The following is a 144,179-nucleotide window of genomic DNA, read 5'->3' on the forward strand; positions in this document are numbered from 1 at the left end:
CTGTAGGCTGAAGGGGATGGTAGGGATTGGATGAGATTGGTCATGTAATAGCATAAGATTGTTAGGGCATAGTGCCTAGTATCCGTAATTGGTACTTTTATGATATTGTTGCAACTTGTTATGCTTAATGCTTGTCACTAGGGCCCGAGTGCCATGATCTCAGATCTGAACATGTTATTGTTTCATGATGATATTCATTGTTTTATGATCTTACCTGCAAGTTGTATACACATGTCGCTGTCCGGACCCGAGGCCCCAAAGTGACAGAAATTGGGACAACCGGAGGGGAAGACGGTGATATGAGGATCACATATGTTCACGGAGTGTTAATGCTTTGCTCCGGTGCTCTATTAAAAGGAGTACCTTAATTTCCAGTAGATTCCCTAGAGGCCCGGCTGCCACCGGCTGGTAGGACAAAAGATGTTGTGCAAGTTTCTCATTGCGAGCACGTACGACTAAATATGGAACACATGCCTATTGATTGATTAGTACTTGGATACCGTTTTATTATTATCTACAAATGCCCTATCTTGATTGTTACATGAGTTTCTCTCATCCATGCAACGCCCGTTCATCCATCCCTGTGCCTACAGTATTTTAATCATGCTGTTTACTATAATCACTACTGCTGTCTTTGTTACTCTGCTGCTGATATTTCATTACTGCTACTGCTATAAAACTGTTACTACTGATAAACTCTTGCGAGCAAGTCTGTTTCCAGGTGCAGCTGAATTGACAACTCCGCTGTTAAGGCTTACAAATATTTTTTGGCTCCCCTTGTGTCGAATCAATAAATTGGGTTTTACTTCCCTCGAAGACTGTTGCGATCCCCTATACTTGTGGGTTGTCGAGGGTACTCCTCGGCAATGCCCTCCGATTGGGGCTTAGGGTTGATGGAATCCTGCAAGCTGACACGAGACATCGGTTCACAGACAAGCGGGGAGAGCGATTTACCCAGGTTCGGGGCCCTCGATGAGGTAAAACCCTTACATCCTGCCTGTCTATTCTTGATTATGAAGATATTGGGTTACAATGGGGTGCCGAATAGTTCGGCTGAGATCTCGTCGAGATGGCTAAGTGCTATGATGACCTAGCTCTAAGCTTTTGATGGCTAAGGTTGCTAAGATTGATCGTGTCCCTCGGCAGCCCCTCTCCTGGCCTTTATATAGGAGGCCAGGTCTCAAGAGGTCTAACCGAGTACGACTAGGTTTACAGTAGTTTTAAATCTAATCTTTCCTTGTTCGGCCGCTTCTTTGTCTTGCTCATCAAGGAATCTTCTGGTGTGCCGTCCAAGTGCCTTCATGGGCCTCCAACTACACAATACGGGATAGGGCAAGGTCGGTTACCCGAAGGGTAATGCCCACGTCAGTAGCCCCCGAGTGTCTAGCCGAACATAGTTCGGGTAGAGACTGAAGCATGTCTTCTTCTGATGTCCTTCTCCTCGATTGTCCTTGTTTATCTTGAATCAGCATCTCCTTCTTCTGTTGGGTGTGCGTCAGCGCTCCCGATGGGAGTAGCCCCCGAGTCTAGGTACGGATGCTTGCAATCTGTGCGTAGACTCAAGTTGTACCACTCGAATGTTTCGCTCGGCCGAAGTTTTTCTGCAAGTCTTCGTAGGTCATCCGATACATTTTCTTCATGTAAGGGATAATGAGTAACGTGCCCAACTTTTGCTGGTTAACTGCCGATGGCAAAACAACGTTACCCTACACAGAATCAAGTCCCCGGGCATGATCCTGGAGTGCAAAAAAGTTCTATCGGGTGCGCGTCCAGCGCTCCCGATGGGAGTAATCGCCGAGTTTGGGCACGGGTGCTTGCAACCGGGTGCAGACTCGAGTCGAGCAGTTGTCTCTTCCTTCAAGGCTTTTTCCTTCGAGTCTTCATTCTGTCGGGTGCGCGTCTAGTGCTCCCGATGGGAGTAGCCCCCGAGTCTAAGTGCAGATGCTTTGCAATCTGTGCATAGACTCAAGTTCATCATCCGATACCTTTTTATTCCTTCGAGTTCTTTTCTGCATTCCTCATGACGTCATTGATGACGCTTTACTGATATCTCGATTTTGACTGATAAAACGTGACCCGCTGGGCCCATGCTTTCTCTGTCTGGCCCTATTTTTAAAGCAAAATCCACCCTTCTCGCACAGTTACCGAGGCGCCTCCTCGATTTCCGCAACCTTCAATGGAAAAAGATCCACTTTATGAACTGGCAGCAACGACATGTGCCTACACATCCCTCAAGTTCTCCCTTTCTTAAAATCTCCAAAGGACGAAAATCTCTAATCTTCTCCCATATTTGCCGTAGCATCTCCCCGCCCTTCTTCTTCTTCCTTCCTTTGCAACTGCTGTGCCGCCACCACCGCTTTTCCGATCTTCCCTAGATCTCGGAATGGTGAAGAAGAAGAGCCTCACCGCCGCCGCCAGTTCTACTAGCGGTGGCGCCACCGCCAAATCCTCCTCGAATCTTCCGAAGAGGAGCGCTCCAGATGCCCCTCCTCCAGCTCCGGCACCGCCAGCGCCGCCAGGCTCGATAGCCAAACCTGGGGATTGGCTAGCATCCTCCATCACGAAGCGTGATGAGAAGAGGGCCCGAAGCCTTGGGTTAGTCTCCTCCGACGAGGAGGACGTGATTCTTCCAGGTGCGATTTCTCGGCCCAATCCCCCTGCTGGTTTTTCCGTGGTGTTCCTGTCATTCCTGTATCGGGGTCTCTCGCTTCCTGCCCATGAATTTCTTCATCGTCTTCTGCGGACTTACGAAATCCAACTGTGGCAACTCACCCCTAACTCAATCCTTCACGTTGCTGTGTTCATCACCCTCTGTGAGGCGTTCTTGGGCATTGAACCCCACTTTGGGTTGTGGAAAAAGATCTTTTATGTTAAGAGGTACAACAGTAGTAATGGATCCTTTGTCACCGGAGGAGTGGGGTTTGTGGCGCGTTCAGAGGTTAATTATTCCAGTTTCCCAATGAAAGAATCCGTGCAAGGATGGAGACTGAAATGGTTTTATGTCAAGGACTCTTCAACAACCGATTCCCAGCTTCCTTGCTTTGTCGATATCCTTGAAGCCAAGCCGAAGGATTCTTGGAAGAACTCTCTCTCCCGACGGAAAGACAGCGGCCGATGAATTATTCACCAAATTTCTTCGGATCAAAGAGGCTGATGGTCAAACTATGATTGGTACAGAGGTAGCAGCGGTGTTCTTGAAGCGTCGAGTCCAACCAGTTATGGCCAGAATCCGCCCGATGTGGTTGTATTCGGGTGCAAAGGATGAAACTAGGATAAATGCTGCTGAATTATCGGAAAAGGAGCTGCTTGATGAAGTCCGCTGCCTTACTCTCTTTAGTCAGGAAGATTCGATTCCGTTGGTATCTTCTTATACTCCCCTTGATGCCGATCATCCACCATCAGAGGTATCTTTCCTTCTCACATCCTTATTACGCTGCTTCCACTTAGTCAATATAATTACTATTATCCTTATTTGTTTTTCCCTTCGATAGATCCCCATAGCCTCTGGAAACTTGCATGATTCGCCAAATGATACTTCTGAGGGAAGAGGCTCCTTAGTACCTGTTGATTTTCACACTGTCGAGCATACAGGCCCAGCGAGCGAACACGACGATCCAATAGATTCTGAAGCTGTTCACACCGATCTTCCTCCCTCAACCGATGATGCTTGTGACACAGAGGGATCAGTGCGTGATGATGACGCTGATCGTGATGCCTTTGTTAATGCCGCTGTGGAGGAGACTGATACATCCATTTTGCATCACTATTTTATATCATAATTTGCTGTTATTCATTGATATATTTCATATTTGGAGATGATACTTATGTTATTTCATCTATTTTGCATGTTTCATGATTATTGGAGGATCGCGCACCGGAGTCAGGATTCTGCTGGAAAAAGCGCCGTCAGAATGCAATATTTCGGAAGATCAACAATTGACGGAAATTATATGAAAAATCCTATTTTTCCAGAAGACGAAGGGAGCCAGAAGGGGGAGCCGAGGAGGGCCGCCATGGGCCCACCTCATAGGCCGGCGCGGGCCAAGGCCTAGCCGCACCGCCTTGTGAGGAGGGGGCCCACAGCCCCCTCTGGCCTCCTCTCCTTCGCGTACTTCTTCGTCCCGAAAACCTAAGCTCCAGAGAATAGTCGCGAAGAGTCACAGCCGCCTCTGCGGGGCGGAAAACACCAGCGAAAAAAGAGCTCTCCGGCAGGCTGAAATCCGCCGGGGGAAATTCCCTCCCGGAGGGGGAAATCGACGCCATCGTCATCGTCATCGAGCTGGACATCATCTCCATCATCATCACCACCGCCATCTCCACCGCTGCACCTCGTCACCGCTGTAACAATTAGGGTTGGATCTTGATTGTTTGATAGGGGAAACTTTCCCGGTATTGATTTCTACTTGTTATTGATGCTATTGAGTGAAACCATTGAACCAAGGTTTATGTTCAGATTGTTATTCATCATCATATCTCCTCTGATCATGTTCCATATGATGTCTGGTGAGTAGTTCGTTTAGTTCTTGAGGACATGGGTGAAGTCTAAATGTTAGTAGTGAATTATGTTGGGTATTATTCAATGTTATGATATTTAAGTTGTGGTGTTATTCTTCTAGTGGTGTCATGTGAACGTCGACTACATGATACTTCACCTTTATGGGCCTAGAGGAATACATCTTGTAATCGTTTGCTAATTGCGGGGTTGCCGGAGTGACAGCAACCTGAACCCCCTTTGGTATATCGATGCAGGAGGGATAGCAGGATCTCAGAGTTTAAGGCTGTGGTTAGATTTATCTTAATTACTTTCTTGTAGTTGCGGATTCTTGCAAGGGGTATAATCACAAGTATGTATTAGTCCTAGGAAGGGCGGTGCATTAGCATAGGTTCACCCACACAACACTTATCAAAACAATGAAGATTAATCAGCTATATGAAGCGAAAGCACTAGACTAAATTCCCGTGTGTCCTCAAGAACGTTTGGTCATTATAAGTAAACAAACCGGCTTGTCCTTTGTGCTAAAAAGGATTGGGCCACTCGCTGCAATTATTTCTCTCGCATTTTACTTACTCGTACTTTATTTGCCTGCTATATCAAAACCCCCTGAATACTTGTATGTGAGCATTTACAGTGAATCCTTCATCGAAACTGCTTGTCAACACCTTCTACTCCTCGTTGGGTTCGACACTCTTATTTATCGAAAGTACTACGATACACCCCCTATACTTGTGGGTCATCAAGACTATTTTCTGGCGCCGTTGCCGGGGAGTGAAGCGCTATTGGTAAGTGGAATTGGTAAGGAAAACCTTTACTGTACGTGCTGATTTTATTTCCGCCTGCTGCTATAATTCATTATGGAGGGGTCTTCTCTTGAATTCCTCTTTGGAAAATCTACTACTACTGCAAAGGTAGTGGATGAGGCGCCAGGTGAGAAAGAGGTTCCATACAAAATACCTATGAAAATTATTGAACGTGTTGTGGATAACCGCTATGAAGGGGATGGAACTATCCATCCTGGTGATCATTTACTGTTTTTACATGAATTATGCGGGTTATTCAAATGTGCAGGTATTGCTATGGATGAAGTTAGAAAGAAACTATTCTCTATATCGCTGTCTGGTAAACCGGCGCACTGGTATAAATTGCTGAAGAATAGGGATTCTCTTAATTGGGAGGACATTGTGCCTTTATTTTATTCCAAATTCTATCCTCCAAGTGAAATTCACAAAGATCGGAACCGCATATATAATTTCTGGCCTCATGATGGAGAAAGTATTGCCCAAGCTTGGGGGAGATTGAAGTCTTTAATGCTCAAATGCCCCATTCATGAGCTTCCTGGTAATATTATTATTGATAATTTCTATGCAAGATTGTCTTTTCAAGATAAGACTTTGCTGGATACTTCTTGTTCTGGATCATTTACACGCAACAAAGAAGAGTTTAAAAGGGACCTTCTTGATCGGATCCAGGAGAAAACTGAAGGATGGGAGAACGACAAAGATAGAGAGTCAGGTATAAACTATGATTATAAATGCATTGAAGTTTTTATGGATACTGATAAATTTCGTAATATGAGTGCTACTTATGGTCTTGATTCTCAAGTCATTGCAAACTTTTATAAAGCTTTTGCCTCTCACTTTGAATTGCCTAGGAAGAATTTTGATAAGTATCATGAACCATATAAGGATAAAATTGATTCATCTATAAATAAATGTGCTATAATTGAAACTATTGATCATATTCTTCCTGAAGCTTATATTGAAAAAACTCCTTTCCCTGCTAAAATGAAGGAGTACTCTGTTATATCTAGTGCGGTTAATAAAAGTGCAAAGAAACCTATAGAACCTGAAGAACAAATAAAGGTTGAACCTGCTGTTGCAATAATTAAAGATCTTGTGACTGAAAGTGTAGAAGATGGTCATATTATTTTCTGTGAAGATGCTTCTAATATTGTTTCGCATCCTAATAAGTCTAGGAAAGCCAGTGTTCCTATGCTCTCTGTTGGAATTGGTGATCATTGTTATTATGGTTTATGTGACATTGGTGCAAGTATTAGTGCCATTCCTTATGAGCTTTATACGGAGATCATGCATGAAATTGGTTCTTGTGAACTTGAAGATATTGATGTGGTTATTCGGCTAGCTAATAGAGAAACTATCTCTCCTATTGGTATTGTTCGAGATGTGGAAGTTCTATGTGGTAAGATTAAATATCCTGCTGACTTTTTGGTACTTGGTTCTGCTGCTAGTAAGTATTGTCCTATTATTTTTGGTAGACCTTTTCTAAATACTTGTGGAGCTGTTATAGATTGCAAGAAGGAAAAAATTATGACTAAATTTGCTGGTGAATCTTATGAGTTTAATTTCTCTAAATTTTCCAAAACTCCTTATAAAGCTGATTTGCCTAATAATGATTTTAGAGTTGAACAATGTGCGCCTATTGCTCTTGCTCCTAATAATCCTTTGCAGCAACATTTGGAGAATAGTGAGAGTGAAGTCTTTAGGGAAGAAAGAAATGAGCTTGATGAAATTTTCCTTCGTCAACCTATTCTTAAACATGACTTGCCGGTTGAAGATTTAGGTACAACACCACCACAAAAGGAAGATCCTGTTTTTGATTTAAAACCGTTGCCTGATAATCTTAAGTATGCTCATATTGATGATAAGAAAATATATCTTGTTATTATTAGTTCTAAGCTTTCAGATATTGAGGAAGAAAGGTTATTGGAAATATTGAAGAAACACCGAGGAGCAATTGGCTACACTCTTGATGACTTGAAGGGGATTTCTCCCTCTATTTGCCAACATGCTATCAATATGGAAGATGATGCGAAGCCTGTTGTTGAACATCAGCGCCGTCTAATTCCGAAAATGAAGGACGTGGTAAGGAATGAGGTATTAAAACTTCTTGAAGCTGGTATTATATATCCTATTGCCGATAATAGATGGGTTAGTCCTGTGCATTGTGTTCCTAAGAAAGGAGGAATGATTGTTGTGCCTAATGATAATGATGAGCTCATCCCTCAAAGAGTAGTTGTAGGGTATAGAATGTGAATTGATTATCGAAAAGTTAATAAAGTTACTAAGAAAGATCATTACCCTTTACCCTTTATTGATCAAATGCTAGAGAGGTTGTCTAAAAATACTCATTTTTGCTTTCTTGATGGTTATTCTGGGTTTTCACAAATTGCTGTTAAAACTAAAGATCAAGAGAAAACCACTTTCACTTGTCCCTATGGAACTTATGCTTATAGACGTATGCCTTTTGGTTTATGTAATGCTCCTGCTACTTTTCAAAGATGCATGTCTGCTATTTTTCATGGCTTTTGTGAGAATATTGTAGAGGTATTCATGGATGATTTTTCTGTCTATGGGAATTCTTTTGATAATTGCTTGCGAAACCTTGATAAAGTATTGCAGAGATGTGAAGAAACTAACCTTGTTCTTAATTGGGAGAAATGCCACTTTATGGTTAATGAAGGAATTGTATTGGGACATAAAATTTCTGAGAGAGGTATTGAAGTTGATAGAGCTAAAGTTGAAGCAATTGAGAAGATGCCCTATCCTAGGGATGTTAAAGGCATTCGTAGTGTTCTTGGTCATGCTGGGTTTTATAGGAGATTTATTAAAGACTTTTCTAAGATTTCAAAGCCTCTTACTAATCTTCTTCAAAAAGATGTACCTTTTGTTTTTGATGATGATTGTAAGGAAGCTTTTGAAACTCTAAAGAAAGCCTTAACAACTGCTCCTGTAGTTGAACCTCCTGATTGGAATTTACCTTTTGAAATTATGTGTGATGCTAGTGATTTTCCTGTAGGCGCTGTTCTTTGACAGCGAGTAGATAAAAAATTAAATGTTATTCATTATGCTAGCAAAACTCTTGATGCTGCTCAAAGAAATTATGCTACAACTGAAAAAGAATTATTAGCTGTAGTCGTTGCTTGTGACAAGTTTAGATCTTACATCGTTGATTCAAAAGTTACAATTCATACGGATCATGCTGCATTTAGATACCTTATGATGAAGAAAGATGCTAAGCCAAGGCTTATTAGATGGGTGCTTCTTTTGCAAGAATTTTATTTACATATTATAGATAGGAAAGGTGCGGATAATCCTGTTGCTGATAATTTATCTAGATTGGAAAATATTGTTTATGATCCTGTTCCTGTTAATGATAGTTTTCCAAATGAACAATTGGCTGTAATAAAGGTGAACTCGCGAGATAGTCCTTGGTATGCTGATTATGCTAACTTTATTGTTTCCAAGTACTTGCCTCCAACCTTTTCAGCTCAGCAAAGGAGGAAATTCTTTTATGACTTGAGGCATTATTTTTGGGATGACCCACACTTATATAAAGAAGGAGTGGATGGTATTCTGAGAAGATGTGTTCCCGAATATGAACAACAAGAGATATTGAGTAAGTGTCATGGTAGTGCTTATGGAGGACATCACGCCGGAGAAAGAACCGCGCAAAAGGTTCTACAATCAGGTTTTTATTGGCCAACTCTCTTCAAAGATGCAAGAAAGTTTATTTTATCTTGTGATGAATGTCAAAGGGTTGGTAATATCTCCAGACGCAATGAAATGCCTATGAATTATACTCTTGTTATTGAACCATTCGATTGTTGGGGATTTGACTTCATGGGTCCTTTCCCTTCTTCAGAAGGTAACACTCATATAATTGTCGCTGTTGATTATGTTACTAAATGGATGGAAGCCATACCTACAAAAAGTGCTGATGGTGAAACCTCTCTAAGAATGCTTTTGGATATTATTTTTCCTAGATTTGGAGTACCTAGATATATTATGACTGATGGAGGTTCTCATTTTATTCATGGTGGTTTTAGAAAAACTCTTGCTAAATATGGTATTAATCATAGGATTGCTTCCGCTTGTCATCCTCAAACTAGTGGGCAAGTAGAATTATCAAATAGAGAAATTAAATCTATCTTGCAAAAGACTGTTAACAAATCTAGAAAGAACTGGGCTATTAAATTGAAGGAAGCACTATGGGATTATAGAACTGCTTATAAAAATCCCATGGGTATGTCACCGTATAAAATGGTTTATGGGAAAGCTTTTCATTTACCTTTAGAACTAGAGCACAAAGCTTATTGGGCTGTAAGAGAACTAAATAAAGATCCTAAACTTGCCGGTAAGAAGAGATTGCTACAATTGAGTTCTCTAGATGAATGGAGAAGTGAAGCTTATGAAAATGCTAAACTCTTTAAAGAGAAAGTTAAGAAATGGCATGATAGAAGAATTATCAAAAGAGAATTTAATGTTGGAGATAAAGTCCTATTGTATCGGTCTCGTCTCAGATTTTTTGCAGGGAAATTACTCTCAAAATGGGAAGGACCATATGTCATTGATGAGGTGTATCAATCAGGAGCAATTAAAATTAGCTCTCTGCAAGGTAATGCCACACAAGTGGTGAATGGACAAAGACTCAAGCATTATATCTCTGGTGATTCTTATAATAAAGATGTTGATGTTATTCAAGTGGTAACTCCGGAGGCCTTCATCAAAGGCCAAATTGACAGTTCTGCAGAGTTCGACTTCGAATAGGTAACAGTACTGGTAATAAAAAGTCCGCGTTTAACTTTCCGAACAATGTTTTTGTAACTTTTGGAAAATATGAAAAATTACGAGATCAAAACGGAGTGGAGGAGACGCACGAGGGCGTGCCCCCACAGGCCGGCGCGGGCCCCAGCCTGGCCGCGCCGCCCTGTGAGGAGGGCCCCTCGTTACTCCTCTCCGACTCTGGTTCGACCTGGTACTTTCCTTCCATCGCGAATTTTTTTGCTATATAATCTCCCGGACCCCTGGAGGTCCGTATATCGTTTTCTCGACGTGTTTTGTTTCGAGCTGTTTTCTGCCAGGATTTATCTTTGATCTAGAAGCATCATGGTCTCCAACAACAAGGACAAGGAGCCTTTGAAGGAAGATATTCAGGATCCTGATTTGAAGGAAGGAGTCGAGAGCAAGGATGAAGAAGAAGTTGAGGAAGCTTCGCGAGTATACCCGCGTGCCACCGTCGCAAGCATATGAGTGGTGACGAATCCGTCCAATAGCAAGAAGAGCGCATGGATTAGCACCAGAGGAGGAGTTCCACGTCACTACCTAGCTCCAAGGACATCTCCTCCAGGCACCTACAAACCCTTCCACATCCTAATTCATAATAGTCAAACTAAAAGGGTTCCCAAGGCAGTATTGCCTAGCAACTGGGATATAGATCGTTCTAACACTGCAGGAAAGATGAAGCCTGAAGCTGAAGAGTGGGAAACAACTCTAAGAGTTGGGACTCGCCGTCAGATATACTTCTTAACCGCGTCGAGCACAATTCGGAGATGATCCGCAACCTCATGTACAAGATTGATGAGCTAAAGGAGCTTGTTGAGAAGCTTATCAAGGATTCACCACCACCACCGAAGGAGTAATTCATCATCGGTATTGGCACCCCCTTGGTTTGTTCCAAGCTTGGGGGAGTGCTGCGGTATCACATCATCACTACCTTTTACTTTTTATTATCAAGTAGTGTTATATCATGAGTAGGGAAGTTATCATATAAGATGTGTTGCGGTATGGAAGTATCTCTCTTTTAGTGGTTATCTATGTATCCCTTGATGTGAGTTATCGTTATGGAATATTAATGAGAAGTCCTATCATTTACATATTGCACATCTTATTTTAGTTTGCAATCTCTATTATATGATTAATCTTGTTGTTAGTATTGGTATCACTTTGGGAGCATTGAGTAAACCTATTTGGTTTTGGCAAACTTAGCATTGGTCAATAGCAACAACACCTTGAATTTGAGTAGAAAAGAGGAAATACATGTAGATATGTTATTATCTTTCTTGTTAAGTCCTAGCTTAGTATTCTGAAGTTAAATTTGTTTGTGCTTACAAGGAAGATGCATGATTGTTTCTATCACATGTATATTTGTTTGTTTCCCTCAACTCTTATGCTTGCTAATTAACCTTGCTAGCCAAAGACCTGTACCGAGAGGGAATACTTCTCGTGCATCCAAACCCTTAAACCAAACCTATGCCATCAGTGTCCACCATAACTACCTATTATGTGGTATTTCCCTGCCATTCCAAGTAAATACTTCATGTGCTACCTTTAAACTATTCAAAAATTATTACCTCTTATTTGTGTCAATGTTTTATAGCTCATGAGGAAGTGTGTGGTGTTTTATCTTTCAGTCTTGTTAGGCAGCTTTCACTAATGGACTAGTGGCTTCATCCACTTATCCTATAATTTTGCAAAAAGAGCTGGCAACGGGGTTCCCAGCCCCAATTAATCAACTTTCATTAATAATTCTCTTCACATGTTTTGCCCTGATTCATCAGTAAGAAACTTAATTTTGCAATAGACACTCCTCCATGGTATGTGAAATGTTGGAAGGCACCCGAGGATTCGGTTAGCCATGGCTTGAGAAAGCAAAGGTTGGGAGGAGTGTCATCCTTAAATAAACTAAAGTACATGTGTAAACAAAAGAGAAGGGGGATGATCTACCTTGCTGGTAGAGATAACGTCCTTCATGGGAGCCGCTCTTTGGAGGTCTGTTTGGCAAGGGGGTTAGAGTACCCATTACCATTCGTTGACAACAACAAACACCTCTCAAAACTTTACTTAATTTTATGCTCTCTATATGATTTCAAAACTTGAAAGCTCTAGCACATGATTTAATCCCTGCTTCCCTCTGCGAAGGGCCTATCTTTTACTTTATGTTGAGTCAGTAAACCTATTTCCCTCCATCTTAAGCAAGCAATTGAGTTGTTGTTATCCAACCATCTATATTGTGATCTACTTAATCATGCCTTTTATTCTTCCTTGTTTAAGTACAAGTTTTATCTGAATGAACATAGCTTTGAAAGTTATCAATGATTATGAGGAGATTACTATGATTGAGTATGCAAGTTTATTATAAGCTTTAATATGAGAGCACTGCTCAATAGATAAGTATAATCTGTTAACTGTTCTCTGACCAAGAACAAAGTTTGCCATCACCAATTATGATTTCCTATGCACCTTTATTTGTGATTTCCTTCGACTTGTTTCAAGTTGAATTATATGAGGAAGTTGTTCACTAGAATGTCTTGTGTGAATGAATATGATGCTTCTTGTCCGTATTTTATTTATCGACTCTTCACTCCATAAACATGTGGTCCTGTTTACCAAGTTCAGTTTCGCTTGGGGACAAGCGAAGTCTAAGCTTGGGGGGAGTTGATACGTCCATTTTGCATCACTATTTTATATCATAATTTGCTGTTATTCATTGATATATTTCATATTTGGAGATGATACTTATGTTATTTCATCTATTTTGCATGTTTCATGATTATTGGAGGATCGCGCACCGGAGTCAGGATTCTGCTGGAAAAAGCGCCGTCAGAATGCAATATTTCGGAAGATCAACAATTGACGGAAATTATATGAAAAATCCTATTTTTCCAGAAGACGAAGGGAGCCAGAAGGGGGAGCCGAGGAGGGCCGCCATGGGCCCACCTCATAGGCCGGCGCGGGCCAAGGCCTGGCCGCGCCGCTTTGTGAGGAGGGGGCCCACAGCCCCCTCTGGCCTCCTCTCCTTCGCGTACTTCTTCGTCCCGAAAACCTAAGCTCCAGAGGATAGTCGCGAAGAGTCACAGCCGCCTCTGCGGGGCGGAAAACACCAGAGAGAAAAGAGCTCTCCGGCAGGCTGAAATCCGCCGGGGGAAATTCCCTCCCGGAGGGGGAAATCGACGCCATCGTCATCGTCATCGAGCTGGACATCATCTCCATCATCACCACCATCATCTCCATCATCACCACCGCCATCTCCACCGCTGCACCTCGTCACCGCTGTAACAATTAGGGTTGGATCTTGATTGTTTGATAGGGGAAACTTTCCCGGTATTGATTTCTACTTGTTATTGATGCTATTGAGTGAAACCATTGAACCAAGGTTTATGTTCAGATTGTTATTCATCATCATATCACCTCTGATCATGTTCCATGTGATGTCTCGTGAGTAGTTCGTTTAGTTCTTGAGGACATGGGTGAAGTCTAAATGTTAGTAGTGAATTATGTTGGGTAATATTCAATGTTATGATATTTAAGTTGTGGTGTTATTCTTCTAGTGGTGTCATGTGAACGTCGACTACATGATACTTCACCTTTATGGGCCTAGGGGAATACATCTTGTAATCGTTTGCTAATTGCGGGGTTGCCGGAGTGACAGCAACCTGAACCCCCGTTGGTATACCGATGCAGGAGGGATAGCAGGATCTCAGAGTTTAAGGCTGTGGTTAGATTTATCTTAATTACTTTCTTGTAGTTGCGGATGCTTGCAAGGGGTATAATCACAAGTATGTATTAGTCCTAGGAAGGGCGGTGCATTAGCATAGGTTCACCCACACAACACTTATCAAAACAATGAAGATTAATCAGCTATATGAAGCGAAAGCACTAGACTAAATTCCCATGTGTCCTCAAGAACGTTTGGTCATTATAAGTAAACAAACCGGCTTGTCCTTTGTGCTAAAAAGGATTGGGCCACTCGCTGCAATTATTTCTCTCGCATTTTACTTACTCGTACTTTATTTGCCTGCTATATCAAAACCCCCTGAATACTTCTCAGTGAGCATTTACAGTGAATCCTTCATCGAAACTGCTTGTCAACACCTTCTGCTCCTCGTTGGTTTCGACACTCTTATTTATCGAAAGTACTACGATACACCCCCTATACTTGTGGGTCATCAGAGACCAGGGCTTCACCCGTGAAGAGATCAACCGGCGGTTTTGCCGATGAAGACGACCTCTTCGATATGTAAGCACCTTCTTCCCTGATGCCATATTTTGTCCCCTTATTTCTCGCATTCTTTTCATAACTTCTGTCAATCATTTCCTTTTTGTAGTGACGAAGGTTTCACTGAGCCTCCGTCTAAGAAAGCCAAATCCGACGCTGCTCCACCGGACGTTGCGGCTTCCGAAGCTTCGGCTCCTAAGGCAGCCCCCGCGGCTCAGGCATCGACTGCCTCCTCCCTTTCCAAGGGGAAAGATGTTCCTCCAACTGCTGCCGCCACGACTCCTCCTTCCGTAAGTCCTGTTTGATTACAACGCGAATTTCTTGGAGTGTGCCTTGTCTAATGATTCTTTGTAAAACATCCTTTTTCCTTAAGGACCTGCGGGGTGTTATTTCCTCTTTGGAGGCCTTCGCTTCCCAATTCACTTCTTTGGAGGCAGACAAGGTTCGGGTGCAGAAGGAAGTTGAATCTTCTTCCTCGAAGTTGGACGGCGCAGTCAAGATAGCTGCCGAAGCTCGCCAAGAAGTCGACTCCCTGAAGGAGGAACTGGGCAGGCTGAAGAAAAAGCTGAAAGAAGAGGAAGCGTCTAGGCTGGCCGCCGAGGCTTGGGCAGCTGAAAAAGATGAACTCCTTCGCCAGTCTTCCTTGGCTTTGCTTGTTAATTTCTTTTATACTTCTCTGTCGATTATTGTACTTTATGAATTCGATCTTTTGTCAACGATCTTTTCCATTCTATTCTTTTGCAGAAGCCGCCAACATCCCCGCCAATGCCTTGGATAAAATTCCAAATAACTCTCCTGCAAATGGTGTATCGATGGCTCTCGCCTCCCACCAGCTTACGCGGGAGCTTCTTGAAAAGGGGAAAGGTGCCATGGCACGGATGCACTCGATGATCTTCCCCAAGATCAAACAAGACAAAACTCTGGGGCAGTTGATCGATGCCTTCGCGGTTGACACCAAGGGGGTTATCGAGGTATTCAAACGTACTTCGCGTACCTATGGTGCCCTCCTTGCCTTCCAACTTATGATGGGTCACGGCTTTAAGGCTAACATCGAAGAAATGACTAAGGAGCTGCCGAAAGAGCAAGATGGGCAGTTCATTGATTTAAGCGTCTTCAAAACGCCAACCCTTAAGTGTGCTCGCCAGCTCCTTGAACTGGTTTCGTCAAGGAAGACATCGGCTGGCCCCAGTTTATCGACTCAGACCCAAGCCCTTTGATTTTTGTAACAAACTTTTCTTCGAGCTGATGTGGAACACTGTTCTGTTGCAAAACTTATGTTTGTAATAAACTCCGTGCTAGCAATGTTGCTAGTACACCTTTGTTATGATATTTTTACTTGCAGTTCTCCCGATGGGAGTTACTTCGGATGCTCGAATTGACCCGATCCGTCATCCCTTTTAACGCTATTTCTTGCAGGTTTTCCCAGTGCCCGCATTTGTCGACGACTCTTCGAGTTCTCTTCCTGAAGGTGACCGAATCCAACGTATGAAGGATCAGATCGCTCAGATGGAGAAGGATCTGCGCAGCACTTATGCCTTAGCTGCTATTGTCAATAAGAAGAGCGAGATTGCAGCCGAAGTAGAGCGGTACGCTCTTACTGAACTGCATAAAGCTACCGAGAGTTTGAACTGTAAGTTTCTTGGTCCTTGCATTCTTTTGTCAATAATGCATTGTCTGATCCTCTATTGATTCCTTTTGCCAGTCATAGCTTTGAACTGTGCGGAAGAAAACAAGCAGATTCAAGAGCGTGTGCACGCATTGACCCAGCTGTCATCAGCCGAAGAAATTTTCTGGCGGGAACACTCGAAGGCTTCGGCTGTCGCACAATTTCAGGATCGGGTTCAACAAGTCCACCATTTCTTCGACAAGTGCTACAAAGCCCTGAGGGTAGTTTGGAGGACTATGTTCCCTTTAAACGTGATCCCCCCTACGCTGTTGACTCTGATGTCTGAGTTTGGGAATACCAAGAAGGTTCGAGACTTGGTGCGACCTCAGGTTTTCGCAGGGGCCAGGTTTACACTTGCCCTTGTGCTTGCACGTTACCCCTCAGCAAATCTGCTCGCTATCGCCAACGCGGTTGGTGACTTGGAGACTCTGTATCCGAAGGTATTGCCGCCCGCCAATATAATTATCGACAAGCTTGAGGAGTATTCAAAGGTACCTGAGGAAAGAGAAACTCCGCAAGGGTGATTTCAGGGATTAAGGTTGTTTTGTAAATAGATTATTTTGGCTACTTTATCTAAGTATTAGGATTGTTTAGCCGAAACTTTTTATTCGGTAGATACATGTATATGTACTTTTACCGTGTTAATGCCGTTGGCAAGTTTTGAGGGAGCAAATCTTAATTGCCCGTTTAGATGTATGTGTATTCGTTGGTCAGCAAATCATTTGAGTGATCAGCTCGTGTTGCAGGTTTTGCTAAACCTGTTGTATGCGCAACTTTGCTTTCAACCGATGTATGTTTCGACAGTCACTCCCGAATATTTCGGGTGTAATGATTCTGCCAATGAGCCCGTTGTTCTTTGATATTTCCATAAGTAAAATATCGAACGTGGGTTGTGTTTGTATTTCCGAACTCTTGCTATTTACGGCACTCGTAGAGGCATCTATAGCAGAGGGAAGGATTAATGTCCTTGTTTACTTCGCATCTTTTAGCACTCGTAGAGGCTTTTCTTTTGAAGCATGATCTTCTGCCGCGTGCTATGTTGCACCATCATTTGTAGGCAAAGTTCACGGTGATGCGGCCTAGATGCTTTGAATTACTGCAATGCTTAACAAGGGATCGAAACTTAAGTTCTCATTAATAAGATAAGCACGAGACTGAAGGGCGAAAAAGGGAGGGCCCTATTTAAGGTAAAGGAAAAAATTTAAACGCTAATGAATTGCTTAAGCAAGGAAGGTGTTCATCTCATCTTCTGGCTTTTTCACCATGTTAGTGGTTGCCGCAGCGTTTTTGATTTCGCTAGGGGCCTGGACAATGGTTGCGAGTGTCTTGTCGTCTCCTGTGTCTTCTGCGCCATCAACTGCCGAAACTTTTGCTGTCGAAGCTTTTGCTGCTGAAGCTTCCAGAGCAAGGTCGGCTGGCTTCTTCTTGGTTTCCCTGACATGTTTTTCTTCCTTGATTTCACGTATCGATAACTTGGGTGGAGGGTCGACAATTTCTTGTTGTAACCTGAACTTTGCAGCAATCCTCTGAAAGTCGCGATCACAATTGTCCGAGCGTGAAAAACTTCCATAGACTGTGATGTTTGTCCCGTTGTTCCCAGGCATTTTCAGCTTGAGGTATGCGTAGTGCGGCACAACCATGAACTTGGCACAAGCTGGTCTTCCGAGTATAGCGTGATACTGTGACTCCCAGTTCACTACTTCAAACTCGATCTTTTCCTTCCTGAAATTGTCGGCTTTGCCGAAGACGATGTTCAGGTAAACTTTGCCAAGAGAGTACCCCGGTGAAGTTGGAAGAATCCCATGGAAGCAAGTGTCTGTTTCTTCTAGCATCCTCATGGTGATCCCCATACTTTTGATTGTGTCGACGAATATCAGGTTTAGCCCGCTTCCACCATCCATGAAGACTTTGCTCATCTTGAACCCCCCGATTTGTGCCTCGACTACTAAGTCACTCCGGGCATAAAACCCGATACCCGAATCCCGAACCCGAATTTCCCGATCCCGAACCCGTATATCCCGAACTCGAAAATCCCGAGCACACATTCGGGAAGGTGTTTCAAATACCCGAATTTATTTCAGGAAATTCGGGCCTATAATCTCAGCTCCCGAATATCCCGAATATCCCAAAAAAATAGAGTCTAGCCCATCGAGAAAGCCCAATTGCCTAGCCCAACTGCCCAAGTGGAGATAACCCTAGACGAGCGCAGCCTCCAATCTGCCAACTCCCCGCTCACTCCTGTGTCCCGTCCCCCTTCTCAGCCGCCACAAGGGATGTTGGGCAGCGGCAGATCGACTCGCCGCCGCTCGCCACTGCAGTCCGCCGCCGCAAGTTCTCTCCTCGACGCTCGACGGGATGCCTCCGCCCTGCATCCTCTCGTTGTCTTCGTGGAGAATCGGCAATCTACAACTCTGCCGCGTTGATTGAAGGACAGCAGCCAGACAAGTATCAACTCATCAATGAGCCAGCCATTGATTGAAGGACGAGCCATCCAGTCTGTATTTCGGGCTATTCAGGAATTTCCCGATCCCGAACCCGAATAGTCGGGTACCCGAATTATCGGGTAGAAAATATTAAGATGCATTTTCGGGTGTTGTTTTCCAGATCCCGAATTTTTTTTCCCGAATTTCCCGTCCCGAAATTTCGGGATTTCCCGAACGCCCAGAGTGACTACTAAGGCAGCGTGTCCTGGTTTTGGTATGGTCATCGGGTGATCTGCTCGACTAAACGTAATGTTCTGAGAGGACCACTCGACATACTCGGGGATGTTCGCCATTATACTTTCTGCCAGGTTAATCTCTCGGGTGAGCTTCTTCATTTCTCTTCTCGAGACACCTGTCCTATGGATCATGCTCATCTGCCCACGTGGTGGTGGAAACGCCTCGTTGGGTTGATGAGGTTGAGCCTGCTGGACTTGATGCTGTGGTGGAGGTGGTGATGGTGGTGGCGGTTGCTGGCCTGCTGATACGTCTCCGACGTATCGATAATTTCTTATGTTCCATGCCACATTATTGATGTTATCTACATGTTTTATGCACACTTTATGTCATATTCGTGCATTTTCTGGAACTAACCTATTAACAAGATGCCGAAGTGCCAGTTCCTGTTTTCTGCTGTTTTTGGTTTCAGAAAATCCTAGTAACAAAATATTCTCGGAATCGGACGAAATCAACGCCCAGGTTCCTATTTTTCCCGGAACCATCCAGAACACCCGCGAGCCGCCAGAGGGGAGCCCTGGGGGCCCCACACCACACCCTGGCGCGGCCAGAGGGGGGGCCGCGCCGCCCTATGGTGTGGGCCCCCCAGAAGCCCTCCTGCGCCGCCTCTTCGCCTATATAAAGACTCCGTCGCGAAAACCCTGATGCGTTCGACGAAACCCACAGAAACCTTCCAGAGCCGCCGCCATCGCGAAGCCAAGATCTGGGGGACAGGAGTCTCTGTTCCGGCACGCCGCCGGAACGGGGAAGTGCCCCCGGAAGGCTTCTCCATCGACACCACTGCCATCTTCACCGCCATCTTCATCACCGCTGCTCCTCCCATGAGGAGGGAGTAGTTCTCCATCGAGGCTCGGGGCTGTACCGGTAGCTATGTGGTTCATCTCTCTCATATGTGCTTCAATACAATAATCTCATGAGGTGCTTTACATGATTGAGATTCATATGATGATGCTTGTAATCTAGATGTCATTATGCTAGTCAAGTGAGTTTTACTTATGTGATCTCCGGAGACTCCTTGTCCCACGTGTGTAAAGGTGACAGTGTGTGCACCGTGTGGGTCTCTTAGGCTATATTTCACAGAATACTTATTCACTGATGAATAGCATAGTGAGGTGCTTATTTATATCTCTTTACGATTGCAATGTGTTTGTATTACAATTTATCTATGTGCTACTCTAGCAATGTTATTAAAGTAGTTCTATTCCTCCTGCACGATGTAATGGTGACAGTGTGTGCATCCGTGTTAGTACTTGGTTTATGCTATGATCATGATCTCTTGTAGATTGCGAAGTTAACTATTGCTATGATAGTATTGATGTGATCTATTCCTCCTACATATGCATGAAGGTGACAGTGTGCATGCTATGTTAGTACTTGGTTTAGTCTTTTGATCTATCTTACACTATAAGGTTACTAAAATATGAACATTAATTGTGGAGCTTGTTAACTCCGGCATTGAGGGTTCGTGTAATCCTACGCAATGTGTTCATCATCCAACAAGAGTGTAGAGTATGCATTTATCTATTCTGTTATGTGATCAATGTTGAGAGTGTCCACTAGTGAAAGTGTAATCCCTAGGCCTTGTTCCTAAATACTGCTATCGCTGCTTGTTTACTGTTTTACAGTTACATTACTGCTGCAATACTACCACCATCAACTACACGCCAGCAAGCTATTTTCTGGCACCGTTGCTACTGCTCATACTTATTCATACCACCTGTATTTCACTATCTCTTCGCCGAACTAGTGCACCTATTAGGTGTGTTGGGGACACAAGAGACTTCTTGCTTTGTGGTTGCAGGGTTGCATGAGAGGGATATCTTTGACCTCTTCCTCCCTGAGTTCGATAAACCTTGGGTGATCCACTTAAGGGAAAACTTGCTGCTGTTCTACAAACCTCTGCTCTTGGAGGCCCAACACTGTCTACAGGAAAAGGAGGGGGAAGTAGACATCACCTGCCTGCTGGATGAGTTTGTGCATGTCAATGAACTGCCGACAGTCCCTGAGCAAGTGGCTTGACTTCGTTTTGCCGTCCTTAGAATCGACATACGATTGCAAGTAACAGGGAGCGTTGATCTGCTCGGCGTAGGGCAGTTCGGGAGTCCTCTGCTGCCGTGGTTTATAATTGCCACGGTTCCCAGAGTTGTTCCGATTACCGTCCTGTCGATCGTCTCTTCTATCGTCATATCGATCGTCCTGCCGATCGGAGTACCCTGCGGCTACCAGGTTGTTGTCGTCATAGCTACGGTTCTTCCTTCTCTTGTGACGATCCCTTCGACCACCCGAGTCGTGCTTCGGCTGGTCATCGTCTTCGTCGTCACTGCGCTGTCAAGGCCTTCGCACGTTGTCCTCACCATTAGCCTAGCTGTTTGCGATTTCCATTAACTTGGTTATGGTTTTTGGCTTTTTGCGTCCGAGTTCTTCTATGTAGCTTTCACGTCGGACGCCATCGCTGAAGGCGTCGATTGCTCTGTCGACGGATACATCTTCGGCGGCGTTTAGGAGTTTGGTGAATCTCCCGATGTATGAGCGCATCGATTCCTTTTGCTTTTGCTGGCAATGCCATAACTCTTCAATCCCGACGGGTCTCTTGTACGTTGCTTGAAAATTGGCAACGAAGGCATCTACTAGGTCGTCCCATGATTTGATGGAACCCTTCGGCAGTCGCCTTAGCCAGGCTCGCGCTGAATCCTTTAGGTAAAGCTGCAAGCACTGCATTGCTGCTATCTGGTTCCCCTTATGCAGAATCACAGTCTGCAGATAGTCGTCTATCCAAGATCTTGGCTCCTGCTGCCCATCGTATTTGGCAGCGTCAGTAGGGGTGGGTTTGAACTTTTTGGGTGGCATCGCCTCGCGGATTTTGTAGCTTAAACAATCGGCTCCCGTGAGCTCGCCGTCGTTCTCCTGATTCTTATCCGAAGAATCACTGTCATCCTCCTCCCTAGCGGCGCGTCGTCGCCTTGCTTTGTCGATCCTGCTCTGGGTGATTTCATCCCGAGCATCTCTCGCATGATGCTTTGAGCCACTAGCCTGCAACGCGGTCTTTTCCTTTCACGGAACTAGGTTATCTCCCAATATCGCGAGACTTTCTAGGGCACCTCGGTGGGCTTGAGCCATGGATCCTTCAGGGCGCTGGTTGATGAGGTATGCAGCGAGGTTGGCTGTTGCTCCTGCGACGGTTTTCGGCCGTGGCATGCCCGCGGTGTCCGTGGTCATAAAGGACTTGGTCAGGTTCGACGTTATTTCTTTAGCGTCATCTTCCGAAAGCCTGGATAGTCTTGATCGGTGCTTGCCTACCCCTTGAGTATTTCGAGAGGCGCTTCCTTGCGAGCCTCTTTGTCGTTCGCTGGATCGGTCTGCCGCAGATAGGCGTCTCTCGAGGGTGGCTTGTTCTTTCGATAGGTATTCCCAGTTTTTCTCTAGTATAGAGCGATAGGCGTTAAGGGTTCCAACCGAGGTTCCTGCGGGGAGCGGAGTGTTGTTAAGTACGGCTGCCTTGGCTGCTGCTCACTCCTCGTCCGCGATGGTGTAGTCGCTATTGTGGTTGCTGGCGCTGTTTTCGAAACTTGCTCGTCTACTGGAGCGAGGAGTGTGGTCTCCGTCTCCTCTATGCCTTGTGTTTCCCGTGTTATTGGCAACATAAACCTGGTGATGCGCCGTTCTCCGGGTGGTTCCTTGGACGACGCTGTCGACACTATCCTCTCCCGATGAATAGTGGGCGTTGCAGATGAACGGTGTGTCGCTTGATCCCAGTCCGTGCCTGGTGTCGCAGTTCAAGCAGTAGTACGAGGTTAACTCCGAAGATGTGGGATTGTCGGATCCTACCAACATGGAAGACGCTGAACGAGGAGTCGAGGGCGCGGGTGAACTCGTTGAGCCTGTCAGACCAGCTGAAAGGTCGAGTGACGATGACGCGCTTGGACTCGTCGATCCGGAAGTGGGCGATTCCAGCAGCCGAAGGATTCCTTCCGCGTTGACGTTGTAGTGGACGCTGCCGAAGGTCATCTCCACGTTTCCTTGCAGATCTGAAAAGGTTGAGCGGGAGGAATCGCTGTGCGGGGTGAATTCATAGGAGCCGAATCGAATCGGGCTTCCCAGGTTTGGCGATGACGGTGTCGATGAAGTTGCCGATGACATGACTGGATCTGCCGATGACCGATCTTGTGCTGACAGGGTTCCCACAGACGGCGCCAATTGTCGAGGGTACTCCTCGACAATGCCCTCCGATTGGGGCTTAGGGTTGATGGAATCCTGCAAGCTGACACAAGACATCGGTTCACAGACAAGCGGGGAGAGCGATTTACCCAGGTTCGGGGCCCTCGATGAGGTAAAACCCTTACGTCCTGCCTGTCTGTTCTTGATTATGAAGATATTGGGTTACAATGGGGTGCCGAATAGTTCGGCTGAGATCTCGTCGAGATGGCTAAGTGCTATGATGACCTAGCTCTAAGCTTTTGATGGCTAAGGTTGCTAAGATTGATCGTGTCCCTCGGCAGCCCCTCTCCTGGCCTTTATATAGGAGGCCAGGTCTCAAGAGGTCTAACCGAGTACGACTAGGTTTACAGTAGTTTTAAATCTAATCTTTCCTTGTTCGGCCGCTTCTTTGTCTTGCTCATCAAGGAATCTTCTGGTGCACCGTCCAAGTGCCTTCATGGGCCTCCAACTACACAATACGGGATAGGGCAAGGTCGGTTACCCCAAGGGTAATGCCCACGTCATGGGTCATCAATCTACTCAAATTCGTGACAGGTAAAAAATCTGTTTCTGCGCAGGAATCCAAATCTAGTATCAACTTTACTATCAGAGACTTTACTTGGCACAACAATATGATAAGGAGAGGTTGCTACAATAGTAACAACTTCCAAGGCACAACAAAACAGTAATAAAAACATAAATGGGTTATCTCCCAAGAAGTGCTTTTCTTTAACGCCTTTCAGCTAGGCTCAGAAAGTGCAAATCAAGTATTATCAAGAGAAGAAGCATCAACATCATAATTTGTTCTAATAATAGAATCAAAAGGCAACTTCATTCTCTTTCTAGGGAAGTGTTCCATACCTTTCTTGAGAGGGAATTGATACTTAATATTTCCTTCCTTCATATCAATAATAGCACCAACAGTTCGAAGAAAAGGTCTTCCCAAAATAATAGGACAAGATGCATTGCATTCGATATCCAAGACAACAAAATAAACGAGGAAAAGGTTATTGTTAACCGTAATGTGAACATTATCAATCCTCCCCAAAGGTTTCTTTATAGAATTATCAGCAAGATTAACATCCAAATAACAATTTTTCAATGGTGGTAAGTCAAGCATATCATAGAGTTTCTTAGGCATGACATAAATACTTGCACCAAGATCACATAAAGCATTACAATCAAAATCATTGACCTTCATTTTAATGATGGGCTCCCAACCATCTTCCAACTTCCTAGGAATAGAAGCTTCAAGTTTTAATTTCTCTTCTCAAGCTTTAATGAGAGCATTTGTAATATGTTTTGTAAATGCAAAATTTATAGCACTAGCATTAGGACTTCTAGCAAGTTTTTGCAAGAACTTAATAACCTCAGAGATATGACAATTATCAAAATCTAAACCATTATAATCTACAGCATTCTGAAAAATTTCAGCACTTTTATCACAAACAGTTTCAGTAGTTTCAGGCAATTTTGCACGCTTTGTACTAGGAGTAGAAACATTGCCAACACCAATTATTTTACCATTGATAGTAGGAGGTTTAGCAACATGTGAAGCATCAACATTACTAGTGGTGGTAATAGTCCAAACTTTAGCTACATTATTCTCTTTAGCAAGTTTTTCTTCTTTTTCTTCTCTTTCCCACCTAGCATGCAATTCAACCATCAATCTAATATTATCATTAATTCGAACTTGTATAGCGTTTGCTGTAGCAAATGACTTAATATCTTTATCTTCATTAGGCATAACTTTCAATTTTAAAAGATCAACATCAGCAGCAAGACTATCAACCTTAGAAGCAAGAATATCAATTTTACCAAGCTTTTCTTCAACAGATTTGTTAAAAGCAGTTTGTGTACTAATAAATTCTTTAAGCATGACTTCAAGACCAGAGGGTGTACTCCTACTATTGTTGTAAGAATTACCATAAGAATTACCATTATTGGAAGGATATGGCCTATAGTTGTTACCAAAATTATTCCTATAAGCATTGTTGTTGAAATTACTATTTTTAATGAAGTTCACATCAACATGCTCTTCTTGAGCAACCAATGAAGCTAAAGGAACATTATTAGGATCAACATTATATCTACCATTAACAAGCATAGACATAATAACATCAATCTTATCACTCAAAGAGGAGGTTTCTTCAACAGAATTTACCTTCTTACCTTGCAGAGTCCTTTCGGTGTGCCATTCAGAGTAATTGATCATCATATCATCAAGAAGTTTTGTTGCGGCACCCAAAGTGATGGACATAAAAGTGAAGGAGATATGCCCTAGAGGCAATAATAAAGTGGTTATTATTTATATCTTTATGTTTATGATAAATGTTTATATATCATGCTAGAATTGTATTAACCGAAACATTAGTACATGTGTGATATGTAGACAACAAGAAGTCCCTAGTATGCCTCTTAAACTAGCTTGTTGATTAATGGATGATTAGTTTCATAATCATGAACATTGGATGTTATTAATAACAAGGTTATATCATTATATGAATGATGTAATGGACACACCCAATTAAGCGTAGCATAAGATCTCGTCATTAAGTTATTTGCTATAAGCTTTCGATACATAGTTACCTAGTCCTTATGACCATGAGATCATATAAATCACTTATACCGGAAAGGTACTTTGATCACACCAAACGCCACTGCGTAAATGGGTGGTTATAAAGGTGGGATTAAGTATCCGGAAAGTATGAGTTGAGGCATATGGATCAACAGTGGGATTTGTCCATCCCGATGACGGATAGATATACTCTGGGCCCTCTCGGTGGAATGTCGTCTAATGTCTTGCAAGCATATGAATGAGTTCATAAGAGACCACATACCACGGTATGAGTAAAGAGTACTTGTCAGGAAACGAGGTTGAACAAGGTATAGAGTGATACCGAAGATCAAACCTCGGACAAGTAAAATATCGCGAGACAAAGGGAATTGGTATAGTATGTGAATGGTTCATTCGATCACTAAAGTCATCGTTGAATATGTGGGAGCCATTATGGATCTCCAGATCCCGCTATTGGTTATTGGTCAGAGTGAGTACTCAACCATGTCCGCATAGTTCACGAACCGTAGGGTGACACACTTAAAGTTGGATGTTGAAATGGTAGTACTTGAATATGGAATGGAGTTCGAATATTTGTTCGGAGTCCCGGATGAGATCCCAGACATCACGAGGAGTTCCGGAATAGTCCGGAGAATAAGATTCATATATGGGAAGTCATTTTATGTGAATTAAAATGATCCGGAAGGTTCTACGGAAGGTTCTAGAAGGTTCTAGAAAAGTCCGGAAGAAATAAGGATGGAAGGTGGAGTCCCAAAGGGACTCCACCCACCTTGGCCGGCCAACCTAAGGGAGGAGGAGTCCCAAGTGGACTCCCCACCATGGTGGCCGGCCACCCCACCAAGGAAAGGGGGGAGTCCCACTTCCCCTAGGTTTGGACACTTGGAAGGTTTTGGTTGGGGTCTTATTCGGACTCTTTGACCTAAGCCTTGGGGCTTCCACCTATATAAAGAGGGGGAGAGAGGGGCTGGCCGGCCACTCAAGCCACCACCATGGCCGCACCCCTCAAGGGTGCCCTAGCCGGCGCCCCTCTCCCCAAACCCTAGCGGTCTCTCTCTCCTCCACCATATCCCGCACGCTTAAGCGAAGCTCCGCCGGATTTCTCCACCACCACCGACACCACGCCGTCGTGCTGTCGGATTCAAGAGGAGCTACTACTTCCGCTGCCCGCTGGAACGGGGAGGTGGACGTCGTCTTCATCAACAACCGAACGTGTGACCGAGTACGGAGGTGCTGCCCGTTCGTGGCACCAGAACCGATCGTGATCAAGATCTTCTACGCGCTTTTGCAAGCGGCAAGTGATCGTCTACCGCAGCAATAAGAGCCTACTCTTATAGGCTTTGGAATTTCTTCAAGGGTTAGTCTTGATCATCCCCTCGTTGCTCCCATCTTCTAGATTGCATCTTGGCTTGGATTGCGTGTTCGCGGTAGGAAAATTTTTGTTTTCTATGCAACGTTATCCTACAGTGGTATCAGAGCCGTGTCTATGCATAGATGGTTGCACGAGTAGAACACAATGGTTTGTGGGCGTTGATGCTCTTGTTATCTTTAGTTTGAGTACTTTGCATCTTTGTGGCATAGTGGGATGAAGCGGCTCGGACTAACTTTACATGACCGCGTTCATGAGACTTGTTCCTCGTTCGACATGCAACTTGTATTGCATAAGAGGCTTTGCGGGTGTCTGTCTCTCCTACTATAGTGAAGATTCAACTTACTCTTCTATTGACAACACTAGTATCACCGTTGTGGTTCATGTTCGTAGGTAGATTAGATCTTACACGAAAACCCTAAACCACGTAAAATATGCAAACCAAATTAGAGACGTCTAACTTGTTTTTGCAGGGTTTGGTGATGTGATATGGCCATGATATGATGATGAATATGTATGAGATGATCATTATTGTATTGTGGCAACCGGCAGGAGCCTTATGGTTGTCTTTAATTTTCATGTTGAGTAGTATTTCAAAGTAGTTGTAATAGTTGCTACATGAGGTGAACAACCATGAAGACGGCGCCATGAACCTTGACGCTACGCCGATAATGATGGAGATCATGCCCGTTGATGATGGAGATCATGTCCGTGCTTTGGAGATGAAGATCAAAGGCGCAAAGACAAAAGGGCCATATCATATCACATATGAACTGCATGTGATGTTAATCCTTTATGCATCTTATTTTGCTTAGATCGCGACGGTAGCATTATAAGATGATCCCTCACATTAATATCAAGATAATAAAGTGTTCTCCCCTCGTATGCACCGTTGTAATAGTTCGTCATTTCGAAGCATCTCGTGATGATCGGATGTGATAGATTCAACGATTCACATACAACGGGTGTAAGCCATGTTGCACACGCGGAATACTTGGGTTTGCTTGACGAGCCTAGCATGTACAGACATGGCCTCGGGACAACGGAAACCGAAAGGTTGAACACGAGTCATATGGATGATATGATCAACATGTTGATGTTCACCATTGAAGCTACATCATCTCACGTGATGATCGGTTTTGGTGTAGTGGATTTGGATCGTGTACCACTTAACAACTATGAGGGATGTTGTATTAAGTGGGAGTTTATTAGTAATTAGATTAAAACATGAACTAATTATCATAAACATAGTCTGAGTAGTATTTTGAATTAATTTTGTAGTATTGGCATCCGTTTACTACCATGCGCTAGTCTTGTAATTGAGATAGAAATACTGTTAAATCTGATAAGAAACTTTACGGATTAGTACCGTATTGTTAAGAATCAAGAATTGATTAAGTCCTATTGCAAACTTTTAGTAAACCTCACATTGTTGATTCAAAGAGCTATGGTTTCAATTAGTACCCAAAGTTATCTTGTCTCCGTGAAACTTGAAGTTCAAATCTGTTTGAAAAGTAAGGAGCTGAAAATTTAGTTTTCAGAAATAATCAAGGTATGAGATATATGTGATATCTAAGACCTTATTGCAAGATGATAGAATATAAATTTGGTGAGACTACATAAACTCATAAGTTTTATGGGAATGTATGAAGGTTGAAGACGCCAGGCGTCACAATCCTCCAACTATTGGGGCACTAATAATATTCGCATATCCATGAAGTGACCATCCTTAAATATGCACCGTTACTAAGACTCGTCGTTTCGAAGCATCACGTGATGATCGGGTGTGATAGATTCTACGTGTGCATAAAACGGGTGCAAGATAGATTTGCACATGCAAATACCAAGGTTAAAACTTTACGAGCCTAGCATGTACAGACATGGTCTCGGAAAGTCGTCATGATATGATGGATAAAATTATGAGTGAAATTGTTCATCATATTACAAAGTTACTAATAGTGAAATCTGGAACACTTGTCATATGATGATCAACTTCAAAGTAAGAACCTCAAGGTTATTGGTATTTGACCAACAAACCTAGAAGTTAATGATGTTGAAGTGTTTTTCTGAATAATGAGGAAAGCTAAAAGAGAAACTGCAAAAGATATTTTGGCAAAAAGAAAAGAAAAGACTAGAAAGTCTAGCTCAGGTGTATATAAATGATATACATGTTATGGTTGTATTCCTAGTTAAGTCACACAATGAAATTCTTGGGTATTAGTACCATATTGGTTGGTATGAAGTGTCATACAAAACAATGCAATACAAGAATACAATGGCCTAAGTGACTGACAAGGAATATAATAGAATTGCACGTCTGGAACAAAATAAAGTGTTATTATGTTTGTCGTTGACATTCTATCTAGCCCTTAGAATTTATAATAAAGAACTTAATAATTGTTATTTTGCTCTGGTCAAATGAAAACAATGAGTTGTTTAAATTATGACATTACTCCATGTATGATGGATAAGTTATTATAAATCTTAATGGTGAAACACACATACATAACACTGACGCTAAAATGCCATAAGGCAAATGATTTGAATTCCACTTATTTGTGGAACCGCCATTTAGGTCATGTTAGAAAGGAACGCATGAAGGAACTCCATGCAAATGGATTTTTGGAGTCATTTGATTTTTGAATCATTTGGCGCTTGCAAATCTTTTCTAAAGAGAATGATTAAAATACCGTTCATAGGCCAAAAGTAGAACGGACAACTAACTTAGTGGAAAAATACATGATGATGTATGTGGTTCACTGGGCATAGTTGTGTGCGGGAGATTCTTCTACTTCATGAAAACTTTCAACAATGAATTGAGTATATATATGTGGATATATTCAATAAGGAAGAAGTTTGAAACATTTGAATGGATTCAAATAAATTTCAGTATGAAGTGGAAATCATCGTAATAGAAATCAAATATCTATGATTGGATCATGGTGGAAATATTTGAATTACGAGTTTTAGCGAACATCTAAGAGAGTTATGAAATTGTTCTACAACTTACGTTTCTTGGAGTATCATAGTGATGATGAAGTATCCAAGAGATATATCCAAATTTTGTTGGATCAATGATGAGATAAAATATTGATGCCATTATATTTTTGTGGATTATGCTTTAGTGACTACCGCTTTTACACTGAATAGAGCATCATCATGATCCGTTGAAATGACACCATACAAGTTATGGCATGGGTATAAACCCTAATAGTCAACCAAAATCGGATGAATGTCTTTGTTGGTTATCCCAGAGATTTAATTGGGAATTCTTCCCACGAGACAAAGACAAAAGTGTTTGTCAATGTTTCTTATTTCCGAGAAATTGTTTTGAGTGAAGTATTTGAGTGGGAGGACAATATAATTTGATAAGGTTTATGAACCTAAGCATAATGATCAGAGTAGCGCAGCATCGGAATTGGTTTCGGAAGCGGCCACGACAATCATGGCTCTCATGACTACAAAGTGTTTTAGCCATGGAGATCAAAGTACATATTGAACCTTGTAGGTATGGTTTACTTTGTGATCAAATAAATGATTTGTGGACAAAGGATTGATTTTGAACAATGATAAACCAACTACAAACAAAGAAGTTATGATGGGCCCTGACTTCGTTAAAATGGCTATACGCCATAAAATCCAAGATAGATGAATACTTTTTGAAAGTAAATGGATCTATGAAATTGATGGACTTGGATGAAATATCCTTGAAGAAGCTCAACTTATTGAAAAGTTTTTTACGACAAAGTTCAAAGAGTTGACTACGATAAGATTAGATCTTCCGTAGCAATGCTTAAAGTCTATATGGATTATTCTAGTAATCACTACATATTTCCTTTATGAGATATGTTAGTAGGATGGAAAAATACATTACTTATCAGAAGTGTGTATTAAAGGTGTATACAAGATACAACCAAGAGTTTTGCTGGTCCGTGGAATACTAGATAGGTATACAAACTTCAATTTGATGAAGTAAGTATAGCGGAGTTTGAATCTTCACTAGATGAAATAGTCAAAGAGTTTTTGATTTCATCAGAAACAATGAAGAGGCTTGCATTTGCAAGAAATTAAGTGGGAGCGCTAAGACACATTTATAATACTTTATGTAGGTGACATATAGTTGGTTATAAATGATGTAATTATATACTTGATTAAAAAGGTTTCATTGAGAATTAACTTCAATGAAAGGATATGGACTGAAACAAATTTAGTGTCAAGATCTATGAAGATAGATTGAAACACATAAATAAGTTTAAGTCAAAGTACATATGATGGATATTGAAGTAGTTCAATATAGAAATATTAAGAAAATGTTCTTGTCATGTGAAGTTTTAACAAGACTTGAGTGTATATGACACTCGATGAGTAAAAACACATGAGTGATTTTAGATCACGAATAATATGTACACAATCAGATATCATGTGCTATAAAGTGTTATGAGCATATACCAGAATGATTCATATGATGATCATTGGACAACAGTAAGAATATCCTTGAGTACTTTAGAAGAACTAAGGATATATATATATATATATTTGTATGAAGAAATGACAAACAAATCGTTGTAAGATGTTACACCAATATTGTTTTTGTCACATATAAAATATAATTTCAATCTCAAATTAGACTAAGTGTTGTTTAAAAGGTAGCACAATGAGCTAGAAGTTGTCTATGCTAGATTTAGAAGAGTTCTAAATATTGTGACGGATTCTACAAATGAAGGCAGAGTATGTCATTTGTTTTGACAAATGACTGAGGATGTTGAGTCAAGAAGTTCTTTGAGAACTTGGTGTAGTTCCGATAGTGTCAGAACTTTGAAGCTATATTGTATGTGACAATATTAGTGACTTATTTCAGACCGCGGAATTAAGGTTCCACCATAAGATCAAACATATTTAATGCCAACTCATTTGGAAATGAGTGATGCGTTGAGACGCAAATGAATTACAAAATACATACGATTCTGAGCATGTCAGATCCGTTGACTAAAACCTCTCCCGTGAGCAAAACATGATAAAGCACCGGAAGGCCAAGGTGTTATATCTTTACAAATGTAAACTAGATTATTGACTCTAGTGCAAGTGGGAGACTGAAGGAGATATGCCCTAGAGGCAATAATAAAGTGGTTATTATTTATATCTTTATGTTTATGATAAATGTTTATATATCATGCTAGAATTGTATTAACCGAAACATTAGTACATGTGTGATATGTAGACAACAAGAAGTCCCTAGTATGCCTCTTAAACTAGCTTGTTGATTAATGGATGATTAGTTTCATAATCATGAACATTGGATGTTATTAATAACAAGGTTATATCATTATATGAATGATGTAATGGACACACCCAATTAAGCGTAGCATAAGATCTCGTCATTAAGTTATTTGCTATAAGCTTTCGATACATAGTTACCTAGTCCTTATGACCATGAGATCATATAAATCACTTATACCGGAAAGGTACTTTGATCACACCAAACGCCACTGCGTAAATGGGTGGTTATAAAGGTGGGATTAAGTATCCGGAAAGTATGAGTTGAGGCATATGGATCAACAGTGGGATTTGTCCATCCCGATGACGGATAGATATACTCTGGGCCCTCTCGGTGGAATGTCGTCTAATGTCTTGCAAGCATATGAATGAGTTCATAAGAGACCACATACCACGGTACGAGTAAAGAGTACTTGTCAGGAAACGAGGTTGAACAAGGTATAGAGTGATACCGAAGATCAAACCTCGGACAAGTAAAATATCGCGAGACAAAGGGAATTGGTATAGTATGTGAATGGTTCATTCGATCACTAAAGTCATCGTTGAATATGTGGGAGCCATTATGGATCTCCAGATCCCGCTATTGGTTATTGGTCAGAGTGAGTACTCAACCATGTCCGCATAGTTCACGAACCGTAGGGTGACACACTTAAAGTTGGATGTTGAAATGGTAGTACTTGAATATGGAATGGAGTTCGAATATTTGTTCGGAGTCCCGGATGAGATCCCGGACATCACGAGGAGTTCCGGAATAGTCCGGAGAATAAGATTCATATATGGGAAGTCATTTTATGTGAATTAAAATGATCCGGAAGGTTCTACGGAAGGTTCTAGAAGGTTCTAGAAAAGTCCGGAAGAAATAAGGATGGAAGGTGGAGTCCCAAAGGGACTCCACCCACCTTGGCCGGCCAACCTAAGGGAGGAGGAGTCCCAAGTGGACTCCCCACCATGGTGGCCGGCCACCCCACCAAGGAAAGGGGGGAGTCCCACTCCCCCTAGGTTTGGACACTTGGAAGGTTTTGGTTGGGGTCTTATTCGGACTCTTTGACCTAAGCCTTGGGGCTTCCACCTATATAAAGAGGGGGAGAGAGGGGCTGGCCGGCCACTCAAGCCACCACCATGGCCGCACCCCTCAAGGGTGCCCTAGCCGGCGCCCCTCTCCCCAAACCCTAGCGGTCTCTCTCTCCTCCACCATATCCCGCACGCTTAAGCGAAGCTCCGCCGGATTTCTCCACCACCACCGACACCACGCCGTCGTGCTGTCGGATTCGAGAGGAGCTACTACTTCCGCTGCCCGCTGGAACGGGGAGGTGGACGTCGTCTTCATCAACAACCGAACGTGTGACCGAGTACGGAGGTGCTGCCCGTTCGTGGCACCGGAACCGATCATGATCAAGATCTTCTACGCGCTTTTGCAAGCGGCAAGTGATCGTCTACCGCAGCAATAAGAGCCTACTCTTATAGGCTTTGGAATTTCTTCAAGGGTTAGTCTTGATCATCCCCTCGTTGCTCCCATCTTCTAGATTGCATCTTGGCTTGGATTGCGTGTTCGCGGTAGGAAAATTTTTGTTTTCTATGCAACGTTATCCTACAAAAAGTACCTCCAGCAGCTGAATCTAAAATTCATAATGCTACTTCTCAAAGATATAATTTTAGCAGAAAGATAATATCTACCAATGAAAGCATCTTTACATTTAGTCCATGAATCAATACTATTCTTAGGCAAAGATAGCAACCAATCTTTAGCTCTTCCTCTTAAGGAGAAAGGAAACAATTTCAGTTTTATAATATCCCCATCTACATCCTTATACTTTTGCATTTCACAAATTTCAATAAAATTATTAAGATGGGCAGCAGCATCATCAGTACTAACACCAGAAAATTGCTCTCTCATAACAAGATTTAGTAAAGCAGGTTTAATTTCATAAAATTCTGCTGTAGTAGCAGGTGGCGCAATAGGAGTGCATATAAAATCATTATTATTGATGCTAGTGAAGTCACACAACTTAGTGTTCTCAGGAGTATTCATTTTAACAGTAATAAAAACAAGTAAAGCAAACTAAATTAAGTAAAGTAAAACAAGTAACTATTTTTTTGTGTTTTTGATATAAGAAGCAAACAAGACAGAAAATAAAGTAAAGTAAAGCAAGTAACTAATTTTTTTGTGTTTTTAATATAAGGAAAGCAAACAAAACAGAAAATAAAATAAAGTAAAGCAAGACAATAAACAAAGTAAAGAGATTGGATGTGAGAGACTCCCCTTGCAGCGTGTCTTGATCTCCCCGGCAACGACGCCAGAAAAATGCTTGATGGCGCGTGAAGCACACATCCGTTGGGAACCCCAAGAGGAAGGTGTGATGCGTACAACAGCAAGTTTCCCTCAGTAAGAAACCAAGGTTATCGAACCAGTAGGAGATGAAGGCCACGTGAAGGTTGTTGGCGAAGGAGTGTAGTGCGGCGCAACACCAGGGATTCCGGCGCCAACGTGGAACCTGCACAACACAATCACAATACTTTGCCCCAACTTAACAGTGAGGTTGTCAATCTCACCGGCTTGCTGAAAACAAAGGATTAAACGTATGGTGTGGAGAATGATATTTGTTTGCGATGAACAACAAAGAACAAAGATTGCAGTAGATTGTATTTCAGATGTAAAAGAATGGACCGGGGTCCACAGTTCACTAGTGGTATCTCTCCAATAAGATAAATAGCATGTTGGGTGAACAAATTACAGTTGGCAATTGACAAATAGAGATGCACATACATATATCATGATGACTACTATGAGATTTAATTAGGGCATTACGACAAAGAACATAGACCGCTATCCAGCATGCATCTATGCCTAAAAAGTCCACCTTCGGGTTAGCATCCGCACCCCTTCCAGTATTAAGTTGCAAACACAAGACAATTGCATTAAGTACTGCGCGTAATGTAATCAATACAAATATCCTTAGACAAAAGCATCGATGTTTTATCCCTAGTGGCAACAACACATCCACAACCTTAGAACTTTCTGTCATTGTCCCAGATTCAATGGAGGCATGAACCCACTATCGAGCATAAATACTCCCTCTTGGAGTTACAAGTATCAACTTGGCCAGAGCCTCTACTAGCAACGGAGAGCATGGAAGAACATAAACAACACATATATGATAGATTGATAATCAACTTGACATAGTATTCAATATTTATCGGATCCCAACAAACGCAACATGTAGCATTACAAATAGACGATCTTGATCATGATAGGAAGCTCACAAGATCTAAACATGATAGCACAAGAGGAGAAGACAACCATCTAGCTACTGCTATGGACCCATAGTCCAAGGATGAACTACTCACGCATCAGTCCGGAGGCGGGCATGGTGATGTAGAGCCCTCTGGTGATGATTCCCCTCTCCGACAGGGTGCCGGAGGCGATCTCCTGAATCCCTCGAGATGGGATTGGCGGCGACGGCGTCTCTGGAACTTTTCTCGTATCGTGGCTCTCGGTGATAGGGTTTTCGCGACGGAGAGAATATATATGCGAATGGGCAGAGTCGGGAGGCGCTCGAGGGGCCCACCCCATAGGGCGGCGCGCCCAAGGGTGGGGCCGCACCCCCCTAGTGTGTGGTCGCCTCGCGTCCCCTCTTCGTCTCCTCTTCGGACTTCTGGAAGGCTCCGTGGAAAATAAGACCGTGAGCTTTTGTTTCGTCCAATTCCGAGAATATTTCCTGTGTAGGATTTCTGAAACCAAAAACAGCAGAAAACAGGAACTAGCGCTTCGGCATCTTGTTAATAGGTTAGTGCCGGAAAATGCATCAAAATGATATAAAGTGTATATAAAACATGTGAGTATTGTCATATAACTAGCATGGAACATAAGAAATTATAGATACGTTTGAGACGTATCAGACAACCCCCTTGATTTCCAATGTGTCAGTTTGCAAGGACTCCCTTACACAGAATCATCCCGTGCAAAACCCTCCACCCAAAAATCTTTATCTTATTTGGAATCTCTAGGCCCCATAACTTTTCCCAAACAGTGTTTGAAACAGCTTTAATAATACTTGTATTTCAGTTGTTTCTACCGAATTATAATCCCATTGGCAATAGTAAGCAGATCGAACTGAAAAGAGACCCAGTTTATTATAGTGCCATGCCACTAAATCTTCTCTATCCTGTATCAAAGGAATTTGCCTGATTCTATGAGCATCCACTGGTCAAAACATAGCCTCTAACAAATCTTCATCCCAATTACCATCCACTGGGTTAATAAGATCACTAACACGAGTAAACAGATTATTTCCTTTTGGAGTCATGACTTTCAAGTTTTGACTTGAAGGGATCCAATTGTCTTCCCAAATATTGATATGTGTTCCCATCCCACTCTCCAAATGTACCCCTTCTTGAAACATTCCAGCCCAGCCACAATATTTTGCCATGTATAAGAGCTCCCACTTTTTAAAGTCGCATTAAGAAGCCGACCATCAGGAAAATATTTTGCTCGAACTCTTGCATATAATGATTCAGGTTCACTTAACAACCTCCAAACCTGTTTAGACAACATAGCTAAATTAAAATAGTGTAAATCTCTAAAACCCATACCTCCACTTTTTTTAGGAATACACATTTTCACCAAGCCTTCCAATGCATATGTTTCTGCTCTTCCTCATCACCCCACGAGAACTGAGAGATGGCGTCTGATATTTCTTTACAAATATTTTTCGAAATTTTGAAAACCATCGTAGCAAAAACTGGTATAGCTTGAGCAATAGCTTTAATGAGAATTTCCTTTCCTCCCAGACTCGGAAGTTTCTCTTTCCATCCACTGATCCTTGCAATCTTGCCAACACCAGACACCCGATTTGTCCTCCATCCCTGCATTGGACCGTCCGATGCGCTGTCAACTTCTAGCTCCGCCCCGACAAATGCCCACTAACCTCGAGCATGCCTGGTGTGCCGCGGCAACCTAAATCCTCGGTGAAGTTTGTTTGCACTTTAACGATACTAGCAATGAGGGGCGCGGCGGCACGCCGCGCCACATGGTGACTGATTGGTAGTAGTTGTTTGCGGAGGCAGGGCAATATAACGCGCAAGCCTATATATAAGTATGTAAATGTAATGAAGCTAAGTATGTAAATGTAATGAAGCGGGGCGTGTTTTTGTTTATTTTGTTGGCTGCCCCCCTCTCGTGATCTATGTACAGGTGAAAGCTACAACCCAAAGGAACATTTCCTTCTTTCAAAGCACCTAAGTTGTTGAAATATATTCTCGTGAGGAAGAAGATGATATTTTTATGTGAGGAAGAAGAATTATATTGTCGTACGGAAAAAAATGATTTGTGACATTGCAAAACAGGGAAGCCAACATATTAATTATGTTCCACCGTATAATGAAATGTCCTATTGTCGACTGGGGATGTCAATGTTTATTGTGGTGTATAAGTAAAACATGTTAGTTGAAAGCCGACTTAATCAGTTGCGGCATCGACTGAAGATATTCTAAGCAATAGCTAGAAACATGTTTGACTGATTTGGGAATGGAGAACCGCTAGTTACGTTCATCTTTATTTACTGTTATAATCCTTTGGCATCCGTGCGTGTACAAAGAAAAAATGCCATAACAAACTTGCAGAGCAAATAAGAATAATTTCCCGAATTGTTTTAACAGTTCGTCCGTGTTACAACTTGTAGTTAAGAGACAACTTCGTTTTCTTTTGCGTTAGCCCTTTCATGCAACCTTTTAAGAGCGAAGCGTGCGGAAATCTCTTTGTGGAAGCCTGCAAGGATCTGATCCGCTTAGTAACATTTGATTGTACAAACATAGCGTAGTAGTAATCACTGAGAAACAAAGGAAGATAAGCATACACAGATACATAATACTATACCATGTAGGAAGTGGCCATGCTTGGCAGTGGCAGACATACTAATAATATCACATATTACTTTTTTAGTAAAAGGGCTTTGTCAGACCATGTAAAGATTGTGTTACATTGAGATAAGTATATTTTATATCTTTCATTTAGATGAGCTTGACCTGATTAAGTCAAAACTCAAGGCAATTGCTGCAAGAAATAAAAGCTAAAATTATGTCCTGATATTCTTTTACTTACTGATAGATGTCATGTATGTTTACCTGGCGAAGTGAATCTTTTTATGTAGTTGAGAATAATTCTTTAGTGGCTTTCTTCTTATGCCTTTTATGCAGAAAATTAATGATTAGTAAGCTTGCACCGCTGTAGTGAACAGTGATACTGATATGAATTAAATAGTCATATACCTTTTTTTAGTTGATGCACCACTTGGTATTGTTTTTTTCCTTTTTTTTTTTTGCAATCTGTTGTGGAGGTTGTATTCTTGTGTGGGGAAAACTGTAATTCATTAGATATTTTTCTTAGCAGTAAATTTCTGAAAATTTTGGATGGTTATTACCGTTTACCTCTCCCAACTCAAAATGGATTTGTTCTGTGTTTTCATTCTGAGGTATGGCTTCTAGATTGTTGTCATCTTCTGACAGGGTTGGTTTGTTTTCAAAGGACCAATTGGTGCAAATCCTTCATTATTTCCTGCACTACTGAGATGCATGATAGAAAGCTGCTGGATGCAATTGTTGCAGCACCCATGCCAATTATTTCAGTGCTCGACACATGAAAATTGAACTCTATATGTAACTCTGGAACATAATATAACAAACAAAAAATGATAGGAGATCCCAAACATGCTAGGAATCCTTCTTCTACAATCAAGTAGAATGTTTAAAGTCCCAATTCGTTGCAACCGCACCTTGAAAGAGGGGTCTTGTGTTAAGGGGGAGTAAGAGAATTATGCAATGGAACCTGGGTAAATCCATATGTACTTACAGGAGTTAATCTGCTAGATAAAAAACTATTTTTCATATATAATTATGTACTGCTATATAGTTAGGGCATACATGAATGATGCATCGACCTAAATAACTTAATAAATATTTGAAGATGCAGTTTTGTGTGTTTCAGAAATGGATACTTATCCAGTTGAAGAGCAATTTTCAGAAATCCTGAATACAAGTATTCTTTACATATATGTGTCCAACAAAATATATCTAGTTGATCGAGTCCTAGGAAAGCCGAAAACTGTCAGAACTTCAACTAAGCTTAACTAAAAATGATTGACATACCAGATGATGAAGCAAAGCTGAGTGGATAGACCTAGTAAAAAAAGATGAAGGCCATTATGGAGTGTCAAATTTTGTGGCAACACCTGGTGTTGTGGGTATACTTTATGGGTATATCAACGGCATGGCCTAGATCCGGCAAGCCCGGGTGGCCCATAGTTGGTGGTGAGGCATGTGGCCCATCGGGCGGCCCAGTTGCTGTAGATCATGAAGGATGAAGTCCAGCCCAGGAACGAGGAGCCGGATCCTAACCGACCTACGAAGGAGGCCGGATCCGTGAAGGCCCATGAAGTATCCGGATCCAGCGTGACCTAGAAGGAAGGCGGATCCTTGACGTACACGGCAAGGCTTTGTACCGTAGTTAGGCAACTTGTATTCCGGCTAGGACTCTCCGTGTAAACCCTAGATCCGAGCGCCTATATAAGCCGGATCCCGGGAGCCCTAGAGGAACAACCACAACTCATTGTAACAACGCGAAAGCGCCCAGATAATTCCAGACAAGCAGCAGTAGGCCCTGTCATCGTGCAGGTGTTCCGAAGCTGGGTAACTCGCGTACCACCGTCCCGAGAGCACTCCGCCCTATGGCCCCTACTTCTTCTCCCCCTCGTGAGGATCCCTCCTCTGGGGTACCGTCGATTAGGCAACGACAGTTGGCGCCCACCGTGGGGCCTGTGGCGTCTGGAGGCCGGAACCGGGAGGGTTCCGCCATGGGAAGCTACGACGACACCATCGCTGTGGGGCGCGTCCTTTACGCCGGGAATCTGCCGATCGTCCCTCCGGATGAGTGCTGGATTCCGGCTAGGACAAACCCCGTCAAGCTCTCCATCGTCCCAATTGGCGGCATACACATCTTCATCGGGGAAACCGTCGATTCCGACGGAAACCCACTGGTAAGTAACGTAGACGCGACCGCCGCAGAGCTGGACGCTGTCGCGAAGATCCGATCTGAGATGCAGGAGCTTCCCAAGGAAGATTCCGCCTCGGATCTGGAAATTTCAAAGCCCACCCAATCCGCCCCTGAGCAGGAAACAACGGTGGAAGACCAATGCAGATCCACCTGGGTCTCCCAGGTGTTAGAAAAGCAGAGGTGCCACTTCGTACACTTCTTGGCCCATACCGCCGGAACCGCCCCTCAAGAAGACGGAGCTGGTCCTGAGCAGGTAGAGGCACCGGAACACAACGCGGATCCGGATCAGGCTGAGCTTGTCGGAGAGAGTGAAACTCCGGTTGAAGAGTCGATTTTGGGCAATCTGAGCCCAATTTCGGGAGATACCCCCTCCATGGAGTCTGATGACTTCGTTCGCAAGATAAGGGAATACGGATACAGTGATCAGCCTGAAGTCGACTCCGCCCAGCCTAAGCAGGTTCTCGCAACGATAGCAGCGCAGGGACAAACTGGATCTGAAGAACCAACCAGCCAATCTGACCCTCAACCATCCCACCAAGGATCTCCAATGTCTCGGGTGCGACCCCACAGGGATTCTTCCTCGGAGGAAATCCTGTCAGCTGAGGAGATGGTGGCACGAGCAGTTCTTAACAAATCTATAACCCCGGGCGACGCCGCAGATTTGGAGGCTCTAGAGGCCACCAGACAGGAAATGCTGGCCACAGCCAAGAAGCTCGCTGATACCGAAGCCGCATTAAGGGAAGAAAGGGAACAAGCTGCAGGTCTGGCGGAAACTTTCGACAGACAGGATCGCGAAATTGCTGCTACACTCGAGCAGGTCAAGGGCATGGCGAAAGAGTGGGAAGTAAAGATGACCTATGCGCAGGCGGAGGCCGATCGAATTGTTAGAGAAGCAATCCCGCCTCGCAGGATCAACTTCGCCACGCCCGCCGAGCACCGACCGCTGGAAACCCCAAAGGACAATATGCTAAAAGCTGCGGAACTATTGAAGAAGAAGGACGAAGAGGTTGATATCAACTATCTTCGCACACTCGTCGCTTCAGCAATGCAATAGCAAAGCAAGGCGGATACTTCGCGCAGGTTGGAATCCAATCCGGATAACTGTATATCTACCGCGCAGAAGGACGCCCGCGCTGATCGGCGACCCGATGATGAATCACACACCGGATCCTCGGAGCGCAGAAGGAAAGCCAGGGAACACCCAAATCCGATCCCCGTACCATCAAAGACGCCACCGTCAGATCCAAGAAAGGGAAATGATGCAATGTACTCTGGACGGGACAAGTACCGCAACCCCTCTCCTCCGCTCAACGGTTACCCGCGACCCCCTCGCCGCCGTAGTCCAGCCGGAAACACCAGGCCCCCAGGGCATGGTGGGATTGTTATCCGCGACAACATGCTGCCAAGAAACAGAAGCAGGGAGCGCTCGCCGGAACCTCGCCGGAACCAGAACAATGTTCGTGAGACCGAGCCCAGGAGGAGTCGGAACGAGGAGCAGGACCCAGAGCCTCGCCGGAGCCGCGACCCGGAGCCTCGCCGGAATGACCAGGGCAGCCAGCGCCACGGCGAAGGCAGCTACAGAAGCCGGAGCCAGCACCAGGAAGGCCGAGGAGAGTCAGAAGGCGGAAGCAAGAAATCGAACCGCCCACCTCGCAGGTCTCCCTCACCACCACCTAGCGGTGGCGGCGGAGGTGGAGGCGGAGGCAACGGTCGAAGATCTCGCTCTCGCTCAAAGTCTCCTCGCCACGGCTCACGCGACGCACGGGATCGCCTCAACGAATACAGAACCGACTACATTGGTCCGAAGTGCTTTGGCAGGATGATTCGAGAGGAACCAAAGCCAAGGATGAACCTCAAGCTACCCGGAAACCTGAAGCATTATGATGGCACCGAAAGGCTGGATACCTGGATTGAGGATTACTACAATGCTGTAACCTTTGCCGGAGGAACCCCTAACATCGCCTGCCGCATGCTTCAGTTGTACCTTGTAGGTCCAGCCCGGATCTGGCTCAGCGACCTCGAGAAAAATTCCATCTTTTGCTGGTTCGACCTGAAGAACGCTTTCGAGAAACACTTCAGGGGCACATACAAGAGACCTGCCACAATAAGCGACCTGCAGGCATGTATCCAGAAGAAGGGCGAAACATCGAGGAATTTCCTCACCCGATGGTTGGCATGCAGAAACGAGTGCGAGAACGTTGACAACCGCACAGCAATGCACGCCTTCATTGGGGGCTTGCAGCGAGGAGGATTGCTGCGACACAAGCTAACTTGCTTGGTCAATGCAAATCAACTGACGTTGGACGACATGATCACCATCGCCAGCGATCACACTGCCGCCAATGACGACGCAGGCGGTGATCTCGCAGCCACAGCAATCCCCCTGCATCAGCAAAAGAACCGTGACAACGGTAGCAGCAGCAGCCATAAGCGCAAGAACCCTGATGACCAGAAGAGTGGCGGATCCGAGATGATCGCCATGGCGTTTCAACGCGGAGGTTCAGGAGGCGGCAGAGGACGCGGACGCGGAGGCGGAGCCGGCAGGGGTCAGCAGCATACCTCCGAGGTCACAGCTGGCGGATCCCGCGCCCCGCAAACCTATGAGGAATACAGAGACATGCCCTGCCTGGCCCATCTGGATCCGGCTACAGGGAAGTCCACTCACACCAACCGCAACTGCAAGTGGGTCAATGATCTAAAGAACGACCCGGAGGCAGGATACAAGCGCGCCCGGAAGCACCGCCCACGCGACAAAGGTGGCAAGGGCAAGAACAAGGACAAAGAAGATGATAGTTCCGAGGTGATGGACGAGGATGATAACTCGCCGGACCCCAAGGCAGGATCCGCAGGAAAATCCAACCCATTCGATAAAAAGAGCGTGGGGGCTTACCACACTTTCCTCGGAACCCCAACAGTCCGCGCTACCAAGTCAGCTACCCGGATCCTGAACGCCACAGTTCCGGCTGTGCCGCAGTATGTCAGGTGGTCGGAAGTCCCGTGCACATTTGACAGGGAGGATCACCCTGCCGTTGTGCCAAAAGAATGCTACGCCTTGGTTGTAAGTCCCCGCATAGACGGATATGACTTCTCCAAGTGCCTCATGGATGGTGGAGCCAGTCTGAACATCATGTACCTGGAGACTCTAGAGCGGATGAACCTCACCAAGGAACAGCTCAAACACAGCAACACTGAGTTTCACGGCGTGGTTCCGGGTAAGAAGGCGAATTCCCTCGGCAGCATAACACTTCCCATGGCTTTTGGCGATGTTCATAACTTCCGCCAAGAGAAGCTCACGTTTGAAGTTGTGCCCTTCAAGAGCTCCTACCACGTCATCTTCGGCAGACCCACCTACCACAAGTTCCACGCAAGAGCGTGCTACATCTACAACAAGCTCAAGATTCCGGGTCCTAAAGGTATGATTACCGTATCCGGAGACTACAAAAAGGCTCATGAGTGCGAGTTAGGCGAAGCCGCCTTCGCAGAGTCTGTGATATCTGGAGAAGAGCTGAAAGGCTACAGAGCCGCGGTGGATCCGACTGCGATGCAGACCACCAAGAAGCAGATCTCCGAGCAGAAAACCTCCTTCACGGCCGCTATAGAAACCAAGAAGCACGACCTCATCCCAGGTGACTCTTCCAAGCAGGTTTCGGTCGGAGCCAACATGGATCCCAAATAGGAAGACGCGCTCGTCGAGTTCCTCCGCGCTAACATGGATATCTTCGCATGGAAACCTTCTGACATGTCCGGAGTACCTAGGGAACTCGCCGAGCACTACCTCAACATAAATCCGGGGGCCAAACCGGTGAAGCAAGCTATGCGACGCTTTGGAGACAAGAAGCGCCGCGCCATAGGAATGGAACTAGCAAAGTTACTAGAAGCAGGTTTTGTAATAGAAGTTATCCACACCGATTGGGTCGCGAATCCCGTCCTTGTACCCAAAAAAGACACTGAAATACTAAGAATGTGCATCGATTACTCTGGCTTGAACAAGCATTGCCCGAAGGATCCGTTCCCCTTGCCGCGCATTGACCAAGTCATTGATTCGACGGCGGGGGCGGAACTTCTGTGTTTTCTTGATGCGTATTCCGGGTATCATCAGATCCGGATGAAGGAATCCGACCAAAAGGCGACTTCATTCATTACCCCGTTCGGTACTTACTGCTATGTTACTATGCCTTTTGGTTTGAAAAATGCAGGTGCTACTTACCAACGTACGATGCAGCGGTGCCTGAAGGACCAGATTGGCCGGAACGTGCACGCTTACGTCGACGACATCGCGGTCATGACCCGGAAAGGATCCGACTTGATCAGCGACCTCACAGAAACCTTCGACAACCTCCGAAGGTACAAGATGATGTTGAATCCGCTGAAGTGCGTTTTTGGCGTGCCAGCCGGAAAACTCCTTAGCTTCATAGTCTCTCACAGAGGCATTGAGGTTAACCCGGAAAAAATCAAGGCAATCCTGTGCATCAAACGGCCAACTTGTCTCAAAGATGTGCAACGACTAACCGGTTGTGTCGCAGCAATCAGTAGGTTTGTTAGCCGTCTTGGCGAGAAGGCGCTACCTCTGTACAAGCTGCTGAAGAAAACAGACAAATTCGTCTGGGACGACGCAGCTGACGCAGCTCTTCGAGGGTTGAAGGAAATACTCACCTCCCCACCTATCTTGGCAGCTCCAGCAGAGTCAGAGCCAATGCTCCTTTATCTGGCAGCTACCAACAAAGTCATCAGCCTCGTCATCGTGGTGGAGCGAAAGGAAGAAGGTCATGAATATGACGTCCAAAGACCTGTCTACTACATTAGCGAGGTGCTGACGGAGTCAAAACAAAGATACCCTCACTTTCAGAAGCTAGCCTATGGAGTATTCCTGGGCAGCCGGAAGCTGAGGCATTACTTCCAAGAGCATCCAGTAACAGTCGTGAGCAAGGCTCCGCTGTCAACAATTCTCAACAACGCTGACGCAACAGGACGTACGGCTAAATGGGGCATTGAACTATCTGCCTTCGACATCGCTTACAAGCCCAGGACTGCGATTAAATCCCAAGTCTTGGCAGATTTCGTCGCAGATTGGACAGAAGCTCCGGATGCAAGTCTGGAGCCGGAACCAGAAACATGGGTCATGCACTTCGATGGATCCAAGCAGCATCAAGGCTCAGGAGCCGGAGTCACCCTGAAGTCCCTACCGGAGAAGAACTGCGCATCGTTCTGCAGATCCACTTCGAAGCTACAAATAACATGGCGGAATACGAGGCTCTACTACACGGTCTACGCATCGCTAAGGAAATTGGGATCAAGCACATCATATGCTGTGGAGATTCCGACCTGGTGGCACAACAAGTAGCCGGAACCTGGAACGCCAGAAACTCCGTCATGGCGGCCTATAGAGACGAAGTTGATGAGATCGCCAAGTGCTTCCTCGGATACGAAGTCAAGTACGTCAGGAGAGACGATAACACAGCCGGCGTACATGCTATCCAAGCTCGGATCCGGCAGAAGCAAATTCCGCCCGGCATTTTCTGGAGCATCTCCGGATACCCTCAGTTAAGGGCGCTAACCCGGAAAATCCAGAGGTGGCAGTATCTCCGGCTAGGGAGGTGATGGCTATCATTCCGGCTTGGACACAGCCTTTCCTGGACTACCTCATCGATCAGAAGTTGCCAGAGGACGAGGTCCTCGCACGACAGATCGTCAGACGAGTGAGAACCTACACAATTGTTGATGGACAGCTCTACAAACGAAGTGCAGCGGGGGTGTTTCTCAAATGCGTCTCCAATCAAGATGGCATTGAAATCCTCAGAGAGATCCACGCAGGGGATTGCGGGCATCACGCCGCTCCCAGATCCCTCGTTGCCAAAGCTTTCCGGCTAGGATTCCCATCGCTCACAGCTAAAGAAGATGCTGACAAGCTGGTAAAAACCTGCCGAGGTTGTCAGTACTACGCTACTCAACCAAACGCTCCAGCCCAAGAGCTGAAGACCATACCTATCACCTGGCCATTTGCGGTCTGGGGGCTCGATATGGTTGGTAAGTTAAAAAGATCATCTCCTGGCGGTTTTGAATACCTCCTGGTCGCTGTTGACAAGTTCAGCAAATGGATCGAGGCTAAGCCAGTGAGAAAAGCCGATGGTGCTACGGCACTAAAATTCGTCTGCAGCCTCGTGATGAGATTCGGCATCCCACACAGCATAATCACAGATAATGGCACAAACTTCGCCCAAGGAGAGTTGAGGGATTATTGTGACACAATGGGGATTCGACTGGACCTCGCATCTGTGGCTCATCCACAATCTAACGGTCAGGTTGAAAGGGCTAACGGTCTAATATTATCAGGAATTAAGCCGCGCCTTGAAGAACCACTGCGACGAGCAGCTGGAGGTTGGGCTGACGAGTTGGAAGCTGTTTTGTGGAGTTTACGAACTACCCCTAACAGATCAACAGGGTTTACCCCTTTTTTCCTGGTATACGGATCCGAAGCCGTGCTTCCCTCCGACATCATCCACGATTCACCGCGGGTTTCCGCCTACAATGAAGAAACAGCTGATGAGGCCAGACAGCTATCTGTGGACCTGATTGAGGAAGCTCGGAACCTAGCTGATCAGCGCTCCGCCATCTACCAGCAGAAGCTCCGACGCTATCACAGTCGTCGAGTTCGGAATCGCTCCGACGATAAGTTATAGCATATCTTGCGGGAGGCGGAGATGAGATCTTTGCAATCATCGCCTGCGAGTTGAAGAAGGTCATCCCGGGGGAACAAATTCCAGCGCTGCTCCGGATATCCAAGCGGCTCTGCATAAAGATAATCAGGATATGAGCATGCAGTTTGAGTGCGAAATAAATAGTCGGAGAAAACATTTGGGCAAGATTTCTGTATTGTACCCAAGATGTTCTCGTTGAGCAAGTCCCAGTGATGCTCCGCGGTCTCCATATATTTCCGGAGACCATTGAGCTCTTTCTGTTGCCTCTTGATGGTTTCGCTGTCAGCATTTTTCTTCAGCAACAGCTCGCCCTTTTCCCTGATGTGTTCGGAGTTTTTCTCCGCCAGCTGCTTCTCGGCCTGCTCCCTCTTTAGTTCCGCCTCCTTTAGTTTCGTTTCCAAATCTTGGTACGAGGAGCGCAGGTTCTCAAGTTCAGATGAGGCTGTAGCAAGGGAAGAGGATGCGCCTATAAATAACATAAGTTAACAACAACGTTCTAAGTCGGAATATGACTAGTGACGATGAAAGCGGAAACCAACCTTGGGCTTCCGCCAGTTGCTTGGTCAGTTCCGCATTCTCATCCTTCAGAGTCCGGATATTTTCCACCTGATTTAGAGTAACGCGGCGCTGAAGCGCAATGTTCTTGTGCAGCTCATAGTGCAGCGCCTGCTGTTCCTGTAAAACATAGACAGAGCAGGAGTAAAGATTCCGCCTGTAAAGTGGTTTTTCTCCAAAGCATTATTGCCGGAACGTTTCCGCCATAATGCTTGGGGGCTACTGATCCAATTTAACAACCTTCCCGGAAGTAATCTATTTCTAAGCATCTAAGCGCTAACTATTTTGAGTTTCCGCCTACATGCTTGGGGGCTACTGGGGAGTACCTTTTGCTTGCAGATGAGCTGGTCAAAGAACTGGCCGACGTTCTTCTTGAAGTCCTGGATTTCCGATGTCCTGGAATCAGCCTTCCCCCAGGCGTTGTTCAGCATGGCGTTGAGCAGGTCTTGTTCAAGTTCCCACTTCTCCGCCTCGGACAGCTTGTTGAAAAACTTGGTGGCATACGCTTTGGGGGTGGAAGTGGTGTCAGCCGGATCTCCAAAATTCTTCGGAAAAACGACCATGTCGCCAGCGCCCTCTCCAGCCTTCTCGGAAGAAGTGACTTCAGCCTCTCCTTGGCCTTGTGCTTCCGCGTCTTCTTGGGCAGGGCCCTTGGCCTTAGGATCTTGTCCGCCCGCATGCTCGCTGCTAACCGGAATTATTTCCGGTGGAGTGTTTGCGGCAGGAGGGGGAGATGGATCAGCCTGAGGGGGCGACGGTTGAGGAGTTGGGTGGGAGGCACTTGGTGGAACTGGGGTAGAGGGACCAACAGCCGGAGATTTCTTCATATATTTCGTGATGGGCTCCTGGCTGGTGGTCCGCGTGGCAGTGACATTCGGATTCCTGCAAACAAGTGAAAGGGTTCAGACAAGAGATAATTTCGCCAAGTTAAAGTTGCATCATCTTCGGAAACTTACGGGGCGCCGGGGATGATGGGCCGCGTGCGCTGGCCAGCTGTTGAGAGCATCCTTAGGCGCGCACGCTCCGCTTTCCTTGAGTCCAGCGGAGGTGGTTTTGTCGTCTTGGGCTTCTTGGCGGAGGCCTCGCCGCTAGTTCCGGCTTCAGTGCCGGAAGCCTTGGCGCGGGGACGCTTTGTAGGTCGAGGGGCCGCCTTGTGGGGTGCTTGCTCCTCTTCCTCCTCGTCGTCGTCCGGAGCCTCCTCCGCCGCGTCGCCGCTAACGGGAACACGAAGAATGGTGCGGAAGCTTTCCTCCGCCAAAGTGTTGAGCTGGAAGAAATAAACAAGAATTAGAGATAACATCAAAAAAACTTGCGAAGTTTGAATCAACGAGAAGAACAAAGCTTACCGGAGGACATTGGTCGTTCGTGTATATATCCTTGATCAGTTCCGGGACCTGTTGGCCCCTCGGAATCTTCACCAGCGTCTTGAACCTCCTCTTCAGAGAGTCGGCCGGAAGATCGTGGCGGGTAACCCGGAGAAGATCATCCGCCCCGGTATAAGCGCACATCAGGCGCGCGTTGTAGCGTAGAGGCTGGATTCTCCGGGAGAACCAGCTAAGTGTGAGCTGGGCTCCGGTCAGCCCGTCGTGGACTAACCAGGAGATTCTCCGCGCAGCCTTTTCCAAGATCGGGGTCTGGGCGAGCGAAGGGACGAAGCTCCAGCTTGCAAGCTCTTCCGGAGGTTCGTTGATAAACTGGGGCAGGCCTTTGTGGACATCCGGAACTGAGGCGTTTTTCTCATAGAACCATCCGGCGTTCCAGTACCGGATGGATTCGTGCGAGTCATGGGGAGGATACATGCGACTAGGGCGGAGCATAAATGTCATGCTTCCGCAGTTCACCATTGCTTTGTCCTTGGTTTCTTTGTTCACCCGGAAAAAGAACTGCCATAACTTGACGTCTGGCCGGATCCCAAGGTGTCCTTCGCAGAGAGTCACGAAGTTGGACAGGAGAAGGTAAGAGTTTGGGCAGATGTTGTGGGGCTGGAGCCCATATGTGTTGAGGACGGAGAGGAAGAACTCCGAACAGGGAAGTGAAAGTCCGCGTTCCACCCAAGCTTTGGTCATGACAATTTCTCCGGCTTCAGGCTTGGGGACGTCGGAGTCGCGCGTGAAACTCCAATGTGTGGAGATCATGCCCTCGTTCTGGAGCTCTCTAAGCTCCACATCGGTAGTTGCGCAAGGCCACCACTGACCCCGCTCTCCTTCGCGGATCCGGGCTTTGGACGCCCTCTTGTTTTCCGCCTCCTGCACCTTTGCTGCCATCCGAGCTTGTCCCTCGAGTTCTTCTTGGAGCTCTTGAAGGGAAGGGATCCGGCCTGGAGCGGTGCTGGAAGATGCGGAAAAAGGTTGAGCTAGTCTAATGTCGAAAATGTATGGTGGCAGGAATGATATGGGATCCGGGCATATGGGTTCCATTTGACTGGGATCCGGGCTACTCGGAGAGCTACCAGTACAATGCGACGTTTCGAGCGACATGCTTCCGGCTGCGCCCATACAAAGTATTTGAGTACCCGGATCACTAAGTCTATCTTCTACACTAGGTTATCTTCTACAAGACCGGCGCACTTACCGCTAATGGCGCGGTGGCTCGACGGAGCTCCGGCGAAGATGAGGTCGCCGAACTTGAAGGAAATCGTCCCGCGTGACCACGAATCGGCGGCGGAGCAAAATTCTCGTTCAACCGCGGGAATCTTGGCGCGAGGGGATCCTTGGTTTGGCGGCGCGCGGAGTTCACCGTGGCAAAAGCTCGCCGGAGTCGAGATCTGGCGGGCGGCGCGGCGCGAGGAGGAAGACGAGGTGGTGAGAAGGGGTGAAAGAATGAGATTTTACCGAGCTGCGGGGTATTTATAGACCGCACGCGGAGATTCGGGATCCAGATCCGATGGTGGAAACGGAACGGTCGCACCGTTGGATGGATGACACGTGTTTTAGGTCAAGTGCGGTAAAATGACGTGAAGGTAACTTAACCACGCACTCCCGGAAATTCCGGCTAAAGATTTGTATCTGCGAAAATTTAGCGCGGGAAATAAGGAAGTTGTGCGCGGGAAGAGTGGACTTTCCGTTGTTGGCATGATCTGAAGATGGAGGATTTCCGGCGAAGTGAACCCGGAATCAAGTAAGAAGTTTTGAAGCTCTTCAAGATTCTCTTCATTTCCGAGTTGTATGAAGTCGGAGGAATGATGAATCTCGGAGAACTTCGGGGGCTACTGTTGTGGGTATACTTTATGGGTATATCAACGGCATGGCCTAGATCCGGCAAGCCCGGGTGGCCCATAGTTGGTGGTGAGGCATGTGGCCCATCGGGCGGCCCAGTTGCTGTAGATCATGAAGGATGAAGTCCAGCCCAGGAACGAGGAGCCGGATCGTAACCGACCTACGAAGGAGGCCGGATCCGTGAAGGCCCATGAAGTATCCGGATCCAGCGTGATCTAGAAGGAAGGCGGATCCTTGACGTACACGGCAAGGCTTTGTACCGTAGTTAGGCAACTTGTATTCCGGCTAGGACTCTCCGTGTAAACCCTAGATCCGAGCGCCTATATAAGCCGGATCCCGGGAGCCCTAGAGGAACAACCACAACTCATTGTAACAACGCGAAAGCGCCCAGATAATTCCAGACAAGCAGCAGTAGGCCCTGTCATCGTGCAGGTGTTCCGAAGCTGGGTAACTCGCGTACCACCGTCCCGAGAGCACTCCGCCCTATGGCCCCTACTTCTTCTCCCCCTCGTGAGGATCCCTCCTCCGGGGTACCGTCGATTAGGCAACGACACCTGGCACCTGAGAATTTCATTAAAATGTTCGAAGCTCACTTGCAGCACAATAGTTCGTTATGTAGTCTGTAGCACCTGTGCGCATCATATTTAGACGCATGCCTTTGCTAGAACATTTAGACAACGATGAGTTAAGCCATGAAGCTTTCACATCACAAAAGAGTAGGAGTGCAAGGATATTTAGTATTCATATATGGAATACACATTTTGATCTTAATGTTTCTTCCTGGCTTACAAATTGAAAACATTGTTATCAATTAAAGGATTCTATAACCTTGATCCCATTTCATCAAGCTAAGCATGCTACCATTCTGCAAACAAAAAGTTTCATACCATAATTGTGTACGTCGGGTCTCGATAATAAATGTTGTGTTGTTCCTTTAAAGGGGGTCTCTATGTTAGGATAATTATCCTACCACACCTTGGTGTACTTCTATTGTAAAGACAAAGCACCAATGGCATGAGACCTTAAGAAACCAACACAGAATCCTGAATCTGGTAATACTAAGAGTGATATGAATAAAGATGTAGTAGGCATTAAAGCTACAATAATAAGTAGCAATTCGCTAAATTATAAATGCTGAAGAGCACATAGAAAAGGAACAGGACAAACCATCTCATATTTAGATTTATTATGCTTATAAAATTTTAGGAGATTATGTACCATTTTCTGTAATTTTGTATAAGAACAGTAAAGCTAAATGTACCAATTAGTATTCAACTATTGGATTCACATAAAAAATACCATGATACAATCCTGATGCTAACACCAACATCGTCACTCTATGATAACGTCATATCCAAGATATGTTCCTAAACATGATATAAATGTCAGGGAATTTAGTTTGGACTGCACTTCTTCCATTTTGGCGTTATTAAGAATAAGCATTGAATAAGAGACGGTAAAAGAAAATGTTCTTTTTCCAAACGAGGATCGGATTTCATTACCGAAAATGTGAATACTGGAATCTATCTACATTTGTGTCACCATGCGTACACAAAATCTATCTTAAAATCAGCAGCAGTATTATAATTATCACCTGCCTTGGATTGATGTGTATCAGCATCATGGTAAACTGGCGGCACAGCAGTAGCATCTTCAAAGCCATGGCAACGCTGTGAAACTGGAGGAGGCGAAGAAGCAGGACGAACTCGTCGGCGACGCAACACCAGGCACACTCAACAATAACCTGCAGAAAAAACCTAGATGAATAAGTATGGAGCTGACAATGCACCAACCTTTTTTTTTGCGGAAAGGATCGAAATGCATTTATCCAAGACTCTTACAGAGAAACCCAGAAACAAAGAAAAAAACAAACAAAGACCTTCTAGGCTTCCGCTTCGTCTCCGTGAAGCAACACGCTACGCCGGCATGGCCGACCGCCACTCCTCCATGAAGCCTTGGACTGGGAGGAGACCCCAAGCGGTCGGGGGGTCGACGCTCCTCGGCACCAGGTGAAGGAGATATGCCCTAGAGGCAATAATAAAGTGGTTATTATTTATATCTTTATGTTTATGATAAATGTTTATATATCATGCTATAATTGTATTAACCGAAACATTAGTACATGTGTGATATGTAGACAAACAAGAAGTCCCTAGTATGCCTCTTAAACTAGCTTGTTGATTAATGGATGATTAGTTTCATAATCATGAACATTGGATGTTATTAATAACAAGATTATATCATTATATGAATGATGTAATGGACACACCCAATTAAGCGTAGCATAAGATCTCGTCATTAAGTTATTTGCTATAAGCTTTCGATACATAGTTACCTAGTCCTTATGACCATGAGATCATATAAATCACTTATACCGGAAAGGTACTTTGATTACACCAAACACCACTGCGTAAATGGGTGGCTATAAAGGTGGGATTAAGTATCCGGAAAGTATGAGTTGAAGCATATGGATCAACAGTGGGATTTGTCCATCCCGATGACGGATAGATATACTCTGGGCCCTCTCGGTGGAATGTCGTCTAATGTCTTGCAAGCATATGAATAAGTTCATAAGAGACCACATACCACGGTACGAGTAAAGAGTACTTGTCAGAGACGAGGTTGAACAAGGTATAAAGTGATACCGAAGATCAAACCTCGGACAAGTAAAATATCGCGTGACAAAGGGAATTGGTATTATATGTGAATGGTTCATTCGATCACTAAAAGTCATCGTTGAATATGTGGGAGCCATTATGGATCTCCAGATCCCGCTATTGGTTATTGGTCAGAGTGAGTACTCAACATGTCCGCATAGTTCACGAACCGTAGGGTGACACACTTAAAGTTGGATGTTGAAATGGTAGAAATTGAATATGGAATGGAGTTCGAATATTTGTTCGGAGTCCCGGATGAGATCCCGGACATCACGAGGAGTTCCGGAATGGTCCGGAGAATAAGATTCATATATAGGATGTCATTTTATGTGAATTAAAATGTCGCGGAAGGTTCTATGGAAGGTTCTAGAAGGTTCTAGAAAAATCCGGAAGAAACCACCAAGGAAGGTGGAGTCCACATGGGACTCCACCTCCATGGCCGGCCAACCCTAGTGGGGGAGGAGTCCCAAGTGGACTCCCCCTTAGGGGGCCGGCCACACCCCCATATGGGAGGTGGAAATCTCACCTTTGGTGGGAGTCCTAGTTGGGCTAGGTTTCCCCTTTTTATGGGAGGTTTTTGGTTCGGGTCTTATTCGAAGACTTGGAGACCAACTCTTGGGAATCCACCTATATAATGAGGGGCCAAGGGAGGGGGCCGGCCACCCCAAGACCACAAGCTGGCCGCCCCCCTTGAAGTGGCCGGCCACCCCCTCCCAAACCCTAGCCGCCCCCCTCTCCTCCATATCTCCCGCGTAGCTTAGCGAAGCTCCGCCGGACTTCTCCACCGCCACCGACACCACGCCGTCGTGCTGTCGGATTCAAGAGGAGCTACTACTTCCGCTGCCCGCTGGAACGGGGAGGTGGACGTCGTCTTCATCAACAACCGAACGTGTGACCGAGTACGGAGGTGCTGCCCGTTCGTGGCGCCGGAACCGATCGTGATCAAGATCTTCTACGCGCTTTTGCAAGCGGCAAGTGAACATCTACCGCAGCAACAAGAGCCTCCTCTTGTAGGCTTTGGAATCTCTTCAAGGGTGAGACTCGATAATCCCCTTGTTGCTACCGTCTTCTAGATTGCATCTTGGCTTGGATTTCGTGTTCGCAGTAGGAAATTTTTTGTTTTCTATGCAACGTTATCCAACAGTGGTATCAGAGCCGTGTCTATGCATAGATGGTTGCACGAGTAGAACACAATGGTTTGTGGGCGTTGATGCTTTTGTTATCTTTAGTTGAGTACTTTGCATCTTTGTGGCATAGTGGGATGAAGCGGCTCGGGCTAACTTTACATGACCGCGTTCATGAGATTTGCTCCACGCTCGACATGCAACTTGTATTGCATAAGTGGCTTTGCGGGTGTCTGTCTCTCCTACTATAGTGAAGATTCAATTTACTCTTCTATCGACAACACTAGTATCACCGTTGTGGTTGATGTTCGTAGGTAGATTGGATCTTACTCGAAAACCCTAAACCACGTAAAATATGCAAACCAAATTAGAGAACGTCTAACTTGTTTTTGCAGGGTTTGGTGATGTGATATGGCCATAATGTGATGATGACTATGTATGAGATGATCATTATTGTATTGTGGCAACCGGCAGGAGCCTTATGGTTGTCTTTAAATTTCATGTTGAGTAGTATTTCAAAGTAGTTGTAATAGTTGCTACATGGAGGACAATCATGAAGACGGCGCCATTGACCTTGGTGCTTCGCCGACGATGATGGAGATCATGCCCGTTGATGATGGAGATCATGTCCGTGCTTTGGAGATGAAGATCAAAGGCGCAAAGACAAAAGGGCCATATCATATCACATATGAACTGCATGTGATGTTAATCCTTTTATGCATCTTATTTTGCTTAGATCGCGACGGTAGCATTATAAGATGATCCCTCTCACTAAAATCTCAAGATAATAAAGTGTTCATCCTTAGTAGCACCGTTGCCAAGACTTGTCGTTTCGAAGCATCTCGTGATGATCGGGTGTGATAGAATCAACAAGTGCATACAACGGGTGCAAGCCAGTTTTTGCACATGCGGATACTAAGGTGGCCTTGACGAGCCTAGCATGTACAGACATGGTCTCGGAACACGTGATACCGAAAGGTAGAGCATGAATCATATGATTGATATGATGAACACTTTGAATGTTCACCATTGAAATCACACCTTGTCTCGTGATGATCGGACTTAGGTGCGGTGGATTTGGTTCGTGTGATCACTAAGACAATGCGAGGGATATTGTTTTGAGTGGGAGTTCACCTGGTTTTTTAATTAATTTGAATTAAAATTTGAACTCAATTTGTCATAAACTTAGTCTAAACTATTGCAAATATATGTTGTAGATATGGCGTCCTCAATCAATTTTAACCAGTTCCTAGAGAAAGAAAAGCTTAAGAGCAACGGTAGCAACTTCACCGACTGGTTCCGTCATGTGAGGATTTTCCTCAATGGCGGAAATCTGCAATATGTGCTTGATGCACCGCTAGGTGACCCTCCTGCAGAAACTGAAACCGATGAAGTAAAAGCTGTTTACGCAACTCGGAAAACTCGGTACTCTCAAGTTCAGTGTGCCATCTTATGCAGTCTGGAAGCCGATCTTCAAAAACGTTTTGAGCACCACGATCCACATGAGTTGATCAATGAGTTGAAGACTATATTTGAGACTCATGCGGCCGTGGAATGCTATGAAGCATCGAAACACTTCTTCAGCTGCATGATGGAAGAAGGCAGCTCCGTTAGTGAGCACATGCTCGCCATGACCGGGCATGCGAAGAAACTCGATGACTTGGGAATAGTGATTCCTAATAGACCGGGGATTAATCGTGTCCTTCAATCACTGCCACCTAGTTACAAGAACTTTGTGATGAACTACAATATGCAGAACATGAACAAAGAGTTACCTGAACTCTTCTCCATGCTAAAATCTGCTGAGATTGAGATCAAGAAAGAGCACCAAGTGTTGATGGTCAACAAGACCACCAGTTTCAAGAAACAGGCAAGTCTAAAGGCAAGAACAGAAGAGTGGCAAGAAAGCTGCCACACCTCCCGTGAAACCTAAGACCGGCCCTAAGCCCGATGCCGAGTGTTATTACTGCAAGGAGAAGGGACACCGGAAGCGTAATTGCTCCAAGTATTTGGCGGATCCGAAGAGCGCCCGTGTCAAGAAGAAGAAAGAAGGTATATCTGATATACATGTTATAGATGTTTATCTTAATGGGTTCTCGTACTAGTACACTGGTATTTGATACTGGTTCGGTTGCTCATATTTGTAACTCGAAACAGAACTAAAGAATAAACGAAGACTACTAAAGGATGAAGTGACCATGCGCGTTGGAAATGGATCCAAAGTCGATGTGATCGCTGTCGGCACACTTCCTCTACATCTACCTTCGGATTAGTTTTAAGCCTCAATAATTGTTATTTTGTACCCGCGTTGAGCATGAACATTATATCTGGATCTTGTTTAATGCAAGACGGTTATTCATTCAAGTCTGAGAATAATGGTTGTTCTATTTTTATGAATAATATCTTTTATGGTCGAGCACCTGAAAAGAATGGCTTATTTCGTTAGATCTCGATAGTAGTGATACACATATACATAACATTGATGCTAAGCGAATTAAATTGAATGATAATTCTACTTATATGTGGCACTGTCGTCTTGGTCATATTGGAGTGAAACGCATGAAGAAACTCCATATCGATGGATTACTTGAATCACTTGACTTTGAGTCACTTGATAGATGCGAAGCATGTCTAATGGGAAAATGACTAAGACTCCATTCTCTGGTATTATGGAGCGAGCTACTGACTTATTGGAAATCATACATACCGATGTGTGCGGACCAATGAGTGTAGCATCGCGCGGTGGTTATCGTTATGTTCTAACCTTCACAGATGATCTGAGTAGATATGGGTATATCTATTTCATGAAACATAAATCCGAGACTTTTGAGAAGTTTAAGGAATTCCAAAGTGAAGTAGAAAATCAACGTAACAAGAAGATTAAATTTCTACGATCTGATCGCGGAGGTGAATATCTGAGTTATGAGTTTGGCATTCATTTAAAGAAATGCGGAATACTTTCACAATTGACACCGCCGGGAACACCACAACGAAACGGTGTGTCCGAACGTCGTAATCGAACTCTCTTAGATATGGTTCGTTCTATGATGTCTCTTACTGATTTGCCGTTATCATTTTGGAGTTATGCATTAGAGACAGCCGCATTCACTTTAAATAGAGCACCATCAAAATCCGTAGAAACGACACCGTATGAATTATGGTTTAATAAGAAACCTAAGCTGTCGTTCCTGAAAGTTTGGGGTTGCGAAGCCTATGTAAAGAAGTTACAACCGGACAAGCTAGAACCCAAAGCGGAGAAATGCGTCTTCATAGGATACCCTAAGGAAACTATAGGGTACACTTTCTATCACAGATCCGAAGGCAAAATCTTTGTTGCTAAGAACGGAACCTTTCTTGAGAAAGAATTTCTCACTAAAGAAGTGACTGGAAGAAAAGTAGAACTCGATGAGATTGATGAATCTATACTGCTGATCGAGTAGCGCAGATCGAAGTTGTACCAGTACCGCCTACACCGACAACAGAGAAAGCTAATGATAATGATCATGAAACTTCGAACGAGGAAACTACTGAACCTCGCAGATCAACAAGGGAACGTGCCACTCTGATTGGTATGATCCTTGTCTAAATGTCATGATTGTGGATAACAATGATGAGGACCCTGTGACGTATGAAGAAGCGATGATGAGCCCAGATTCCAACAAATGGCAAGAAGCCATGAAATCCGAAATGGGATCCATGTATGATAACAAAGTATGGACTTTAGTAGACTTACCTGATAGCCGAAAGGCTGTTGAGAATAAATGGATCTTCAAGAGAAAAACAGATGCTGATGGTAATATTACTGTCTATAAAGCTCGACTTGTCGCAAAGGGTTTTCGACAAATTCAAGGAGTTGACTACGATGAGACTTTCTCACCTGTAGCGAAGCTAAAATCTGTGAGGATTTTGTTAGCAATAGCTGCATTTTTCGATTATGAGATTTGGCAGATGGATGTCAAAACGGCGTTCCTTAATGGAGACATTGAGGAAGAGTTGTATATGGTACAACCCAAAGGTTTTGTCGATCCTAAAAATGCTGACAAAGTATGCAAACTTCAGCGTTCAATTTATGGACTGAAGCAAGCATCAAGAAGTTGGAACCGACGCTTTGATAAGGTGATCAAAGACTTCGGGTTTATACAGTGTCATGGAGAGGCCTGTATTTACAAGAAAGTGAGTGGGAGCTCTGTAGCATTCCTGATATTATATGTAGATGACATATTATTAATTGGGAATGATATAGAACTATTAAGCAAAGGTAAAGGGTTATTTGAATAATAGTTTTTCAATGAAAGACCTTGGTGAAGCATCATATATATTAGGCATCAAGATTTATAGAGATAGATCAAGACGTCTAATAGGGCTATCACAGAGTACATACCTGGACAAGATTCTAAAGAAGTTTAGAATGGACGAAAGTAAGAAAGGATTCTTACCTATGTTTCAGCAAGGTCTTGAGTAAGACTCAAGGTCCGGCTACGGCAGAAGAAAGAGAAAGGATGAGTCGATCCCCTATGCCTCGGCAAGAGGCTCTATCATGTATGCCATGCTATGTACAAGACCGGATATAGCACATGCTGTTAGTTTGACTAGCAGATATCAAAGTGATCCAGAATGGAACACTCGGACAGCGGTCAAGAATATCCTGAAGTACTTGAAAAGAACTAAGGATATGTTTCTTTGTTATGGAGGTGACCAAGAGCTCGTTGTAACAAGTTACACCGATGCAAGTTGGAACACTGATCCTGATGACTCTAAGTCACAATCTGGGTACGTGTTTATATTGAATGGTGCTGCAAGAAGCTGGGCAAGCTCGAAGCAAAGGCACGGTGGCGAAATCCTCAACAGAATCGGAGTACATAGCGGCTTCAGAGGCTTCATCAGAAGCGGTATGGATGAAGAGGTTCATTATAGAGCTCGGTGTGGTTCCTAGTGCATTGGACCCACTAGTCATATATTGTGACAACATGGGTGCCATCGCCAATGCACAAGAACCAAGGTCACACAAGAGGCTGAAGCATATCAAGCTGCGTTACCACTCGATTCGCGAGTACATCGAAGATGGAGAAGTAAAGATTTGCAAAGTACACACCGATCTGAATGTAGCAGATCCGTTGACTAAAGCTCTCCCTAGGGCAAAGCATGACCAACACCGTAATGCCATGGGTGTTAGGTATATTACAATGTAATCTAGATTATTGACTCTAGTGCAAGTGGGAGATCAAGGAGATATGCCCTAGAGGCAATAATAAAGTGGTTATTATTTATATCTTTATGTTTATGATAAATGTTTATATATCATGCTATAATTGTATTAACCGAAACATTAGTACATGTGTGATATGTAGACAAACAAGAAGTCCCTAGTATGCCTCTTAAACTAGCTTGTTGATTAATGGATGATTAGTTTCATAATCATGAACATTGGATGTTATTAATAACAAGGTTATATCATTATATGAATGATGTAATGGACACACCCAATTAAGCGTAGCATAAGATCTCGTCATTAAGTTATTTGCTATAAGCTTTCGATACATAGTTACCTAGTCCTTATGACCATGAGATCATATAAATCACTTATACCGGAAAGGTACTTTGATTACACCAAACACCACTTCGTAAATGGGTGGCTATAAAGGTGGGATTAAGTATCCGGAAAGTATGAGTTGAAGCATATGGATCAACAGTGGGATTTGTCCATCCCGATGACGGATAGATATACTGGGCCCTCTCGGTGGAATGTCGTCTAATGTCTTGCAAGCATATGAATAAGTTCATAAGAGACCACATACCACGGTACGAGTAAAGAGTACTTGTCGAGACGAGGTTGAACAAGGTATAAAGTGATACCGAAGATCAAACCTCGGACAAGTAAAATATCGCGTGACAAAGGGAATTGGTATTATATGTGAATGGTTCATTCGATCACTAAAAGTCATCGTTGAATATGTGGGAGCCATTATGGATCTCCAGATCCCGCTATTGGTTATTGGTCAGAGTGAGTACTCAACCATGTCCGCATAGTTCACGAACCGTAGGGTGACACACTTAAAGTTGGATGTTGAAATGGTAGAAATTGAATATGGAATGGAGTTCGAATATTTGTTCGGAGTCCCGGATGAGATCCCGGACATCACGAGGAGTTCCGGAATGGTCCGGAGAATAAGATTCATATATAGGATGTCATTTTATGTGAATTAAAATGTCGCGGAAGGTTCTATGGAAGGTTCTAGAAGGTTCTAGAAAAATCCGGAAGAAACCACCAAGGAAGGTGGAGTCCACATGGGACTCCACCTCCATGGCCGGCCAACCCTAGTGGGGGAGGAGTCCCAAGTGGACTCCCCCTTAGGGGGCCGGCCACACCCCCATATGGGAGGTGGAAATCCCACCTTTGGTGGGAGTCCTAGTTGGGCTAGGTTTCCCCTTTTTATGGGAGGTTTTTGGTTCGGGTCTTATTCGAAGACTTGGAGACCAACTCTTGGGAATCCACCTATATAATGAGGGGCCAAGGGAGGGGGCCGGCCACCCCAAGACCACAAGCTGGCCGCCCCCCTTGAAGTGGCCGGCCACCCCCTCCCAAACCCTAGCCCCCCCCTCTCCTCCATATCTCCCGCGTAGCTTAGCGAAGCTCCGCCGGACTTCTCCACCGCCACCGACACCACGCCGTCGTGCTGTCGGATTCAAGAGGAGCTACTACTTCCGCTGCCCGCTGGAACGGGGAGGTGGACGTCGTCTTCATCAACAACCGAACGTGTGACCGAGTACGGAGGTGCTGCCCGTTCGTGGCGCCGGAACCGATCGTGATCAAGATCTTCTACGCGCTTTTGCAAGCGGCAAGTGAACATCTACCGCAGCAACAAGAGCCTCCTCTTGTAGGCTTTGGAATCTCTTCAAGGGTGAGACTCGATAATCCCCTCGTTGCTACCGTCTTCTAGATTGCATCTTGGCTTGGATTTCGTGTTCGCAGTAGGAAAATTTTTGTTTTCTATGCAACGTTATCCAACACCAGGGTGCCTCCATCTTGCACCGCAGACGACGAGGCAATCTTGGACAAACACAGACGAACCTTCAAGATCTACACAAGCCGGCACCGCCGTCCCACGGCCGCCGGCGAGGGGAGAAGTCACTCGAGAGCTCCGCCGAGCCTCAAGCGAGAAGAAGGCAGCAGATCCGCGGCGAAGCTCCCCGGGAGCCGCACCATCGGAGGAGGAGTCCACCGCCATCAAAAGAAGCCACTCCGGCGCCGCCACACCCTCCACAGTGCCGCCAGCTAGCCACCCACACACACCTAAGCTATAAGCACACCGGGATCCGTGGATTCCCCGTCCCGGAGGGCGAGGGATCCAACGAATCGCCGGCGGCGAGCCTGGCCGCACGGAGTCACCCAAAAAACGCCTTTTCACTGTAGACGGGGAAAAGAGAAGAGGTCCAACCTCTCTGTTGTTTTTGCATGACAATGCACCAACCTTACAGGCCATGGCTTCAGCATGCACGACCAGACAGAGTACACTGTATTATTGTACAAAGGGCAACTCCATGGCAAACATCGAAGTGCCTTCAACAGACCAACATACCTAGCAGCGCATCGATCGGGAAGAAGAGCAGAACCTGCATTTTTTTGCAACAACGTGCTAAGCATGGTTTTCGTAAAAAAAAAAAAAGGCAGACAATCACAGCAGCTGTTGATGTGCAACTCCCGATTCCATCCTTTGCCAATTGCAATGTAAAGAACAAACTAAGAAAACACCACGTACTCCTACTTTGGATTCAGTTTGGCGAGTTAAAGGTTGAAAGGGGATTAAGATTTGTGCCTTCTTCATGGATGGGAGTTGTAAAAGGAAGGAGTTCGTACCACATAAGGAAAGAAGAGTTGCTGTCGATGGAATCCCAAACGAAGATGTCGGCGGCAGGGAACATCGGGACATGTGACTGGGAGAATCCATGGACTGCAGCAGCGCGAGCGCGTGCTCGCCTTCATGCTGAAGCAGCTACGCCGGCGAGTCGGAGACATATCATTGGGAACGCCATCAAGACATGAACGCCGAGGTAGGCGCCGAGACGGCCCTGACGGCCACGAAGGACACCACCCCCACGGCTCGCGGCCGCCGAGTCGGACAGAGGAGAGCTGGCAGCAAGGAGACAGGCTCTGAAGTTGAACTTCACAGCGCCATGCGCCAGCCTACTCCTGTTCGCTGGCGGCGACCACACCGAAACCGTCGTTGTGGGAGAGGGAGTCGAAGCCATCATTGCGCTCGCCCTCGCCCTCGCAGTCAGAGAGGTATGCGAGCCAGCAGCTTCCCTGGAGGTGGCTTCTGAGGCAGACGAAATACTCTACGCGGCCGTCGTGCGTGTCGAGGTGGCGGCGAGCGCTACGCGGCGGCGTCACGGTCCACACGCACACTGCACACGCACGCGTCCCAGCAGGGGCAGCACGCGCGGGGCTCCAGCCGGGCGCGGCCGCCCAGCAGGCACGCCCGCGTGCGGGAGCGAATGAAGCCGCGGAACACGCCGCGGTAGGCGCCCAAGTCTTCGCCGCCGCCGCCAACGGCGCGACGTGCTCGCACTGGTCCGACACATACAACGACAGGTCCCGGCCGCACTACTGCGACAGGAAGCGGCGGCCAGAATTGTTGGAGAAACGGGAGATGGGCTTCGCGAGCGCCGGCCATCCACCACTGACGCGCCCTAGCCCCGGCGCGGAGTAACTTCGTGAGGGTGGACACCATCTGAAGCGCGGGCGAGACGCAGATCTCCCACCACAGCATGCGCTCGGCGATGGCGAGGAGGCGGCGGCTGACCAGCGCCACGGCGCAGAGAGCCCGCGGATCCCCTCAAACGCCGCCGTCACCATGATTTTCGCGAGGAAGGAATTCCTCCCAGGGTGCTGCTCGCCAAGACGGCAGCACGCCGCCACGCCGTTCCGCGGGCCGTCCTCCGCGCGACCGCCGCGACCTGTACTCACCCCCTGGCTGCGGAGAGGGGTGTGACGACCACTTCGTCACCCAAATCCGCCGGCCAGGCGACGGAGAATTTGTGCGGGGAAGAATCCGGGGAGAGGAGTACGGTGGAGGTAGAGCAAGGCGAAGCAATGCGGCGAGGTAATGCTGGGAAAAGGAAGATGAAGGAGGGCGTGGAGATCGAAAAGAAGGCAGGTCAAAGCGGTGCCGCATGACTAAATTCACCAGGCATTAATTAAGGGGATCAGCTGGCCCACCATAAAAGGCTAAAGCCACACATCAACGTAACGCAACACTCAAGAATAAGAGAAGGAAAGGTCCTTAAAATTTCTTAGGGCACCAAAATTGCACACGGTAAAAATCTATCTGAAATAGTTCCATCCCAACACATACGTGTCACCACCATGTTAATTTTAAAAAAAGTTCAAAATTATGAGAAAAAAGATGTCTGTTACCCTATAGTATAGTACTTATTTATGATAGCCTGCCAATGTTAATATGGCTCCCAAAGGTTGCAAACTCACACCATCACACACAGCCTAATGGGAACAAAAATGCGCATTTACGCTCATATCGCGTAATAGCGAAAGGCGTAAACGCGAAGAGGATGCAATCAGATTTAAATAGCTAACGGATTACAGGCTACTTTTTCCAAAACGCCCCCTAAACTTCTCCTTCCTCCCCCAGATCACCTCCCAAAATCCCAATCCCCGTCTCGTCTCCCTCCATTTCCGCGGGGTCTAAACATAGGCGAGCTCGGAGCACGCGTCGCACGCTCCCGCACTCACTCGGAGAAATTTTTCCGTCGATCGCGATCTCCCCGGCGCGATCGAGCTCCTCCCCGGCCGCCCCACATCGAGACCGCATTCCGGATTTCGTCGCCGGCCGGTGGTGAACGGTGGACGGTGATGCGCCGGTGCTGGCAGTAGGCTCCGTCCGGAGGCGATGAACCTCGTGCGGGGCCTCCTCCGAAAGTCGCCGAACCCCGCCGCGGCGCCCGCGCCCGCCTCCCCCTCCGTCCGCGGCGGCTGCTTCCCCGGCGCCGACCTCGACGACGCCCCCGAGCCCCGCGTCGTCTTCAGGTACGTTTTATTTGTTTGGCCTCATCCGGTTCATTCACCTCCCCTTTTTCGCATTGGTACACGCGACTTGTTTGTGCGGGTCGAGGGCTCCAATTTTTTTGGGGCGCTGTTCCACTCTATCTCGCTGTTGTTAGAGCAATCGCGTGCACGTGAAGTGTTCATGTAATGCACTATGAGAAATGCATGCTATAGGAGAGCGATGCCGATGCTTTGGGCACATCCCAGTGTGTGTTGTGAGTATGGTTGAGTAGTAATGCGCGAGTTGTTGCTCCCGACATGAGCCTGAACTTATACTACTACCTACTTGTATTTGCCGCGGCCGTTTTGGGCTTTATCTATAAAGATGAACTTGTACAGTAAGATCACACCACACCAAGCGTAACAGTAATTTGAGACCGAATCATGTTATTGGTCAGTGGTGTTTAATATATTTTTCCGGACAATCGTAACTGCAAGGATTTATAGGGTAAAATCTATGATGGTCACTTGATTGTTATGCGCAAATCAGCATGATTGGCTCTCCTAATTATTTCTCATCTCGTTCTAGTGATAGCGCAGAGGAGGGAGTCTTAAATACACTTTGGGAGGACTACGAGAATGCCCATGATCAGGTATGCCCTTTAAGCTTGGTAGATCGACCCTTCCTACTTGTTTGCCCACTTGGCTTAGATTTAGCTTGTGTTCAGCATGGAATGTTTTACAATGAAAATAAAATGTATTTTTCTCGTTTAACTTTCAGTTATAGTTTCACTTCGATTAAAACTGCTCCCAGCATGATAACATTTGTATCAACACGTGTTGTTGCAACCTATAACGTACAACTTTTGATTTTCTGGAAATATACGTAGTAAGAATGATCGCTTAATCCGGTTAGATTTCTGTCAAGTGTCAGACATAACTGTATTATGTGTGTTCTATGATAAATTAATCAGTGTATTGTTTAGTTACTCTGATCAGCAATTTAGTCAGAAGTCAGTACTATATCTTGTATCCCTTTGCAATAATTTTTACAGGACGAAAAGGAGAAAGCCCTGCAAATTTTTGTCTTAAAATTTCTACAAACATTCAGAGATTGGGGTCCACACCATATTGAGCAATCGGTTGATCAAGAATTGGGATCTGATGAAATAGTCGTTGGATGCTCTTACGGGCATCCTTCTGAGGTCATTCTTATTCTGATTCAGGAAATTTCTCTGATAACGTCAACTATCACTGAAAGTAAGTGGCTCTACTGTATGATGAGTTTATATTTTGGGATACAGCTCCAGTTTCTCGTTTCTCTCCAATGCGTTTTTTTTTTCACCCAGAATGATGATATTTCTGCATTCTACTTTTGCTTGTGGCACTATATAAGAGCCTACCTGCTATTTATGCTCATACAATGTATTATAATGTCCTGTTCAACATGGGACTTAGAAGTTTGGAATTAGGTGTAGAGGCAAAATTGTAACTCTTGGATGCTTTTGCCACTACACAGAGCCTTGTTATTTACTTTGGCAGGGCCACTCTTGTATTTTTATTGTTTTGCCACTGTCAGGTCACACGTAGTTGAGTCACATAAGTAGAAGTAAAGTACCAGAATGGTCTCGGCAGCAGTAAAACCAGTAGGCAGCACCAGTGGTACCTTTTTTAACCTTAATCTTTCAGAGCAAATATAAGAGGGGTATAATGGTTCTTTCATGCCTACTTTTAGTCCTACACCTTTAAGCTAGTTAATTTAGTATTCAGCTTAACTAGAGCTTCCGTTTGTCCAACACCTTTTGCTTCTTCCATTCAGTCTATGCTCTTAAGGACTATTTTTCCATAGTCGTGCATTGGGCTCTGTTGTGAATCTATTTAGTTATGGAAATCTTTGCCAATTTCTGTATGATTTTACTGTTATGTTTGTTAAAAAGATGGTCTTAAGAACTTAGTATATCCAAAATAGAAAGTTTTCTGTCCAAATGCCACCGGCCGACCGCCATATGAAATTTAACCAATGTGGCCCCATCCAAAAGGGCATAAGGCTCTATGCCATGCGTGAACACTACTCACACTAAGGTATTGCTGCAGTACTCACTACACAACAATTTGTCTGCAGGCAGCACCGTATGTGACCTATAGTGCTTGTCTGTGAATGATAAATCGAGGATGGGTGATTTTGTATGATACTGCTTGTGATTTTGCTGTTACTGTGATAAGTGAGATCACATTTGCTCCTGTATTGCATTATTAGGTGGCACGAGTCCAGAATCTTCTCCGAAGCATTTGGACCAACCAGAACCCCTGGAATTAAGCACTGAAAGATTACATGTCCTGGAGTGTCTGACAATTCTGACTCGCTCCATGCATAACTGTAAAGTGTTTAGCTATTATGGTGGTGTGCAGAAGGTTACATCTCTACTAAAAGGTAGCACTTCAATTCAGATGCTCGTACTCATTCTAAAGATATGTCTGAGTGCTGGATTCTTATTCTGGTCTTTTTACTTGTTCTTAGTTCAACTATAATTTCATATTATCACTACTAAATGTTCCAATTGTAGCTTTATTGTCTTACTAGCTAAATTTTAATTAACTATTTCATCTTTTTTATGTTCAGCCGCAGTTGATCAGCTCAAAACCTTGAACGGTTTACATGCTGTAGATGACCAATCTTCAGGTCAAGCAGTAGAAAATACAAGGATTATGCTAAAGATACTCATATGCATAATCACAATAATTTCGAACTTCATAAAGTTGGAGCCAACTGTTACAAGGGATCCCCACTTCTCCGATACCACTAAATATGTCCCATCAAACAGTTATCTGGCTACAAGTACTCCAGAAAACATCATTCCTGATGTACTTCAACATTGGCATCAAAAGGCTATTGTTCTTCTGCTCGAAGCTGGTTCTGTCAATCGGTTAGTAGGTAAAGTTGCCCTTTAGCTGTTTATTGAAATTGATATCATAAGTTCTGCAAATTATTTTGCAAACATATATTAGTGGAGTTGTGTACTTTACTCTATTGCCATATAAAGCCTTTTTACTCTTTGGACAATAGATTTAGGAGTATCAATTAATGATAATTACATGTATGTTATTAGAAGACTTTAATGTTAATTACTTTTTATTGATGATCTCTATGTAGTAAGCTTTGAACTAAAGTGAGGACTTAGGAAGAATTGCATGCATGTGAGAGAAGCCTCAAGGGATCTCGATGACATAAAGAGTGTAGACACTGTCTGCAGACTTCACTGATTATTCAAGTTAGCTTCTTATTAAAGATGAAATATCACTGAAGAAACAATAGTACTCCGTCCGATTCATAATAAGGGTCAAGGTTTGTACTAATCCCTTAGTAAGAATCCGACACTTATTATGGTTGGAGGGAGTACTAAGAATACAAAGAATAGTCAATAAAATATTAAGCTGCACAAAATTAAGTTCTGTTTTGATTAACAAACACAAACACATATCATTGAATGGATGTGAGGTGCTAAGAAGAAATCAGAACTCCGCTGTAACTCTCCATGTCTCTGTAACCTCATCATCATAAGCATCAGGGACCATAAGTATTGGATGCCTAAAGACGTTTGCCAGTGTATCCATCTGTAATTTACAATGTCATCATATGGCTATTATTGAATTTCTATCATTTTAGTTATTTGACAAATATAGAAATGTAACTGCAGAACTGTTACGGGTCATTCAGAGACTGAATTTGAAAGAGCAGTGGACTGATCTCTCACTTCATTTTACCACTTTGTGCGCCCTTCGATCGACTATTTCTGGTACCCGTGCACAGAATCATTTCAAAAGCATTGGTGGGCTGGAAATTTTACTGGATGGGCTAGGACTTCCTTCAAATAAATTTTCAGTTTCCAAGCATTCATCTATCTCAAGAGATGAAAGGTGCATCTTTAAGCACCTAGACTAGTTCTGTATGTCATTTCATGTTTTTCTTGCCTTATTATGCTCTCGTATTATACCCATAATGGTTAAATATTCTGGGTAAGATAAATACTAATCATATACTTCCTCCGATACATAATAAGTGTTGCTGATTCAGTACAAAGCTGCTTGTCATACCTATGGGCAGAAGTTCCAAGTATAGTAGCTTAAACAATACAACAGACTTAGTGTTTAGACTGGTATTGACTTCTTCATCTAAAATTATATTTTGCTAGCTGCTTGTCATACCTATGGGCATTTTGCGAACTCTACATGTCATAATATGAAAGTTTGCAATGATTTTTTTAAAATCTGCCATAAAATATTAGAATGGAAAGATGCTAGGTTAAGAAATCAGACTCTTTTACCTTCTATATTTGATCTCACTTTATGTTCGGACATTAATGTTCTTTTGCAGGGGTGAAATTCTTCTGGTCCAGCTACTATATTTGGAAATTATGTGTGAGGCAGTGTATCCTGTGCTCTAAATTACTTTTAATTGATAATTAGCATAAGTTTTGGAATTTGTAGAATATTAATAGGCTTCTCAAAATATAAATAACATCAATATGTTGTTGTAACCTTTGATTTAAGAATAATTATATGTCATGTATAATTGGGACAAACTGATGTTTTTTTTGACTGAAACAAATATGCTCTACCAAGAAAAAAGTGTTTTGTTTATTTTTTCTTGACAAAATGATGTAGTAGTACACCTGACTTACAATATAGTTGAACAACTTAGACAGTGTATTTGAACTTGTTATTATTCTACTAAAGTATTTTCCCCATATTTAGTCCTTGACTTGACTGCTATTCAGATTTGGTAATGCCAACAATTTGCAATTTTTATGCGAAAGTGGGTTGGTGCATAAGTTTGCAAATAGCATCAGCTGGCCCGCATTTATGATTCAGGAGTTTCATCGGCAAAAGGATAACATGAGAACTTCTCTCGCGTTAGATTCTATATCTGGCCCAATTCATTTTCTGGATATATCTGAATGGCATGACTATTCTGTAAAGCTGAGCACTTCACTTTGCTCTTTTATTCTCCCCTCGGACGTTGTAAAGTGCAGCTCTGATGAAATTGCTGTCAGTCAAATTTCTGTATCCATCCCATCAGCTTATCAGGAACAATCTGTGAGATGGATGATAAGGGTTCTCCTAACAGTCTTTCTATGCATCAAAACTTGTGCTTGTGAATCGGAATTACCAAGCCATATAAAGTAAGTTTTCATATGTACTGGCATAAATTATTTTTCAGATAAAATAGTTAATTACATTGCTCTATTACTTTGAGTCTTTGATCAATGCTACCTAGCTGTTTCATTTGCTCTGTTGATTATTTCTGAAGCTAATGTATTTTATCAACCATGGAGTTTACTGAAATCCAACAAGCAAAGATCAGTATTTCAGTCAAATGCGGCTTTAATATGGTAGTTGACATTAATCAAGGTACTAGCAATGAAGTACACCTTTACAAAAAAAACTATTCAGAGTACATTGCAACTGTTACCTATGAAGTTGACTAGTTTGACGCAACAGCAACTATAGCATGATTATTATCCGAGTTCAAGTCATTGCATATCTGTATATTTGAAATTTTAAGAATAACTCATTTGATGATTGCTCTCCTCATGTGACTCATGCTTCAGGATATTAGCCAAGACCATTCAACTATATACGATCCGTACATTCAGAAGGGTTCTTGTTTTAGCGCCAGCTCTACTTACAGCTTTTCGAGAGGAAGGTGTATGGGATTTGATATTCTCTGAGGATTGTTTCTATTTTGGGTCATCTGCCGAGGACATCCAATTTCATATTGTTACAGAGAACCAAAATGACAGTGTTAGAAATAATAAGATAGCAACTGATTCTGAAAGCTCATACCGAACGGATGTTAACATTCTTCATGTGGAAGCTATTTCCTTCTTGGAGTTTGCTGCGACACTTAATGAGAACACATATAACCTGGTAACACTTTTTCTCTTTTGCGACCTTATAAGCATATTATTATTTTTTATCAGTAATGATGATATATTTTCTATTTTCAGTTTTTTCTTTCTAAAAGCCTTATTTTATATTTCTTTTGTTCTTTGTAGCCAGAATGCTCAGCACTACTAGATGCACTTGAGCATTGTGTTTCTGATGCAGTGGTGGTCAGCATTCTCCTTAAATGCTGCCGTGTTATTCTTCAACTTGCCACAGAACAAACTCTTGCGTCATTCAAATCCTTGGATGGAATTACTAGAGTACTTAAGGTCGCATGCCTTCAAGCACAAGGACTACAAAACTCCAGGAGTTTGCCTCGTCCTGACATTGTCATCGATAAAGATGGTTTTCGGGAAAAAAACATTGAGATGACTTTGCGTGAGGACAGAACTGGTCACACTCTTACATGTCTAAAATTAAGTCTAAGCCTTCTTAAGGATTATGTAACTATATCTAGCGATGGAAGAATTCTAGTTTTGCACAATGCTGACTGTATTGAGTGTTTATTCAACTTATTCCAAGAAGAGAACCTCCGAAAAGAATTAGTGGAGCAAGTTCTTGCCTTATTTAGAGTAAAACTCTGTTTATCTCAAATTTCTCTTTGGTAATCTTCTATACCGTTTGAAACTAAACTAACTTTTTCATTTATTGCGACCAGTTGCCTCCATCTTCGGCACGAGATCATGCTGCAAAGTTGCATCTCTGCTCCAAATATTTAGAGAACTTCACACAAGCAAATGAACATGAAAAGGTCAACTCGGAATTGTTAATTGATTTACTGGTCAGCATGAGAGAGATCATTATGATGGACCGTGTGGTAGGTGCATATAGCTGTTAAAAATAAGAGCAGTGTTTGTTTCCAACTATAAATGAATTATTATTTGACAAATATGCTTCTATACTCTATTTTTGCTTAGTATTATCAAAATCTATTTCGCAATGGAGGGTGCTTTCTACATATTATCTCTTTATTGAACGGAACTTTCAATGAGGCAACTGGTGAGCGCTTGGTCCTTAATGTCCTTGAGACATTAACCTTATTGCTTAAAGGAAATAAGGCTTCAAAGGTAATCACATTGGTGTATGTTTTATGTAGTAGTGTTGTCTGATGTGCTAATTAGTCTTGGTTTGTCTTGTCTAGGCCGCTTTCAGAGTGCTAGTTGGTGCGGGTTATCAAACTTTACAGAGCTTGCTATTGGATTATTACAAATGGTTGCCAAGTGGGAGGCTGTTGGATGCATTGCTTAGTATGCTAGTTGATGGGAAGTTTGAGATAAATGAGAAAACAACAATAAAGGCTAGTATGCTTGAACCAGTTCAACATGACGTTATCATTGCCGAGTCCATTTTATTATTGTGTGCTTCATTCTTGTATTATTCTCACAATTCTTTTCTTAATTTATTTCCCAGAATGAGGACGTTGTTATATTATTTTTGAACGTTTTACAAAAGGTCCCCTCTCAAACTCCCTCGATAAATTCTACCTATATGTTTTACATTTTTCTAACATCCAACAATTTCTGATTGGCAGAGCAGCACATCACTTCAGCATTATGGGCTTGTTGTATTGCAGCAGTTGCTCAAGCAATCCATTTCAAATAGAACTTGCTGTTTCAGAGCAGGGATGCTTAGTGTTCTTCTGGATTGGTTTTCAATTGAGGAAAAGGATGACACAGTTATCGAAATTGCAGAGTTGATTCAGATAATTGGGGCACACAGTATATGTGGGAAGGATATCCGGAAAATCTTTGCCCTCTTACGTAGCGAGAAGATTGGTGTCAAGCAGAAGCATACTCCTTTGCTTTTAACAAGTCTCAACCACATGCTCAAGGAAAAGGGACCAGAAGCTTTTTTTGAGTTCAGTGGCCAAGATTCTGTGCGTCCTATCGTGCTTATTTATCAATTTAGAATTTATTTTTATTGTTATCCATGGTTGAAGTAGCAACATGCCAAGTTTTGAACTCTCGTATTTTTGGGTCAATTGTACATGTTTGCTATCTGCTGTAAGACTTTAGGCATATGCTACCATGCGTTAAACTATCCTTTCATTTTTCTTGCTTAACATGATGATGTTCTTGACAATAACTTCATTTTGATCGTTTCAGCTTCATGTGTCTTCTGAATATTTTATATATCACAGAAATTGTATGCATACAATCTCATACAAAATTTAATGCGGTGACGTTCTGTCACTTTGTGTTTCCTTTACAGGGTATAGAAATAAAATCTCCATTTCAATGGCCTTATAATAGAGGGCTATCCTTTTCTTGCTGGCTAAGGGTAGAAAATTTCCCAGAAAATGGTATGATGGGGCTTTTCTCCTTTTGCACAGAAGATGGAAGGGGGTGCTCAGCCATGCTTAGCAAAAGTGCTCTTGTATATGAGGTAATGCTGTTTTTTCTCCTTTATTTTGGGTCAAATCAGGTACTTCATAAATTGGAGTTATAGTTTATGAGATTAATGACTTCTGTTAGCTAGTACATGGATAAAATGTCTTCCTTTGCGCTATTAAATAATCGTCAATCACCATTTTGACTACATCAATCGATCATTTTTCAACACAATTTATTGAATTTCCAGCTTGCAACTAAGTGGAAACAGACACAATAACAGCTTTAATGTTGATTCGTGGAAATTGACATGATAACAGCTTCAACGAACATTTTAACTAGTTGCATAAGAAAAATTCCAAGAAATACACCTCGTTCCACTAAACCTTGCTAATACACGTTACTAATGTTGGGTAAATAGACCATTGTTGATGCAATTACGCTGATCCCTATTCTTACAACTCCATCGGAAGTTCTTAAGTTGTGACAATTTATATATAGAGGTAGACCTATTGTCTCCCAAAAAATCTCTGGCTACATTGTACAATATGTGGATGCAAAATACAATTGAGTTTACAAAGGAATCAGTCATATACCACCCTAAACCGGCAGAGCAGTCTGTACCGCCCTGAACTAGAAAACAGGATATCATATCCCCCTAAACTTGAAATATCAAAGCATTTAGCGCTGTAGCGTTGGTTTCAAAGCAGTTTTCAACCTTGGATACCACATGGTTGACATGGCAGCCTGGAAAAAGGCCAGGATATCTAAACCTTTTCGTTCCTCCCTCTCAACTTTATAACCACTAGTGTAGAATAAGGCAGTGAAGAACTTGCTGGTGGTAAGTATGCACCGATGGGCTACTGCGATGGGCCCAAGTTCAACTTGGATGGCGGAGTGAGAATTTTATGTTTGCTTTGCCACGTGCTAGCCCATGTGGCAAAAATAGATAAGATTACCTTTAACAATGGAAAACTACATCTATTTGTTGGCCTAAATCTGGAATCAGGCATTTGAGATATGACGGTACTTTACTCTTGTTTCCACTATGGTAGCTGTAGATATCTTTGGTTCGGTGGCCATGCATTTTTTTTATCCTATGCTTAAGTCTGGTCTTAACCTTTTTTTGACAGTCCATCAATAAAAAACAACAGTGTGTTTTGTTACAACTCAAGCTCCCACCGAAAGAGTGGAAGTTCCTTTCTGTTACTCATACACTAGGAAGGGCTTTCTCCGGAGGAAGCCAGCTGAGGTGTTATATTGATGGGGAGCTAGTATCATCTGAGAAGTGTAGGTGAGCAAATTATTCTGCACTCATAATTTACAATAATGTTCAAATCATCTATTTTACATTGGGGCCTAATATATATACATACAGCTATTCATATTTATATAGGGTACGGTAATTATTTATTCATCTTGTTACATCGATATAAGATACTGTTGGGGTCCTTAAACATGTGCTTACATCTGTTTAGGTATTATCTGATGTATTGTTGTAACTGTATAGGCACAAAGTGTAGTATGGCCCGAATTGCTTTGTAGCATAGGGTATATCCCAACTCTCTGCAATACAATAACTTTATCTGGCCATTTCCCCAGTTTAGACAAGGCAAGGGTATTTTGAGCTTTCTTAGAAAGGTTTGTTTAGATTTTATGTTGCCTGGTTTTATCTTGCAAAACTGAAACTTATTGTTGCTATTTTCAGGTATGCAAAAGTCAATGAGCTAATGACCCGCTGCACCATCGGTACAGAACTGAGGCCTGTTGGTGAAGAGCCTATTTCTATTGGTTTTGAAAGGACCTTTGCTTTTACTGGTCAAATGGGCCCAGTTTATGTATTTTCTGATGCTCTCTCGTCAGAGCAAATAAACGGCATATATAATCTGGGACCAAGTTATATGTACTCTTTCCATGGTGATGATTCATTGTACAGGGGAATTCTGGACGCACGAGATGGCATTTCATCAAAGATAATTTTCGGTCTTAATGCACAGGTTCCATTCTCTTCCTGATAAGCATGATGTTGCACCTGTTTCATCAAGTGTATCACTCAATTATGAACAGTAATTACCCATGTGTAGTCTATAGTGTAATTGGAATTGGAATTGGCCCAGCAGAGTTTATGCAAATTTGGACCTAAGGGAACTAAACATAGCAACTCTAGGGAAACTATAGTGTGGAAACAAATCCCATGGTTTGCCATATGTGTCTGAATTTGCTCCTTGTCGGTCAACCTTGAGCAGATTGTGAGCTCTGGTGTTACAAAGAGCTCAGATTGATCAATAAAGTAATTTTATTTTCTCCATATCCTCAGGCTAGTGACAGCAAGACTTTGTTCAGTGTGTCATCCACACTTGATAGTGCTGACAATAGTACAGTTGAAGCAACAATCATTGGCGGAACAAAGTTATGCTCAAGACGCTTGCCACAGGATATTATTTATTGCGTTGGTGGAGTCTCTGTATTTTTCCCTCTCTTCACTCAATTTTGTGATTCTGTAACTGATGGTGGGCAATATTGTTATACATCTGTCATCAATGATAAATTGGCAGCTGAGGTCATTGAGCTTGTCGCATCTGTTCTGGATGGAAATGTATCGAATCAACAACAGATGTATCTTCTTTCAGGGTTATCTATTCTGGGTTTCTTGCTTCAAGCTGCTCCACCTCAGCTGTTAAATATGAAAACCCTTCCTGCAGTGAAGTATATGTTTGATGTTGTAAGGAACTGCGGTAATCTCTCTCTCTCTCTCTCTCTCTCATTGTGTGCGATGAAGCTGCACATTGTTAATATAATTTCCTCCATATTCAGGCATGTCGAAAGTTCTTCTGAAAGACGCTATTTCGCAAGTTTATTTGAATCCAGAAATATGGTTATATTCGAACTATGAAGTGCAGAGAGATCTTTATATATTCTTGATACAATATTTTGAAACGGATGGAAGGTTTTTACCACTACTATGTGGACTTCCTAGGATTATTGACATATTACGACAATATTATTGGGAAAAGATAGATTCTAAGTATGTCGTTGGCTCCAAGCCTTTGCTGCATCCAATTAGTAAACAAGTTATTGGAGAGAGACCCAAGATAGAAGAAATTCGCAAGCTTCGGTTACTCCTTCTGAGTTTAGCCGAAATGAGCATAAAGTAAGTACATCCAACTTAAAAAAAACCTTTAAAATGATTTGAAGTTCTTTTCCCTCTCCCCGATATCTTGTAGTTCAACTATTTATTTCCATTGCTTCAATGTATCATGAATCGGCAATCTCTAAGCATTTCGACAGACTTAGCTCGTAATGCAACAAACGTCTTGTTTCACAGGCTGAAGGTTTCTCTAGCTGATATAGGTGCTCTTGCATCATTTTTCGAGAGGAGCCAAGACATAGCATGCATCGAGGACATACTGAACATGATCATTCCCGCTCTTTCACATGGTTCACTTTTGTCATCTTTCTTGGAACACGTAAATGTCCTTGGTGGCTGTTGTATTTTCTTAAATCTTCTTCAGAGGTAATATATTTTCATTGATTGGCATACAAAGCTAATTTCATTATGTACAGTAGTTCCCGCTTACGAATACACTGCATATAAATCCAGATGTTGCTTATCATGCAAATTAGACCCAATGGGACTTGACCATGGTTAGAAATAGTTGCTTGCTTGTGTAAAGTTATCAGATACTTGATAAACTTGAAAACAACACATAGATGAGTGCTTCCACTGCTATATTTTGACCTTGCTTCCTGCAGTGTTGAATACTAAATCATATGGCCAGAAAAATAAAGCAGTTCACTTTATCATGGGTTCAGTTGTCTAATATATTCAGCGCAAATCATATTTTCCATGTACAAGTTTTTGTAAGATAGACACCCATCTCTATGTTTTACTCTTCAACTGTGAACTCTAGAAAACTTTGTCTTTCAATCCTGAACTATGAAACTGACTAGTATACTACAACCCTGAACTATGAAAACAGTTCAATTTACCCCTCAGTTAGTTAGTTTGACAGATGGTTTGATGTTTGTAAAACATGTGTTTTTTGAATGATGTGGCATCTATGTGGACAATTTTTCTCCCTTGAGCTTGTCTCGTTCTTAAAAAATGTTAACTGTGGGACCAAGGTTCAGTCACAGTGCTCCTTAAATGGAACAGGGCGTGCCGTTCCCTGCCTATGGATTATTCAATTTGTGGAAGACGAGAGTGCTGCAGAGAGGATACCGGTCTCTTGTTGAACCCAGATAGACCATGCCTACTGGGGCACCACATCAGATCAAAACAACTCTAATTAGGTCGAGCGGGTTAAGTAAACTGTTTCAATAGTTCAGGGTTGTAATATAGACGGTTTCGTAGTTCATGGTTGTATTTGGACTTTTTCCAAAGTTCATGGTTGAAAATTAGATCAAGGACCTCTTTTTGTATCACTGGATTTTGTATCTTATGATAATAAACATGATATTGAAACACATTATATCTACATATAACATACTTGTTTGATATAGATATCAAGTGTTTTGGTATATCTGACCTTGTTCGTTTTTTCAGGGAATTTGAGCCAATCAGATTGTTGGGGCTTCAGCTCCTTGGAAAGCTTTTGGTTGGGATTCCATCTGAGAAGAAAGCAGCAAAATTATTTGCCTTTCCCACGGGACAATATAGATCCATATCTGAAAACTTCAGAAAAGAAATAACATCAGCACCCCGATTGTTTTTCTGTGTTATATCTGAAAGGCTCTTGAAATTTCCACCCTCAGATAATTTAAGTGCTATTTTTTTCGATGTCCTTCTTGGTGGAAGCAGTCCAAAGCAGGTTATATTCCAAATTTGCGTCATGTTACTGCTTCATTTTTATTATTTTACCTTCGTTTTTTACTATAGTTAAAAACTGTAAATTTGGTCTGCTGTTTTTTTTTTGTACAGGTCCTACAAGAGCATTCTCAATCTGATTCCTCAAGAGATAAGAACTGCAACCCTTCAAGCTTGGGTCGTTTTTTCCTTCCTCAGATTTTGGTTTGCATCTTCAAATATATGCAGTCTTGTCAAGATTCTTCGGCACGCATGGGAATCTTAACTAACCTTCTTGGTTTACTCTATTCAAACCCTACAAACATTGAGGCATTAATGGTACCGAATTATTTTCTTATCTCTATATAAATTACTTGCTGTGTGTTAATCCTTTAATGTTTTTGCAGGAGCATGGTTGGAACTCTTGGCTTGAGACATCGACAAATCTTGATGTAATTAAGGACTACAAATCAGTTTCTAAAGTTGAGCCGGACAATGTGGAGATCAATGAGCTAATTCTTGTCAGGAACTTGTATTCTTTGGTCCTGTCATACTACCTGAGCTCTGTAAAAGGTGGCTGGCACCAGCTTGAAGATACAGCTCATTTTTTCCTTTTGAAATTTGACCAGGTTTGGTCTTATCTCCTTTATTTAATCATTATATATGAATAGCTTGGTACCACATATTGTTTGTCTGGTTCTGATGACATTACTGAGATTAAAATCTGCAGGGACAATTATCAAGTTCTTTTTTCCTGCGGGACATACTTGATGATATTGTCGAGAGCCTGCTCCAGACATCTTCCGAAGAAAATATTTTCCTTTCACAGCCTGGCTGTGATAACGTGTTACATCTTTTGAAGCTTATCCAGGAGTTGCTTTTCAATCAAATAGGAATTAAGCTCTTGGTAAACTTCGAAATACTTGTATTGAACAGAAAAGAAATTATTCTACATACAAATTTCATACTGTTTTTATCTGTTTACAGTTTCCATCTCCTAGTACTACAGATGAACCTTCATCTGATGACAAATGGAAAGAAGATATTAAGTGTACAGTAAATGAAATTTTAAATGCTGAGAGCAATGGTCAGTGTAGAAGGTACAGTTCTTTCCCTATGTTTTCCTACGTCTTAGTTACTGTTGTTAGGTATGCAAATCTTGCGTAGCTAGTTGCAGAGTATTTGTAACTTTATTGGGTGTTATTTGCTTAGTGTTCTCACCCCTTGTACTTATTAAGTATTTTTTTCTCCAGAAAATGGAAAATACTTTTGTGTTACATTTTATTGGAAAGATAGAGTTTGGGTTATTGTTGGTTACGAGATCTTATGGGTTTCACCTCTAGCCTACCCCAACTTGTTTGGAAATAAAGGCTTTGTTGTTGTATAGAGTTTGGGTTAGAGCCTTTCATGCACAGAAACAGAAAACTAGTGAACATCCCAGGTCGCTGGTAGAACTGCTAAAGCGGGGTTGTTAGCTGTGTGTGTGAACTACATATTGTATAGGGACTTTTTGTTTATTTCCCTCTTGTACATGTTCTGGCCTGTTGGTCTGCATCTTTGTCCTGGTGATGGTGAACCCCTTATGGACACCACTCTGTACCATCATCTTCTTGGGGGGCTTCTCTATCTAGGCATCACTGTCCTGACATTTCTCATGTTGTGCACAATCCAAGTCAGTTCGTCTCTGTTCCCACACAACTTCACTACAGTGATCTTCGCGTTCTTCGTTATCTTTGTGGGGCTGTGACTCTCATCTATTCTACCCTCGCTCCGGCTCTCTTCAGCTTCAGGCCTAATGTGATGCGACTTGGGCCAACAATCACATTGATCGTCGCTCTTTTTTACTATTGTGTTTTTCTTGGCACCTCTCGAATGGGCACTTGAGGACGAGATGACACATCTTCTCCAGCGCTTGATCGCACAGGGGACACCATAGGTGGTGCAGAAGCTTCCGGCGGGCGAGGCGGTCAGCCGTCGAGCATATGTCCTGGTTGGCGAGCCAGTGAAAGAATTTCAGAGGCAGTGCTGATTCCACTTCCACTAGAGGCACCAACCACTAGAACTAAAAGGCCAAAATGATAGACAAGGTTGGGCAATCCACATATACTTCAACACCGCCTCTCTCGTATGGCTCAATCGGGCCTAAACATGGACAGAAAGAGGGCAAGTATTTTTTTTCTACATTGCGAAAGCCGAGGCTTAAACCCAAGACCTCTTCTCCCATACCATATTAAGTTCAATACACCAATCAGTAGAACCAAAAGTCTGAACAGATAGAGAAGGTTGTGCATTCCACATATACTTCAACAACCCCTCTCACGTGGATAGGCTCTTAGCCCACTGGTGGAAGCTTGATGGCACCTTTGTCCCAACCTGAGTTCTTATATGTTGGAGAGGGGGTCCCCGCGCTACTGGATTCAACATCTCTCCAGACTTAGTGGAAAAACTCTGCACTTATGGGAGTCATCAATGCACAAAGAGCGTCACGGAGCATCAACTCTGCAGTGACGGGAAGTGTCGATGCACGACGTGTCAACTATGCGCCGACAAGGAGCATCAACTCCGTGCTGTCAGGTGCGCCTTTGTCGGCGTGCCCATACACGAAGCGTTGACTCCATGCTGATGGGAAGCGTCGGCACGCAAACTCTGCGTCAACAAGAAGCTTCAGCGCATGGAGCGCTCCTCTCCTATGAGAAACATCGAGCCATGGCGTGTCAACCCCGCGCCTACTGGAGGCATCAACCCCACGCTACAGTTAGGCAGCGCCTCGCCACCGCGGGTTGCTCGTGTCTCACACCAACAAGAGGTAGTAGATCACTAAGCAGGACTCACGGAATATTCCCAGTATATTCACTAGGGAAATAATCATGTATCCCCCCGCATTAGTACATCTAGGGGTAGTATTGTAAAATGCTGTAAGGCGAAGATGCAACTTCCTCTACTCCTTCATCTTTCCAATAGATAGAGACATCCTCCTTACAAAAGGGGCCAAAATCTGAAATATATGAGAGCTTTGTCTCTTCCCTTGCCACACACAATGCGTTGTTTGTTTCTTGTTGTTTGCAAGGTCTCTTAACTCGCGTCTCCGCTTCATGTTTCCCATGAACCCCACGATGTTCTTCGAATCCAGATGGAGCCTACACGTTTCTTTTCTAGTCTCAATGCTACGACAGAATCCCAGTGGGTGAATTTAATTTTGCGGGTGGAAATCTGTACCTCACATACGCTCTTAATGAAGGATCCTCCCCCATCGGTCTAGTTTTTTTTTTTCATAACCCCCTCTATTGTGTGGCTCCGATAAGGCCTGTACAACATGGACATAAAGTTATTTTTTCAACACTCCCTCTCGCATCTGGTTGGATAAGGCCTAAACATGGTCAGAGGCAATTTTGACTTGAACCCAAGACTTCACTGAGACGCCTTAGCCGAAAAGTGAGGTGGAAGAGAAGCGGCAACCATCAATGCACGCTGTCTCAAGAAGGTGACGATGCTTGCGCTCAACGACGCTATTTTGAGCATGAGCGCCAGGAGAGGAGAATTGAGCAAGAGTACCCTCCTCGACAAGAAAAGCTCACAGCGAACGAGAATACACTCGCCATCAGAATTAGCACGAAACACACGAATAGGAGTCGAGAACTGGGTACGAACCATGGCAACAAGAAAATTTTATATAGGCAAGACCTCACTACGAGAAGACATGAAATATATCCAAGTGTGGCGAGAAAAATCATTGATAAAGATAACGTAGTAGCAATGACCCCCTTTCGAAGCGAAGGGAGCCGTACCCCAAACATCGGAATGAATAAGATCAAAGGGACGCTCAGACACTGACTCACTATGAGAATAGGGTAGCTGAATCTGCTTACCAAGCCTACAACCGAGACAATCCAAAGAAGCGTTTCCTGAGACAGACCCAGAACACCACGATGAACTAATGATTAGAGATGAGAACCACATAATTGTCCAAGACGATGATGTCACTACTGAAAAGATGTAGTAGAGGCGACAATGGGTGCCGAGAGGCTGGACATGGTGGCAGCGGAGGGAAGACGAAGCCAGTCAAGCTCCCAGAGGCCATCACGACGTCGGGGACAGCACCAAGCAGTGCAACGATCTTGGACAGAACATGAATCAAAGTCTAGGTTGACACTACAACTAGAGTCAACAATTTGACCACTAGAAAAGAGCTGCATGGTAAGTTGAGAAACATGGGCAACCGAAGGAACATGAAACGACGAAGTGCTAAGAGTGCCTCGACTAACGACTAGGAGGGGAGTACCATCAACAGTAAGAACATGAATAGGAGACTCTACAAATCGAATCAAGGACGAAGTAGAAGAATCGTAATTCATATGAAAATATGCTCTAGTATCAAGTATCCGGTGGTGTACCTGAGTGAGTAGAGGGTGGTCTCTCATTGCTAGAAAAGTCAGTAACAGAACCTGCAGAACCTGTCGGTGAAGAATCCTAAGCATCAAGTAGACACCGTAGTTGCGCAATCTCATGCGCAGTGAGCGACACATCGGAAGCAGCATCGACTTAGGAAGAGCGATCCACCAGCATCCATGGAAGCATCATGTAGAGTCGACGAAGAGCGACTACTAACTCGGGCACAAGCCACGAGAGGAGTCAATGCAGAGCGGTCAGAACCGCATGCCGAGAGTCGGTGTAGAGCGAGTCGACGTAGACGGAGGCAGCGAAATACGGCCACAACAACGTGAAGAAGCCGCAAGCATCGATGTAGAACGGTGAGCCAACGTAGATGAAGTTGGTGAAAGGAGACCACTACCACATGAAGAAGCTGCGGTTGTCGATGTAGGACGGCGAGCAGTGAAAGGCGACCACTACCACATGAAGAAGCCGCGGGTGTTGATGTAGAATGGCGAGCCAACGTAGACGGAGTCGGCGGAAGGCGGCCACAACCACGAGAAGAAGCCGCGAGAGTCGACAGAGAGTGGCTAGCCAACGAAGACGAAGTCAACGGACAAGCACCAAGTAGCAAGGGAAGACATGAGTGCAAGATGGGAGCGGCGGAAGAAACACCATCAAGAATCACCGGACAAGGAGAGCAGGACATCGTGCCCAAAGATGCAGACTTTTTTTTTACGGGATGGACTGGTCATCCAAATCAAGCGCACAAGCACATACGATCGAAAAGCGGGATGCGTTGCGCCTGTGCTGGTGAGGGAGACGGCTGGGGACGGGACGACCGCGGATTGGCTGAGTGCGGCGGCTGGTGAAAGAGCTGCCGGCGGCAGAGCGGGACGACGGGGCGGCCGGCGGCGGGCCGGGAAGAGAGCGGCCAGCGGCAGATGGCGGGAGAGGCCTACGGCGGTCCGGGAGAAGGACGACTGGTGACAGGAGAGGCCGGCGGCGGGCTGGAAGAGGCGCCGGCGCTGAGGGAGATGGCCATAGACGAGACAGGAGACAGTCGGAGATGGGTATCCACTTGCGCAAGTTGCGCGTGGCCAAAAAAACCTAACTTGGTCTGATACCATGTTAGGGCATATGCAACTTATATTCCACGGGGCCCAAAGGCCACAATATATAGTACATATACATGTGTGAAACATGCGGAGAACCTCCTAGCTACTAGGGAAACTATAATATATGAATACCTCTCTAACAACGATCAGGGGGTTATAACAGTTTCTCCCGCCACCACCAGGTTGCTACCCCTGTTGTGTTACAGATGTCGCCGCCCTAGGCAACGTCTCCCTTTGAACCGCTCAATGTAAAACAATGATGGCTCACGAAGGATGCATGGGCCACAACTCAAACTCTTAGTTGTATACATGTGGACTGCCCACTTTCTTTCCATCAGTTCAGACTTCAGGTTCACATGGTATCAGAGCACAGGTCTTGGATTCAAGTCTTTGACTTTCGCAATTTTACAAAAATGCTCTTGCCCTCTTTCTGTCACGTATAGGCCTTATGGAGTCATACGTGAGATTCTATTCACGTGTAGGCCTCATCGAGTCACAGCTGAGTGGGGGGGTGTTACTGTATATGTGGATTGCCCACCTTTCCATGTAAGGGGTATATTCTCTGGCTGATAGACTCCACTCTGGACAAGTTCAATAGACAGATGTCCGCAATGTGGTGTCAGCTTCCTCTAACGTGCAGATTGTCAAGCTTCATGCACTAGCCAACGCAACCAAGGGTGTGAACTGATGGAAATAGTCAGACGTGTGACGGGAGAAGAGAAACCCAGCACGTGGAACTCAGAGGTAGGCACAAGAGGCTTTGTACATGGACGGAGGGGCAACAATAATTTTAGGATAAATTGCGCCACACAGGACTTGAGACCTTGGCTCTGATACCATGTCAAGCTTCACATACTAACCAACACAACCAAAAGTTCGAACTGATGGAAACCGTTAGTCAATCCACTTATGCACTTCAACATGGATATTTTATATACTTACTCCTGCTTGGAGACTCTACGCCTTAACGACTTCCTTCCACATAGCTTGCCTGCTGGCCTGGGAGTTACATATCTGCGCAACAAGGCTGATCTTCGTGTGATTGGAGGAGGCCATTGCACTCTCAGCAGTTCACCTTGATTCATTGCGCATGCTAATGCTCACTAGCTATCGCTCCTTGCCCAGTGCCTCCACTGCTTGCACACGTTTCTCAGCTGTACCCTGTTACGGCTGGCACGGATTTAGACCTCCATTGCGACTGCTGTGGTAAAGGAAGGCACATCGCAGAGGGATCGCAAGAGTGGTCATCCACCGAAGGGCTCTGTTGACATACACTAGGAGATGGTCACCTTATGGCAGCACATGTTGCCGCCTTATCACCTATCTCTTCTCAGCACCTGGGTTTGATGCTAGATCCTTTTATCCCATGCCTCCATCCTCCTTGTTCAGGTATATTAACCCTGATCCTTCACTCTAGTGATCTTTTTCATATGGCACTGAATTGTACTTGTCATATCGACCTATCAGTGTACATCATATGGCGCCACTCTTCCTGCTGCAGGATGTGAGACCCTCTCTATCTTTTCTTTTCAAGTTCATACGGTTTCTTATGTCCTAAACAATCCATACAGCTTATGTTGGGAAGACAGATTATCAGGGTTTCTGTGGCATTGTTTCAGGATCGATGCACATGGCTTTGTGTGCCATATTCCCTTTCTTGGCCTTGTAAGATACGTCTTATATTGTGTAATGAGCACCTCTTCAACAGTTAGCATTTATATGTTGTCAGCTTGTTGGACATGATAAATACTCCCTCTAGTCTCTTTTAATTGACTCGGATTTAGCACAACTTTGTACTAAATCTGAGTCAATTAAATAGGTCCGGAGGGAGTAGGAAGTATGGCTGGTGCTGCCTGCCAACAGCATTAATTCATTGTATATACTATTTTTTTTCTATTTATCTCTGCATCGAGATGCCAAGCTTTGGTATTATCTCAAAGGAAAAAATAAAGATACATATTTGTCAACATGCACCAGCACCACTAGCACATGCATCTATTTCTTACGTACATTTGTTGCCAAGATTTTTTTTCTGAAATATATGTTGCCTAGGTTGGTACTGAAACAATTTAATATTGCCACTCCGTGCATACTCAACCTTAAGCTTATATGTTAAAGTTGTCATGCTTCTCAAGCTGAACAACGTATTTTCATTCACTTGAATTTTTTAGAATTTTTAAAATATTTAAACTTAGAGTAACTAGACGTTGACACTCACCCTCATCAAATATGAAAATTCTCAGTGTTCCTTGGAGCTCTTGCCAATTTGCTGATGGGGATGAAGTAAGTGATGATTGGTGGAGCTTCTTTGACAAGGTATGGAATATTATGTGTAATTTGAATGGAAAAGGACCAAGCAAATTAGTCCCAAAGAGTCCCCAAAGTGTTGCAGTCCCATCTCTGGGGCAAAGGGCACGTGAATTGGTGGTCCCTGCTGCAGAAATGGCGGCTGTTGTTGTATCTGGTGGTATTGCAAAAATGAATATATTTGCCGACAGGGCTACAATATTGAGGGAAGAGATATTCCCAAGAATTTTCTTTCACCTTGTAATTCTGTACCTCTGCAAAGCTGGATTAGAAAATGCATCCAAGTGCGTTCTGCAGTTCATGTCATTGCTTCCATTTCTAATTGCAGAAGATGAACAAAGCAAAAACAAGCTGCATTTTTTAATATGGTACGTTGTAAACTTCGAGCTTTGTTATAAGCTTGTGTGAGACACTATTCTAATTCCTTTGTTGTTACAGGTCTTTACTCATAGTTCGATCTCATTATGGGCAACTTGATGATGGTGCACGCTTCCATGTGTTATCACACTTGATTCTTGAAACTATCATATATGGCAAGTCCATGCTTGTTACTAATATCTTGGGAAGAGATGATTCCATTGAAGTTAACAGCAATAAAGAGGCTGGGTTCATTCTCAGTTTTATACAAAAGGATCGTGTTCTTGCCACGGTTGTTCCTTTGTCCTTCTGTTTATATTTGTTCAGAACCTTTTTGTTTCTGTCTTTGAAACTTTTAGCATTTCATTGAGATGGTTGTGTTTCAAGCTGTGCAACTTCGACCGTCGGTGGTTGATTGCGCACTGTATGGCTGTTTGTCTTTCCTTCTCATTTTCTTAATGTGGTGAGTTGGGTAGGGGATAATCCGTGATGTATAGGTTTACTCTTTTTTGTTGTATGAACCATGTTAAATTCCATATTTGTTGGTAAGTGCTGACAAACAATCATCTTTGTTTTCTTTCAGGCTGCTTATGAGGTTAAACATATGCAGGATGTTCAGGCTGAACGCCTAAGGAAGCTGCGAGAACTTCACTCTAAACTTAACGAATATTCTACCAAGGAGACACAACTAGTGCAGATCATTGATGATCAGATACATTTCTCCATCACCTCTGTGCTTTCCGTAGATGACAGTAGAAAAGCAGCTTCTGAACTTGCTTTTGACGAGGATCAGCAAATTGTTGCTGTAAGTCAAATGCTGCCAATGCCTTCCTGTGTTTTGGAGAACTTATAGTTACATACTAATTATTTGCTTCTTGCATCAGGATAAGTGGATACACATTTTCCGTGCTCTGATTGATGAGAGGGGGCCGTGGTCTGCAAACCCCTTTCCAAATGACGTTGTAACTCACTGGAAACTTGACAAAACAGAAGATAAATGGCGGCGGAGGTTCAAGCTCAAGCGGAACTACATGTTTGATGAACGTCTTTGTCAACCTTCATCCTCTAGGAATGAAAGCACAGAGCCGTATGATGACCACCCTTCTTTTAGCACCAAAGTTCCTGAGAAAATGAAGCGTTTCCTTCTGAAAGGTGTGCGAGGAATCACAGATGACAGCGCTTATAGACCATTTGAAGACACCAATGATACAAGCGAATCTTCCCACAATCCTTCAGAGAACCAAAACCTGAATAATGCTGCAGATTTGTCAGATCATCGCGCTCCAGTTCAGAATAAGAAAGACACATCATCTACTAACACAGATAATGATTATACCAAGGTAAAAAGATTCATATACATTTTTCCTCCAGCTACCAGACATGTGTTGATTGCTGTTTGCTCTATATTTTCCAGGTGCTATGTTCTGTTCATTGTGTTCTTGTAACCCCAAAGAGAAAACTAGCAGGACAGTTAAATATCACACGAACCGTTCTTCATTTTTCTTTTGATTTTCTGGTTGAAGGAACTGGAGGATCATCTGTTTTTAGCAAATTCAGAGATAAGAAAGATTCCGACAGCAAGAATGAGCTGGGAGGTGCGGAGAGACTTTATGGATGCCGAGACAGTTTGATTAGAATCAATGGCGGGCTGATGCAAAACCAATCCAATAAAATCAAACATCACAGAAGATGGAGCATAGCCAAGGTATCTCCACCCCTTTCTCGGTCACCCTATTTTTTTTTTATTCTTTTCATCTTCTTTCTTCCATTTTTTCAGATAAAAGGAGTTCACTGGACACGCTACCTTCTACAGTATACTGCAATGGAGATATTCTTTGATGATTCAAATGCACCTATATTTTTGAACTTCTCCTCCCAAAAGGATGTTAAAAATGCTGGGTCTCTCTTAGTTTCTCTCCGGAATGATGCCTTGTTCCCTAAAGGAAGCATTAAAGACAAAAATAGTGTCATTTCATTTGTTGACAGACGAGTTGCACGTGAGATGGCTGAGAATACCAAGGAAAGATGGCGAAGGAGGGAAATCAGTAATTTTGAGTATCTAATGAGTCTTAATACCCTTGCTGGACGATCTTACAATGATTTAACTCAGTATCCTATATTTCCATGGGTTCTGGCCGATTATGCCTCAGAAAATCTTGATTTCAACGTGTCATCTACTTTTAGAGATCTTTCGAAGCCGGTTGGTGCGTTGGATGAGAAGCGATTTAAGGTCTGGTAACTAGTGAGCGCTTATTTTCATGTGGTAGGTTAGGATCCCCTTTTTGATCCTTAGATTAGGATCCCTTATGAGAACTTCATGTAAATTATATACTATTGTCAGGTTTTTGAAGATAGATATCTTAATTTCTGCGATCCTGATATACCGAGGTTAGTTCTTGATTTAAGAAAAAAGATGTTCCTTTGGTTTTCCTTTTATCTGAGTTCACATTAGTTGCACTAAATGACCATGATTTTTTTGCTGCAGTTTTTATTATGGATCCCACTACTCTAGCATGGGAATCGTTCTTCATTACCTTCTCAGGCTCGAACCTTTTACAACCCTGCATCGTAGCTTTCAGGTTGTCAATGTTCTTGTCATGGAATATTTCATCCTTTTTTTTTTGATTGAGCATTGTGTTCTCTTATTATTGCAACACCATTTATCTTCTGTGAATACTTATTAGAGATCGTTTGGCACCCCTCATTTCATTTGGCAGAAATGAAATGGCATTGATGAGATCATTTCATTTGGCAAATCCACAGAAATGACAGGGTGCCAAGAGGAATTAAAGTTAGGCATGGGTTGAAATCCATGGAATTTTCAATTGAATTTTACCAATTCCATGAAAGCCAAACAAGTTGATTGTCGGAATCACAAATGAATTCTTTGATTCCAGACCCAAATGATGGGAGCCAAACGAGCTCTTATAGTACTTGCATGCAGCATTTTCACATTATTCACAAAGCAGTTGCTTAAATTTATGCCTGTTTGACGCTTCCTTGTATAGGGTGGCAAGTTTGATCATGCAGATCGTCTCTTCCAGAGCATTGACAGCGCTTACAAAAACAGCTTGTCAAATACAAGTGATGTCAAAGAGCTTATTCCTGAATTCTTTTATATGCCTGAGTTTCTTCAAAATTCAAATTCATACCATCTTGGTGTTAAGCAGGATGGTGAACTATTAGGTGATGTTGCTCTCCCTCCATGGGCAAAGGTAATGTATACTCATTTTGTCAGCTATCCACATCATTGTCATACTTGTGATCTTGAGGATGAGCTACTTGTCTACTAGAATAGTCCATGCAGTCCTATCAGGACTAGGTACATATCCATGAAGCGGCTTCTTTTTGCGTTGGCTCGCGAAGCCTACCACAACTCTCCTCCTTTACCTGAGCCTAGGACTAGCTATGCCTAAAAAGACAGATGCAGTGACGCAGTGTTGTTTTGACCATTTAAATAAAACGTTTACCCATCCCTTCCATGGCTATACGTTGTTAGGAAGAATGGGACCTCTCCAGCAAATTAACACTACTGATAACACCCTGTTTAGTCTAAGTGTGTTACGCACGACTCGAACCCGGGTGGGCTGGCTCAACACCCTGAGCACAAGCCACACCAAGCTAGCACTTGCTCCAGTGTTGCTTTGACATTCACAACTGAAAAAATTAACTCCATAAATTGTAATGTTGCGAAGAGCACTTTGTTGCATAATTATGTCAGTTCATGTTCATGTACATCTAGCATGCTTGTTAATGTTGTAAGTGGGAGTCTGCTAGTATGCATGTGCATCTTCAGTGTTCAGTCATACAATTAAGTCGTGCAAAAATGTAGGGTTCGCCGGAAGAATTCATTCATATCAACAGAGAAGCACTTGAAAGTGAATATGTGAGCTCTAATCTCCACCACTGGATTGATCTCATATTTGGGTACAAGCAACGGGGACAGCCTGCCGTCGAGGTGCACTTATGTTACTTTGCCAGCGACTTTGAAACTCTAGAAATGGAATGTTATTTGATTCATATATTTTATTCTTTATAGGCATCAAACATATTTTACTATGTGACATACGAAGGCGCAGTTGATCTGGAAAACATGGATGACATGCTGCAGAAATATGCTATTGAGGACCAGATCGCGAATTTTGGACAGACACCTATCCAGATTTTCCGGGTGAAACATCCAAGAAGAGGGCCTCCTATCCCAATTGCTCATCCACTGTATTTTGCACCACAGTCAATAACATTAACTTCAAGTGTTTCTAGCACAATCAGCCACATGTCTGCTGTACTATTTATTGGTTTGTTGGATGGCACAATTGTTCTGATGAATGAAGGACTCATATTATCAGAGAAGCTGTGGTTGACAACACGAATGCAGTTAGGTGGAAATTTTACATTTTCAGGACCACAGGTTCTTCCTGACTACAGCGCTACAAGATGTATAATTATTTTCATATTAGTATATATCCTTCTGTTGATAACATTTAATATTTTGTAGGAAAATTTCTTTGGTGTTGGTCCAGATGTTATCTCCCCACGTAAAATTGGCACTTTCCTAGCTGAGAACGTCAAGCTTGGAAGACAGTTCTTAGCAACTATGCAAATTAACAGCGAGAAATATTTGATTTTATGTGGAAATTGGGAAAATAGTTTCCAGATAATTTCTCTTTGTGATGGAAGAATTGTGCAGAGCATCAGGCAGCATAAGGATGTTGTTGGCTGTGTTGCAGGTAGACATTTTTAGCGAGTTTATGTCACTCATTTTCTTTTGAAGTTTTCAGATTATTTTGGAGTTCGTAGCTCTAGCATTCACCAAGAATGCGCATCCAAGGCGGTGTAGGAGTGGGGACGTTAAATAACTTCTTAACCCCAAGGACCTGGCCTGCTTCCAAAGCTCCCAGATTTAAGCAAATAGCATTTAGCAAATATCTGCAATTTTAACAATAAACATTAGGCTTCAGCCTCTTGAAATGAGCCATATTCAATTATCCATCTCTCTTGATTGTGTTTCTCGCATAGATACAAAGTAGTTGCTGGTAAGGAATAAAATATATTGACCACTGCATATGCTTACTTAATGCATAGTCTCTAGATATCACAAATAGATGACGCTTTGGACATGTTTTCAGTCAAACTTACAAAATTTTGACCATAAATATCATTTTAATTATTTGGGTTGGGGTTTTTAAAATCATATGTATAGTTTCTCGAAAGTATTTCTGGAATCTTACTTTTTCTTGATTTGTGTATATATATATATTACAATATAAATTAGCGGTCAAAGTTACATCTTGAATACCGTGTCAGTGTCCAAAATGTCATCTATTTTCGATACGCAGGTAGTAATTTAGATACAAAAAATGCAGGAGAATATTTTAACGGCAATCTCATTTAATTAGACTGTTCCTGAGTTCTTGTGTGACTATTCAAGGTTGTTTTATTCTTTCCTTTCTGTCTTTGTATGATGCCTGGATTTTGTAAATGTAAACGGTGCATCTCAATCCATATTGCTTTATGAATTTCTCGCCCCCCCTTTTATTAATTAACCAACTTCTGCGATGCAGTTTCATCTGATGGGAATGTGGTTGCAACTGGAAGTTATGACACAACTGTTATGATCTGGCATGCATTTCGAGGCAGACCAAGTGAGAAGAAAATGAGATCTGGAAATTCGGAACTTTCAGAAAATGATCACGTCATATTGGAAAGGCCTGTTCATATCTTGTGTGGTCATGACGATATCATAACTTGCTTATTTGTTAGCACGGAACTGGACATTGTTGTTAGTGGTTCAAACGATGGAACTTGTATTTTCCATACACTGCGTGAAGGGAGATATGTCAGGTCCATTCGGCATCCTTCAGGCTTTGGTTTATCAAAATTGCTGGCATCACGGCATGGAAGGGTGGTATTCTATTCTGAGAGTGACATATCCTTGCACATGCATTCCATCAATGGAAAACATATTGCTTCTCAACCAGCCCATGGACGTCTCAATTGCATGGAACTTAGTTGTTGTGGAGAGTTCATGGTTTGCGCCGGTGAGCCTGGGCAAATAGTTCTGCGTTCTATGCATTCTCTTGATATAGTTTGGAGGTATCATGGAGCTGGGAAGGCAATCACTGCTCTAGCTGTGACCCCCGAAGAGTGCTTTATAGCAGGAACCAAGGATGGTAGCTTACTTGTATTTTCAACAGAAACTCCTCTACTTCGAAGAGGGAGCATGCCACGAACAAGAAATAAGCTTCCGGGAGGCGGTTAAGTAGCTAGTGAAATCCACACACAAGACCCTTGCTTGAAGTTTAAAGCATAAGGTACACCGTGGCCTTTCCTCATGACTGTCTTATTTAGTTGCCCTTTTGATGGTTGTTTTTTTCGTTCTCATGATTTTTAGTACTTCTCACCTGCAAAATGAACTGCACCTTGAGTTCCCTCTTAGTACTGCTTATAATGCATATGGAGAGAAGTCTCTAAACTTCTTTACCAGATTCATATGAAACAGTTTGTACTTTAGTTAGGAAATAATGAGTCATTTCAGCACTTCATACTATTGAACTGCGGACTACAGAATTTAACATTTGGAAATGTTAACTTCAGTTCAACCAAGTGCAGAATTCTTCCGGAAAGCATTGACTGCTGAATTTTGTTGATTCTCACTGAAGGTTATTAGCAGAGATGCCACCATTCTCGTGCTCATGTACATGAATGGAGTGAGATTCGGCAACATATATTCTCGAGATACTCTGCTGATAATGATCCATGAGCAACCAAGCTGACAGTAGTGAAACTAACATGCATGATGAACAGCGATGGGCGGAGTACCATATTTGTTTTCAGATTAGACGCAAATGAGGATCTTCACCGGGTAGGGACTTAGCAATTGACAACAGTCTTACAACAACTGTATAGCACACCACTCCTGTAGTCATGTGGTTGTGTAGTTAAGTGGTAGCAGCAGTAGCCCCAACATATGATTTTCCTGTATGTGTTAGATGCCATTGTTCTGTAATCACCAAACTGCACATTGTTGTAGAGAAGGATATTTTACACTGCTAACGATCTGGAGGAAGTGTTCCTTTTTTTTCTTCTTATTCTAATTCTATGATTGGTTTCTCACTGACAGATAGCTGTCCTATCGTCATTTGATAAAGATTCTCTCAACTGAAAGTGAGTATTACTTTGAAACGTGAGGTGTTTATGTGATTGTTGTTGGAAACTTACGACTCCATGGAATGTTTTACTTATATTTTTGTAGAGATAGTACTCCCTCCATTTATTTATTTTTCAAGGATACGCCATGGAAAAGGTGTATCAGTCTCATAGATAGAAGTCCGTCCACTCAAAGCCAAAAGGGTTAATACGACAAGTAAAAAAACGGTTTAAACAACAAGAAAAGAAAAAGAGATTGCCGTTGACAATGTGTTCTCACGTACAAATTGCACCAGTCTACCTATTGAAGTACTCTCCTGTTCGCAACCTTGACAATGGCATTGTTGAACAACTCTCCTCGTAGGAGCTTCACCCAGCCTCTTCCATTGTTCAACCTCGGTTCCAACTTTGTCAATGATTAGAAGTGTCAAACACTTAGGACCTCTGATCCAGCTTGCTCACTCTAGAATCAATGCCCGCGAAACGCTCTAAGGATGAGCAACCTGCGCTCCAATTAGGTAGCTAGCTCGATCAGTAATTCAGTATCATCAGAAGCCACTCTCTGCTGAAACTCCAATGCCCTTTCTTTTCTTTCGCACATGCTCCTCGTGCCCGTCCGTCTGTCCAATCCAGCACACACGTTAGGCGCCTAGGAATCTAGGATGCATGCATGCTCTGCATGCGATTCGGCCAGTCTTCTTCCCGGCTACTGCTTGCTTCCCAAAACCAGGAGCCAGTAAATGCTGCCAACGCGACCCGCGCTAGCTGCACTGCATACATGCCTTCACCCGGAGTAATGCTACATCTACAGAAATCACTTACGGAAATCACCTACGGAATCACCTGTGCACAGCAGTTAGGAAAGAGAGATCCTATTTTCACGCACGTAATCCAAACAGAACCAATAGATTTGCTCCATGTCAGTCCGTAAGTGCTTTCACCCGAACCGACCCAACACCGTGCCGGAGCTAGCTAGCCTCGGAGCAGAAATCTGACCGTTGGCCGCACGATTAATTTCGTCCTGGTTTTCCCCGTAACCGGCCGGGCGCCGCGTGCGTACCGAACGAACCGAAGATCTTCCGAGCTTTTAAAAGCCAGCCCCATCCGCAACATCTCCCTCACGCCACTCTCCCCCCTCTATCTCTCTCTCCAGATTCTTACCTTCTCCCTGTTCTCCGACAGACGAGATCGGCTAGAGGGAGAGAGAGAGAGAGATGGAGTCGCCGATGAAGAAGCTGAGCTTCGTCGAGGTGCCAGCGGCGCTGGTGAAAGCTATCAAGGAAGAATCTGGCGTCGGCGCCACGGTGGAGGAGCAGGCGGGCGCCATCATACGCACGGCCAAGAGGGCGCTGGAGGAGGCCAAGGCCTGCGAGGGCACCATGAACCCATCGCCGGTCGTTACGTCGCTGCAGCGGTTCCTCGCGCAGAGGTGGGCGGCGGCGGATGCTCAACGCGACGGGGGATCCACTTCCTCCTAATTAAACCCTATAGCAATTGTAATAATTGAGTAGGCAGCGAAGCTGTTAGCCTGTTACTACTGGAATCATATCGCGAGCTCTGTCGCCGTTTAAGAAAATTATATTGAGAGAATTCTGTCGTACGTCCCGAATCTTTGTTCCAAATTCCCTTTTCCTCTTTCCGATTTCCATGCATCTAGTGAGATTTTCGTGCGCTTTTGTTATCCTAAAACGGATCCGATATGTTCAACGGAAGAGACCTCTGGAAATCGGCCAGGAATTTTGCGGCGATCGATGGACGTTAATTTGCTCCGGAAATTACTTCTGAGCGTGTGCTGTAGGGTGTAGCCTCGTGGGCGGGGGTGACAAAATATTTGAGGCTCGTAAATAACATCTTTATTTTTGATACTCATGGATGTGTAAACTTTCGGTTCTAAGGAAACAAATTCTTGTAGATACACTACTCTGTGCCCAAGAACCTTATTCAAATTCGAAATAAAAATGTACTGATGGAACACACTTTTTTTTGTTCACACACAGGGTATCAATATGTCTATCTTGGTTACTCTGAAAAGATGTTTACCTGATAGGAATTAGAAGCTTTGAATTTTACATGACTGAGGGGTCACCGAGAGTGCATACGGCGGTTCGCAATTGACTCGGTGAAATCCACACTTTTTCACTCTCCAGCACATTTTAGTCGTGTAAAAGTTTGAAGCGGGCGCCATGCATGGTAACCTAATAAAAAAACAGTGCAAATGCTCGGTTTGCTTGATGCTGCTTTTGTTTTCTTTTTCTTGAATTTTTAATCGGTCATCTAGATCAAGTCTCAAGGCAACATGTGCAGTGTGGGAGTTTAGGGAAGGACCTGCCGAGCACGAAATCCACTTATGTTTTCCATATGCCCATTCATTTTAGTCATGTAGAAGGTCGAAATGCGAGGCATAGCAGATACACACGTCTCTATCACGCAATCACATGAATAATGCAAAGTGATGCATGCACCTTTTGTTTTCTTATGTTTTGAATATTGAAAATGTGATCTTTATAAAATCTCAACACAACATATGAAGTTTAGGTGTTTAGGGCAAGTAACGTGTCGAGCACGAAATCCACTCCCATGCACGTGAATCATGCAAGAGTTATAAGTGTCAGACATGGCATGTGTCTAGCGAATCCACAACAATTCGAAATGCTTAATGTGCCTCATGCTCTTTATAATTTTCTATGTTCAGACGTTGAATCTGCAATCTAAATCAAATATGGGAGCAACACTCGTGGTTTAGGTTTCAATCAAAGATGACGTGCCAAGCAAGAAATCCACTCCCATGCACGTGCATTTCAATCGTGCAAGAGTTAGAATTGTCGGACATGGCACGTGTCTAGCGAATCCACACCAATTCAAAATGCTTAATGTGCTTCATGCTCTTTTTGATTTCCTATGCTCAGACTTTGAAGCTGCGTTCAGATCAAATCTCGGGGCAAAACTCGTGGTTTAGGTTTCCATCAAACATGACGTGTCGAGCACGAAATCCAATTCCTTGCACGTGCATTTAAATCATGCAAGAGTTAGAAGTGTCCGATATGGCATGTGTGTGGTCTTTCCACAACAATTCAAAATACTTAATGTGCTTCATGCTCTTTTCTTGAGGATGAAAGCAGATGCCATTTGATTAGATGAGAGGACAAGTTTTTACAAGATTTCCTTCGAAGAGGCAGCAAAAATAAATAAAGAAATGACTGAAGCCAAGCAGCTCCTTCTGAACCCGGTTCCAAGGTCATATGTGCAGGCGTAAGCCCTAGCCTCAACCTCATCATGAATAAGCCTCACCACATAATTAGGTAGTGCTACATTTCTAAAGATCCTCCTATTTTCTTGCGAGTGACAATCAAGAGGGTTTTTGCCGCTCCAGAGAACAAGTATAAGATCCTTGATCAGAAGTCATTCCATCCTTTCTCCACCCAAGTTAAGCTTGTTTTTGCATGTTGCATTCTACACAACTGGATCTTGCAGTGGAGTATTGATGAGTTTTTCCCGATGGGAACAATGTGTCGCCGCACGGCATTGATTATGGCCACGGTGTTAGTCTCGGTGATAGTCAGGCTTGGAAGAACAAGAGGCAGGAGTGGCTGGCGCAACATGGGCATATAGAGGCACAATTAAACTCTGAAGGAAGACGCCTCTGCAAGAACACTATCATGTCGTCCGACACTCCTCTGCTCATCGTTTGTATTGAACACCAATTTGTTAGTAGCTAGGGGACATCGTGACGGACTGCTACTTGTGAATAGCTAGGGAACATCTTAATGAACTGCTATTTGCTAGTAGCTGAGGTTGAACGACATTTATTTTTACAGTTGCATGTTAGTTGCATATTCCGCTTAACTGCTCATGGTACTGCATGGTAAGATCTCCAGCTCTGACAAGTGGTTACCCGAACAGTATGTAGATTGCAACCAAACTGGTTGATATTCCGTCCTCGTTCACGAAACTTTGCTTTGCGGGCTGTCAAACAAAATATGGAAATAAGGACGAAATGACTTGTTGCCAAATAAACTAGATGTAAAACATGATTTTGGATTTAGTCTAGTCCATGATGGCTCTACGAGGAAGATCTTCACAGATGCAAAAAAAAAAAAAAAAGGAGCAACCAAACTCATCCTATGCGTATCCTCTGTCTCCGAACAAGCAACATGTGCCCCAGTTAGGTAGCTAGCTCGATCAGTATCGCACAATAGCCAGTATGCTAAAAATCCATGGGCAATATTCCCAGGGAAACAATATTTTTTTTAACGCCACGTGGCACGTGCCCGTTCGTCCATTCCAGCACACACGTAGCTAGTCATGCATGCATGCTCTGCAGGCGATTCGGCCAGTCTTTTCCCCGGCCACTGCCTGCTTGCCAAAAACCAGCAGCCAGTGAACGACGGTGCCAAGCTGACAACGCGACCCGCGCTGGCTGCATAAAAGCATTCCCGACAGCACACGCGCGCCTCACGATTTCGTCCTGTTTTTTTTCCCAGAGCCGGCCGGGCGCCGCGTGCGGCGTGCGTGCCGAACGAACCCGAGCCAAGATCTTCCGAGGTTTTATAAAAGCCAGCTCCATCTGCACATCTCCTCTCACGCCACTCTCCCCTCTCTCCCTCTCTCAGATTCTTGCCTTCTCTCTGTCCTCCGACAGACGAGATCAGCTAGAGCCTAGAGGGAGAGAGAGATGGAGTCGCAAATGACGAAGCCGAGCGTCGTAGAGGTGCCAGCGGCGCTGGTGAAAGCTATCAAGGAAGAGTCTGGCGTCGGCGGCGGCGCGACGGTGGAGGAGCAGGCGAGCGCCATCATACGCGCGGCCAAGAGGGCGCTGGAGGAGGCCAGGGCCTCCGAGGGCACCATGAACCCGTCGCCGGTCGTCGCGTCGCTGCAGCGGTTCCTCGCGCAGAGGTGGGCGGCGGCGGACGTTCAGCGCGACGGGGGATCCACATCCACCTCCTCCTGATTCCTGAATCCTAATTAAGGAGTAGGCAGCGAAGCTGTTACTAGTCTAATCATATCGCGAACTCTGTGGCCGTTTAAAATTCTGTCGTCGCTAAATTTTGTTCCAGATTCTTTCTTCTATTTCCGATTTCCATGTAGTGAGATTTTCCTGCGCTTTTGTTATCCCATAAAATGGATTCGATATATTCTGCGGAAGAGACCTCCGGAAAATGGTCAGAAAATTTGCGGCGCTGGATCTTAATTTGCTCCGGAAATTGCTTCTGTACGTGTGCGTTGTAGGCAGCCTTGTGGACGGGTGTGACAAAACATTTGAGGCTCGTAAATAACTTCTTTATTTTCGATACATTGATGTGTTAAATTTGGATTTTCTAAGGAAACAAATTCTTGCAGATACACATAGAGTAGTAATACAGTACTGTACCCAAGAACCTTTACTCAAAATCCAAATAATAATGTATCGATGGCACACACATAAACTGTTTTTTTTTTTTGTGGTGGCAAAGGGGATCAATATGTCTATCTTGGTTATTCTGAAAATATGTCTACCTTGATAGGAATTAGAGACTTTGAATTTGACTCGAATGAGGGATCACCCCTGCTCACCATTGACGCACTGAAATGTACACTTCTTCGCTCTCCCACGCATTTTAGTCGTGTGAAAGTTTGAAGTAAGCGCCATGCATGGTATCTAATGTAAAGGAGTGCAAATGTTTGGTTTGTTTCATGCTCATGTTGTTTTCTTGATTTTGAATTTTGAATCTATATATTATCTAGATCAAGTCGCAAGGCAACATGTGCCGTGTGGGATTTTAGGGCAAATGATCGTACCGAGCATGACATCCCCATTCATTTTAGTGATGTAGATACACATAATCCCATACACGCGTCTGGCTATCACATAATCGCATGAATTACATATGCAAAGTGATGCATGCTCCTTTTGTTTTCTTGTGTTTTGAATACTGAATATGTGATCCTGATAAAATCTCAACATGTGAAGTATAGGCATCTAGGGCAAGTAACGTGCGGAGCAAGAAATCCACTCATCCCGTGCACGTGCGCGCATTTAAATCATGCAATAGTTAGAAGTGTCGTACCTGGCATGTGTCTAGCGAATCCAAAACAATTCAAAATGCTTAATGTGCTTAGTTCTCTTTTTGATTTTATATGTTCAAACTTTGAATATGTGATCTAGATCAAATCTCGGAGCAACACTCGTGGTTTAGGTTTCCATCGCGGATGACGTGCCGAGCACGAAATCCACTCCCAGCACGTGCATTTAAACCGTACAGGTGCTAGAAGTGTCGTACATGGCATGTGTCTAGCGAATCCATAACAATTCAAAATTCTTAAGGTGCTTCATGTTCTTTTTTGTTTTCCAGTGTTCAAACTTTGAATCTGTGATCTAGATTAAATCTCGGGGCAACGTTTGTGGTTTAGGTATCTATCAAAGATGATGTGCCGAGCACGAAATCCATGTTTGTTTTAGTCTAACCATCTTCTTATCTTAAATTGACGCCGCAGAGAGTTAGTTTGCTTAGAAAACTTCTACAATTAGATGTTTATAGTACAAAATATATCACCTTGTATCATTTTTATTATACTTGATATTTTACTCTCAAATATAATCTCGTATTTTACATCCAAAAAAGGCGTGATGAGTGTGTCTAAACATTGTCTAGCAAAGTTATGAATACTTACGTTTTCCAACTGTTCTCCAATAACAAATACGATCGATGGGGTTTTCCCAAACTTGGATGTATAGCAATGTACTAAAATAAACACGCATCAATTAGATCCTTTCTGGCAGAAATCCTGAAATGGTTAGTCTTAATGCTTTCATTATATACCCAGAACACATGCTCACCTGTATCTAGCTGGCTTTGCAAGCTCGAGATCGGAAACAGTATCGATCCACCCCATGAATGAATCAAGACCCCAAGATATTCTGCGACGCGTACTCTCCTAAAACCTCAGCTTCCCAATTCCCATCGCGTGCTCCTCGTGCCTGTTCTAGTTCGGTAGTGGTAGTAGCTTCAGTTCGGCCAAGCCTAGGTAGCTAGCCGCGGATGGTCTTCTTTTCCCCGATTCAGCTCACGCTTCTTGCCAGAAGCCCAGAACTAGCATGTGGGGCCAACGTGGCAGCGACTTCGTGCGTACGCGGATGTACGTACCCAATCGAGCATAAGTCGAGTCGCGAAACCAAGGTCACAAACACGATCGAAATGCGCCCTAAGTGACTCTGGCACGTGTGCGAAATATTGGGCGTTTGCACGCGCCAGCACCTGTGCCGAACCGCATGCCGGCCAGCCGGCCGGCTGGCTATAAAACTCTGCCGATCGACTGCACTCTCTCCCATCAACTCGTCGGCGACGACGTTCTTGCTTCTCTCTGTAGTCTCTCTTCCAGTCTCAGTCTCGAGCTCTAGAAGACAGAGTTTGTCATCTGGCACCGCCCGGGCCTCAGAAGCAGGTATGTCATCGATGGGCGGCGGCGGCGAGGCACGCGGCCGGCCGGCAGAGGAGCAGGCGAGGGCGATCGTGCGTGCTGCCAAGAAGGCATTGGAGGAGCAGGCGAAGATAGGGCAGGACGGCGCCGGTGGGGAGCAGGAGCTGTGTGTGCTGAGATCGCTGGAGCGGTTCCTCTTGAATAGAAGGAAGACAACTGCAGCCCCTGTCGAAGAGTCGTCCTCCTCCTCGTCGCCGGCCGTCCTGTAGCTACCTATATATACCGCTCATTTGTACTGTAGCAACTTAACCGTGGCAGGCGGCATCTATGTACTCGCGTATTTGGTCGCTGGTTCACTAGTAGTTATCGATTGATTTGGTTCGCCGAATTTGCTTTCGTGGTGGATGGCACACCGGCCACTTAACTTTGAAACTCGAATTGATTTTCCCGGTAGTACTGGCATGATCATTTTCAGTCGGAAATTCAATTCGGCTCCCGGGTGCATATGCTCCCTCTATCAGAAAATTATATTTCGAAATGTCGAAAATTTTAAAAAAAAAATTCTACAAGTACATCTCCACAATATATGTACGTTTGTCAAGTTTCGCGAGGAACCAATATGTTTTGTGGTCTGTGTAAAAAAGAGAAAATTTATCTCCTGAAAAGCCTTATTTTCAGCAATGAATTTTGTCTTTTTTACACACGTCACACGACAAGTCGGATTTTTATGAAACGACTTTGTGAGCGTGTAGCACATGAAGATGTACGTTCGAATTTTTCGTTTCAATTTTTTGAAATTTCAAAATATATGTAACATGCATTTCAAAATAAAGGGAGCATATGCTCCCATGTGCCAAAACACCATTCCCTCTTTTTCAGTTCACTTCTGTTCGCAAAAGCTTCACTCGAGAACTCGATCAACTGATGTCTTGGGCTATATAGCTTTTTTTTAAAGGAATGGGCTATATAGCTTTTTTGTTTTGGTTTGAGGGTAGTCTTGGGCTATAGCTGTTCCCGAGCTAGAGGGCCGAGGAGACAGGACGGGGCCAGCCTGCTTGGGCCGTTTGAAGTACACAAGCCCGATTACCAAGGAAGCCCACTTTGTGCTGCCGCATTTCCTGAAAATTTTGTGGGAACATTCAGCTATATCTACTGCCTCCTGCCGATTTATGTATTCCTGTGAACTTGTCTCTTTCTAAATAAAGAGTAGCAGGGTTCTCAAAAAAAAAAAAAAGCTATATCTACTGCAAGTTTTTTTTGCTTAAAGCGATAGCCGATATCTATTGCTCTCACAAGAAAAAACTCCGGTAGACTCACTGCGAGCTAGTGCACAACCGCTGGGTTCAGGACCTTCAGGTGAAACCACAATGGAATCACCCAATCCTTCAACAATATTTAGTATTTGTCAGTGAATCATTGCACCTACTAGAAGGTAGTCCTGTGATGCCGGTCACACAATGGATTTTTTTCCGGTACCCATCCTACCTTGATCTTATTTTGCTATATGATATGCATATCTTGCAAAGGGTGTGTCTCCAATTATACAATATGCTCAGTGATCTTAGATTCACATCAATAAGATTAGCGGCTCATGCAACTTTTTAGAACCTTTCATGTTAGACTAGCATGTGCATTTGATCTTTTGTAGTTTCTTCACCGCATGGTTGAATATTGAGATGCAGATGGTAAAATGGATACGACTTCAAATAGCCTTGATGTAACTTTTAGTTTTATCATGGATCTTAACCGTACAGTTTCTTTCTATTTATTTGGTTAAATATACTCTATTCAGTTAAAAACAATAGGCTTTTTTTAATGATTGTGTCCCTAATTCTCGCCAATATTACGGCACGTCCACGTGAATCGGTCAATTGGATGAATGCCACTAACTTTGGCGAAGTTGTTGTTTCTAGGCCACTGGATGGCCTTGACACCGGCTACCGTTTGGTCTAGCTAATTTATCTGTTTAACTTATTTTCTTACATATGGGTCCCACACTCCCACCTCGCTTCTTCGTTGCGACCACTTCCTTACATGTGGGTCTCACCTTGCTTCTTTGTTGCATCCTACCGACTAAAAAAGATTCGACTTTGCGCGCGCACACACACACACACACACACACACACACACACACACACACACACACACACACACACACACACACACACACACACACAAGATAGCATACGTCTTATGCATGCCATTTCGTTCAACATACATGTGGGGTACATTTGCAAATTCTTTCGATAATGGGATCTTTGATAATCACGTGAACAACCAGATAAAGTGATGCCTCCGCATAAGAAGATGCACATAGAAAAAGTACTCCCTCCGTCATATGAAAGTTGTCTGAGCTTTCTCTAAATTCGGATGTAACTAGACACCTACTAACATCTAGATAGATCCAAATTTTAACATATTAAAAAAAGTTTGAGTTAATTCCATTTTTTACCCTCATGTTTGACATTTGTGACAATAATTACCCTATTTAACAAAAAATCTTTCCGTTTACCCCATTTAGCGAAATTTGTGCCAACTTTTACCCCATTTTAACTTTTACAACATTATGCTAGGTTGGACCCGGTCGTCATATCGATGTAGCTTCCCATATCTCAGCACATTTTGTCTTGGCGTAATCTCGGCGATCTTCACATCCTAGTTCTGGCACGTCTATGTTGCACCACCGTCGCACAACGTGTTCTCTCCTGCCGGTGGTGTGGCATGTGTGCTCGTCTCTCGGTGCTCTTCTTCGGTGAAGTACAACACTTTTTCTTGCATCGATCACTTGGCTGAAGCGTGTGACAAACTACTGCAAGCTGCGATGCTACGTACTCCCTCCGTCCCAAAATATAAGGCATCTAAGGACTAGTTAAAAGTTAATGTTTTTAAAGTTTGACCAAGTTTATACACTAAAATATAAATATTTACAATACTAAATCATTATCAATAGATTCACCCTAAAGTATATTTTCTTACATGTCAATTTGATATTGTAGATGTAAATATTTTTTTCTAAATATTTGGTCAAAGTTTGTAAGGTTTGACTTTTGACCATTCCTTAGACGCCTTACATTTTGGGACGGAGGGAGTACGTGCTAGTACTAGAAGGGCAACTGACTAGAAATGAGGTACAACACTTTTATACGAGGTACTTCACTAGACTATCACAAACTTACAAAGCATGCTCTAGTTAGCTAGCTGACTACTAGTGTCGTTTAGCTGTGTCATAGAACAAGACAGCGCTGCGGGTTTCAACACAAGCAATGGCGGTGACTGAGAACTATCATCACACAAACAAGCTTGCGTATTTCGTCCATGGACGGGAGCACCAAATGATGGGGTTATTCACACGCACGACAGAGGATGTCAATAAGGGATGCCGTCATGATGCAAGTGAGAGAAGACATGAGGACATCGTGGACGAAGACGAGTGCCGAAGAGAGAAAACATAAGGGGTCATAGTATACAATTTTAAATGGGGTATAAAGTGGCACAAGTTTCACTAAATGGGGTAACCATTGAGGATTTATGTTAAATGGGGTAAGTGGTGTCAAAAAATACCAAACTAGGGAGTAAAAAGTAGAATTTACTCAAAAAGTTTCATAAGAAGGAGGTAGTTTATAATATAATATATATGTGGTTCTTAATCTTTGATATAGATCTCGTCCTTAGCATGAACAGACGTTTTACATCCACGTCTACACGCAGGAAACATGCGTAGAATTCTTACTTCAGAAAACAAGACATGACACACGTATAAAGCATCAAGTTGTTAATCTCGGTTTGATTCTGTACGTCCTCGCAACCTATGCATAAACTGGCTGCAAGGAGGCAGTACTAGTTAATTTCGCAAAAGTGTATCAGCTCGGCCACATGTACGCTTCGATCGTTCAATAACGTGGCTGCTGGGCACCGGTGGCCGGCGAGGCAAAACGGTAGGCTCTAGGAACCCCGCCGGCCGCCGCTGCTGCCTTTGACGACGACGCTGAAGCCGAGGACGACGACGGAGCGGAAGAAGAGGCCGGGACCTGGAACTGGAAGCCGGCGCCGTCATGCGTCGTCGTCGACATGCTGGAGTGCTGGTACTCTTCCTCCACGATGGTGTCCAGCTTCGCCGGCAGCCGCGGCGGCACCCTTCCGCCAGAGTTAGGCTGCCACGGCGCGGCCTCGGAGAAGACGCCCTCGCGCTTGCGCGAGCGGGACGAGCTCCTGACGACCTGGAGCAGGAAGGACGCTCGCTGGATACCGCTCGCCATCATCTAACTCCTTACAAGAACAAATAATCAACGATTGCCACAGCTTGAGCTTGAGCTGTGGAGCAGAGTGTGAGTGAAGCTTGCCAGTGGAGGAGGGAGCCGACCTGCGGTTTTATAGCCCTGCGCGCGCGAGAAGCTGTCAGGGAATTTTTGACTCGATCGATCGTAGCCTCAGATGGAGGGAATTTCGTGCACGATTGCGTGCGGCGCTGGTCGGCCGGAGGGTCTCTCTCTCAGTGGTGCCCCGGAGACCAGGGCATCGCTCTACTGTTTACGCCTGTACCTCCATGATAGCGCTGCCAGCGGTACTGTACAGTGCATGGTTTCCAAGTTTTCCTGGACTCCTAGACGTGGATGTGTACATGCACGCTCGAATTTGAAAATGAGTTCGAAATCTTACTGCTCCCATCTCGTATTCAAGGAAAAGGCCGGTCAAACCTTGCAGCACGTGGGCCCGGAACACGAATCTTACAGCGGCTCGGACGGTGGCTGATATCAACAACGCCCCATATCGGCTTTGCATCAGCATTTTCGCAGCACATAGTATAATAGTGCAGTGACTATTAAGAAATCATCAAATACGTACTCTTTGCAGTTTGAACTTACTTTGGGAGGGGCAGATAGCTACACTGATCGGTTACAGGCTTACAGCTACTGAGGTCGCTGTCGATCGGGTGCGGAAAGACGATGCATGTCTTGTTGCCCGGGCGTGCCCTGCCGTTTACGGCATCACCGATTCACCGGAGAGGTCGCCGTCGACGTCGGACCGTTTCCGGATTAATAGTGCCGCCTGCGTACGTGCACGGAGAAGGCCTGGAATTTTTATGGACTTGGATCGATGGCGTCAGGCGCCAAGCCGCCCAGAACAGCACAGCTGCACACGTCGGCCGGATGCATGTCAGCTGCCGCCGCCTGCCCGTAGATGGCAATGGTGTACGTAGAAGCCCTTGCCAATACTACCTTTGTCCATAAATGAATGTTTTAATTTTGTTAAAATATTTAAAAAAGTTGAGACATCTTTTTTAGAATGGAGAATCAAAACTCAACCAACTAATTGATTGCACGTTAGTCCGGAAAACTTTTTGTAAGCAAACCGTTCGTAGGTGTAGGATTATTGATATATAGGCATATAGCTGGAGAAAGTGAGGCTTCTCAGGCCACATGAGGTCCCTTCTGTCCAATCGATCTACATGACTCAATCCTGGCCGTCCACTCCCTTCTTTTTGCCATGGGTTACCTTGCATCTGCTAGCTACCCCACTAAACGGTGAAAGCCTTCTTTTTACGGGGTCCGGAGGTCAGCAAGCGTGTGTATGTGGGCCTATGCGGGTGTAGAAAGCGGAGTAAATCAAGCGGTGGTTGGGCTGTGGTTTTGCCTGCTAGCCATGTGCAAAACCGTCATTTGTTGTTGTCATTCCTCCTTCTCCTCTAGTGCCGTACGCACGTGGTGGACGACAAAGCACCCTACCACACACTTCTACACCGCCGTTACCCTTGCCCAACACCACATCCTCGCCCCTTCAACCATGCGTGCCTCACCCTTTCAACCATATGTGCCTCGCCCCTCACCCCCCGAACGCTATCCTCTATGTTCATCTCTTCTCCTTGCCTTGACGGAGCTAGCTGTGGACTGCGCGGAGGTATAGATAAGCGGGTGTTTGCGCTGGTGCTTGTTGAGCGAGAGGACGGTCACAATGGAGGATCTACTCCAAGACCACGTGTCCAATATCGTGGGCCGTGAGAGGTCGATGGCCAGAGCCTGTGTTACCACCTCGTCAAAATCCTAGCCAGGGGCGCTACTCGTCCTTCTCATCATGCGTCCTTTCCCCAGCGAGCATTTCCACTGCAGTGTTCTCCTCTAAGGAGGATCGTGTGATGACCCAGCGTACCACTGCATGGTGTAGTACACAAGTCGTTGACATAACACAAGTGAAACACCGTTCCACTCATATTACATCTCTCAGAGTGGTACAACAGAAACATATGCGAGTCCAAGGTATGTCTATAGAAGTACACACGAACTGTTTACATAAGATCAACACAACCTCCTACTTTACAGTGAGGTAAAACTTCAAATAAAGCTCCAGAAGAACGACTCGTAGTCTATCTTATTGCTAACTCCAGTTCCAGAGCTACTTGGCTTGTTATAGAAATCTAGCTACTTAGGTGCTAGGATTAGGGAAAGATTCCCTTCTATTACTAGTCTAAGTTTCCACTCTAGCTGTTGCAGAAGTTGACTCCATTGACTTCTTTGATTGGATTCTTCATCTTGTTGCAGTTGACTCCTTCGGCTTCGAGTTCCACGGTAGTTTCTCCTTCGGTGCCTTGATCTAAGAAGGGGGTTCAAATGGGATAGAATGAGTACGAGCGTACTCAGCAAGTTCATATTAGGAAATAGGTGTATCATGCACTAGCTACAGCCATAGACCAGAAAGTCATAGGCCAATGCAAGTTTTCATAAAAATTTCTTCAAAAGGTTTATTTTATTCTGAAAACTATGCCCGTCAGTCTTCACAGGTTGACTAGAACTTCGTGGAGTTCCTTTCCTGCCGCGTTCGCAGTTCCCTTCCCGAAACAGGGAGTGACAGTCACAATTCAGTATCCTCTGCAGAGGTGCGTTACTTTTCCCATAAGAGAACTTATCCTTGTTGCCAACCGAGTAGCATGCTCGTCCACACTTCCTTTGGTGTGAGGCCAGGTGTAAGATCCAAGCCCACACCGCCTTCTCCGCGACTGCAAACCCACCCTTTTGTCCAACCGTACACCTCCAGTAGACTTCCCCCATAATACGGCTTTACTCATGGTGTACTCCGGACAATCCTTCATAGATCGTAGATCCATCATCACTAATGGATGGGGATTTAAAAGGCCATCCCAACCTACGGCAGTGCCTCCAACACCCCGCCGGCTCTACCAATCCGTTGGCGTGCAGAAGGGAAAAGATACGGCTGGCTTCCCCAGAGACATTATAGATCTCATGGTCAGCGCGGTTTGTACGGCGCTAGAATCACTGGACGGCATTGGTAATTAATCCTAGGGTGATATAACCCATTGCAATGGAACCTCCACCATATCAACACATACCATGGTTCCATTGCCCACCACATAGTCATATTCATAATTGGAAAATAATATTTTGCTTTTCAATGCATGAGTGATAAGTATAGTACTTTGCATATAGTTTGATAAAAATAATCAAATGACATGAGCAAGCGATGAACTTGCCTTTCTTGACTGCAAGATTATGCAGGCAAAAGCTTCGATACGTGAGAACTCCAAATGCTGAAATACCATCATCGTCCGGTAAGGACAATGTTTAAAGAACTGGCAAAGATGCTATAATGCATAGTATGAGATGCAATCGTCCCGAGCGTAACCTAACCTCGATGATTTAGGATTGAGTGAGTTATAAAGATTTCTTTAGGGTGTGTTGCACTTTTAGGATGGTTCTCAAACAAGGTTCTTATTAGGGTTTGTTTATATTAGCATCATAACCAGGTGATATAAGACATCATAACAATCTTACACATAAGGAATAGTGGTGGAATAATATATAAAGAACAGTTGTCAATTTTAGGTTCTACAGTACATGGTTGATGATTACTTATACTATACTTCAAAAGAATAACTTTTGAAGAACATGTTGTTTAAGAATTAAGAAGTATTTCAAATAAGAACTATGGCTTCTATGGTTTGATTGAAATTTGTACTTCAAAAGAATAACTTTTGAAGAACAGGTTAAATAAGAATATGAGCTACTATACATAGGAGCTATGGCTTTCTAGGGTTTACTATTGGATTCATTTAGTACTATAATAGGAACTAGTTGGGTTCTTAACTTGGAATGGTTTCTATATAGCAAGTATTGGTAGGTTTATTGCTATGGTTTCTTCTAAGCATCATATCAAAGGATGGTTATCAAGATGGTTCTATAAATTGGCTTTTAGGGTTTACTATGGTTTCACAGTTGCTTCACCAAGTAATCTCTAATTGCTTCTAAGCTAAGTGGTTTATCATTTCCTAAGTAATGTTTAGTTGGATAGGAGCATGTGATGTGATTTGCTACACAAAGTTGATACTAGGGTTTATCATTATGGTTCTACTAAGGTTTAATGATTGAGGTTTATCCTAATGGTATGGTATATAGGAGTGGTGATCAATGGTACTAATTCAATTAACAAGTTAGGGTTTATACCTAGGTGACATTAGTGGATCATATAGGTTTTAATTAAGAATAGGAACATGAAATGATAATCTCATGTGACTTGGTTTTATGCTAGTGGATCATAAGCATGCATTCATTTGTTTCTTACTAGGGTTCTATAGGTATAGATGAGGCTTATATGATTACATGAGCTAAACCCCTAGGGTTTTAGGATTGCAACTATTTAGGATGAACACATAAAATAATGGAATCCAGTTTCTAACTTAGAATGAAACTAAGGTTTCTGAATTATGATCCAATTCTTAAAGTAATACTTGGTACTAGAACTAATGTGATTAAGTACTTGAAATAGAGTTATTAATAATTACATGCTATTAATTTTTAGAGGGTTTAAGAATTAAAATAATTACTAGTTAGGGTTTAATTTCCAGAATTAGGGTTTTATAATTATGATTAGGTTTTAAACTAATGACTTGTTAATTAAAGAATGTTTAAGTAAACAAGTTTTTGGATTACCAAAATGATATTATCCTTTAGTATTTTCTTGATTTATTATTATTTTAGAAAGTAGTAAATTAGAATTCTCAAATTAGGGTTTATGAATTACCACTAATAATTAAGTTAATGAAAATATGATAAAGAAAATTAATCTTAACATTTTATTTAGTTACTGAATAGTTGAATTTTAAATTTTTTAACTTCACTAATTATTGAATTCAATTTGCATTTTAAACAATTAGAAAGACATAATTAATAAAGATAAAAATAAGTGAATTTTTATTTTGACACACATTTTTGTTTTATATTTTATTTGGATAGAGTTTATTTTTGTGAGCATTTTGATATATTATTCATATTTTTCTGAGTTGAAATGAATTTTCTATGATTTTACAAAGTTTCTGCAATTTTCTGGAATTTGAAATTAAACAAAAAGGCTAAACATACCGATTCGTTTCTAGTCTGAGAGACAGACATGTGGGGTCTGGTCCAGGTCAGCTGCCTCGTTGGCAGTTGACCGAGTCAAAGTGGTCAACGGTCCCACTGCCACGTCAACATCACCGGCGGCTTGACGCCGGCGAGGCAGAACGCGACGGCGACGCCGATTTAGGGCTCCCCGGGATGATCTACTATATGTTTCTGGACCCCCATGACCTACTGAGCATGATGGTGTTGGTGGTTCACCGAAATACCCACTGGAGCATCGCCGGAGAAGACATCTGCGGCGGCGCTGCTCCGGCCAAACGGCTAACTCGAGCTAGGGATGATACTAGGAAGCGAGAGTAGGTTCTCTGAGCGCGCAAACTCACCCTGAGTAAGATGGTGTGGTCGGCGACGTCGATTGTTGTCAGAGACGGCGACGATTGGAGATCTCCCGGTGATGTGCTGCAGAAGGGAACGAGGAAATTGATCCTCCACACGGCTCCCCTGGATGCTGGGCTCCTCCCAGAAGCTCCTTGAGTCCAGGCGCTCCTCCTGGACCACGCGCCAGAGGCTGGGGTGGCCTCCTCCGTCGGCTTCGTCTTCGACTCCGGCGACAGAGAGTGGATGAATTTGAGAGATAGGGAGCGTCTGAGAAGATTTGAAGTGGCGGAGGCGAGCAAGGCGTGCACGGCGATACCCTCCACCTATTTATAGGCCAAGGGAAGCTCTGAGGCCTCGACACGACGACGGCAATGGTGGAGAGGTGGCGGTCTCTGGAAGCTTCTAGCTGGCAAGGATGTTCTCGTCCGTGGATAAGCTCGGACGCGAATCGAGTTGGGCGCGGTTCTGAGAGGTCTGGCGACGTCCGGGCAAGCTTATCGACGAGGACGTCGTGGCCTACTGGCGTTGCAGCGCTGTCGTGCACGGAGACGAGGACGACGACGTGTTTTATTCTCGCACGATTTTTAAAGCCACCGAATCGGTATTTGGCTTGGGCTGGGCTGCTCCTGGTCCTTTGCTGAGCCTCGACGTGGGCTGGTCTGCTGGGCTGCTGCGGTCCACCAGGTAAGTTTCTCTCTCTCTCTCTATTTTTCTGGTTTCTTTTCTATTTTCTGTTTTTATATTCTGGTTTGAATTTGATATTTGAATTCAAATTGATTTCTGTTTGTTTTTGCAGGTCCTAAATTATTTGAGTATCAAGATAACTTAATAATCATGCTTACTACATGGTTTTGTTGTTTAAACAAATATTGTATTTTGATTAGAGTGACACTTTGTGAGGTTTAATTAAAATGGAATGGTTAATATATTGATCTCCATTCTTTTATAATTTAGGAACCATTTCTGTTTAAATGATTTGAAAATTTACCACATGTGCATGGTGAACCTATCATTTAATTGTTGCTAGGGTGCTTAACAATATTGAGGTTCACACACATTTTAATTAAGGTTAGAGTTTCATATTATTGGTAATGAGGTTGGAATTGTGTTATGATTGTATGTGAAGAATTATTCCTATGGTTTTAAGAAGATGGCTAAGAAAATTCTATAATCACAAATCTGATTGTAGTAGACTTTAGCTTGAACTAATTAAGATAGATCCTATGTTTATAATTAGCAATGCATTTGCTAATGATGGTTTAATTGATAGAACACTACTTCATTTGGTCTACTAGGATGGAAAGGTAGAGTTCAATATTTTATGTGAAGTAATTCCTAGGTGAAAGGTTTAGGGTTATAGTGATGCTTCACTAATTGAAGTACTAAATAGGCATGAGGTATGGCAGGGTTCTACTCATGACCCAAAGTAATCCATGGATTGGAATTTAAATATGGTCTAGGGTTTTAGTCATGATCACATATATAGGTTTAACTTATCATTTCAATTTTTAAGGTAAGATCATGCATTAGACCTGATCCACTTATTCCTCACTAATCCCTTTTTAATATTCCTCTCATCACACTCATCCTAAATTCTTAAGGTTTATAATTAATACCAAGTTTTTATGATCATGGAATTGGTTTCCTAAGGTATTGCTATTGGAATAGGGTTCTCACTTCCAAGATCATATATTGACTTGAACAACTAGGATTAGTACTACTCTAGTATTTTTGTATGGACATGGCTATGGTTAATATTATATCTTCTTTTACTTCTCAATATCTTGGAATAGCCTAAGGTCCTACTTAATAGATGATGATATGATCCTCTAAATATATGGTTTGCCTAGGAATTCTACCTTGGTATCTTCTATAGCTTGTTCTTCAGGAATTCTGATAAACCTGCATCTTGTGGTATGCCTCCACCTCCTAGCTTCTTCATCTTGATCCTAGCTAATTCACATGGAGTGGCTCTAGGTGTTTGTCCCCATGTATGATGGTACTTGATGATCAAATGGATGAAGGGTGTGGCTCTATTTATAGGCTTGGGAAAGCTCTAGTGTCATGATACATAGGTGGTGACTCTTGTGTTGGTTTGATGAGTAAGGTGCTTGGTTGTCATGCCCTCATCCATAGCAATCCTTTGAGAATGAGGTGGCATAGCTTGGAAAGCAAGTCATGTAGATATTTTCATCCTATGTGGCAAGATCATTATCCTCTCGTATGATTTATTTTTGGATAGCCAAGTGGCATTTATTACTAAATATCTTGTGGATGGTTTTATTATTGTGGATGAGTCACTATATCATATTGGATTGGATTTATATTATAATATTGATCAAAAGATCAAGGTTGAAGGTTATTCCTCAAATTTGGATAGTTGGTGTTTGATTTCACCAAGGCATGATCATATGAGTTTCAAAATACTCATAGTTATTTTGATTCAAATAGTTTGAACTATAAATCGTAATGTAAATGGATTTAGTTTTATGATATTCCATATACTTAATAAGTTATGATTTAAATAAGAATGTGTGGTTTTTATGCACTTTAGACCCTGTGGTTTACCTTATTTGGTAATAAGTTTAGAAGTGAATTAATTTACACACAAAGGTAGTTGCTAACTTTTAAGTGTTAATAAGTTAGAGTTTGATTCTTAAAGAATGTGTTGTTGTAAATATAATTCCATTTGATCTAATCCATAGATCAAATCATCTCTACCCAAAACAAGGTTTTAGCAAAGATCACAGTGAAGTTTATAGCGCTTGACTTGATGATCTACTTCAATTCCAGCAAGTCAAGTGAAACTTCAGTTACTGTGGTAAGTTTTATTTGAAGCGCGAAAATTCCCCGGATTTTCTATGCATGAGTGCAATGCACACTTTGATGTTCTCTCATTTTGTTGCCTCTAAACCTGGGATATTACAGATCGCTCCTCTCCAACTCGACGATGACTATGAGATCCAGCGGCTCCACCCCTCCCCACCTCTAGCCTGAGCGCACCCAGCTCCATACAGCAGTCGTCTCCAAGGTCACCCACTGGCCTTTTTTATTCTTCCTCGTGTAGTAAAATGGATTATAATATGCAATATTTCAGACGGTGAAATCATTAATTGATGGTTTCCTTTTGTGATTGTTTTTTGCTCTGCTATACAGATTAAAATTCTTATAGTGTAGAGCTCGTTTGGCTACCAACTAAGGTGTATAATTTTTACATTTACGAGACTTCTTGTGATAAAGGAGGACAGTCAGAGGTTGGCTCACAATACGTGTGCCCTTCTTCTCTTTTTCATAGGGAAACAAGTGAGGACTAAGTTTTTTTTTTGGTTTGGTTGATAGGTTAGAAGGAGTTGTTTTTACAATTTAAGACTTAGAAGTTGTTAATTGCTTACTATGCATGTTTTATAGTATCACAAATCAAGTAATCTCCCTACCAATATATTGGGCTAATAGCAGTTTGGGACTATATCAGATAATTAGGCTAAACATTAATTACCCTAAATTTACTCCCAATGTTCCCCTTCTTTCTCTCCCTCTTCCAGATGCCTTCTTTGGGCCTGATCCACTTATTGCCTTCTTCTTTTATTTACTCTATCAATTCAGGCGAGATGCTCACGTTGCTATCCTAGCTTTTTCATCACCAATTGGATACCTTGGAGCATAATTATCGAAAGCATTTGATTTCTCGCACTCTTATCCAAATTTAGTTTCTCGCATTTAATTATTTGTATTAAAATTCTTTACTTTTTATAACTACTCCCTCATTCTCCCGGCATATAATCGTAAATGTCATCCTTTCTATTGTAGTTAGCACAATTACCATATAATTATGCAGATACATTATAAGACATTATAAATTTCTTTACAAATTTTCAACATCAACTGTGAAAATGCACTTTCACTCATTTTGGAGCATGTGTCAAAAAAGATGACGCCAGATAATACATTTTGGAGGCATGTCCTTGTAATAATCTTTCATTGAACCATATTCTTCTACATGAGAGAAAGCTAAAAAAAAAAATAGAATGTTTTCAAATAATAGTTGTGACACTTAGATTAAACTCAAATGTATGTGTATGTTCACGTCTACTTTGATTGTCATAAATATCATGGCAGAGTGAAATATAGTTGTCCAGGGTTTCTATTGTGATTGTTGTCTACTTTAGGTGTAAGTAAATATAATTAATAACTATCTACGTAGTAAGTAGATAATTCTAGAGTATGAAAAGTATCATGATGGATTTGTCCTTGAATGGTTGTATTGCTCATTTGTTTGTTCTTAATTTCGTACAAAAACCATTGTCTTCAATGTTCCTTCATTGAACAACAAGTCAGTCTGCCCATCTCGCATGAAATGCTTCTAGTATATTTTTTATTAGTTTGATCTTCCGTATGCATACCAATCTCCGCACTAATCCATAGTACTAGATGATACCCCGCGCGTTGCTGCGGAAATTTGTGATTTTTTTTAAATTGGAGCCTCTGAAAATTGTCTTGAAATAAATTAATTTCTATTTTTTCACATAGATGGACAACAAAAGGATTGGAGAAGGTATAAAGTCCATTCGTACAAATACAACACATATCATGGTAGAGCAACTAATAAATTTGCAGCATTGGAAATGGAACAAACATTCTGAAATAAAGTGAACCAAAAATATTTATACATTGGTTGCCACAATATACTATGCCTCTATAGAAAGAAAATGAACATTGCACATATTAGAATAGAACTTTGCATAATAATATAACAGAGACATCACTCTGTGGATGGTGCAAATTCAATCCTTAAAAACTGCAAGTACCATAGAATTTGATTGGTACCTTGGTATTTTGATTTTCTAGCGGAAGCTTAATATACATCACTCAAATCTTGTGTAACCCATTGGAGGCAAATATATACCTGATGTGGTGGCATCCTGGTTGTGACACATTGAAATGGCAATGCATATCAAAAAGCTATGTTATTATAATCCTGAAACTGAGTATAAAAAATGTATTTACATGATTATTCTTCAGTTAGATTGTCAAGCAAATAGAGGCAATTATATATTTCATCGAAGGAATCTGGTACAAACCATACAAACAATAGTAATAGCACCTTAATTACCTCCTGATTCGTATCTTCACAAATTTAGATTATTGCTGCATTCTGAGCGAAGCCAGCGGCCATGTTTGGACCAAAAATAACGGATCTGGAATAGAAGCAAAACAAATACACATGTATATGGATCTATAGATGGTAACTGTGATACCATGTGAATTTGGGATCAACAATGCATAAGATGGAATTGGGTACGTGATGGCTTGCTTGAGTATCCCGATTGGAACCTGATCCTCTTGGAACTACATGGTTAAGATAGCTTCACGATCCCGTCGGGCATGCAGCACGGAGTCAATTGTAATGGGTGCTAGGATGGAAAGCTCAGGGTATGCAAAAGCATGATGACCACTATATTCATGGAAAGTTGCTACCAGCGGCTGAGCTTCAGGGAGATGGATGTGCTAGACGCACTAAGGCATTGGGAGCGGGGGATGGTGAAGAGAAACATTTGGATCCCCATATGTAGAGCGTGCCATATATAGAGTGAAGATGTGATCATTCGTGGAAGTTGTAGAGAGATGGAAAACAAACAGTCGCCGCTGCATTTGTTGCGTGGAGTGGTTAGTGGAGAAAATAAAACAGATTGTAACAGTAGAGGAGATGAAAAGAAGAGACACGCCCACGATGCTGCAACACTAAAAACATTTAAAGAAAAAAACAATGAAATTAGGGATGACGTGGATGATCTACATGATGTGGTAGGCTATAATTAGGTAGAGATGTCCTATGAGGTGGATAGCTTGCATGCTAAGAGAATTACCTTTAGTGGGTTGCTCCAATTTAGATATTATAGATTACTAAACAGATTAATGTTGGTGCAAACGGTGGCTTCTCATAGCGTTGCCGCTCTTTGCATGAGCGTGTGGGCCGGCGTCTCTCTTTGCATAGGCTTGTGGGGCTGTGGGCCCCCGTAGGCGTATAGGTGGCTGCCATTCCGGCTTTGGACGGTGCCGCATGTTTGAGCCGCGCTGCTACGATCTTTAGCATCTGCAAGCGCGTCCCCCAAAGGGTCTCTAAAGGGATTTGGGGGACGCCGGCAAAAGAACATTCTAATTACGTGCCCCAAAAGCCGCTTCGGTTTTGACGTGCCTTAAATATTGTCCAGGCGTCACTAGCCCATTCCCTGTGTATAAACTATAGATGCTCTATAAGAGATGTCGGACATGACTTTTACACTTGTTTTTTTGTTTGGAGGTCGTGTTTGGGAGACATGGCTAGGAAATTGACATCCTCCAAATGTAAGTTTGGTCCGGACGTCCCCCAAACGACCAATCCGGCACTTTTACCATACGTCGTTTGAGGGATGTGACTAGAGATGCTCTTGGCCCGTCACTTTCCTCTGATCCCTATCCTCACGCATCGCCCTTCTTTGTCGATCCCCGACGCATCCTCTCTTCTCCTGTGTCTCTCCCATGCAGGGTGGGAGCTGGGCGTTGTTCCGCCGCTGGCCAGACGGAAGCAGCCTCCCCTTCGGCCATCCCCGCGCCTCCGGAGCATGCCGCTCCTCTTCGTGGTCCTCATCTTTCACGCCAAACAGCTTCCAACGCCTGCCTGGAGAATCATAGTTGTTTCGTAGTACGATTTGGTGCACCGCCGGCCTGAAGTGAAGATCCACGCCGCCCGAAAAAATCAAGAGAGGCAGTCGCGACCATGACGGTGGCGCAAGCTCGAGGTCGCGTCAGTGGCGGCTCAAACAAACTTGCACCAGATCGGGGAAGTTCCCATGATGAGCAGTAGTGAACGGTGTGTTCGTAGCGCTTCTTGCCGCCAGAAACGCCCTTGCCAATGTCCAGCACCACCTCGACCTTGAGTTAGGTCAATCAACCCAGATCCCCTCCGGAAACCGCGATTCCCCTCTTCCTTTTTCCTCTTCTAGGTCTTTGACCTGGTGGTGTTGCCTGTCTCCATGAGCAGGAGATGATCGACCTGATGCGTGTTGGAGATATGCCCAAGAGGCAATAATAAAATGGTTATTATAATATATCTTTGACTTTATGATAATGTTTACATACCATGCTATAATTGTATTAACCAAAACATTGATACATGTGTGTTATGTGATCAACAAGGAGTCCCTAGTAAGCCTCTTGTATAACTAGCTTGTTGATTAATAGATGATCATTGTTTCATGATCATGAACATTGGATGTTATTAATAACAAGGTTATGTCATTATGTGAATGATGTAATGGACATACCCAATTAAGCGTAGCATAAGATCACTTCATTAAGTTATTTGCTATAAGCTTTCGATACATAGTTACCTAGTCCTTTCGACCATGAGATCATGTAAATCACTTATACCGGAAAGGTACTTTGATTACAACAAACGCCACTGCGTAAATGGGTGGTTATAAAGGTGGGATTAAGTATCCGGAAAGTATGAGTTGAGGCATATGGATCAACAGTGGGATTTGTCCATCTCGATGACGGATAGATATACTCTGGGCCCTCTCGGTGGAATGTCGTCTAATTAGCTTGCAAGCATATGAATGGTTCATAAGAGACCACATACCACGGTACAAGTAAAGAGTATTTGTCAGGAAACGAGGTTGAACAAGGTATAGAGATACCGATGATCAAATCTCGGACAAGTAAAATATCGCGTGACAAAGGGAATCAGTATCGTATGTGAATGGTTCAATCGATCACTAAGTTATCGTTGAATATGTGGGAGCCATTATGGATCTCCAGATCCCGCTATTGGTTATTGGTTGGAGAGAAGTCTCAACCATGTCTGCATAGTTCGCGAACCGTAGGGTGACACACTTAAGGTTTGATGTCGTTTAAGTAGATATGGAATATGAAATGGAGTTTGAAGTTTTGTTCGGAGTCTCGGATGGGATCCAGGACATCACGAGGAGGTCCGGAATGTTCCGGAGAATAAGATTCATATATAGGAAGTCATATTCCAAGTTTGGAAATGATCCGGTGCATTTATGGCAGGTTCTAGAAGGTTCTAGAAAAGTCCGGAAGAAATCACCATGGAAAGTGGAGTCCCGGCCTTGCATGGCCAGCCAAACCCTAAGGGGTGGAGTCCCAGGTGGACTCCACCATAGGTGGCCGGCCACCCCACCTAAAGGAAAGGTGGGAGTCCCACCTTGGGTAGGACACCCCTCTTGAGTAGCACAACTACAAACAGCCTTACCGCCGGCGACCTGGATGGGCTTACCGCCGGCGCCTATGCATTCGCCGGCGATCACCTCGCCGGTGGTAATGCCTCATCGCCGGCGCCTTCCAATTCGCCGGTGGTAAGTGGCCGTTACCGCCGGTGTTTCACCCACTTCGCCGGGGGTAAGTCTTTCCGCCGGCGCCTTCCCATCTCGCCAGGGGCATCAGGTTACCGTCGGCGCTTCCCATTTTGCCAGCGGTAATATTAACAGGAGCTTCAGGTCCTTACCGCCGGCGCTTCCCATTTCGCCAGCGGTAACATTAATAGGAGCATCATGCTGTTACCGCCGGTGCCTTACCATTTCGCCAGCGGTAATATTAACAGGAGCAAAAAAATAAAAACTCGAATCAGACAACATATATACACCAGAATTTATAGCATATACACAGAATATACAGGCAAATACCAGAATGACAGCAAGATATACATTATTAGCAAGATTCACATCACTAGCAATGATACACATCATTAGAAAGTCCTGAAATGTCCATAACATGCATGCATGCATCAATAACACAAGTGTCGACCATATGGTTCAAACATCATGACTCAAAGTAGCACATATTACACAAATACATACAAGTCCAGTCGACGACCTGGCTAAACAACAATGACATAGTAAACTATAGAGGCGGTGGCGGTAAGCATCATCACGATGAAAGGGGTCCTCCACATCTCCCTCCTCTGTCCCGCTCGAAAGTTGGCGTATCGAGCTTCCGCCTCCTCCAAAGTGGTGTACCCCTTGTAACTGTTGCCGCTGAAACGGTGGACCTGCCTCCTACAGTCTTCCCAGTCCTCGTAGACTCCAGGAACCCTGCCGTGGTAGACGACATAGTACGTCATCTATGCAAACACAGAAAAAAGAAATGAAAGTTGTTAGTGCATTAGTAGAGAGAGATATAACATAGAGTGCTAGTGCAAACAAAAAGCATGGAAATTACTTAAGTAATTTTATGACTAACATTTGCAAAGGACAAAGTTTTTGAGTCAAGTCGGCTTCGGCGGGAAGGGACGGATGCCCTCGAGCGTGGTGAATGTTCTGTCGTCACATCCATCTTCTAATCGGCCTTCTATCTCGGCCTTAGAAAGTGCGGGACCATAGTGGAACAAGCCACCATTACCGCAGACATCCCTCCAGAGTATTGTGCAAATGGTCCGCTGGATGGCACGGAACTCGGCTCTCACGTTTTCATCGGTGGTGTCCGCCATGTTCACGAACATCCGCTGAAGACTGGATGGCAACAAGAGATCGTTCTGAGACCTTACAATCGACCTCATCTGTAGGATGGCAAACCAGGCCTCCATCCCATTGTCATGCGCCGATTGATTGAGGCAGGGGAACTTGGTTATGTGGTTGCACACATAGCAACCTTTAACTTTCTTCTCATGCCTGATTTTGTCGATGCCAACCTCGGCTATGAAGCCGCTGAGGGCTTTATCAAGTGTAGACTTAAGGTCGGTGAAGTCCTTGTCCGGATCAAGCCCGGAGTTGAGGTAACTGACATGTGAATGATACGGGTGAAAGAGGAGGAGGGTGCAGTACTTGAATCTGCGCAAAATGGAAATAAACCATCATACTCGATCAACTATGAAGGAAATTCATGAAATAATATAATAGAGGGTACTCTAGTAACCAAATACTTACTCGCGGAAATATGGTATGGCAAAGCATTTCTTATCCTTGTTTAACACCAAGAAATCCTTGATGTACTTCGCTAGAAACGCTTGTTCGTTCTGGACGACAGTTGGAGTCATGTAGAAGGGGTCCATGATAGGGATGTCCACTGTGTTCTCCATGGCGATATCGTGCGCCATGCTGAGCGATAGGAGGCGGACCAAGTTTCGGTTGAGCTGTTGCATGTTCAAGAGCCTGAAGATGTCTTCATATCGAATGAACATCAAGTCCGCAGGGTATGTGGTGACAAAGCCAAAGACAGTGGGCACCTTGGCCGTCAAAACCGGGTACGAGGGATTTCTATCTCGAAGAAGTAGGTCCTCCTTCATTAGAACAACATCATGCAAGCTCCTCATATCCGGCGTCACCTGCTGGACAATGTGTGCCGGCAGCATAGGTTGGCCTAGGTGACGCATCTTCCTCCACGGGGTCGTCAACTTGTCATTAACCACTTTCTTGCTTGCGGCAACATCTCCGGACTTCTTCCGCTTCCTGGCCTTCTTCTTACTGCAACTGGGAGTGGCGTTTTGTTTCATACCCTCCGTGGTCGCACCAAGGAGTGTCCTCGGGGTAAGCCCAACTCGGGGTGGAGCGGTGAAGGCGGTAGTGTCTTCCTGCTCGGGAGTTTCTTGTGAAAGGAACAACTTCTTCTTTAGCGTACGATCGGCGGGTGGCTTGTAAGGAGAAACCCCGTCGCCCTCCATCTCAACGATGAACGTATCGATTGGAGCTTGATCGATGTCCAACGCGTTGCCGTGCTGACTCTCGGGCTGACTGACGGGTTGGCTATCGGGCTCAAAAGTACCACCAGCCGGTGGAGGACTCGGGGCAGCCGTCGCATCCTGAGGAGTGACCATGCCATAGCTTGCCTCCGAACCTGAGGCGGTGGTGTTCAGCCGAATTAGGGCTTTCGGCCATAGAAGGATGTGATTCTTGAGGTCCCCGAGAGTGAGCGGGGTTTCCGTTTCCGGGGGTTGATAAGGAGGATGGAGGTCTTGGCATCCCGGTAACGATCGGTTCACGCGAACCCGGCTCATGCTATCATCCATCCTGGCGCAGTGGAACGTCCGATTTTTTGGCAGGAGGACACTGCCGCTCGCTACATCCTTCAACTTGTTATCCACATTCAGTAGGAAGGTGCAAGGAGTCACGTCCTCCTGTGAAAACATGTGTACGTAGGTCAGAGAGGGGCGATGACAAAGTATCTAATTTGTAGAGGCTTGAGAGGCTAAATTAATTACCGTGAGGGCGTCGAGCTCGGCTCGCGTCGAAGGACCGAGGCCAGGCGTGCACGTGACTGAGGGGCTACTGGCGCCCCCCATGGCCGCCGAATCCTCTCTAGCGCATACCAAGTTGGGTGTGCATTGAGCGTGTATAGTTGGAGGCCGGTTGTCGGAGTTGCTGGTGCCTAGGCTGATCACCGACATCGGTCCCTTTTGGCCACCGGCGAAGTAATTCTTCGTCGACAACACAAGATCAGGGATGATTTCATTGACCCTGGTGGCCACCGCGTCATCAACCTTGCTAGCAACCGCGGCACTGACGCGTTGCTCCATGGTTGTTTCCAAGTCGGCCACCTTTTTCAGAAGAGCCTCGTGCTCCCGGTCCTTCTGCGCCTGCCGCGACTCCTTAGTGCTTGCGGGCATGTCCAAGCCATAGTCGACAAGCTTGCGACCTCCTCCGGCACCGGGGACACGGTGGGGCTTGTCCAACGGCGGCCGTTCCTTCACGGTGTTCAGACCCCTGATAAAAGGCGTGTCCCACGGGACTTTGCCCGTCGACGTCTGGGTCGAGGAGCCAGCTGATTCGGCGGCTGCTTGTTCGTTCAACTGCCATAAGTAACATGAAAAATTTTAGAGTGTAATGGACTTGGTGAGAAGTATCAAATTAATAGGCTGGTAAATTGCTTACCACTGCATTCTCAAGTGCCTTCACCTTCGCATCGGCGACCAACTCAACTCCCACCACCACATTAGGTTTCGTGACACGTTTCCCACCCATTTCTCTATGGTATCGGGACCTGAGATATGCCCTGAAGAGTGGGTCTTTGTACTTGGCAAAAGGGGGCTCGAGGCCAGCGTTTATGTAGGCCTGGTCCTCCTTGTCCTATACCGGCTGCTTGCCTTCGAAGCCATGGCAACCGAGATGGTGGTGACCGATGTTCTTATCCGCCAGCTCCTTCCCCCAGGCCGATTGTTGTTTGGTGTACTCGAGCTCCTCGTTTTCCAAGAATTTATTATACCGTTCCAGCGTCATCTGCGGGAAGTGGTGCTGGATCTCTGTCCAAGTCTCATTGTCACCAAGCATCCCCCTCAGCATGGTTTTATAACCGCTGAGGTTCTTGGTGAACTTAGAGAGGGCTCATCTATTCACGATGTTATCCTTGGGATCCTCGTTCCTGTATTCCACAGGGAACTCATACCATGCGTGCAGCCGCGCAAGGAGTTGGGCCTGCAGATGCTGCTTCTTCTTGGTTCGGAGTTTCGTCTCGTTGACGTCGACGACGTCCCAAAGGATTGCTCCTAGTTGGAGGCCGTACCCCTTCGCCACATGCTTGGGCTCAGTAGGAAGACCGGTCTTGGCGTCCACCGCGGTGATTATGTCGCGAGTGGTGCCGACCATGTTTGGGCACCACTGCTTCCGTTTCCTCTTGGCCTCGGTAGTAGTATCCGAGCTACCCCCGGCAACGCCACTGTCGGTGGTCTCATCGGTAGCGGCCCTCTCATCCTCACCATCGTTGTCCATCTCATCATCCCCCTCCTCCGAGGACCCGTCATCGCTGCCTGGAAGTTCCTCCAGCTGATCCGAGACCATGAGCCTATAGTGCTCATCCAACTTCCGCTGAGAAGACCCGTCAATGTCTTCGTTGGGGTCTGCAGAAGACGACATCGCTAGCTATACCTTCTGTAAGTGCACAAGCTACTATAAGTGCACAAGCTATTTTAAAAGGGATTTCTATTTTCGTGCCCCTGGCTCCTTAGTTGTGCTCAGTTTTCCCCAGCCCCTTAGTTTTTCCTCAGTTTTCCCCAAAACCTTGTCTGAAACCCGCAGAAGGAGCTCGGACGGAAGGAATCCTGTTAGTTGACGTTGGTTGGTGCTGGCAAGTGGGGCCGCTGTTGGTGCCCCGCAGTGGACACGTCTTCACTTATCCAGATCATCGTGGGACCCACAACTTGTCCACGTTAAGTGCGCCGGACCCACAGCTTACCCAGGTGACCGTTGCAAAATGGGAGCCCGAGCCAGCCCTGCGCCCGTGCCCGTGCCATTGCTTCCCCTTTCTTTCCCCGCGCCCCATTGTTCTTCTTCTCCGCCAGCGGCAGCCCTTCTCCGGCAGACGGGTGATGTCTAGTTTCTCTTTGACCTCCCGTTCTTCATGGCCGCAGTATGGACCCGTGCCTTTGACAAGATGCCCTGACTGCCCACGCCAGGAGCCTCTGAAGCGGTCGATCTGTAAGACGGACGAGAACGGCAACCGTGGACGTGAGTTCCTTGCATGCGAGAGCTTGCCATATAGAGAGGGCGATAAGGTTAGATCTCGCTCCAATTTCTCTGTTTTCTCTCGATTTTCTTGCTATTCCATCGAATTTGGGATTTAGGGTTCCCGTTGTTTTTTTCAGATCCTGAAGAAATGCAGGCATTTCGAGTGGATCGATGTGTACGTTCAGAGGCTTCAATTGCAGGAATCAATTGGCGCTATTGGGGAGCGCAATTTGGGAGGGGGGACTTGCTGTAGAGAATGCGGCGGAGAGAGGAGCCGTTCCGATTATGCCTAATGCCACTACAAGAAAAGTTGCCATGGCCGACGAAGTTGAAGTCACGTCGTGGTTGCTGGTGTACCATGGCCGACGATTTTGGGTCCCTCCGTGGTGCATGTCAAAACTTTTTTTTTCTCGTTTTTGAGGCCACCTAGCCCGACGAAAGCGCCCAAAACGTCGCGTATGGTGGCCCGGGACGTGGTGCATCTCGAAATCTCGGGTTCGCCGGCCGAGTCAACGCAAATCCGCACCGCCGAGGGATGTAGGGCCCAGATGGCAGCCTCTCTGGCATTGTTTTTTTTCTAGATCGCGCCATCTCGTTCAACGTTCTCCGATCGAGCCGTTTACGATGCAGGATCATGGGTCCCGCATGTCATCCTCTATGAACCAAAATTCTTTCTATTCTTGGATTTTTTTGACCCCCTGATTTCTGGCTACTTCCTTTTTCTTTTGATCCCTTGCCGCCTTGGAAACGTTGAGACCGCTGCTGCTAAATGGGACCCGCATGTCATCCTCTATGTGCAATCAACTTTCTTTTCTTGGAGTTTTTTTTGGCACCTCATATTTGGTCACTTGCCTTTTTTCGATCCCCTGCCGCCTCTGAAACGGTGATACCGCTGCTTGCTAAATGGGACCCGCATGTCATCCTCTATGTACTATAAAACTTTCTTTTCTTGGAATTTTTTTGGCACCTCATATTTGGTCACTTGCCTTTTTCTTTCGATCCCTGCCGCCTCTCAAACGGTGATACCGCTGCTGCTAAATGGGACCCGCATGTCATCCTCTATGTACTATAAAACTTTCTTTTCTTGGATTTTTTTTGGCACCTCATATTTGGTTACTTGCCTTTTTCTTTCGATCCCCTGCCGCCTCTCAAACGGTGATACCGCTGCTGCTAAATGGGACCCGCATGTCATCCTCTATGGACTATAAAACTTTCTTTTCTTGAATTATTTTTGGCTCCTGATATTTGGTCACTTGCCTTTTTTTTCGATCCCCTGCCGCCTCTCAAACAGTGAGACCGCTGCAGCTAAATGGGACCCGCATGTCATCCTCTATGAGCAATCAACTTTCTTTTCTTGGAGTTTTTTTTGGCACCTCATATTTGGTCACTTGCCTTTTTCTTTCGATCTCATGCCACATTTGAAACGTTGAGGAACCTGCTGGCTCATGGGACCCGCATGTCATCCTCTATGTGCTATAAAAGTTTCCTTTGTTGGATTTTTTTTCACCCTCTGATTTTTGGCTTGCCTTTTTCTTTTGATCCCCTGCCCCCTTTGAAACGTTGAGTAAGCTGTTGGCTCAAGGGACCCGGCATGTCATCCGCTATGTCCATCACTTTTCTTTTCTTGGATTTTTTTCACCCCCTAATTACTAGCTACTTTCTTTTTCTTTTGATCTCAAGCCGCATTACAAACATTGAGACCGCTGCTGCAAAATGGGACCCACATGTCATCCTCTATGTACAATAAATCTTGGATTATTTTTGGCTCCTGATATTTGGTCACTTGCCTTTTTCTTTCGATCTCATGCCACCTTTGAAACATTGAGTAAGCTGCTGGCTCATGGGTCCCGCATGTCATCCTCTATGAACAATAAAAGTTTCCTTTCTTGGAGTTATTTTTGACCCCTAATTTCTGGCTATTTGCCTTTTTCTTTTGATCCCCTGCCCCCTTTGAAACGATGAGGACGCTGTTGGCAGGTCGGTCCCACATGTCATCCTCTATGAACAATAAAAGTTTCCTTTGGTGGATTTATTTTTGACCCCTAATTAATTTCTGGCTATTTCCTTTTTTTTTCTTTTGATCCCCTGCCGCCTTGGAATTGTTGAGAATGCTGCTGCCACATTTTTCTTTTGGTCCTGTGCCGCCTTGGAAACGTTGAGACCGCTGCTACAAAATGGGACCCGCATGTCATCCTCTATGTACAATAAAGTTTCTTTTCTTGGATTATTTTTGGCTCCTGATATTATGTCACTTGGCTTTTTCTTTCGATCTCATGCCGACTTTGAAACGTTGAGGATGCTGCTGCCTCATGGGTCCCGCATGTCATCCTCTCAGAACGATAAATGTTTTCTTTTCTTGTATTTTTTTACCAACTGATTTTTGGCTTTTTTTATTTTCGATCCCCTGCCGCCTTTGAAACGTTGACGACGCTGCTAGCTCATGGGTCCCCGATGTCAGCCTCCCCGTACAAGAAACATGTGATATTTTATTTTGCAGACAATAAACGTTGTATTTCGCTCTAAGCTATTGCAAACGGATAAATTAAATCTTTATATCTACATAAACAAACTTATATGTTGAATCTCCTTGTTTTTTGTTTTTGCGAAGCATAGGACTTTCCTGTTTTTTTTTTGAGAAAAATCCGACCTTTCCTGTTTTGGAGTGGGCTGAAATTGTACGAGTCAAAAGGCCCAGCAGGATAGTTCGAAGGCCCAGATGTCCAGATACAGCCCAATTGAAATCTTTCTTTTCTTGGATTTTTTTTCACACCCTGATTTCTGGCTACTTCATTTTTCTTTCGGTCCTGTGCCGCCTTGGAAGCGTTGAGACCGCTGCTACAAAATGGGACCCGCATGTCATCCTCTATGTACAATAAAGTTTCTTTTCTTGGATTATTTTTGGCTCCTGATATTATGTCACTTGCCTTTTTCTTTCAATCTCATGCTGACTTTGAAACGTTGAGGAAGCTGCTGGCTCATGGGTCCCGCATGTCATCCTCTATGAACAATAAAAGTTTCCTTTGTTGGATTTATTTTTTCCCCTAATTTCTGGCTATTTGCCTTTTTCTTTTGATCCCCTGCCCCCTTTGAAACGATGATGACGCAGCTGGCAAGTCGGTCCCACATGTCATCCTCTATGAACAATAAAAGTTTCCTTTGATGGATTTATTTTTGACCCTAATTAATTTCTGGCTATTTCCTTTTTTCTTTTGATCCCCTGCCGCCTTGAAATAGTTGAGGATGCTGCTGCCTCATGGGTCCCGCATGTCATCCTCTCAGAAAGGTAAATATTTCTTTTCTTGAATTTGTTTACCAACTGATTTTTGGCTTATGTTTTCTTTCGATCTCCTGCCACCTTTAAAACGTTGACGACGCTGCTGGCTCATGGGTCCCTGATGACCCACAAGTATAGGGGGTGTATCGTAGTATTTTCGATAAGTAAGAATGTCAATCCCAACGAGGAGCAGAAGGTGTTGACAAGCAGTTTCGATGAAGGATTCACTGTAAATGCTCACAGACAAGTATTCAGGGGTTTTTGATGTAACAGTTGAATAAAGTACGAGTAAGTAAAGTGCGAGAGTAACAATTGCAGCGAGTGGCCCAATCCTTTTTAGCACAAAGGACAAGCCGGTTTGTTTACTTATAATGACCAAACGTTCTCGAGGACACACGGGATTTTAGTCTAGTGCTTTCGCTACATACGGCTAAATAATCTTCATTGTTATGATAAGTGTTGTGTGGGTGAACCTACGCTAATGTACCGCCCTTCCTAGGACTAATACATACTTGTGATTATACCCCTTGCAAGCATCCGCAACTACAAGAAAGTAATTAAGATAAATCTAACCACAGCCTTAAACTCTGAGATCCTGCGATCCCTCCTGCATCGATATACCAACAGGGGTTTAGGTTTCTGTCACTCCGGCAACCCCGCAATTGGCAAACGAGTACAAGATGCATTCCCCTAGGCCCATAAATGGTGAAGTGTCATGTAGTCGACGTTCACATGACACCACTAGAAGAATAACACCACAACTTAAATATCATACCATTGAATATTACTCAACCATAGTTCACTACTAACATTTAGACTTCACCCATGTCCTCAAGAACTAAACGAACTACTCACGAGACATCATATGGAACATGATCAGAGGTGATATGATGATGAATAACAATCTGAACATAAACTTGGTTCAATGGTTTCACTCAATAGCATCAACAACAAGTAGAGATCGATACCGGGAGAGTTTCCCCTATCAAACAATCAAGATCAAACCCAAATTGCTACGGCGGTGACGGTGTCCAGCGGTGGAGACGGCGGTGATGATGGTGGAGATGATGATGATGGTGATGGAGATGATGTCCAGCTCGATGACGGTGACGATGGCGTCGATTTCCCCCTCCCGGAGGGAATTTCCCCGGCGGATTCCTGCCCGCCGGAGAGCTCTTTTCTCTCTGGTGTTCTCCGCCCTGCAGAGGCGGCTGTAACTCTTCGCGAGGTACCCTCTGTGGCTTAGGTTTTCGGGACGAAGGATTTCGCGAAGAAAAGGAGGCGAAAGGGGCTGTGGGGCCCCCACACCACATGGTGGCGCGGCCAGGCCATGGGCCGCGCCGCCCTATGGTGTGGGCCCACCCTGGGTCCAGCTGGCTCCTCCTTCTGGCTTCCTTCGTCATCTTGAAAAATAGGATTTTTGGTATAATTTCCTTCCACAGTTGATCTTCCGAAATATTGCGTTCTGACGGTGCTTTTTCCAGCAGAATCCTGACTCCGGTGCTTGATCCTCCAATAATGATGAAACATGCAAAATAGATGAAATAACATGAGTATTGTGTCCCAATATGAAATATATCAATGAATAACAGCAAATTATGATATAAAATAGTGATGCAAATTGGACGTATCAACTCCCCCCAAGCTTAGACTTCGCTTGTCCCCAAGCGAAACTGAGCTCGATAAACAGGACCACATGTTTATGGAGTGAAGAGTCGATAAATAAAATACGGACAAGAAGCATCATATTCATTCGCACAAGACATTATAGTGGACAACTTCCTCTTACAACTCAACTTGAAACAAGTATAAGGTAATCACAAACAAAGGTGCATAAGAAATCATAATTGGTGATGGCAAACTTCGTTCTTGGTCAGAGAACAATTAACAGATTATACTTATCTCATTGAGCAGCGCTCTCATGTTAAAGTTTATAAGGCACAACTTGCATACTCAATCATAAAGGTCCCTTCATGATCATTGATAACTTGCAAAGCTATATTCATTCAGATAAAACTTGTACTAAACTAGGAAGAATAAAAGACATGATGAAGCAAATCACAATATAATGGTTTGATCACTGATACGTCCAAAACGTATCTACTTTCCCGAACACTTTTGCTATTGTTTTGCCTCTAATTTGTGTATTTTGGATACAACTAACACGGACTAACGCTGCTTTCAGCAGAACTGCTCTGGTGTCTCGTTTTTGTGCAGAAATCCAACTTTCGGGAAAATCCTCGGAATTTATGCAGAAGGCCCTATTTTCCCAGAATAATGACGGAGCCAGAAGGACAATTGAAGTGGAGGCCCGAGGGCCCCACACCATAGGGCGGCGCGGCCCAAGGGGGGCCCGCGCGGCCCTGTGGTGTGGCCCCCTCGGCCGGCCTCCGACGCCCTCCATCGGACTATTTATCGGCCTCGACCTAAAAACGCCAGGGGAGAAGTCGAAGTCGCCAGAAACCCTCCAGAACGCCGCCACATCGCGAAACTCCGTCGCGGGAGCCAGAAGTCTCCGTTCTGGCACTCCACCGGGACGGGGAATTGGAGGAGATCATCGCCGCCATCACCGCCAACGCCTCTACATCAACCAGCCATGTTTCCCCCATCCATGTGTGAGTAATTCCCCCGCTGTAGGCCGAAGGGGATGGTAGGGATTGGATGAGATTGGTCATGTAATAGCATAAGATTGTTAGGGCATAGTGCCTAGTGTCCGTAATTGGTACTTTGATGATATTGTTGCAACTTGTTATGCTTAATGCTTGTCACTAGGGCCCGAGTGCCATGATCTCAGATCTGAACATGTTATTGTTTCATCAAGATAATCATTGTTTATGGTCTTACCTATAAGTTGTATACACATGTCGCTGTCCGGAACCGATGGCCCCGAAGTGACAGAAATCGGGACAACCGGAGGGAATGGTAGCGATGTGAGGATCACATGTGTTCATGGAGTGTTAATGCTTTGCTCCGGTACTCTATTAAAAGGAGTACCTTAATATCCAGTAGTTTCCCTTGAGGCCCGGCTGCCACCGGCTGGTAGGACAAAAGATGTTGTGCAAGTTTCTCATTGCGAGCACGCACGACTATATATGGAACACATGCCTATTGATTGCTTTGTACTTGGACACCGTTTTATTATTATCTGCAAATGCCCTGCTATGATTGTTACATGAGTTTCTCTCATCCATGCAACGCCCGTCATCCGTCCCCGTGCCTACAGTATTTTAATCCTGCTGTTTACTAAAATCACTACCGCTGTCTCTGTTACTCTGCTGCTGTTATTTCACTACTCTATCGCTATAAACCTGTTACTATCGATAAACCCTTGCGAGCAAGTCTGTTTCCAGTGCAACTGAATTGACAACTCCGTTGTTAAGGCTTCCAAGTGTTCTTTGTCTCCCCTTGTGTCGAATCAATAAATTGGGTTTTACTTCCCTCGAAGACTGTTGCGATCCCCTATACTTGTGGGTCATCAAGACTATTTTCTGGCGCCGTTGCCGGGAGCATAGCTTTATTTGGAAGTTCACTTGGATTAATATTGTTCGCTGCAAATTCTCCATCATGGGTAAACCTCGCGATACTAAGATCGCCATATTACCATCCACTACAAGAAAAGGTACAATTAGAATACCTCTGCTGCTCTTGATTCACCATCTGTGATTGATAAACTTGTTTCACCGCCACATGCTTCGCATGCGGGTACATCTGCTGAATCTAAACACTCTCATAATATTGATAATGTTTCTGCTGTGCTTGATGATAGTGGTTCATTGGGATCTTTTCTAGATGCTACAATTGCTAGGTCTAGACAAATTGAAAATACTGAAACTCCTAATGCTACTACACCTGTTAGTTCACCTGAACTTGGTTATTTTAGTGATGATCCTGAGGAAGATTATGTGGAGCTTAATGATGATTTTATTGAAAAATGCAATGCTACTACTGATGCAAGAAAAATTAAAAAGTTTCTTGCAGAACATGCTGTTAGATATAAACTGTCTCCTGATCCTAAGTTTGCCACATCTCCTATAAACATTAGGGATAAAGATTATGATTTTTCTCTTGATCTATCTCATATAGCTATTGTTGAGAAAACACCCTTTTGTGGTACTGAAAAAGAAAGTGCTGTTGAACACATGACTGAGCTATCTACTCTTAGTAGCTTGTTTTCTGATGATGTTAAGATGCGTACTTACTTTGTTGCTAAAATATTTCCATTCTCATTAAAGGATGACGCTAAAACTTGGTATAATAATTTGCCACCTAATTCTATTAAAAGTCCGAAAGAATTGCTTGATGTTTTCTTCCGCAAATACTTTCCTGCTAGTGCTCAACATATTGCTTTGCAGAGAATTTATAATTTTAATCAGGGAGATGAAGAGAAATTGCCTGAGGCTTGGTCGAGATTCTGCTCTCTTATTAGAGCTCGACCTGAGCATGATTTGGAAAAGCATGATTTACTTGATATATTTTATAGTGGACTAACCATTGAGTCTAGGGCATCACTGGATAGTTGTGCTGGTTGTGTTTTCAGGAAAAGAACTCCAGACGACGCTGAAGAATTATTGGCTAAAATAAGCCGGAATCATGATGATTGGACTACGCCTGAACCGACTCCAACTCCAATATTGAAGAAGCGGGGTTTAATTAAATTGAATGATGAAGATATGAGGGAAGCCAAGAAGTCTCTCAAGGAGAAAGGTATTAAATCTGAAGATGTGAAGAATCTACCTCCTATTGAAGATATATGTGAGATAATTAACCATTCATCCATGATTGAGGTAAACTCCCTTCAACGCTTTACTAGGGAAGATATTCCGTATTCGAAACCTCCTGCACAATGCTTAGATGAGTTTGATAATTATATTGTTAAGCAAGAAAATTTTAATATGAGAGTAGAGAATCATTTAATGGAAAATTCTCCAGCTATTAGTGAATTGCATGATATTGTGGAGAGAACCTCCAATGATGTTAAGATGCTTGTTAAACATTTTCAAATGATTCAAACTCAAATTGATCAACTGACTAAAGTGCAAAATGACTTGTTAGGGAATAATTCTAAAGAGAAACATGCTTATGAAGTAACAACTAGAGGTGGTGTCTCTACCCAGGATCCTCTATATCCTGAAGGGCATCCCAAAAGAGTTGAACAAGATTCTCAACGCATTGAACCTAGTGCTCATTCTAGGAAGAAAAAGAAGAAGAAACATAAAAATGTTGTAGAATCCTCTGAACCTGTTAATGATCCTAATAGTATTTCTATTTCTGATGCTGAAACTGAAAGTGGTAATGAACATGATAATGATAATGATAATGATAAGAATGATACTCCTGATAAAGAAGAGGTTGAAGAAGAACCTGAAAAGCATGCTAAAAATAAAAAGTACACTAAAGAAGATTTTATTGCTGAGAAACATGGTAATGAAAGAGAACCTTGGGTGCAAAAGCAAATGCCTTTTCCTGCTAAGAAATTAAAATCAAAGGAAGAAGAACACTATAATAAATTTTGCGATTGGATGAAACCTTTATTCTTGCAAATCCCTTTGACTGATGCTATTAAATTGCCACCTTATTCAAAGTATATGAAAGATATTGTTACTAACAAAAGGAAAATCCCCAATGAGGAAATTTCCACTATGCTTGCTAATTACTCTTTCAATGGCAAAGTTCCGAAGAAGTTGGGCGACCCAGGTATACCTACTATTCCTTGTTCTATTAAGAATAATTATGTTAAAACTGCTCTATGTGATTTGGGAGCTGGTGTTAGTGTTATGCCTTTTTCTCTTTATAAGAGACTTTACTTAGATAAGTTGATACCTACTGATATATCTTTGCAAATGGCTGATAAATCTACTGCTATTCCTGTTGGTATATGTGAGAATGTTCCTGTTCAAGTTACTACTAACTGCTTGATATTAACTGATTTTGTTGTGTTGGAAATGCCGGAAGATGATAATATGTCTATTATTCTTGGGAGACCTTTTCTTAACACCGCAGGGGCTGTTATTGATTGCAATAAAGGAAAGGTTACTTTCAATGTTGATGATAGGGAGCATACCGTTTATTTTCCCAAGAGGATTGAGAAAGCGTGTGGAGTTAATACTATTTCTAATGTGAGAACTATCAAAGTGGGAACTATTGATTGTCCTATATATGAGCCTAAGGAAGAATATCAAACTCTCGTGATTGGATCCATATCAATACAATTCAAGGTAACATGATTGATTTGAGGTTTATTTCTTCTTATGCTATGTAAAATTTATTTGGTGGCAAGACTTGATCAACCTTGTTAACAAATACTTTTTGTATGCATAGAGAGGGTAAACAACATCTCTTTCTTCCTCCACTTGCTCTAGTTGCTGGAGCACTTTTAATTTGCAAAGTTCTTTAGTTATTTGAAGATTTCAAAATTTTTCCTGGCCAGTAATAATAAACTAAATACCCAGAAATGTGCGTTTTTCAAAGTTTTCAAAAATTCACAAAAATTATACCGTTGGTCCTATTTTTCGACGAGGCACTGGGAGCACCGAGAGGATGACCTGTGGGGCACCAGAGGGGGCCAGACCACAGGCCGGCGCGACCAAGGAGGTGGCCGCGCCACCATGTGGTGTGGGTCCCCCTCTGCCCCACTTTGTCATCTCTTTCGCCCAGAACAGTCTCTCTCCCGAAAAAACTCGTACCAAGTTCCTCTCACTCGCGTTTTTGCTCCGAGCTCCGGATTTTTCGATCTCTTTGCTCAGCCCAGATTTCTGTCTGAAATTTGGCACATTTTCTCTTCGGTATGTGACTCCTCCACCCATCCAAGTAGAATTTCGTTTGGTTGAGTATATCTTGAATATTTTGCTGCTGTAGGTAACATGTTTAGTGAGCTTGCATGCTTGTTCTAAGTGGTAGAAACTAGTTTTGATGCATGATTAGTACTCTAGCAAGTTCCTATGGTAGTTTCCCTCAATTATATGTCAGCAAACCAAATTTTTATGTCATTTGTTGAAAATTTCAGAGAAGCTATGAAGAAGTTTAGCTTTGGGGAGTTGTTCAAGAAGGGGACAACTAGCACCGGGAGGCCTTCTAGGGCCGCCACCCGGATTAGGCAATCATACAATGAAGACATTCTCGCGCCTAGCTTCGCGCACAAGAGGACAACGGTCCTCCTAATGCTTCTACTTTTCCATGTTATGATTTTCTAAGGAATGCAGGGATACTGGAGGATTTCTTAACCCTTGTCAACAGGGCAGGGTTAACCACTTATATGGGCGATGAAAGGGAGCAATACTACTTGCTCACCAAAATCTTCGTCGAGAGTTTCCAGTTCAACAACAAACACTATGAGCCAACAGTTGCGTTCAGGATTTATGGTAATACTGTGACTATGCCATTGAAGGATTTTTGTTGTGCCTTGGATATTGCCCCTGTAGGTATAGCAAGTAGGATTGATGGCAACCCCCGGGACTTGCTGGAGCTCTACCGTGGGATCACCGACGATGATTGTCGCACCATTCAGCGGGGCAAGATAAGGAACATTCAACTCCCCGCCATTAAATATTTTGCATACTACATTGCTACTAGCATTCTTGGTAGGGAGAACACTAGTAATATCTCTAGCTACCATCTTGCTTTCCTGAATATTGCACTTACTGGTCAAACCTCCTATCACCTTGGTGCTCTTATTGCTCGCCGCGACTACCGGGGGGCCTATTTTTGGAGGAACCATTGCACTGCGCGTTTTAACATATCTTAATCTTCCTATTGATCCTAATGATGTGCCATTGGCCCCTAGGAGACTTGATATTACTGCTATGAAGAGTCATCATTTTGTTACTACTGACTCTACTTTAGATAGTATGGTGTATAGAATGTTGTTTTCTGACGGGGAGGAGAAGAAAATCCCTCTTCCCCAACCTAGTTTGTTGAGTATTGACAGGCAGTCATGGTCGTGCACTAAGGAGGAGGTGGATGAACATTTGAAGATAAGAGACTTCCACCAGCAACATGACTCCGAGGACGTCAGGACCTCCTACGACCACACCGTCACATATCCGGGTGCTTCTTCTAGCACATACCCGGAATACGACCCATCTTCATATTACGGAGACACTACCTCATGGGATCGATGGGATTGAACTCCACTTAGGCCAAAAGCCTAAGCTTGGGGGGAGGTATACCGGCATCACTCATTCTTTGCATATTATGGTTGCTGGATACTCGCACATACTTGTTTTGTTCGTTTGAGTGGTTTTCTAATGAGAGGAAGATGATATTTGGGGAAATGCTGCCTGAAAACAGATTCTGGAACGTTACTGTAAAAATCGTCAAAAATAGCCAGAGCGTCATTTTGAGCTGCAAATTTTTGTGTAGGTTCCCCAGGTTGTTATCTAACTTTCATTAGTTGAACACTTTTCGATCTGAGCAACGTAAGATTTTTGTTAAAATCGATTTCTATACTGCTGTCAGGTTTTGGCAGATTTCTGCCATTTCGCTTTTCTGTGTTTCTTTTAGTTTGCTATTTCTTGATTTCGCTTTGTTTCCTTCCCAAAACACAAAAAGACCAAAAATATTTCTGTTATTTCTCTTCACCATTTGTTTGCTTTAGTTTCTTGCATTTGTTTCACTTTATTTGCTATTGCTAGTTTGCTATAAGAAAACCCAAAAAGATTTTGCTTTGTTTGTTTGTTTCCTCTTGTTCTTATTTGCAATTTGAAAACACCAAAAATATTTGCTGTTCTTCTCTGGTTTGTAAAGTTCTTTATGAGTTCAATGGTCTTCGGTGGCTGGAGCGTGGTTTTCATTTCATATTTTCCAAGCTGCACAAGTGAAAAGGCAATAATGACGATCTACGACAATCTGATTGTGGTGAGAGGCTGGTATGAACTCTATTTGTTTTCATTTTTGTACATATACTCATCCATGTGAGCATGCTTAGTTGGTTCATGTGAGGTATATGTTATTTGGGAAAGTCTAGTAGTTCATGACCTCTCATGTTTAGCTCCAATTTATTAATATGAGTAGCATGTCATGTATGTTTGTTTGCATTGTTTTATTCATAAGTAAGTATGGCATTGTGGTATCCTCCTCTGAATAATTCATTTATATCGACTTGGCACATGCTCACGCATGCATATGACTGAACAAAAAGTCAATTAAGCCTCGATGATTTATATTGCTTCAGAGTTCTTGTATCACTTTTATGCCTCCGTTAATTTATTTTGCCGCAAGCATGATTATGACAGTTACTGCTCTCTTGATTTGTCGCTCCCTAGTCTATTGCTAGCCTTCACTTGTACTGAGCGGGAACACTGCTCGTACTTCCAAACACATGAAAACCAAGTTATTCCAGAGTGTCCACCATAAATACCTATGCATGGCATTTCAAACCATTCCAAGTAAATTCTCATGCGCTACCTTTAAACCCTTCAAAATGCTTCTCAATTTGTGTTTATGTTTCATAGCTCATGAGGAAGTATGTGGTGTTTAACTTTCAACCTTGTCATTTACTTTTGACGGACTCTCATATGGACTAGTGGCACATCCGCTTATCCAATAATTTTGCAAAAAGAGCTGGCAATGGGATTCCCAGTCCCGAATTAATTAACTTAAATAGACACTCCTCCATGGTTTGTGATTGTTGGACGGCACCCGAAGGACTCGGTTAGCCATGGCTTGTGTAAGCAAAGGTTGGGGGAGTGTCATCATCATAATAAAACTAAATAAAAAGGCACTCCTTCATGGTATGAGATTGTCGGCAGGCACCCGAGGATTCGGTTAGCCATGGTTTGTGAAAGAAAGGTTGGAAGGAGTGCCAAATAAATATGCAATAATTCATGGGAGCCGCTCTTGAAAGTCCGGTTGGCGAGGTAGTTAGTGTACCCATTACCATTCGTTGACAACAACAAACACCTCTCAAAATAATTTTACTCCTGTCTTTATAAAAATGAAAAGCTCTAGCGCATGTTAATCCCTGCTTCCCTCTGCGAAGGGTCAATCTTTTACTTTTATGTTGTGTCTCCATTATTTCTTTGAGCACTATCTTGAGAGCACAACTGTCATTCTTAGTATAATATGCTTGTCTCAAAATATGATTGATTGTGGTATAACTTTGATGCATTTATCTTTTGACAATCACTACTTCTAGTCTTTCTATGAACTCCAAAGGTGCCCGGGCATTTATGTTTTGCCAACCAAATACAGGCAAGCGAGATACCACTTTATCATGCTCTCTTATGAACATTACAATTCTGCTTATATACATGATTCATGATGCTTCTTATTAATTGTTGGTACCTCTCCATGATTGACATAGCTGTTAGATGATCTTATTTGCATATATCTCATTATGAACTGCTCGAGTATTAGCCATAGCATGAGAATATATACATCATATGAGCAAATGTGTTCGTGAAAGTTCTTTTATCGCTCAGTTGTTAACTGAATTGCTTGAGGACAAGCAATAAGCTAAGCTTGGGGGGAGTTGATACGTCCAAAACGTATCTACTTTCCCGAACACTTTTGCTATTGTTTTGCCTCTAATTTGTGTATTTTGGATACAACTAACACGGACTAACGCTGTTTTCAGCGAGAACTGCTCAGTGTCTCGTTTTTGTGCAGAAATCCAACTTTCGGGAAAATCCTCGGAATTTATGCAGAAGGCCCTATTTTCCCAGAATAATGACGGAGCCAGAAGGACAATTGAAGTGGAGGCCCGAGGGCCCCACACCATAGGGCGGCGCGGCCCAGGGGGGCCCGCGCGGCCCTGTGGTGTGGCCCCCTCGGTCGGCCTCCGATGCCCTCCTTCGGACTATTTATCGGCCTCGACCTAAAAACGCCAGGGGAGAAGTCGAAGTCGCCAGAAACCCTCCAGAACGCCGCCACATCGCGAAACTCCGTCGCGGGAGCCAGAAGTCTCCGTTCTGGCACTCCGCCGGGACGGGGAATTGGAGGAGATCATCGCCGCCATCACCGCCAACGCCTCTACATCAACCAGCCATGTTTCCCCCATCCATGTGTGAGTAATTCCCCCGCTGTAGGCCGAAGGGGATGGTAGGGATTGGATGAGATTGGTCATGTAATAGCATAAGATTGTTAGGGCATAGTGCCTAGTGTCCGTAATTGGTACTTTGATGATATTGTTGCAACTTGTTATGCTTAATGCTTGTCACTAGGGCCCGAGTGCCATGATCTCAGATCTGAACATGTTATTGTTTCATCAAGATAATCATTGTTTATGGTCTTACCTATAAGTTGTATACACATGTCGCTGTCCGGAACCGATGGCCCCGAAGTGACAGAAATCGGGACAACCGGAGGGAATGGTAGCGATGTGAGGATCACATGTGTTCACGGAGTGTTAATGCTTTGCTCCGGTACTCTATTAAAAGGAGTACCTTAATATCCAGTAGTTTCCCTTGAGGCCCGGCTGCCACCGGCTGGTAGGACAAAAGATGTTGTGCAAGTTTCTCATTGCGAGCACGCACGACTATATATGGAACACATGCCTATTGATTGCTTTGTACTTGGACACCGTTTTATTATTATCTGCAAATGCCCTGCTATGATTGTTACATGAGTTTCTCTCATCCATGCAACGCCCGTCATCCGTCCCCGTGCCTACAGTATTTTAATCCTGCTGTTTACTAAAATCACTACTGCTGTCTCTGTTACTCTGCTGCTGTTATTTCACTACTCTATCGCTATAAACCTGTTACTACGATAAACCCTTGCGAGCAAGTCTGTTTCCAGGTGCAACTGAATTGACAACTCCGTTGTTAAGGCTTCCAAGTGTTCTTTGTCTCCCCTTGTGTCGAATCAATAAATTGGGTTTTACTTCCCTCGAAGACTGTTGCGATCCCCTATACTTGTGGGTCATCAATCACAACTACTCAAATGCTTGCTTGAGATGGAGGGAAATAGGTTTACTGACTCAGCATAAAGTAAAAGCCAGGCCCTTCGCAGAGGGAAGCAGGGATTAAATCATGTGCTAGAGCTTTTTTCAGTTTTGAAATCATATAAAGAGAATAAAAGTAAAATTTTGAGAGGTGTTTGTTGTTGTCAACGACTGGTAGCGGGTACTCTAACTCCCTTGTCAGACAACCTTCAAAGAGCGGCTCCCATTTTATTTTTATTTTGTGTGGCACTCCTTCCAACCTTTCTTTCACAAACCATGGCTAACCGAATCCTCGGGTGCCTGCCAATAATCTCATACCATGAAGGAGTGCCTTTTTATTTTAGTTTTATTATGATGATGACACTCCCCCCAACCTTTGCTTACACAAGCCATGGCTAACCGAATCCTTCGGGTGCCGTCCATCAATCACATACCATGGAGGAGTGTCTATTTAGTTTAATTAATTTGGGACTGGGAATCCCATTGCCAGCTCTTTTTGCAAAATTATTGGATAAGCGGATGAAGCCACTAGTCCATTGGTGAAAGTTGCCCAACAAGATTGAAAGATAAAACACCACATACTTCCTCATGAGCTATGAAACATTGACACAAATAAGAGATACTAAGTTTTGAATTGTTTAAAGGTAGCACATGAAGTATTTACTTGGAATGGCGGAAAATACCATGTAGTAGGTAGGTATGGTGGACACAAATGGCATAGGTTTGGGCTAAGGTTTGGATGCACGAGAAGTATTCCCTCTCAGTACAGTTTTTTGGCTAGCAAGGTTAATTAGCAAGCATAAGAGTCGAGGGAAACAAACAAATATACATGTGATAGAAACAATCATGCATCTTCCTTGTAAGCACAAACAGTTTTAACTTCAGAATAAAAAGTTATGAGCTAATCAAGAAAGAAAGACAATGAAACATCTACATGTATTTCTCTTTTCTACCTAAACCTCAAAGTGTTGTTGCTATTGACCAATGCTAAGTTTGCCAAAACCAAATAGATTTATTCAATGCTCCCAAAGTGATACCAATACTAATGACAAGGTAAATCATATAATAGAGATTGCAAACTAAAATAAGATGTGCAATATGTAAATGATAAGACTTCTCATTAATATTCCATAACGATAACTCACACCAAGGGATACATAGACAACCAACTAAAGGAGAGATATTTCCAAACTGCAACCCATCTTATATGATAACTTCCCTACTCATGATATGACACTACTTGACAATAAAAGTAAAAGGTAGTGGTGATGTGATACCGCGGCACTCCCCCAAGCTTGGAACAAACCAAGGGGATGCCAATACCGATGATGAATTACTCCTTTGGCGATGGTGGTGATGAATTCCTGACAAGCTTCTCAATAAGCTCCTGAAGCTCATCAATCTTGTATGTGAGATTGTGAATCATCTCTGAATTGTGCTCGACGCGGTTAAGGAGTCTGTCCGACGGCGAGTCCCGGCTCTTGGAGTTATTTCCCCACTCTTCAGCCTCAGGCTCCTTCCCTCCTGCAGTGTTAGAACGATCTATATCCCACTGGCTAGGCAATGCTGCCTTTGGAGTCCCTTCAATTTGATTATTGAAAATTAGATTGTGGAAGGGATGGTGAATGCCTGATAGAGATGTTTTCGGAGCTAGGTAATGACGTGGAACCGCTCCTCCAGTGCGAATTCTTGCGCTCTTGTTTGCACTAAAAGGGTTGTCCACCACCTTGATGCTTGCGATGGTAGCACGCGGGTGTGCGCGCGAATCTTCCTCCACCTCTTCTTCATCCTCTTCCTTGACATCCTTGTCTTCCTCTTTCCACCCAAGATCTCGATCATCTTCATCCGGAAACTCCTTGCCCTTGTTCTTGGAGACCATGGTGCTTCTAAACTGAAAACAGATCCTGGCAGAAACAGCTCGAAACAAAACACGTCGAGAAAACGATATACGGACCTCCAGGGGTCCGAGGGATTATATAGCAAAAATTTTCTCGACAAAAGGAAAGTACCAGATCGAACCAGAGTCGGAAAAGGGCGACGGGGCGGCCAGACCATAGGTCGGCGCGGGCCTAGGTCAGGCCGCGCCGCCCTATGGTGGCACCCCCTCGTGCGTCCTTTCCACTCCGTTTCGAACTCGTAATTTTTCATATTTTCCAAAAACAGCAAAAATATTGTTCGGAAAGTAAATTGCGTACTTTTCATTACCGATCGTTACCTATTCAAAGTCGAGTTCGCGGATCGTCAATTTGCCCTTTGATGAAAGCCTCCGGTGTTTCCACTTGAATAATATCAACATCAACATTATAAGAATCACCTGAGATATAATGCTTGAGTCTTTGTCCATTCACCACTTGCGTAGCATTGCCTTGGAGAGAGCTCATTTTGATTGCTCCTGAACGATACACCTCCTCGACAACATATGGTCCTTCCCATTTCGAGAGTAATTTCCCTGCAAAGAATCTGAGACGAGACCGATACAATAGGACTTTATCCCCAATATTAAATTCTCTTTTGATAATCCTTCTATCATGCCATTTTTTAACTTTCTCTTTAAAGAGTTTAGCATTTTCATAAGCTTCACTTCTCCATTCATCTAGAGAACTTAATTGCAACAACCTCTTATCACCGGCAAGTTTAGGATCTTTATTTAATTCTCTAACAGCCCAATAAGCTTTGTGCTCTAGTTCTAAAGGTAAATGACAAGCTTTCCCATAAACCATTTTATAAGGTGACATTCCCATGGGATTTTTATAAGCAGTTCTATAAGCCCATAGTGCATCCTTCAATTTACTAGCCCAATTCTTTCTAGTTTTATTAACGGTCTTTCCCAAAATAGATTTAATCTCTCTATTTGATAATTCCACTTGACCACTAGTTTGAGGATGATAAGCGGAAGCAATTCTATGATTAATACCATACTTAGCAAGAGTTTTTCTAAAACCTCCATGAATAAAATGAGAACCTCCATCAGTCATAATATATCTAGGCACTCCAAATCTAGGAAAAATAATGTCTAAAAGCATTCTTAAAGAGGTCTCACCATCAGCACTTTTTGTAGGTATGGCTTCCACCCATTTAGTAACATAATCAACAGCAACAAGTATGTGAGTGTTACCTTCTGAAGACGGAAAAGGTCCCATGAAGTCAAATCCCCAACAATCAAACGGTTCAATAACAAGAGTATAATTCATAGGCATTTCATTACGTCTGGAGATATTACCAACCCTTTGGCATTCATCACAAGATAAAATAAACTTTCTCGCATCTTTGAAGAGAGTTGGCCAATAAAAACCTGATTGTAGAACCTTTTGCGCGGTTCTTTCTCCGGCGTGATGTCCTCCATAAGCACTACCATGACATTTACTCAATATCTCTTGTTGTTCATATTCGGGAACACATCTTCGCATAATACCATCCACTCCTTCTTTATATAAGTGTGGGTCATCCCAGAAATAGTGCCTCAAGTCATAAAAGAATTTCCTCCTTTGCTGAGCTGAAAAGGTTGGAGGCAAGTACTTGGAAACAATAAAGTTAGCATAATCAGCATACCAAGGACTGTCTCGCGAGCTCACCTTTATTACAGCCAATTGTTCATTTGGAAAACTATCATTAACAGGAACAGGATCATAAGCAATATTTTCCAATCTAGACAAATTCTCACAAACAGGATTATCAGCACCTTTCCTATCTACAATATGTAAATCAAATTCTTGCAAAAGAAGTACCCATCTAATAAGCCTCGGCTTAGCATCTTTCTTTGTCGTAAGGTATCTAACTGCAGCATGATCAGTATGAATAGTAACTTTTGAATCAACAATATAAGATCTAAATTTATCACAAGCAAAGACTACAGCTAATAATTCTTTTTCAGTTGTAGCATAATTTCTTTGAGCAGCATCAAGAGTTTTACTAGCATAATGAATAACATTCAGTTTTTTATCTACTCACTGTCCAAGAACAGCGCCTACAGCAAAATCACTAGCATCACACATAATCTCAAAGGGTAAATTCCAATCAGGAGGTTCAACTATAGGAGCAGTTGTTAAGGCTTTCTTTAGAGTTTCAAAAGCTTCCTTACAATCATCATCAAAAACAAATGGTACATCTTTTTGAAGAAGATTAGTAAGAGGTTTTGAAATCTTGGAGAAGTCTTTAATAAATCTCCTATAAAACCCAGCATGACCAAGAACACTACGAATACCTTTAACATCTCTAGGATAGGGCATCTTCTCAATTGCTTCAACTTTAGCTCTATCAACTTCAATACCTCTCTCAGAAATTTTATGTCCCAATACAATTCCTTCATTGACCATAAAGTGGCATTTCTCCCAATTAAGAACAAGGTTAGTTTCTTCACATCTCTGCAAAACTTTATCAAGGTTTCGCAAGCAACTATCAAAAGAATTCCCATAGAGGGAAAAATCATCCATGAATACCTCTACAATACTCTCACAAAAACCATGAAAAATAGCAGACATGCATCTTTGAAAAGTAGCAGGAGCATTACATAAACCAAAAGGCATACGTCTATAAGCATAAGTTCCATAGGGACAAGTGAAAGTGGTTTTCTCTTGATCTTTAGCTTTAACAGCAATTTGTGAAAACCCAGAATAACCATCAAGAAAGCAAAAATGAGTATTTTTAGACAATCTTTCTAGCATTTGATCAATAAATGGTAAAGGGTAATGATCTTTCTTAGTAACTTTATTAACTTTTCGAAAATCAATGCACATTCTATACCCTACAACTACTCTTTGAGGGATGAGCTCATCATTATCATTAGGCACAACAGTCATTCCTCCTTTCTTGGGAACGCAATGCACAGGACTAACCCATCTACTATCAGCAATAGGATATATAATACCAGCTTTAAGAAGTCTTAATACCTCATTCCTTACCACTTCCTTCATCTTCGGAATTAGACGACGCTGATGTTCAACAACAGGCTTTGCATCATCTTCCATATTAATAGCATGTTGTCAAATAGAAGGAGAAATCCCTTTCAAATCATCAAGAGTGTAGCCAATAGCGCCTCGGTGCTTCTTCAATATTTCCAATAACCTTTCTTCCTCAATCTCTGAAAGCTTAGAACTAATAATAACAGGATATATTTTCTTATCATTAATATGAGCATATTTAAGATTATCAGGCAAAGGCTTTAATTCAAAAACAGGATCTTCCTTTGGTGGCGGTGTTGTACCCAAATCTTCCACCGGTAAATCATGCTTAAGAATAGGTTGGCGAAGAAAAATTTCCTCAAGCTCATCTCTTTCTTTCCTAAAAACTTCACTCTCGCTATCTGATACATCTCCGACGTATCGATAATTTCTTATGTTCCATGCCATATTATTGATGTTATCTACATGTTTTATGCACACTTTATGTCATATTCGTGCATTTTCTGGAACTAACCTATTAACAAGATGCCGAAGTGCCGATTCTTTGTCTGCTGTTTTTGGTTTCAGAAATCCTAGTAACGAAATATTCTCGGAATTGGACGAAATCAACGCCCAGGGTCCTATTTTGCCACGAAGCTTCCAGAAGTCCGAAGAGGAGACGAAGAGGGGCCACGAGGGGGCCACACCCTAGGGCGGCGCGGCCCCCCTTGGCCGCGCGGCCCTGTGGTGTGGGGCCCCCGTGCCGCCTCTTGACCTGCCCTTCCGCCTACAAATAGCCTCCGTCGCGAAACCCCACATGCCGAGAGCCACGATACGGAAAACCTTCCAGAGACGCCGCCG

General features: G+C 43.6%; 1 protein-coding gene, 1 long non-coding RNA gene and 1 pseudogene across 6 annotated transcripts; 1 reads left to right on the top strand and 2 right to left on the bottom strand.

Annotated features, from left to right (window-relative positions):
• Positions 1 to 37,602: 37,602 nt before the first annotated feature.
• LOC127312163 (uncharacterized) lies at positions 37,603 to 51,492 on the bottom strand. Its single transcript, XR_007858175.2, has 2 exons — positions 51,152 to 51,492; positions 37,603 to 39,311 (listed from the first exon to the last, which is right to left on the bottom strand). It is a non-coding gene; the product is annotated as an uncharacterized lncRNA (long non-coding RNA).
• Positions 51,493 to 62,262: 10,770 nt separating this feature from the next.
• LOC127315147 (EID1-like F-box protein 3) lies at positions 62,263 to 64,067 on the bottom strand (annotated as a pseudogene).
• On the top strand, positions 64,033 to 92,818 carry LOC127312161 (BEACH domain-containing protein B). 5 transcript variants are annotated; one of them, XM_051342622.2, is made up of 40 exons: positions 64,036 to 64,420; positions 64,968 to 65,031; positions 65,434 to 65,638; positions 66,636 to 66,809; positions 66,999 to 67,310; positions 68,074 to 68,293; positions 68,751 to 68,804; positions 69,154 to 69,558; positions 69,988 to 70,306; positions 70,435 to 70,896; positions 70,983 to 71,141; positions 71,242 to 71,391; positions 71,466 to 71,621; positions 71,735 to 71,776; positions 71,856 to 72,200; positions 72,536 to 72,709; positions 73,788 to 73,948; positions 74,363 to 74,651; positions 74,972 to 75,389; positions 75,469 to 75,805; positions 75,980 to 76,168; positions 77,201 to 77,465; positions 77,576 to 77,779; positions 77,848 to 78,069; positions 78,171 to 78,347; positions 78,428 to 78,540; positions 85,170 to 85,601; positions 85,672 to 85,882; positions 86,174 to 86,395; positions 86,475 to 86,930; positions 87,005 to 87,295; positions 87,368 to 87,820; positions 87,932 to 87,978; positions 88,076 to 88,169; positions 88,599 to 88,805; positions 89,423 to 89,548; positions 89,630 to 90,001; positions 90,089 to 90,320; positions 91,155 to 91,904; positions 92,203 to 92,818. In XM_051342622.2, exons 1-39 carry the CDS (start codon positions 64,284 to 64,286, stop codon positions 91,850 to 91,852), a joined length of 9,594 nt encoding a protein of 3,197 aa, XP_051198582.1. In that variant the 5' UTR covers positions 64,036 to 64,283; the 3' UTR covers positions 91,853 to 91,904; positions 92,203 to 92,818. The 5 variants fall into 5 exon arrangements, with proteins under 5 accessions (XP_051198584.1, XP_051198585.1, XP_051198582.1 ...); XM_051342623.2 differs by having other exon boundaries at positions 92,253 to 92,818; XM_051342621.2 differs by having other exon boundaries at positions 64,037 to 64,420; positions 92,188 to 92,818.
• Positions 92,819 to 144,179: the final 51,361 nt, after the last annotated feature.

Source organism: Lolium perenne, chromosome 7 (assembly GCF_019359855.2).
Source record: "Lolium perenne isolate Kyuss_39 chromosome 7, Kyuss_2.0, whole genome shotgun sequence".
Classification (NCBI taxonomy): domain Eukaryota; kingdom Viridiplantae; phylum Streptophyta; class Magnoliopsida; order Poales; family Poaceae; genus Lolium; species Lolium perenne.

Bases quoted from the DNA above. Each gene is read 5' to 3' on its own strand.
- LOC127312161 (XM_051342622.2), top strand. From the start codon at position 64,284: ATGAACCTCGTGCGGGGCCTCCTCCGAAAGTCGCCGAACCCCGCCGCG. The intron at 88,806-89,422 runs GTAATGTATACT...GCAAAAATGTAG, and splicing joins CTCTCCCTCCATGGGCAAAG to GGTTCGCCGGAAGAATTCAT. The intron at 89,549-89,629 runs GTGCACTTATGT...TATTCTTTATAG, and splicing joins GGGGACAGCCTGCCGTCGAG to GCATCAAACATATTTTACTA.